This window comes from Dama dama, chromosome 17, assembly GCF_033118175.1.
Source record: "Dama dama isolate Ldn47 chromosome 17, ASM3311817v1, whole genome shotgun sequence".
Lineage (NCBI taxonomy): Eukaryota > Metazoa > Chordata > Mammalia > Artiodactyla > Cervidae > Dama > Dama dama.
The window spans coordinates 36,463,134-36,607,312 of NC_083697.1; the positions used below are offsets into that span (position 1 = coordinate 36,463,134).

General features: G+C 36.9%; 3 protein-coding genes across 6 annotated transcripts; 1 reads left to right on the top strand and 2 right to left on the bottom strand.

Moving 5' to 3' along the window:
- Positions 1 to 1,980: 1,980 nt before the first annotated feature.
- Positions 1,981 to 93,305, bottom strand: SMARCAD1 (SWI/SNF-related, matrix-associated actin-dependent regulator of chromatin, subfamily a, containing DEAD/H box 1). Of its 4 annotated transcripts, none has more exons than XM_061164383.1 (24): positions 93,197 to 93,305; positions 92,354 to 92,592; positions 70,154 to 70,331; positions 56,160 to 56,331; positions 53,147 to 53,213; positions 39,284 to 39,387; positions 33,221 to 33,322; positions 32,150 to 32,231; positions 30,462 to 30,853; positions 21,604 to 21,803; positions 15,968 to 16,058; positions 13,095 to 13,194; positions 12,309 to 12,368; positions 12,124 to 12,199; positions 10,997 to 11,132; positions 10,324 to 10,461; positions 9,066 to 9,161; positions 8,854 to 8,971; positions 8,530 to 8,651; positions 7,634 to 7,822; positions 6,923 to 7,041; positions 5,918 to 6,100; positions 4,699 to 4,808; positions 1,981 to 3,325 (listed from the first exon to the last, which is right to left on the bottom strand). In XM_061164383.1, the coding sequence occupies exons 2-24, from the start codon at positions 92,541 to 92,543 to the stop codon at positions 3,264 to 3,266; spliced, it is 3,087 nt and encodes a 1,028-aa protein (XP_061020366.1). In that variant the 5' UTR covers positions 92,544 to 92,592; positions 93,197 to 93,305; the 3' UTR covers positions 1,981 to 3,263. The 4 variants fall into 4 exon arrangements, with proteins under 4 accessions (XP_061020366.1, XP_061020368.1, XP_061020367.1 ...); XM_061164385.1 differs by having other exon boundaries at positions 93,185 to 93,305; XM_061164384.1 differs by lacking the exon at positions 93,197 to 93,305 and adding an exon at positions 92,865 to 93,045.
- On the bottom strand, positions 51,630 to 52,493 carry LOC133071714 (large ribosomal subunit protein uL30-like). Its single transcript, XM_061164388.1, has one exon. It carries the CDS (start codon positions 52,458 to 52,460, stop codon positions 51,714 to 51,716), a length of 747 nt encoding a protein of 248 aa, XP_061020371.1. The 5' UTR covers positions 52,461 to 52,493; the 3' UTR covers positions 51,630 to 51,713.
- Positions 93,306 to 100,414: 7,109 nt separating the features above from the next.
- On the top strand, positions 100,415 to 101,367 carry LOC133071905 (inosine triphosphate pyrophosphatase-like). The gene has a single exon (XM_061164748.1). It carries the CDS (start codon positions 100,440 to 100,442, stop codon positions 101,064 to 101,066), a length of 627 nt encoding a protein of 208 aa, XP_061020731.1. The 5' UTR covers positions 100,415 to 100,439; the 3' UTR covers positions 101,067 to 101,367.
- Positions 101,368 to 144,179: the final 42,812 nt, after the last annotated feature.

Consider the following 144,179-nt stretch of genomic DNA (forward strand, 5'->3'; position numbering starts at 1 on the left):
TCTTCGTAACAATGTTCTATGAAATCTGAGGGAAAAAATTACTGTACATATTATTAAGACTTACACCGAGAGTCAGAAAGAGAAAGATAAATATATTCTAACACATATATATGGAATCTAGAAAACTGGTACTGAAGAATTTATTTACAGGGCAACAATGGAGAAGCAGACAGAAGAGAAGAGACTTGTGGACGTGGAGAGAGGGGAGGAGAGGGTGAGATGTATGGAAAGAGTAACATGGAAACTTACATGACCATATGTAAAATAGACAGCCAATGGGAATTTGCTGTAGGTCTCAGGAAACTCAAAACAGGGCTCTGTGTCAACCTAGAGGGGTGGGGTGGGAGGGAGATGGGACGGAGGTTCAATGGGAGGGGATATATGTATACCTATGGCTGATTATGCTGAGGTTTGACAGAAAACAACAAAATTCTGTAAAGCAATTATCCTTCAATAAAAAATAAATTAAAAACAAACAAACAAAAAAAGAGTTACACTGAGACACAAAGCGTATTTCTCAAGTATCTTGCTTCTTCAGATTACTTTTCTTACTGTTAGTAGCTGTTAAGAAATGACAATAGGTTATAAATAACTTCTCATTGCAAAGTCCTCATATATGTCATCAGGGCAGTCTAGAGGAAAAAAAAAACTGTCCTTCACAGAAGAAATTCAAATAATACTCTAGATAATAAAGGTAGAAACTTTTCTTCCCTCTTATGTATATTGATTTTCCTCCACATAATTATATTCTAACAAGCTTTAATGAAAATAGAACTTAGTAAGTGATAAATACAACATTTATATAAATTATGGAAACTCTATAATGAGTTCCACTGTTTACACATATTGTGATTCAATAGAAAATGCAACCATAGCAGATTTTGCAAGGAAATATTTCAGTCATAGCATCACCATAACCTTTAGGTCATCTTTTTTTCACTGAAAAGAACAACATATTCCATTATCCCACCCTGTATTTAAACATCTCCTCACTGAGCAAGTTAGCAAGGGTGAGAGTACATGAATTAATCACAGCAGAAATGAACTGCCTATTATAATTAGTAAGAAACCATACCTTTTGGGAAGTTAAAACAATCAATTCCTTAATTTTATAGACCATCTAAATATTTTGCTTAAGGTCACACAAATGGAAACCAAATCTCCTAATACTCTTATCTAATCATTATACAATAACACCAACAATGAGGAACAATATTAATGTTTCAACACACATATCTATTGGTATAAAGTTACAAGACTGTGGGGTCAGAACTAAGAGTTATAAAAACACACTATGTCTTTATCCCTGTGTGACCTGTATTAAAAAATCATACGGTGCTTCAGTTGGCCAAACATTACTCCAACAACTGTGGCTTCATATGCTCTTTACTGATGATGGGTTTCGAATTTTACTGCTATCAGTTCAATGAAAGGACTAATGAGAATACATCCAAAGTAATCATTCCAGTTTACTGAGAAGAGACAATATTAAGCACATAATACCATTTGTGCTCAATACAGAAACTACTACAAAATGTATGATATATACAACTTATGATCTAATTGTTTTTATTAAGCCAAAAACGTAACAGAGCTTTACAGGGAGAACCCAACTACATTTAATTAAACATAAAAATATGGATTAAACAACAACAAAAGAAACAGCCTATTGCTGAAGACACATTAATACAAGAAAGTCACAAGGAACCCATTTAAGATTTTTAGAGGGTAACATTCTCAACAATATAAGTGATTTGGGTATCATGATGTAGAAGGAGGCAGTGATACTACTTGCAGAGTCCTTTCAATCTTTCACTTTCAAGACTGGGTAAGTCTACTGAGTCATGAGTTTTCAGGGTCTATAATATCTGAAGAATCACTATAAGAGCCTCATTAGCCTTCAACTGAAGAGTTCTATTACTCTAGAAACTTAGAAAGTCAGGATGTTGTGAAAGTATAATCTTCAATAATGAACAAATCTTTGATTTATAAATAAGTTTATTTATAATGATATTTACATAATAAAACAAAACACATGAAACTCACAAGTTATACAAAGAAACTGATGCATAATAAAAACAGCAATATAGACCAACAGGCAAAAATTTAAAGAAAGATTTAATAAAGAGTTAAATATCAAGTAGACAACTTTACTTCTAAATTTCACTTTGTCACCCACACTGAATTGGAATTGAAGAATGGCCCTTTCTTCAGGAGGTCCTGTACTGGAAATTCTGCAAAGTGGTAAATTATATTTTGATAAGAATTCAAAGTTAATGACCTATTTCCATGCAGTACCTAATGCTGCCTTAAAATGAAGTCACAGTCTGCTTTGAAGTGAAACAGCCTGCTAATCTGTTCTGCCAGGCTAGAAAAATGTCACCAACATTTTGCTGATATGTGGAGATGTGACAGGAATAGACTACTATTTAGAGTAGAGAGAACTGGAGCAGAAATGACTGGGCAACAGTTTCAAGAGAAGCAAAAGCCAGGGGAGGGAAAATAATGAAAACATGCACAAGAATAGGTAGACTAGTAAGCACAGTTAGTGCAGTTGGGAAATGAACAGAAGGATTTACTTCATGGAGCAAGATAAAGGCTTCTTCAGTTACTATTCACTGGAAAACAACTTAGTGCCTAGCCAAACAAATTTGTGTTAACAGAAGTACTTGGGAGGACCTGGGCGGGGGGGTTAGTATATGGAATGCCACCTTTAAATTCAGGTTGAGTTCTTGTTGATAGTGGTGAACATCTGTTTCAAATAGCAATAAAATGAAAGCTATATAATCTATACAGCTGCATTCTTTAACATAATAAAAAAAACTTCAAATGAGACGAGCAAAAACAAGACATAAGCATTGTCAAATAAGGCACATGTAAAAATCTACACACATTATCCAGTGAAAGACAATATATATATATATTTGGAGGTAGAAATAATTACAAAAATACTGACATTTCTAAAGCATTAGCGTATTTGTTACAAACAATCACCAACTAATCCCCATTCAGAAAACTGTTTTGTAAAATGATTATTTAACATCTTCAAGACTACATATTTGTGGCTTTTTTTTGAAATTTCACATGTGAGCATCTGGAGAATTCAGTTAGTGGCAAAAAAGTTGTCCATACTATGAGAAATGTAATATGGAAATTATAAAAAGTTATAAATGTTCATAAACCCCACGGTCATCATAATGTAAATGTCCTTGAGTGCACCAAGTTGATATTTCCTCATCAGTCAGGAATTAACAATTCTCATTTCACAGGCCCATTGATGTTTTTAGTAATGTGGCTATATCTGCTGGCATACTTCCTTCGTCACCTGCAGGTCAGAAACTGGTGTTAAGAGTTTGATAAAAAATATTTCATGAAGCATACTTCTTTCCAATTTTCTTTACTTTTGGTGAATCCTTAATCATCTTTCAAAGCCCAGTTAGATTCAGTGTTACTTCCTGTTAAAAACTTTCCCAAATTCCTACAAATATTATTAGGGCTACCTCCCCTGTGCTCATGTTCACATTGCCAGCAGAGCTGTCTACAGCTTCTGTTTCTGATTTGTTAAAGATATAAAGACATACATATAGATAGCCTGGATCAAATCCTACTTATTCACATAGTATTTACTCCTCAGGTTCACTAAATAAAAGCATATATGTAACAATCTGAATGTGAAAATAAGGACAAAACTCACAAATCCAAACAGAAATAATTTCATCTAAACTTATTTTCAGTCCAAAGATACAATCATTGACTTAAAGAAAACTTCAATTAAACAAGACCCCAGTATCTAGACACTTATCCAGGTGTCTCTCTTTCTCTATCACTCATACAGACCCCAGCTATAGTCTAAACTTAAGACAATACTTTTACCTACTCTTCTCCCTTCAGTAAAAAAATATGCATAAGATGACAAACCACTGTATAAACTCTCAGGAAATTCACTGACATGCTTGCCTCTAAACCTGTCCAAAGACTTGAAAACAGTCCATGAAATCCAAATTTAACATCACATAAAAAAGTAAGATACAGAAATAACTGGTCATACAATAAAAAATAAACTTTATGAGGAAGCTGGGTGATAAGAGTGGGAAGGAGGCTTTTATTTGCCCTTTTATATCTTAGGAATCTTGAACTATGTGGATGTATCTACTTTTTAATAAAAAATTAAAAACCATTCTCTTCAAAAAGATGGAGGAAATGGAGAGGGTTCTCCTATTTGATGATTGTTTCTAATATCCAGTTGCTCTTTAATTTGAAATTATTCAATTTTTTAATAAATGCATTTTATTGTACTCTAGAGTAATGAGTATTTTGCTAGTCAAAATGAAATGAATATAAATGTTAGAGTTCTTAAGAAAATATTGTGCCATGTGCTTTGGATTCATAAATATTTCTAATATAGTAAGTAAATTATAAAACTGCAGATAAAAGTATGGACCCGATTTTATTTCTGGAATATTTCTGTGTCAGAGACTAGGAATGGAACACACAGAATTTTTCAGAATCAAAGTGGTTTTATCAGTTCTGGCAAAATGATCTTAGTTGTTGGAGTACTTTTGACACAAGTATGCTTATCTTCTGTGCTATCCATAATCTGCATACCAATCAAGGACTCAAACCATCTTTGTGACTCCCTGCTACTGCTAAGTTGATGCCTTCCCATATTAATAAAGTTTATGCTGACAAAAAACTTACCTTCATCTACTGTGGTCATATCTTGTTCTAGTTTCAATTTCTGTTGATTAATTTTTAGCATGGATTCTTCAATTGTCCCTTGGCCTATTAATTTTATAACTAGTACTTCTCTAAAGAAAACATAAGATATGTCCACTGGTTACTTAATATAAAATTATTTGATATATATCAACTATTAAATACATAAATCACTTAAGAATGTAGTAAGAATAATTAGAAAATTGTTTAACATATACATCCATAAATTTAAATTCTTTTATTCACACTATTTGAGACTGACATTTTCTGAGCATGTCACTTTCAAACATCCTTATTGATTCAAGAGATAAGAAAAAGATATCTATAAAAATTGCTGGTATAACTGTATTACAACAAACAATTCTGAGTTCAGGTAGGTATTTCATTTTAACAAAGAACATGCTTTGCTTATCAGGTTCCAAGAGATATAGTTTAGTACAAAAAGTATGGAAGTGTTGTAAAGTACAAAGATTACATAGGAGGTTTTAGTTCTACAACAAGTACTAATAAATATTTGGTTCATAAATGAACTTAACAATGTCTTTTGGAAATACAGTAAAATACCCCACAAAGACTGATTGTTTGCTGTTTACATTGAGAACAGAGCTGAATTATAGGTATTTTCACCTCTTTATGTAATGTGAGCAATGTCTAATTTAACCTTCACCTAAAATACCTACAGCTCACATAATCTATTTCCTATGAGGTAAGAAGGAAGCAACTTTATCACATTACCAAATCTGTCTGGCTCTTACATGGTTTAACAAGAAGTTATTTCAATTACTAATCTTTTTCAAAGGGGCTGGGTGGGCCATTGGTAGGACTTCATTTTCATTAGCTGCAGAACGATATGGACTGGGGGTGGGAGGTTATTCTGTTTTATTTTTTAGGCTGTACCATGTAGCTTGTGGGATCCTAGTTCCCCAACCAGGGATTGAACCTGCGCTCCTGGCAGTGAATATGCCTAGTCCTAACCACTGAACCTCCAAGGAATTCCCTGCTCTAATTACTAGAATATGAATAGGTTACATAGTGGAGTTCATATCCAACACTGTTGGTATAAAATACCACAGGAGCCTTGCTTTGCTGAAAATATAAAAACAAACAACGAAGGTAGGACATCTGACACATCATATTCTAATATTCTATAGAAATTAAACTGGCATTTGATTAAAAATAAATTTCAACTGCAAACACTCACTTCGTCTGGCCTACTCTATGGCATCTATCTTCTGCTTGTTTGTCATTGTAAGGATTACAGTCAATGTCATGAAGTATAACAACATTTGCTGAAGTCAGGTTTATTCCTAAGCCACCAGCTTTTGTTGACAGCAGAAACACAAAGATATCCATATCGGTATTAAATTCATCAATTAGATGAATCCTATAAGATAAATATATAAGGTTAAATCTCACAAAAAGGTTTATAATGAAAACTGAAAGCAATCACATCACATGGAAAATAAACTTCAAGATGTAAATATATGCTCTTGGCACTCTAGTTATTTTTCTTTTCTATACCATTTATCTCCCTACTATTAATAATTCTTACTTTTAACTATGCAGGTTTGATTAATTCCTAATTAATTTTGTCTTTTGTGAAAAGATTCTTGGCTTTTCTAAATTCTGATACGGCTTTGTGATCTTTAACCTTCTTAGAGTCAGTCAGCTATGACTCACAGACAATATATATACCTGATGGACCACGCATTTCAAGATTAAACTATAATGGTGTATTCTCTTTAGCATTACTTCTCTTCCTACTCAATGCAGGAAAAAAAAATTTACTCTGGCTGATAAAAGAATAAACCAAAGACATAATGCAGTTTAAACACACTAGAAAAAGGACTGCTTTTAAGACAACCAAAACCCCAAACTTACTCAACTACCCTCAAAATAAGAAAAGTCCAAGATTTTAAGGTAATCTTGGTTTAAAGATAATGTGCTCTAGACTCAGAATGATTTTCAAAGAGAAAAGCACTGAAACACATATAACTCTACTAGTTGTTTCAAAATATATTTGAATATGATTCAGACCAAAAATTAAATTTTCCTCATCTTAAGGTAATGAATGATCAAAAGTAACCAAACATAAGACTCCAAGGAACATACAACTCCATGAAAACCTCTAGACATTTAAAATTCTAACATTTACTCTTATTTGAGAGTAAGGTAGAGAGATTTTCTGAAACCAAAGTATACCTACCTTTCAGAAATCTGAGTCTTCCCATCTAATCTGAGGTACCTATGCTGATGATGTTTTAAGAGAACCTCTAAAATATCCAGCATCATGGTAAATTGGCTAAATAATACAACTCTATCACCCTGTGGAAATACATATATTAGTTAGATACATAAAAAATAAAATTGTAAATATCTAATGAAAAACTGCTTCTTTAATAATAATAATCAAGTAATCATAGCTAAATTTCTTATTTTAGATTGTATATAAATTATCTTCTAAACTTTGAACCTAAAATTGATTTTTAAGACTAATTAATGGGAATAGCTACAAAAAAATACTAATTAGATTGTGATCTTACAAATCTAAGCTATTTCACATGTAAACATTATGCATTAATTTATGTTAATGCTCACATATAAGGATTAATTTATGTTACCATTGTATCTTCAAAATACTAAGTTTGAAGCAATTATATAGAATGTCACCTATGAAATAATGACAGTTTTATTTTAAAAATCAATATAAATATATTCTACTAACTTCTATTAGATGGAGGAAAAGTAATCAGGAAAACATGCCCAAATACATCCAAAAAATGCTCAAAACACTAATTTCTAGAAGAATGTAGAACATGGGCTAAAACCTCAAGAAAGTCAAATCATGCCAGAACTATTTCAAAGTAGCTGAACTAATTGGGAAAACATATAAGGGAGAAATATTCTTCTTTAGTACCTTCTGCTTCAATTCAGACAAGATGCATCCTAAAACTCGAAATTTTCCAGAATCTAAAATCAAGTCCATGTCTAACTGGAAGTTATTAATATGTCGATACTGTTTACAAAGTACATGTAATTCAAAGTCTGTCATAACTTCCATATCTTCAAAGATCAGGTCAGGGTTAGCCTCACAATGTGTAGGTTCCTCAAAATAAAACAGAACAAAACAATATACACCTCAAAATGAAGGTAATTTATAATATGATTAGAACAACCTAATAAAATTGTTCAGATCAGATAAAACATCTAAGTCATTAGATATTTCAGTGCAACAGATTTGGCAAAGGAAATTAATATTTATTTTTTAGCTATAATACAGATAAGTTCTTACTGTTTTAGAGATAACATACTGATATATTTACAGCTGAAATAATGTCTAGAATTTGGTTCAAAATAATCCTGGGGAGGATTCTAGGTGAAACAAGAGAGAGCAGTCTCATTCCCGATGATAACTGTAGAATATGGGTGAAGGTTACACAGGTAGAAGCTTTCATTATACAACTCTCTCTACTTTTACATGTCTAAAATTTTCCATGAATTTAATATAAAACGTTACAGAAAACATGGAAACAAAAGCACATGGCTATGTTAGAACAAAACTTTATTTGTAAACATAGCTAGTGTCATATTTGGTCTTACGGTCACAGTTGGCTGACTCTTGATGTAGACTGTCAATCCTTGGCTCTTCTGTCTCCTAACTGTTTTCAACTTTGTCTTAAAAATGTTTTTCTTAAATATTTGGTTAAAGGGTTAATATCCTTATTAGGTTCAATGGTCTGACTTTTAGACTAACAATGAATCTCAAGCTTAATAGTGCTAATAAAGCATACTGTTATCATACAAAATCCTTACCTTTAGCATAAGCTGAGACATTTCCTTGAGTTTTTCAGCTGTGTAATATTGGCGATGTAATAAAGGATGATTGGCCATTTTTCTCAATTGCATCATGACATTGCACATTTCTGTATTTTTTTCTGTGATCCAAAAAGTACACATTAAAAAAAAAACAAGTTGATGGCTGTTTGCTGAAATATATCTCAATGCAAACAAAAGGTTTTAAAACTATTTCTTCAAATTCAAACTTAAAAAAAAGCAAATCCCATTATATGATTAAACAAAAAAGGAGTTCCAGTACAGGATTATTCTTTACATAAAATTGTGAAAATAAGGTTATACCCATGTTATTGATAGACTTTTTCAATCTGTTGAAGAGACTCATATAAAGTTGTTCCTGCTTCTCTGACATTGCACATAACTCAATTCGATCTTTTTTGGGGGGCAGCTGCTTAAGAACCTGGGAAAGGAAAACAGTTTAAGCAGATCATTCAAATAAAGAGTAAAAAAGATTTTAAAACCAATCATAATAAAAATACACAGATAAGAGTTACCTCTTCTTTTACTCTTCTGAGAATAAATGGTTTTATAATTTGTTTTGCATGTGCTATTCTCTCCTTTTCATATATACTTTGCTCATCTGCTGATTTCTAAGTAAAGTAAGAACATGACATTTTAAAGTTATTACACAACATGAAACTTTCCTTCACTACATTCTGAGTTGTTTCCCATAGAAATTCAATTAATTCTAGATGGAACTTGAATTCTGGGCTGACATATAGTTCTTAAGACTCCACATGTACTTTCAGGTTTTGTGACAAATCATGTACTCTCCGGAGGTAATGAAATTGAACTGCACTAGGATAGTGTTCAGAAGAAATTAACTCATGAGTCATTACTGATTACACAGACAACTCTCTTAAAAAGATATGTGTGTATTTAAGGGAGTTTGGGTGGAGGTAAAGAGAGAGATAAGTAGAAACTTGTATCTATTTGTGGAAAATGGCCCCCAAAGAAAGCTAGCGCAGGTGATGCAAATCATTAGTCTACACAAACAGGGTAGTTCCTGGCCAAAACCTGTTAATTTTGGAGAAGAGGAATTTTATACCAAGATTTTAAAGGAATCCTCCATATCCTATGATCTGCTATGGCCACCACGTGGAAGGGAATACATTAATGAAATTAGAAAGGCAGCTGGCAGGAGAAGATTATCAGAAAATTCTCACAAAATACATGTGATTTGTGAGAGTGTCAAGAACCTATATAAACACTGTTGTGCTGGAAAATTAGAGTTCCTGAAAACTATACTCTCACTTTTTCTAAGTAATGGGGAAAAAATTAACCATATTTTCTTGTAAATAAGATTTCTTTATTGTGACTTTTAATTTATGGAGTGTTAATGCAAAACAAATCTCCCAGTATATGAATTTTTGGGATATTCTACCTTGCCCAGCTTTACAGTTTACCTATTAAAAAAACGCTAATTTATCTAATTTTAAAAAAGAAGATGATACAATCAAACTTTCTCCACATATTAAATATCCGAGCTATCCACTGATTTGAAATGATGATTCAGAAAATCAGGATATTAAAAACCAAAACTTTTAGACAATGATTATAGAAGCCTCCAGTTTATTTCCCATTGTATTTTGGCTGACTTCCCAACTCATCCAAATACAGGGATATCAACCACTTAAACTTATTTCATAGGACATATGTCCAACGAAAACAAGAAAAAAGACAAAACAAAAAAATGGTTCTGGTAAAACACAAAGTAAGACATTTGAAAAAAAAATATGAATTTATGCTTACTGTCTTAGAAGAAAACATTCTTCGTATTTCACTGGTGCTACTACTGAACATGTGTGGCATAACAAAATTCAACAGCGACATGAGTTCTAACAGGTTATTCTGCACAGGTGTGCCTGTGAGCAGCAGACGGTTATTTGCCTATGAACAAAGGTAAAGTTTAGATTTAGTGTTGCCTTAAAAGAAAAAAAAGATCTATATACTTTTTAGTTATCTCCCTCAGTGGAGGAGAAAAAAATTAAAACCATTATTAGTAATAAAATATTCTGTGATGAAAGATAAGTAATTCTAAAAAATTATCATCTATTGTACTTCAAGGTAGAATGTATAAAACATTCAGTTTATAAGTGGGTAATTCATGTTCCCACATTACTTTTCTATGAAGCAATGAAAGAAGACAGATTACAGCTGATATCCATAAAGTTTATCCTATAGTACAAAGGTTGGCAAACTGAAGATCACGAGCTAAGAATGGTTTTTACATTTTTAAAGGGTTTAAAAAAAAGAAAAGCAAAAAACAAGTGATAGTAGCTGAATGGCCCATGGAGCACGAAAAGTTACTTATCTGGTCCTATGCAGAAAAAGTTTGCTGGTCCCTGATGTAAGATACCATACACACACATACACAAAATCTGAAACTTAATCATACTTGGAAAAATTCAGAGAACATTCTTACATTAATTGTCATAAGGTGCTGGTAGCGGATGGAGCCCATATTCTTCAGCATATGGCCCTCATCAAAAATTGCATAATTCAGTTTCAGCCGACGAAATAGACTACGATCATCAGAACTGCTGATGGCACAGTTATACCTGTCACCAAAAGAAAAAATCAGTCTCTAAGAATAAACCTTTAAAAGCATGGACTTATGTGAGATTAATGTTTCAAAAAATTATTTTTATTTATATATTTCTAATAGCCAGTACCTAACACAGCTGGTACTCAAGTAAATACTGATGCACTTATATCCAATACTTATTGATGTACATGTAAGTGTGTACGTGTTAGTCACTTAGTTGTGTCAGACTCTTTGCGACCTGATGGACTATAGCCTGCCAGACTCCTCTGTCCATGGAATTCTCCAAGCAAGATTACTAGAGTGGGTAGCTATTCCCTTCTCCAGTGGATCTTCCTGATTAAGGGATCAAACCCAGGTCCCCTGCACTGCAGGCGGATACTGTACCATCTGAGCTACCAGGGAGGATGATGTACATGTAACCAAGTTACAAAAGCTACAAAATGCAGTTAAAAGACAATTTATATGTTGGAATTAGACAATCTCTACACATCTAGGAAGAGGCCAATTTGGGTACAATTTATATGTGATCTGCAATTATCACACATTGTGCTTTATGAATTGTTATATTTTAAGAAGCAGTAGGAAAAAAAATGTGAAGCTAAGACATTTCTGTTAAGAACATAATGTGCTGTGTTTAGTTGTTCATTATATTAAACTGGTAGAGTTAATCCAAGAAATAACAAGTAACAGCAGCTTAGCAGCAGCAGTACAAGACTACATATGAAAATGGAGTCTCTTTTATTAAGAAAAGATGATTTCTGGATGAATTCTTTTCATCATGGTCTCCTACAGAATTAATTAAAAAGTGTTATTACGGTACTATATACCAAACTGAAAAATGCCTAAATCTTCAACATAACTCATTCTATTACTTTTGATGCATAGTCCTTAGCATAAATTTTATTTCATTTTACTACGACTATTTTAAAAACATTTTAAAAAAAGATTTGGGGGCTGTACAACATTTTTTTTCTTCCAGTTTTTTTTTTTTTCTCAATACTTACGTGGTCACAATTACATTGTATTCTTCATATCTGCTATGAATGTTGTATCTAATCTGTTTACGTTCTTCTTGAGAACCTAGAATTTAAAGATGAAACATACAAATTGATTATATTTATTGTACTTAACTGTATGTTAAGATTTTAAAGAAGCTTCCAAAGTTAAGAGAAAAACGACATATTCTTACCATAGTAACAGAGCACCTTTAAAGTGGGGCACCATAAATTAACTTCTCTTAACCAGTTATCTATGAGACAAAAGAGATATTACTTGCATATGTTACAACAGGATATATGTGTGCAATGAAATGAACACTGAAGTCTAACAAGATCTACTAGGAAATTCTTCTTTTATAAAGTAACAGAAGATGATTTTGAAAAATCACAGACTCTTCACAATTTTATCCCTGATGATTAAAATGACGAAGATTTTCAGGTGGCATCAAAATAAAGAGCAGAAGCCCAATCATTATATTTATAGATGATTATTAATTTCTAATTTTGAGGTTTCTTTTTTTGGGGGGGGAAGGGGTTACGTTCATACATACATTCTCTGACTCCAGTCTACAATCAATTGAAAAAGAATGAAACAGTAATTTGAATTGGGATGAATTGCATATTTCTCACTTAATAAATGTTTAATTATAAGTTTAAATCACTTAGCTTCCCTTAAATTAGTTACTCATGAAAACAACCTTTAAAAGTATTACAAAAACAAATAATCTTTTCAAATGGTACTTTAACTCTAATAATTTATAAGCTGAATAACTAACTTATACTGGAGGTCTTTTCTTTAAAAAGACCTCCAGTATAACACACATATGCAAAGGGAGAAAAGTTATAAGGAAACCACAGAAATGAACATTCACCTCCACAAACTAAGAAATCTCACACACACACACACAGAGTTTTTCTTCCCTTCATACATAGAACACACCATTTAGTCAAGTAAAATTGTCCACAGTATTACAAACCTATAGTTGATGCTGGAACAACGATCAAATGAGGACCTTTATTACCCTCCTGATAGAGGTACGCCAGAAATGCAATGGCTTGAATAGTTTTTCCCAGACCCTAAAAAGAAAATGTTTAAAAGAAAACATATTAAATGTAAAAACAAATGAAAGACCCAAATAAATACTGGGAAAATGAAAGAAAAAAGAATATTACTGGTTTTATTTATGATTCACCACAATGCAACTCTACTATATTCTTAGTTCTCAAGAGCCATAAAACAGATCATAATCGCCAATTGATACTGCAACTTAAAGAGTGCGATGCACTTTAACTGCTAGCTAGTATGTGATACACACTAATATGAAAGACCTCTGCTTGCATATAAAGGATATAATTTTGGTAATTGTTAATATGAAGGAACCATTTAATACATACTGGATTGATGGAAAATGGCGTTCCATTGACTAACTGGAGTTGAATTTATACCCATCCTATTACTTAGCAATTTTACGCCTAAGAATATATTCAAGAGATATGAGAGCATATGTCCATGAAAAATCTTGGGTAAGAATACTGATGCAGTTTTATTATAATAACCATACACTGGAAATAATTTAAACTGCCAGGAGAGTGGATAAAAAGCAACCACCATCACCAAACCACTGATACATGTAAGAGCATGGATTAATCTTAGTAATTTTATTACGTACCAAATGAACCAGAAACTGTTTAAACAGTATATATTGTATGGATCTATTCATATAAAGTTCAGAAATCAGAAAAAAAAAATTATTGTACTGTGATAGGTGTCAGAATAGTGGTGGTTTTATGACTAAAAAGGAGCATAAGGCAACTTTCTGGGATGATGGAAATGTTGATCAAGAGGCAGTCACATGGGTGTACATACATGTAAAAAGTCACTAAGCTGAAAATTTGTATGCACATCAATAAAGTATTATATTAAAAAAAGGCTGCCGCTGCTGCGGCTAAGTTGCTTCAGTTGTGTCTGACTCTGTGCGACCCCACAGATGGCAGCCCACCAGGCTCCCCCATCCCTGGGATTCTCCAGGCAAGAACACTGGAATGCGTTGCCGTTTCCTTCTCCAATGCATGAAAGTGAAAAGTGAAAGCGAAATTGCTCAGTCATGTCCAACTCTTCGCAACCCCATGGACTGTAGCCTACCAGGCTCCTCCGTCCATGGGTTTTCCAGGCAAGAGTACTCGAGTGGGTTGCCATTTCCTTCTCCAAAAAAAGGCTAGAGAGGAAGTATAGCTCCTCAGGAGAGCTAAACATTGCCAACTGTTAGGAACTGAATTGCTCCCAAACCCCCAAATTTACATGTTGAAGTCCTAACTCCCAATGTTAAGATTTTTTGGAGATAAAGCCTTTAAAGAGATAAGTTAAATATAGTCATAAGGGTAAGGGCCCAACCCCTATCTTTAAGAAGAGACTGAATGTGCCCAGAGGAAAAGCCATGTGAGGACACAGTAATGTCTCTTATCTACAAACCAGACGGTAGCCTCTGGTGAAACCAAACCTGCCAACACTTTGATTTTAGACTTCCAGTCTCCAGAACTATGAGATATTTCTGTTGTTTAAGTCTCCCTGTCTTTAATACTTTGTTAGGGAAGCCCTAGCAGACACTACCTTATCATAAATATTGTACTTTACAGGATACAAAAACAGTTCCACATAATATATCTCATTTGACACCAAATATAATTTTATGATATAGGAAGAACCTATGTTTTATTAACTTTAACCTTGAGAGATTAGGTCATTTGGTAAAGGTTAGACAACCCATGAAAGACAAATGTGGACCCAGAACCTAGATTTGATTTCCAAGTCCAGTTTCCACAACTGTACTATTCTATATTCTATATATACCTTCTAATTATTTTTAAATCCCGAATATATTATTCACTTTTCTAAACCACTTCTGTGTTTTAACAAAAGTATGAGATATATGTGGGAACAGTCTTAAAATACTGAAGATTATTTTACTAGAAGTGAAATAGAGGACAAGGATTATTATCTTTGTTAATTTTTATTTTGTAACTCTACACAGTGTAAAAGAGCTGACTCACTGGAAAAGACCCTGATGCTAGGAAAGATTGAGGACAGGAGGAGAAGAGAGTGACAGAGGATCAGATGGTTGGATGGCATCCTTGATTCAACAGACATGCGTAAAATCCAGGAAATAGTGAAGGACAGGGAAACCTGCGTGCTGCAATCCACGCTGTCACAAACAGACATGACTTAAGAGACTGAACACCACCCCCACCACAATTTAATACAATAGATATTCAATAAACATTTTCTCCACTGAACATGATTCATTTTTAATAAACACTTTTTAAAAAGTATAGCTGGAGGAAAGAAGGTAAAAGTTAGATTAAAGGTCAAGTTTCTACATGACAATACTTGGACTATTGGCTGTAATGAACTTCCGAGATCAATTTTAAAGGCAGCTATAGAAAAGCACATACACTAAAATATCTTTTAGTAAAATATATATATGTATATGTGTATATATGTATGATGCATTCAAACACATCTGCAGAATAATCTGGAAAGATACAGCAAAATAAATACTTATTTTAAGGTGCTAGGATTATGTGTGATAGTTTTTTTCTATGTATTTTTATGTAACATCTAATTTTAAAAACATATTTATTAATTTGATGAGAAAGACAAAAAACCTATTTTCATATCCGAGAGGAAGTAAGGAGGCTAAAACTCACATAAGCAATAGAAAACTGAGAAGGGTAAGAGGGCTTATACTTTGCTAAGAGCAGTAAACTAACAGGGTCGAGGGAAATTTTCATTTTTTAAATGACAGCAAGGATGTCTATTAATAACATATCCTAGAAATAGAGTACTACTTACCATTTCGTCTGCCAAAATGCCATTAAGTCCATGTTTATGTACCAATGCCAGCCAATTCAAACCAACCTTCTGATAGGGCTTGAGTGACAAACTGGTAAAAAGAGAGTTACCGAATGTTACAGATTTATAATTCTATCAACTTTCTCTACTAGTTTTCTGAGACGCAGTTTAGGTTTACAATGCACACAAAAAGGAAAGTACCTAGGTGTGGTCTTACCTTTTAACTTATTGTTATTAATAAAAGCTATTGTCACTTAAGAAAATGAACCCAAAACATAATATGTTTTAAAAAGTCTCTCAAATTTTATTCTGTATTTACTGATTTTTTTATCCTGGCAATAAGAATTACAAAAAGTATTGTTGTATTCAGTTAAAATGTAATGTTATAAAATTAATTACATAAACAATTAGACTATTAACTATGGTAACATATTACAAAGCTAACATTTATATTAGAAAAATATATTCATATGAATGAGTATTAGCACACGAAGGAACTTAAAATATCAGAACAAAAACATAAGCATAATTTGCTACTTTGCCAGGCTGATTTAATAAACACTTTCTGAATGAATGCCAGTCACATTTAATGTCACTGGTATATATAATTATAGAGCATGTATGCATTGTGTATTTATGTTTGAACTACGTATAAATGTAAACTTGCTAGGGGGGGTCAATTAAATACCAATGAATAGAAAACAGCAGGCAAGTGTCAAAATGTTATTTAATTTGTGAACACATAACAGATTAATCCCTGGGATTAACTTTCTTGAAAGGTAACATGGAAGGGTTACAGTGGACGAAAACAACAGGTTTTTCTGAAAGTTCAGGTTGTTAAAAACTAGTCTTTACTGAACATCTACTATATACACAGAGACACAAAAATATCACTTTCAGGTATCACCTCATTCAATCTTTTAGTATTCCATAGAGGTAGGCTATTATCATTTTAACAGATGAAAAAACCTGAGGCTCAGCAATTTGCCTGAGGCTGCATAACTACAAAGCAAAATCTTATGGCTAAAATTTTAACTCAGAAAGTCTCTCTCATTCAAAAGCATATTCTTATACTCTCGAGGGCAGCTTAAACCCCACATTAACATGAAAACTTAAGACAAGGCCATGCTCCTCATTCTACAGCTTTTGTTCTGTCTCTTTAATTTCTGTTACACATATCCTATCTGCACATAGGGAATGTGTCTTGACACAGCAATGGGTATGATAAATGGTTAATGGGTCAAATTCTGAAATCGAGACACTTTAACTAGAACCGGGGTCAAACAGGTAAGGTAGAAAGGTATCCATCTTAAATCAGAACCTATTCTTCAACTGTGGGGTATGCAATCTGCAAAACATTTCTCATCTGAAAAAATTAAAAGTAGAGGTAGAAAAAAGTCAGCAGTGTTGCTGAAGTCTTTACAGCTCATTTCTTAAAATGTCTTTGGTCTTCTTGGCCAATACTATTTCTATGCCATTACAAAAGTAATAATAAGTAGAATATACTATTGAAGGTATTTCAATTTTCCAGATCCAAATAAATTCTACTATACTGGTAGTCAGAATAAATGCTAATACTGGATTCGAGACACTCTACTATGGGGTTTACATGCATTATTACTTTATTTAACCTACATTATAAAGTAGGTACTATTACTATAATCATCTCCATTTACAGATAAGAAATCCTCCCTGGGATTCAGAGAAGTTAAGTAACTTGCCTAAGGTCACAGTTATCCAAATCTGTGTCAACAGTGGTAGAGCTGGTATTCAACCCAGGTCTGATCCAGAGCTCTGCCTTCAATCACTGAACAGCAAACAGCAAAGTTTTCTCTCTCTGACCCACCTACTCTACAGTCAGGACTTCCTATTTTTAAATTGAACTTTCTATTATGTTTCTGAGTCATTCCTAACATCTTAGTCATCCCCCACAGATCAAGGTTCACATTCCATGAAAATGATGAAAAACTCGATAAGGTAGGCACATTACATCAGTTATAAACACATGCCAAGAGCCAATAAGCTCTCTCAATGTAAACTGACCACAAATACCCAATAAATATTTTTAACAAACAAAAATGACTGAATGTATGCATCACTAACACATGTTGAGAAAGGAGTCTATTAAAATATCCTTAACTATACATAAAATTTTAAAAAGTGATGAGATTTTGAGAACCATCTACTACACTGAATTTTCCATTCAAATACAATTGTTTCATCCACATTCATAAAGCAGCTATAGTTGTTCTGATCATGACATTAAATACCTTTATTGAGTACATGTATGTGTGTATTTGCTCTTCTGCTCGATTTATCTAAATTACAAGTAACTGTCTGTTGCAGCACTGCTGCCCATAACACAAATCTTTTCAGAAAGCAGAAGGATCACTGAAAATGCAGTTTTGGCAAACACTTTTCCAATTCACTTGTTAAGACAAGTTTTAAAACAGGGCAGCTATAATCTTTCTCTGTCAATCACTAATATTTAGTTGCTATACAATTACACTTCCCATTAATCTTAACATTTCAAAGTTTTCTAAAAACTTTTGACTGCATATGAACCCCAACCACAAGTTTACAGGTTAAGAATATAAACTGCTCAGGGTTATCTGAATGGTAAGAAGTATAGCCAGGGCCTTGTGAGGTGGGTAAGTGATCTCTTCTCAGTAAGGGACCATAACTATTCTGCATTGCAGGTTTTCTTACCTCCCAATGATGAAAAAAGTGATTTTAAGATTTTCTGACGTCATGAAAGAAAATGAGGCGGCATGTTTAAAGTTACTTGTTTTGTTAGGGGGGAAAATCCTTTCAGATATAAGTTACTTTGATTTCTTTTCAGAGGGAAATTAAATTGGGTTTAAATTTCCTGTCAGAGAAAAAATAGCTTCAAAATTATTTTGAAAGGTGAGAAAGGCCTGAAATAGAAAACTGGAGTATATACAATGTCCTAAATTTAAGTGTAAAATGCAGAAGTAGAGGGCTAAACTTTTTGCAGTAGTTCATATGAAACAGATCAGGGACTCTAATTGATCAAAAATTTATATCCTTTAAGTATAACATGAATGCTGAAAACACTACCACAATAATAGTTTGTACTAATAGCAGTATCCAAACTACTAAAATATTTATATCACAGGACTCTGAGTTAGTTGTATTATGTGTGCAGTATAGACTTGCATTTGACGTCACTGTCAAATGGTTTCACAGCAACTGTTTAGGAAGAGGATATAGAATCACCCTGTCAAGTTGAAGATGAACAAGATCAGAAGAACCTTAGTAGATTTAGCCCATAAAAAGACAGGACACACATGATTAAATATTATTTTACACTGAATATCTTTTCAGATATCTTTTCAGTTAGAACAATATAAAGCTGACAAAATGCTGATTAAATGCTAAAGGTTGAGAGGTGGCTACATTTATGATAGGAATAAAACAGGAGTAATGCTGAGGTTTTTTTTTTTTAACTTTTCCCTCACTGCATTATTATATTTTAACTTAAGGCAACTTTAACTTTGATGTTTTAAAATAAAGATTATGAATGTTAATGGTTTTGAGATACATATGAGAATTTTTTCTCTTGCTAGGACTTTAACAGTGTACTATATAGTTAAAAATATGTCACAGTTACACTATGTCTGTATTTTATCTCTAAAAGGTTATTTTTCTGTTATAATTCTGATAAATTCATAATAGGAAAATAGTTAACATAATTTTGCTTCAAAATAAACTTTACTACAAAGAATTCATTCTGTTAAGCAAAAGCACAACAGGTTATTCATCAGGAGTGCTTAATATTTTCTTCTGTGCTAATAAATCCTTTCCTAAGGCAAGGAAAGTACTTTAAATGTTTCTATACTAAGCAGCCATTATGCTTGGCCAGTATACCAAGTAAAAATCTGCAAATTGCTTGTGCAACTTACAATGGTTAAAACAAAAGCCAAGACAACAAATTTCACCCCCTAAAAGTGTATCTAAATAAACTCAAGACTATCTGTACAGGTTTTCAGAAGTTGTACTTTGGACTAGATCCAATAAGCACCTAAAAAAAATTAACTATTTTTCTCATCTGTTCAATATTTCATAAAAAAATCTTCAGTCTAATCGAAAGGATAGCTTTAATACCTGGTCATACTATTTACAAGTGACAGGACTTTGTGGACGTGGGTTTAAGAGAGAAATTTTTTAAGTGATGCAATAAAGCACTTGATTTTTTAAAATCCAAATTATGATAAAGTAGACTCAACTGGGTAAGCCTTGTAGAGTGAAGAACTCCCCATATCCAATGCTGTAGAACAAGAAGGAGCAGCTCCAACTACACTTTTAGGAGATGAATTTGCTGACATGGTCATAGTTCTTTCTATGCAACAGAGAAAAGAGCTTCTTTGTGGGAACTGCATCACGTTTCCCTACACCATCCCATAGCACCCTAGAAGGGCACAGAAAAGATTGTAGCTTACTATTAAAGGCCAGTAACCATATCTTGATTTTTTTTTTCATATTTTGATTTTTAATTAACCAATGATCAGCAAATATGCTTTGATCACTAACTTAGTAAAATATCAGAAGTATATAAAATCACCAACAAAGGTAATTAATTTTAATGAGGCCCTGGTGCTAATCTTATTATATACCTACCAGAAATATTCCAAAAAGAAATAATTCATTTAAAAAATTACATAACACTGCAGAGTATGGATATATCATAAATAATTCTAACTAGGCTCTGACCTTAGAAACCTCAATTGTTTTCATGTTTCTGCTTCTGTATGTATTATCACAGTAAACAATTTTATACCTTGTTTAAAATGGAAGCATTCTGAACAGTTCTAAGTTTCCAGACAACTTAAAAATAAACTTTTAAAAGAAGTTCAAAACAAACCGTCCGCCCACCATATCCCAACATCATGCAAAGTAGGGATGTTCACAATCACAAAATGCTGTGTTAGTATTTTCTGGTTGTTGGACAATTTTTTTTAGTGAAAATACTTTAGTAGCTTATTTTTTTGCAAGAATTCTGACAAGGTATTTTAATGACAGCAGCAGGTGGGGGAATATACTTCTTGTATTTTTTCTTTTTTTATCCTTTTTCCTTACATAATCTATTTAATAAAAGTATCCTCATTTTTTGTGTTTCTACCTCAAAAATATTTAAAAATTTGGGCTTTTGAAAGCATTTAAAACATTTAATCACATACATAGGATATTTTAATCATTTCATTCATGATTAAAAAGAAATTGAACTAAGACAAATTTTTACATCGATACAATTGAGCAGTTGACTCTTTGAAGCCCTCAATTAGTTAAAACCACCTTTTCAGGTTCTATGACTATAAGAAATTATCTGCCATCACAAGGAAAACATAGGTTATGTAAGACCATAATATTTACTCCCTCTAACTTACAATGTGATAATGGAGGAAAATATCCTGACTGAGGAGAAGGGCAGTGGAGATCAATGGAAAAGAATTCACACACCACTTATATACCATTTTAGGTAACCCTGGTTTTTCCTTTTAACATTAGTTTTCCTATCATTTCCATGGTTAAGTTTCCTAGGCACAATGTAGAAATAAATTTAAAAAACGTACATAACTGAGATAAAACAATAAATAGGTGCATACAAGTGTTACCTTTGGTTTAGAATGGAGGGTTGCTCTGTGTTCCATCCACCTCCATTTCCAGTGAGCATGGTAACTTGTTTTGTCAGTTTATTTGAAATGTCTTCACATTTGTTCATAAGCCTTATAACTACATCCCTTTCTTGAATCAGTGTTTTACAGTGCCATATCAAATCTTCTGATAAGCCATTCGTTTTGGACATCTTTGTGAACTATGGCATGAAAAGAAAAATAATTAAACAGTTCAGATCTACAGTCAAATGGAGAGTCAATCTCAATTTCTTTCTTTGTGATGAAAAAGTTTCTTAAACTTTTATTAATGACCTTCCTACACCAAGTGCAAAGACAACCAGCATTTTCATTCTCATATTTTCTCTTTGATAAATCTGCCATCTTAAACTCATCATGTTGAAATAAAATACATCTTTCTCTTCAAAATACACAATCCCAAGCTTGTTACTTTGATTCTAGTAGCTGTTCTCTTATGGGAGAAACTCTAACGTAACTGTTAATGTCTCCTATCAGTCATTTTTTTGCCTTTAAAACTCGATTCATGTCTATTACCAAAGGTAACGATGCCAAATGTAGTAACTGCAGACCGGATCTCTTATTTTTGTTACATCCTATGAATATGACATACAGTCACATGACTATAAGATTAATTTTTCTGAAACATACTTTTCCCTATCTAGCATCAAAGTACAACCCCTCAAGCTTTCAAAACTTTAATTATTGATATTGTCCCTTGATATTTTACCCTAAACTGAGACTAATACTTGGAAAGATACTGGCTGAATCAAAAGTTAACTGTGATCAATTCAACAGCTTGATTAAACTTAAAAATAATATCAACTTTAATATAAGACTTGGATAAATGGCTTTGTGTGAAAACTCAAGAGTTTCTTTCAAAATATATTCATATTTATTTTTCTAAAGGAGATATTGACTACTTCACAATGTAGAAGTTTTAACAGAATTAGAATTTTTCCACATAGCTGAAAAATAATATACCCTGAAAATCTGTAAAAAAAAAAAAAATTTTTTTAATGTAAAGGATTAGAAAAAACCCCAGTAGCTATTTGAAAGCTGTTTGTTTGACAAAAAGAAAAATAAACAAAATTCAGAACAGAATAAAGCTAACTAAACTAAAACCATCTTATCAAGATAAAACCACACGATTTTGACTCATGACATCTTACTTGGCATATTTTCTCAAGTTGTAACAAGAATCTCATTAATACCTCCAAATAATCCCAGTTATCACAATATTTCTAAGTTCACAGAGACACTCAAGCAATAGAAATTTAGTAGAGGATATACTGAGAAAATTTCATTAAAAATAGTTTATATTAACACAGTTTTTATATCTAACTTAGAGTAAGTTGGTAAGAAATGAAACTTTTAATCTGTTCCAAAGCCATATTATTACTTTACTGCAGGAATAAAAGACAAAACAAAGATTCAGCATGCCAAAAAACAGCATTGTGAAATACAAAGTTATTTGCATACTATATTTTCACAAGGATAACAAACATTCATAATCACAATGCAACCTTCCATTTGGTACTTTCAGGGAAACGATTTACACATAAAGAACAGGATATGTAGGAATCAGTGCCTTGAAGATTTTAAGGAGGTTCTATTAGAACCACAGTTTTTTTTTTAACGGAACCCCAAAAAACAATCTCATGTCTATTGTTGGGTATGTGTTTGTGATATGTATGCGTGAGAGAGAACAAACAAGAATAGCCAGGAAAAGAAAAACAAAAGGAACATAGAGTGTGTGCTTTGTATGTGCCTGAGACTGCTAGGTAAGACTCATTAAATCCTCACAACTGCAAGATCAGTCCACCAGTTCTGGATGAATAAATCAAGGCTCAATTCCCAAGGTTACAAAGCAGGATAAAAGACTCCAAAGTCTACACTCTTTTCACTAAAAACTAGTAACTCCCCAAATAAAACAAAATAAACAAAACTGTGAAAGTTAAAAATCAAAAACCCTTTTTTTCTGCAACCAACTGCCATTTATTTTGTGTTTTATTTTTTAATAAAATAGCGATTTTATTTATCACTGCCCTGGCTGGTGAACATACCTGGTATACAGACATATTCCCTGTTCTCATGTGGTTTACAGTCATTGGGAAAGACACACAACATACAATTTTAAGTGTTAACAACTGGTATTACAAGTTGTTCAGTCACTAAGTTGTGTCTGACTCTCACAAGGAAAACAAAACAAAAGTTCATGGGTATGATATAATCCAGGAAGTCCTTTCAGAGTAATAAGGCCAGAAATCGCAAAGAACAGTTTTGACTCAAAAAAGATCAATTTAATATGTCAGAACCTAGAGAAGTAAGAGATAAACATACATTAAACAAACAACTAACCAAATATTACCAATTCCTGATGAAAGAACACATCACCAACCATTTAATAGTACTGGTGGGAACATCTAATTCTAATTTTGTTACTAATTCCACAGAAAATATAACCAGAAAAGCCCAGACTGGGAAGCTATAGAACAAATGATACAGTTTCTTCACCAAAGATTACAGGAAGGGTTGGGGCAGGAGGGAGGGAAAGAGGCAGAGGAAGGTGGTGGAAGATGGGGAATGGAAGAGAAGGGAGGACAGATGAAACAAGCTCCAAGCAGGTAACTGAAACTGGCGATGAGTACACAAAGGTTTGCTACACTATTCTAATTTTTATGTCTGATATTCTTGTAGGGGCAATGATGGGGTGTGCAAAACGCAAATCATTTCACAATGCTGTAACAGTCTGATTGAGACTTAGTGGACTTGACATTTTGGATATTTTTGAAGTCAAGGTTTCAAAACTTAACTCCCTGAGCTTCTCACACTCTTTATCCCTCTTTCCATACAAGACAACCAACATTAGAGATGATCCAAATTATTGCTGTTAGTTTAGAATTTAGATCTAAGTAGTGATACACTGTCAATGAATGTAAGACATCAGTTTCATTTCTCATCAGAAAGAGAGAAAAGTTTCACTGTTTGATAAATTGGCTAATATTAGCTTTAGTAATAAGTAATAGTAAACGCAAAACATCTCTCTCATGTAAATGAAGACTCTAGGGAGCAGTTCAGTTCTGGTAGAGTGGTTCCAAAAACCAAAACTTCTACTTTGTTGCTTCAATATCCTCAGCATGTGGTTCCCAACATCACACCAACAGGAAGAAGAGATCCTTTAAGGACTTTTTTCAAAAATCACAGTATACTTCTGTTATATCTCACTGGACAGGAATTTGTCAAGTTACCAAAGGGAGGCTGAAAAAAGTAGTCTTAAATATACTGTGGGTAATGTCACCAGTCATAAACCTGTTTTAAAGCACAGAGTGGGTTAAAAAGACAGAAAAACAATTTGATTCAAAAAAGTTTGACTCAATATGTCTAGAAATGACACTGATGGATGAGTAGAAAACTATAATGGTTTCTTAACATTTCACTAATAATATATTGTGGGTATCTGCAGCTAACGTTTTTCAAGAGACAGACAAATGAACAGGCACTTACTTTACAATCCTTAGACTGCTCCACTGGTCAGTACCATAATTACAGCCCACTTACAGATGAAGAAATAGAGGAACAGAGAGAGAATTTGCTTCAGGTCATGTAAGCTGCTAGAAAATGTCAGAACTGGGATTTAAAACAAGGCCATTTAGCTCTCGGAGAAGCCAATGGCACCCCACTCCAGTACTCTTGCCTGGAAAATCCCATGGACGGAGGAGCCTGGTGGGCTGCCGTCCATGGGGTCGCTAAGAGTCGGACACGACTGAGCGACTTCACTTTCACTTTTCACTTTCACGCACTGGAGAAGGAAATGGCACCCCACTCCAGTGTTCTTGCCTGGAGAATCCCAGGGACGGGAGCCTGGTGGGCTGTCGTCTATGGGGTCGCACAGAGTCGGACACGACTGAAGCGACTTAGCAGCAGCAGCAGCAGCAGCAGCAGCATTTAGCTCTCTATTATTCAATCACTTCCTAAGTAGGTATTTATAAAACCAAGGGACTAAATAAGGAAGCATGAAACACAAAGAGAGAAAAACAAGTTTCCTCAGGATGTCAGGGAAATCAGACCCCAACGTCACAACTGATCATTTGACCTATAAACAACCAGTCCAAACCAGAGCACGTCTTAGGACTCCAGAAGACTTCTTCAAGGAGACAAAACTGATAAAATATCTGAAGTGTTTAATAATTGAGGGGAAATTTAGACAACTGGGGAGAGTCTAGAATTGAAGTATCAAGTATAAATACAAAACGAAGAAAAGAGAAAAATTAAGACAGCTAATAACTAGGGAAAACAAAATATTGAGCAAGGGGGAAAAAAGCAATCATACTGTATATTACAAAGTTCAGTTATGAAAGGCATTTGCATAGTTTAACGAAGTAGATACTAAAAAAAAGATTTTCAAAATTATCACATGCGTAACATATTGCTAGGCCTGGGAAATGGGCATGTGAGACAGACAGTGAGGAGACAGCTAATCCTACCACAAGGCTGTAATGTCTTGTGTGATGTCAACAAATAAGGCCTGCAACTGAAAAATTTGGAAAAGCATTATGTTTATATTACCTAGAGATATAAAAGTGATAAGAATCAGGCAAGATGTGGAAGCAATTACTTGCAGTACAAGAAATGGGCTAGGAAGCGGATGGATATGGATTTTCAGGGAGAACAAGGCTGTAGAATTATTTAACCTGTTTATCTAAATATATGCATAAATAATAAACATTTAAAAATCCAACATTTAATTTCAATTTCAAAATATTTTCATCAAGTGTGTGTGGAGGCAGGGGAGATGGGCATCTCCCCTTAAGAAAAGATGTAAGAAAACTACTGTTATGTCACTGCTCTGAAGACAAAAAGCATTTAACAATCCTGTAAGTTACTTGGCTTCACTAAAACAAGATTTAAGAAATACAAAGTACTCTGTAAAAGCAGGATCTACTAAGAAATCTAAAGTTATTGATTAGCATAAAAATATGACCCTAATTACATAATGTGGAATATATAAACATACACATAAACAGATGGATGCTCAATAAATCTTAAGTGGCGACTATATTTGGTAGAATTTTGGCTAAACTTGACTTTCTTTTTTCTTCTTGCATGTACTGTTTCAATTTTAGACAAAAATTCTTCAAAAAAAAAAAAAAAGGATAAAGCTATTTCTTTCAGAGGGAAAGAAAAAGTAATTGATACTTAACTGGATAACTTCATGAAAAAAAAAAAACATGGCCCTGATTACCATCTCTTTGATTAAAAAGTGTCCCTTTAAGGCCTTTAATGTTTTTACAATAGTCACAAAGGGGAGTACCTATCTCCGGCCACCACGTGTCGCTCTTACAGCACGGGTGGCTGAACCTCTCTAGAAGGGGAAAACCATTTCAAAGCAGATTTAATTCCCCACCTGCATAAAAAGTGGGACAGCAGCTTACAAAGTACTCAAATGCATATGTAATTTCAAAATAAATATTTATCAAACTTATACAAATGAAAACAAAGCCTGAATACAGCAGTCTTACTCATTTTACTGAAGCCACGCTATCAGGAAGTAGTACACATTACAATGCATCGAGTGACAAATTCACAGACATTTTACAATAACCACCAGGAAAACAAAGCAAAAGAAAACTTGTAGTGTAAGTTACTAGAGGGTGGGAGCAGCACAACGAGCAGCTTGGCGTTTCCACATGAGCTTAACCTTGTTTGCTTGGTTAACAGTCAAAGAGAACTGCATTTATGCTGCTCTAAATGTTACAGAAGTAAATGCATACATGAAAACGTTTTAGGTTGAGTTATTTACACAGAGTTAGCTACTCATGAATTTTCAGTTGATCAGTATACACTACTGTTCTGATTAAAGTATAAATGTGCAACATGTAAGATTATCATAGACATAATAGTATCTCCACCTTACTTTGCACAAAGCTAAATAAAAATTCAGTAAGCGGTGGATGAACTGGTGCCATCAGATGTGTGAAATCTGGCAATAAAAACCCCAAATTTACCACATTAACAGTACATGCTTTTAAACTAATAACATTTTGGCTGGTTATATTCCCGAAGTCTACATGATTTAATGACGTGGCTTCTCACCATAAGCACATACTTTACTGCTATTAAGCAGAAAAATAAGAGAAATGGAAAAACTATGAGGATAATCTGACAATCTAGATTTTGATTTTTAAAAAAGATATAAAGCTGCAAACCTAAATACCCTCACATAATGCACTTATTTTGTTAAAAAAACATAATTTTCCTCATGTAAAATAAGGTGACTAGAATATCTCAGAGTATTTTTTAAAAGTGTACTTCTCTGACAATAAAGTCATATCATATTGTTCAACTTTACAACTTTTGTTTTAAAAGACACTAAGATAATTTTCACATTCAAATTAATTTTATAATAAAATAAGACAATGAAATACTAATGATTACATTTAACCCATAAACGTCATGGAGGCTGTCATCTTGGCAAAAAATCATAATTAAAATATATGTATACTCGATTTATTGGCTCAGTTTGCACTATAATGAAATATCTAATGAGTTTTTAAAGTTCTGCCAAATTTTCCAATCCTTAAGACTAAAATAAGCTTCAACAATAATGTCTAGTTTACCAGACATTTGTATACTGCTCTTAATATACATAATGCCTTGTAATTTTCACTTAAGTATGACTGAGGGACATAATTAAAATTTCAACTAATTCTCATAGGAATTTCTAAAAATAGTAGTTATGAAAACAAAGGTAAATGCTATTTATTTTGCTTCTTTTTGAAGTAGCTCACAGGTGTGTTAGCAAGCCTCTCTGATTAATAGGGAAGGAGTAAACTATAACATATGCATTTTCTTTTTTTTTACCAAAATGTACATAATATTGACTTTCCTTTAATAACTTTAAGACGTTAAATTGCTCTTTAAACTAGTCTCATTCAAAATTCTAAAGTAATTGAAAGGAGAAGCTTAAAGTCCTAAACAAATTAAAACACAAAGCTCATATACACTGACTTGCTAATATTAACTGTTCATTTCCCAAAAGTTACATTTACTAACTTTTACTAACATTTACTAACTTTTCCCAAAAGTTACATTTACTAACTTTTTTTTTTACTAAAGCACTGTATATGCTAAACTCAAGTGGCCAAGTTTGCTTTTTAACTGCTATATAAAATAATCAACATAAGATTAATGGCTAGTGAAAACAGTCTCTGTATTCAACTCTAAGAAAGGGGGCAAGATGCTTTAGGAGGTTTAAGTAGATAATCTCTAAATTCATGTCAAGACTAATTTAAACTATGCCAATTAATTAGTAGGGGAAATATGCTTTCTGCATGCTAAGTTGCTGAATATTTTAAAAGCATCTGGGACATATCACTCTGGTATAATTTACTTTTACTGTAAGATATGTGGGCAAGTGGTTACAGTGACTAAAATACTGGCGCAGATAATTGCATTCCTTATTAAATAAATCAGAATCCCAACAAGCCTGAGCAACCCAACTCTGCAACAACATAGGAGACCATTCAAGATTAAAAGAAAGAAAAGGAAGAAAAGAAGAACAAGAAAGCCCTTCAGCAAATACTTTAACAAATAAATCACTTAGGCAAAGCCAAACAAGTTTGAAAGGGCCTGCTTTGACAGATGTTCTCCGTAAAAGCAAAAGCTTTAGGCAAAATGAATCTCTTTATTTATTTATTTTCAAAGTCACAGAATATTAGTAATGTTGTTTCTTTATTTTTCAAATATTTTAATTTTTCAAAAAATGCTATTTACAGCCATTGTTCAGGTACCTTCCCCCACTGCCACTTCAAGATACTCATCAAGAGAACTTAGGTTCACACAGATTTGACCAAGTACAAAATTAATCACAAAGCAACTTAACTCCCTAAGTTAATAAAACTTAAAACTTTATAAAGCATCAAGAGTTACTTCATATTCTAGAGCTATTAAAAAATCATCCATATTGCTTTCACAGCAGGGCTTGTTTAAAATTCATGTTCGAAAAGCCCACATTTTCATAAAAGATAAAGCAAAATTTAAAAGACAAGAGTTCTTATTTTTCTCTGTATGAATAAGATTTGCTGACTGTTGACATTTATAAAACTCAAAATACAGGTATTTTAGATAAAACTTGTTTACAGGAAACGAAATCCCAGAGAATGATCATGCAAAGTGTACTTACCAATGCTTATGCCTTCCCTTCACCTAACGCTTGAATTCTAGGCTTCCACACACTTTTCTATCTTTCCACTTAAAAACGCTGCAGCCTGCTACACTCCATAAAATGGCCGCGTTGTTTAACCAAGAAAAGCATGTTAGAGATTGAGCTGTCACTTTTAAAAGAAAAAGAAAATAAACAACTGCTTCTTTTGTGGTGAAGCATAAAACACTTAGGCTGGCATTTTGAATCATGGAGCTCCCCTGGATGTTGCTATTGCTCTTCAAGTAGTTGTAAAATTTCTGCCACATTCTTGCTTTCTGCATGGTGTCTCAGCAGTAACAGATCAGAACAGGCTAGCAAACAACTCCTTCCTTAATGGTAAGCTCTAATTTCTTCTTCTGCAGTTAAATGAACCAAGTTTCTATGCAAAAAAATGAGTGACAGTATGCCCAGCCAATCAGCTTGGGGTTTTTCAGGAAAATCACCCCCTAATTCATTCAAAATTAGGTCATATGACACTATTTGAAATACTATTGGCTTAGAATGATAAGTGATGTTTGACTCTACACAGGATAAGGCCACCCCATCTATGCTTCCCTGGGCTGAAGACACCTTGACTATGAACGGTACAGTGAAAACACACACATACACACATACAGGGAAAAAAATGTAGCCTTACCAGAGCTTCCCAACTATTAAAGGGCCGGAGTTCTGTTATCTTCTGAGCCTTTTTCTGAGAACACTGAGGAATCAAAGTAAGTTCACCAATTGAAGCATCTTGAAGGAAGTGAAGGATTTTACCTTTATAGCCATCCTCCATCACTTCTTCACCACTACTATAGTCCTCGTCTAGCGAACTACCGACATCAGAACCTGAATCATATTCAGAGTCTTCAATAACTCTTTTAGGATTAAATACATTTTTTTTACGTTTCTTGTTAAAACCATTTTGTGGTTTCATGGAGCATTTCTGTTTCAGTTTTGTTTTAGCTGCATTTTTAGGATAATTTTGATTTCTTGAAGAAACCTCTTTTCCATTTGGAAACTCACTCGGTGAAGCATATTGCATATCTGAGTACAAAAAGAGACAAAAATAACTATATTAGAAAGATGTAAATTAAATATAAAGATATAAGACTTAAAGATTTCATATAAGAAAAATATTTACAATGGTATTCATGTGTTTTTCAATACAGAATTCAATCACAATTTATTGTTAAATCTTGATTTTCCTTAAAGAGAAATACTGAAGTAGAACTTGAAATTATACAATGAATTATTAGTTTCAAAAACAGGTGATAACTTCTTTCTTAAAATGAATTAAATATAAATCCTCATTTTCTATCAAAGATCCTGAGAATATAAATGGCAGCTGCATATACATAAGACACCCATGATGGTATTTAGCAGTCCCATCCCCAGGCCAAAACTGATGGTGTTAGAAAAACAATGCTCATCCTAAATTAAAACTATCCATTTTATAATTAATTTTCCCATCACCCATCTCCACTATTCTAGGTTCATCTTTACTAAAAGTCATTTAAATATGCTATTAAAAAGCACCACCACTTTATCACTGATTAATCTATTATATTCCATGGATTTCTATGAAGTCAGTGATTGAAGGTACATTTATTTTACATACTAGTAAGAAATATGAACCATTAATCTATAACCATTATTTTATTATCTAGAATGTTTTACTTACTCAAAGAGCTTTGAGACTTGCACATTTTCATACATTCATTTTTGTACATATATTAAAAAATAAGAAAAATAAATTGAATTTCTTCACATTTCTTCACATTCATAATCCTTTTCTGAATCTTATTTCGGACTCAGAACTGATGATACTGGTGGCTTTCTTTTCTCCACACAATACCATTCTCTGTGCATTAACAGCACTGCTGTACAGCATTACCTAAAATAATTCATTAATAAAAACAACAAAAAACCTACAGCCATTGTGTTGGGCTTTTAAAAAACTGGCTTTGCAATTAAGAGCTAGTCTACTTGATTCCTACTTAAGAATGTTACTAAACATGTGTGGTTCAACTTTGCCCCACTATTTCTCTACCCTCTAGTTCCTAAAGTTAAAAATATTCCACTATGGGATCAGTGCCTTTCTTCCATGCCAGCGACACTCACCTTATAAGTTTCTGATACTGATGCTTTTGATATTCATGTAGTGTAGGTGAGAACATCTATCTTACAATGATTACAAGGAATACAGGGAACTGGTTTCTAATATCTCTTGCAATCCCATTCTCTGGCTATTAACTAATAAGTTTACTATTTTCTTACATACTGAAATATAATATATTGGGAAGTATGAATTTTCTATAATAATATAGAACAGATAATTACCTTGGTCTTCTGCAAATACTTTTAAAGATTCTAAAGCCTCTGTGTACATCCATTCATGTTCCTTGAGTACTTCCCTTAATTCCTAGAAATAAGTCATTGATCTTTTTATTAAAAATCTAGAATTAACGACTTGTTGAAAAGAAAAGTTTTATACTTTAAACAATAAATCACTTAAAAACTTAAAAGAATTCATATCTGATGATTTCACACTTGCTTTTATGTTGCTCTTTACAAATGCTTTCTGTATATATAATTTCACTTCTGTAAATATACAACAGTCTTTCTTCAAAGGGAAGGAAGCTTGACAGTTTTTGCATTTCTACTCTTGCTATGGAATACTCTGAATACCAGAATATCAAAAAATGTTTGCTCAGTTAAACTTCAACATGCAGTTAAGCTTTTTCATAAATTGATAACTTCAAAATGCAATTTGAACATATGTAAAGAACCAGTATAGCAACAAGACTTTCCTTTAGCTCATCAGAATTTAGCAGATGTGCATATACTTGAATAAATCAACACAGGTATAAATGTATTCCCACTGTGAAACAAATAACGTGTTTCCAAGTACAATATGATAAAACAGAGGCTCTTTTAGTAATGGCATGCTTGGCATGGGTCTTTACTGAATCAGAAAGTATTTTTACTATCTAGCAAATAAACCAAAGATTATGGAATATCAAGGCACTAAAATGCATTACTACACTTTAAAATTCTTTACGAAAAACCAAAGGTTGAGAATATGAAAAAAACTAAAAGAAGTGACTTGGGATTATAGATGACTTTGCATTTTATATATGAGTTGACAACTATTACTACAGTTATACTTGTTATGCTTACACAATGTTATCATTATAGCGTTGATATTATAGTATCAAAGAGGCAAATAAACAAGGTAAACAAGTTATACAAATATATTTTATAATATTGATAAAGAGTTAAATGAAATATAACTAAATATAATTAGAAAAATGTAAAAATCACTCTAAGCTTTTCACATGGTTGACCTCAAAGACTGTTTTGTAATACAAACAGCACACACTGATTAAATACCTATACATGAGTACTCACCTCTTTATCAAAATTGGGAAATTCCTTTTGCAATTTCAACACAATACTTTCCTGCTTTTCCCAGTTACTGCTAGATTCTGCAGATTCATTTGACTCTTCTCCCTAATGGGGACAAAAAAAAAAAAAAGAGAACCAATTTAAGAGATCAGGAAAAGCAGTCTTAAGACAATCACATTTATACTTTGACTTGATTTGAAAGCTTTCATATTCAATCAAGAAGAATTAAAAAATGCTTCTTTCTGGTCATGTGAAAGTTGACAAATTTACATCTCAAGAATAAAACTATTACTGGTTATAGATCACTCAAAGACTCTGAATTTTTCAGGCAAGAATACTGAGCAGGTTGTCAAGTCCTACTCCAGGGGATCTTCCCAACCCAGGGACTGAACCCATGTCTCTTGCATCTCCCAAAATTGGTAGGTGGATTTGTTACCACTATGCCACCTGGGAAGCCTACCACCCTCAAATTCTGGGGTCCCCACTTTCATGAATTATATGGGGGTCCAACCTGAAGCATGCTGCAAATTTTACTTTAAAAAAAACAAAAGATAAATGGCTGGACATTGCTGCCTCTGAGAAAGAGGTACAACACTTTAGTTGGCCTCTTGGGATGCTGGAGGCAAGGTACACTTCAGTTCAGTGTATGCTGCTCTGATCTGTTTACGAAGAATCCGTAAGACTGTTAGGAATGGGGCCTAGAGTAAGAGAAGGCTTTGGAGTAGGTCCAGGATGCAAGGCAAGTGCTTTGCCAATTGGGTTTTGTGACCAGCGAGTAGACGCAGTGCTTCTCAAAGAATCTGTGGCTCATGAGGATGCTGCATAAAGTCTCTGGCAATCCCCGACAGGAAAATCACGGCAGAGACCCATGTGGCTTCAAAGAAAGGTCATGTCCTCTTCTGCTGACAACTACAGTCTGTTCCACTATAACATGACACATCCATTTCCAAAAATTATTGCACCATGCAAAATCATGAAAATAAAAAGCCACTGGGTTGAAAAAATTGTGTTAGAGGTATCACGTTCAAGAACTTCATTAGTGACCCACTGAAAAAAAGAAGGAAAACTTAAAAGGATAGTGCAATTTTACACATTAAATGATTAAGAAATGCATAAATACTCCAATAAATATGAACTCAAGTCTGTCTGGAATGTTAGCATTGGAAGGGCTATAGCTTATGAGTTACTATGAAATAGTAGATGAAGAGTTATTTGAAAATGAATGGCAATGGAAAGACATGCCTCACTGTCCTTGTGTCATCTCTACTGTATGGCTGAAAATATAAATATTAAGCAAATAAAAAAATAAGCAAATAAATGAAATCAATAAATTTCAGCTACTTTGCTAGCCTCCTGTTCTCATATTAAAAGTGCCTGGAAGGTTGAAGATTCAACTGCATGCCATGCACAAGTCTCCTACTGTGTTTAGCATTAAAACCAAATTTGTATCTTCACATCAGTACAACTGTTTTCAATAATGTTTAAAACACGGGTTAACACTGCTAATCTGTCATGGTACAGCTTTTCGATTTTCACTGTCGCTGTCCTCAACATCATCTACATCTACATGGTATCAGCAGGAAGTCTTTTGTGGTGAGATAAGCAGGGTGGGACCCTAGCTCTTCAATATCCTCATTTTCTATCTCCTCAAATCCAATCTGTTTTCCTAAATCAACAACTTGCTGTGAATTTAAAACATTTCTCTGAAGGTTCAAGTTCTTCAAAATCACTGTGAAGTCACTGTGAAGAAAAATTTTACACAATACATAATGCAAACACTCTTTTGTCATCAGTCTAGGCTTCTAAAAATGGTGGCAATGACTACTCCAAAGTTAAGTTTCTCAAAATTCTAAAACCATATTTGTATCCTCACCTTCAATTACAATAATTAGTATCTTAAATGCTCACTTTAAATAGTAAGTCATAAATGCTGCTAACACATTTTTACTAAAACACTGTATCAGAGAGTGGTTTTTGGAGGCAAAAGAGAAGACACTGGGGTTGAGTTTAGCTTCTATAGAGGGACAGGCTTGAGGATTTACAAAAATTTTAAAAGCTAAGTGTTTTCATTTGGGTTCTGTTTTTGCAATAATTCTCTATAACAAAGAAGAATTAAGTAAATATATCAATGCAGATTTGGCCGGTCCATCCATTTTTGCTACAGCTATAGTGAACTCCAAGACTGACTTGAACAATTCTCTTAAGAGGTTCAGTTTGTTAAGTGATAAACTACCACTGGGCTTCCCTGGTGGCTCAGTGGTAAAGAATCTGCTTGCCAGTGCAAGAGAAGTGGGTTAGATCCCTCGGTTGGGACGATTCCCTGGAGAAGGAAATGGCAACCCAGTCCACTATTCTTGCCTGGGAAATCCTATGGGCAGAGGAGCCTGGTGGGCTCCAGTCCATAGGGCTGCAAAAGAGTTGACACAAACAACTGGCAACTAAACACCAATAACACAACTACCACTGGCTTCAGCTTCAAATCTCTATCTGGAGTTGGTGCTGAATATCACAATACTGGTACTTTTCAAAGCTTTAAATTCTAGAGTACATTTCCTGTCTTTCAGATTTGAGTCCTTTGATGCATGTGTTCATTAACAGATATCCATTTCATCAAAATTAAGAATTCAATTCAATATACAAGCTGCCTTGTCAGTTTACTGCTGCACCACTGCTGTAAAATTCTTTTGTAGTTTCCTCATCTGCACTCATCACTTGGTGTGACAGCTGATGGCCTCAGAATTTGTGACATCACTTAAAAATACTAAAGCAACCACTACTGACACTAAGAGAAGGCAGGATATGGTAATTTCCCATTTAAGATCGTTATTATGCACATATAAAGGTACACATGAAAATGGCTGTTTCGGATTTCTTCATGCTTTGGTCTTTAATCCAGATGTTGAATCATTTTCCCTTTCATTTCTTCATGCCTCTTTTTATTGACTTCACAGCATTTTAAGGTGGCCCAGCCACATACTTGCATTATTTGTGGCACTCTGATGGTCCACAATGTGGATTCCTTTATGCCTGTATCTACATGTTCTCATTTCTTTCCAGACATTTGTTTCAAGCCTCTCCTCAATACTTTCTCTTTTTTTATACATTGCCTGGTATTTTTTTTTTTTTTTTTGGCCATATCCCACGGCATGTGGCATCTTAGTTTCCCGACCAGGGAGTGGACCTGTGTCCCCTGGCTTGGGCAGTGTGGGGTCTTAACCACTGGACAACCAGGGAAGTCCCGGCTTGGCATTTTTGAACCACAATGTTTAAATATGTTTGAGATGTTGAAAGAGTGCTTCCTTCAAAGAGAATACTTCACAAATGTGAAAGAAGAGCAAAACACACACTTGTGAGAAAACAAAGATGGTAAAATGAGGCAGTTAGTAGATGTCTAAGGTATGCTCACTTCCTTCCGAAGTGGCCCAGGTCAGCTGGGTGCAGTTTTCTTAGTCGTCTACCTTGTGCTTCTCATGGACAAACTTGTATAGAAACAACACAAAATTCAGGTAATACACAAATTATTCTCTAATATATTCACTGCACTGAAACAAGTTACCATTTTTAAAACAGAATAAACTGATCTCTCTTTGTGAAACAGTTCTTGGCTTGAAAGGGGGGGGGTCCTGACAAGACCAGAATGGTTGACATGGAGTATCAAGTGACCATGAGACGTGAACTGTTATGTGACCTGGGTGTGTGATCTACCAAGACTGTATCTGAGCGTGAGCAGCAGCATCCCATCCTCAAGTGGAAAAGGTGATGGTGTATTTGAGACTGGACTTAAGCAGGTTCAGGAAGCACAAATAAGCTGCATATACAGGTGTCTCAGACTCCCATGTGACTGAATTCTGCTTTACTGTTGCCCCTCCATCAACAACATCTACTGCACTATGGGAAATTCTTCATGATGAGATAAAGTGGGAGAAAAATCTTAAACTTGTTTTACAAAGAGTTTACATAATTCTTAGTTAGAACCAACTGAAAGTGAACAATATAACAAAATTCCACTTAAGACAGCAGTGCTGTACACAACTTTGGGTAGTAAAACTTACTGTCCATTTTATATAGAAAGAGATGACCAGAAGTACAGATAAATGATTTATCACAGACAGTAGCTCAGAAGAACGAGAGTGGAAAATCAGTGACCAGAAGTCTGGGGAGGAGGTGCATTATTGAACTTGGAAGTTTTTCTGAGAATAAAATATAAGGGTAAGAGCATCCCATATGAATGCTTAGCAAAGGATGTCTAATGTATAGGAGTTTTTAATAATCATGGGGACAAGATAATTCATTCTGTGAACCAAAATAAGATTGCAGCCACTTGGATGCAGGCTCAATGTGTCTATACACAAGCGACCATGGCAACATAGACAGTCTGCGCATGCAGATCAATAAGACTTTCTCACACCAAGATTTATCTGGCTATGGCTACTGGTGAGGACTTGACCTGCCAAGAGCAGAGGCCAACAATGAATTCCCATGACAGTGAGACCCATTCCTTGGAAGATTCAGTCAACTGTCTGGTGGCAAGTTGATGACATTTAATCCCTTTCATCATGAAAGGGACAGTAATAAGAAATTTACTGTGAGTATGGATTAGCCTTTCCTACCCACCTGGATTTGGCAACAGCAGTTATAGATTGAAATGTGTCCCTCCAAAGTCTTCTGTTGAATAATGGCCAGTACCTCAGAATATGACCTCATCTGAAGACTGGCTCTAAGTAATTATTATTGAGGTAATCAAGTTAAAATGAGGTCATTAGGGTGGGCCCTAATCCAATGAAGAAGAGGAAATCTGGAGATAGACAAGCACATAGGGAGCATACACTGTAAGGATAAGGCTGAGTTCTACAGGTCAAGGAACATCAAAGACTGCCAGCAAACCACCAGAAGCCAGTCACAGAGGGATGGAACAGCCTTTAGAAGGAAGCAACCCTTCTGATATCTTGATCTTGGACTTCTAGCTTCCAGAACTGTGAGACAATATATTTCTGTTGTTTAAGCCAATCAGTTCGTGGTCCTTTGTTACAGTGCCCCTAGGAATCCAATGGCATCACATGCAGATATATATAAAAAGCTTAATCACACTCTGACACAGCAATCAATGCTTCTGACCAGGGGAGCCAATTTCACTGAAAGAAAAGTACACCAAGGGATTCATGCCCAATGAAATTCACTGATCTTACCATGTGTCTCAATGCCTAGACGCAGCAGGCTTACAGAGCAGTGGTATCACTTAATGAAATTTAGAATGTGAATTTGTTGATAACACCCTACAAGGCTAACGTGCTACTCAACAGACATAAAAGCAAAGTGAATGCTTTGAATCAGCCATCAATAAATATGATACTATTTCTTCCATGGCCATTATACGTAGGTTTATAAACTGTGGGCCTAATCTCTTATACTAGTGGTTATTCAAACCTAAAACTCAGAATTTTTACTTCCTACCAAGGAAAGAATACTTCTATGGAGGGACACAACAGCTGTCCCATTAAATTAGGGTGGAGACTAAATGAGGCAAAGAAAGGGGTTACTGTGTTAATTGGGGTGACTGACTTTGATTGCCAAAAAGAAATTGTGCTGTCATGAATGCAGACACGGAGGAGTATGTCTAGATTCATTGGGAGGCCTCTTAGTAGATCTATTCCATAAAGTAAAAGTTAACAGAAAACTACAATAACCCAGTAAAAGCATAACTACTATTATATTTAGATAAGCAGTTAAACATCAAAGGAGTTGTCTACAGGAATTATAAGTAGTTGTCACTGAGGAGTTTGAAATGGTGCTGGTGCTAATGAGAGCTGTTTTATGTAAGCATTGTACAATCGTATGTATATACATATACATTTTACAAGATAAAATTTGAAGTATATTTTTCCCAAAAGTTACTTTACCACACCACTAGAATATTTTTAAAATCAGTTTTATAACTCAGAGATAAGCAATTAGTACTGCTGTGAGAGACAAGACTGATTCATTGAGGTGTACTTTTAGTATATTCAGATTCAACACAGTCTGTGCGTAAGCAGCTAATTTTGATGCTGCAATTCAAATGTAACTCACGTGATCCAGTCTCTTCTTTTTCATAGATTGATCATCATTAAATTCATCTTCCTCGAATGGCTCTGAAGAAGAAGATAATTTTCTTTTCCTGGGTCCACCACCTTCTAAAACAAGACAAGGACATGCAAAGTTCACACCGATATAGTATAAGAATAATTAATGTAAAAACAAGGGCAAACTACACTTAATAGACAGGTCTCTTGATATCAGGACAATATTATTTCTTTGACATATGACATACATTCAGTAAATGTTAACTGCATTGAAGGAAAAATAAAGAGGGATCCTTTTCAGAGTTTCAAAAGTAGAAATCACTGTAATACTATACGTATTTATAAACTATCACATTATTTAATGCTAATGATATATATCTTTGAATTGACAAGTAATTCTATAGTAGAAAGAAGAGATTCTCCTCAATGACTGAATGTTCAGTAGTGAAAAAAATTGAGCCCATCAGCTTATCCAAATAACATCAAATAACTGTCAATAATTAAGTATCTACTATGTACCAGGCTTTGCAGGGGCTTTTATAAACTGCTGTTTCATTTACTTTCCACAACAAATCTACCAAGTAAATATATACTCATTTTACCAATTAGGAGGAACTGAGAAACAGAAATCAAGAGATGAATGCTTTTAACCTAAAAACAAGACAGCACAACACAAGAGTGTTGTATGATAGTAATAGGAAATGTGCACATTCTGTCACGACTGATAGAAAAACTCAATCTACATGATTTGGAAAAGCTATGTCACTTATGTTTTACTTTGTATACATTCATATACTTCTTCAGTACCTTCACTTTCAGAGAGCAAATTCCAGAGACATACTGCAGTACTTGTATGAAAGTGTTTGCTGAAAGCTTACAAAGGTTTAAGATTTCAGTATTAATTGTATCAGTACCCTAACTATGCAGTTAGAAATAAAAGTTGTAGGAATATTCAAAATAAGTACAGACACAACAGCTTTTAAGCTATAAGCATGAAAATGTCATAATATGACTATAACCAAATTGAATGCAATCAACATTTCAATGTGTAATAATTACATGCTTTAAGTATGCATGCTTAAATTTTTCCCCCTTTATTTCATAAAGTAAACGTGCATTTTGCATACACCAACTAACTGCCGGCATCCATTCTATCATCACCCACATATTTGCTGGGGTTAAGTGACTACCATTCAGTTCAGTTCAGATGCTCAGTCATGTCTAGTAATTAGGCATATTACTAATGACTACCATTCTAATATTATGAGTTTCAAACTAGATGATTACACCATGTCACCTAGATATGTTTAACCCTTTCTTAAAAAAAAAAAAAAAACAGAAAAGTATATTTAAAACATAAAAAGTAAAACATGAAACTGCAAAAAAGAAAATATGAACAAAGAACACTAACAGGCAATTCAATAAGGGAAAGAGAAAGAAAAAAGATGATCAACATCATTAATAACTAAAGTCAGGGAAAATACAGTACGCTTTTTTCCATCCTAAGATTAAAAGGAGTAGTAAAAGGAAGTCATAGCATACTGCAGGCAGTCACATTAAAACATTATACACTGTTATAGCCTATCTGGAAGGCAATCTAAATAACACACCTCAGAATTTTACATGTGTGTGTCTTTCAGTTCAACAATTCTTTTTCTAGGAATTTACTCACAAAACTGAGGGAGAATGCTTACTTACGCATACATAAAAATTTTTACCTAAGCATTTAAGTGCACGTCAATAAGCTATTAGGCAAGTCAGAATACACTGTTATAAAGAACTGAGTAGACTTTTAGAAATAAATATGGTTACCAAACAGCAAAAAAAACCAGAACCATAGTCACATAAAAATGTTTTTACCTACTCTTATATTGACACATATATAGAGAACTGGGGCTTCCCTAGTAGCTCAGATGGCAAAACATCTGCCTGCAATGCAGGGGACCCAGGTTTGATCCAGGGTTGGGAAGATACCCTGGAGAGGGTATAGCAACCTACTCCAGTATTTTTGCTGGGGAATCCCATGGACAGAGGAGCCTGGGGAGCCCCAGTCCATGGGGTTGCACAGAGTTGGACACGACTGAGCGACTAAGCAGAACATACAGAGGTGGAAGAACTAGCTAGATTCCTGATGACATCAGTAAAATCATATTTTTACCATTTAAAGTAGGGTAAAAACTTTGGATACATATTTTTGTCTTTATAACATAGTATTCATAAATGAAAACATTCAGAAGGCAATGTAAAGAACATACCTTTATTGTTTAATATGCAGGATGATACTGCATATAAAAGACTGTATTTTGTGGTAAAACCAATGTCCAACATCAGAATTTGGAGACTCTTTGTAGATTTATAGAACTGTCCAAGGCATTTAAAAAGACCCTCTGTTGGTGAGACAAAGCTGTCATTCTATACATTACCTCAAGAGTGTACTATACCGAAGATGATTGATATGACTATCCATTCTAAGAAGAAGCACGGAAGTTTACTTAAAAAAAACAAGAAAACCTTAATTTCTTCTTTCCTTATAATTTGCCATTTGACAATATCTTCAAGAAAAAGAAATAATATCAAAGTCTAGTACAACAATGACAAGTAAAACAACTCCACTAAAGTTCAACTTTAATAAGTCCTGTAAACTACATGTGGGCAGAGGTTTTGTCCATTTTGTTTCAGCATGTACCCTCCGTGCCTAAAATAGCATCTGGCATCCAGCAGTAGATACATACTAAGTATTTGTTTAATGAATAAAGCTGAATAATACAAATTGCTCAAGACAAAAAAAGACCACACATTGCTGTGGAATAGTTATTTAACAAAGTTTTCACTAGAAAGATTTTGAAATATGAGATATTATGAGGACAAGAAAGAATATGTAAAATTTCCCAAACCCATTTAGCAACTCAACAAATGTTAACAGGGTCTACAATTTTTCAGAATTTTTACAGTAGGATATAGTAATGAGGACACAACTTTCTCTTGTACCATTTCTAGTATCAGATGGCCCTTAAGAACATAAATGTTAATATGTACTATGTACTCACTATCCGTCACTCACTATAGTAAGAAATTTGCAATAACTATCATTGTTTCATAACAACCTAAGAATTTCCTACTATTACTATACTATTTTACTGCTACTGAAAGAGAAAACTTAGGCAACACCACCCAAGGTTACACAGCCAGTAAGTAAAAGAAAAGGAAGAATCTTAATATTCACTTTGGGTAGCAGCCACACACCACACAATACCATTCCCTTGCTCAAACTGGTGAAAAAGAGAGATTTAAAATATTTCATGTGGAAAACAGAATATTACTCTGCCATAAAAGGAACGCCTTTGGGTCAGTTCTAATGAGGTGGATGAACCTAGAACCTATTATACAGAGTGAAGTAAGGCAGAAAGAGAAAGCTAAGTATTGTATTCTAACACATATATATATGGAACCTAAAAAAATGGTACTGAAGAATTTACTTACAGGGCAGCAATGGAGAAACAGAGAATAGACTTGTGGACATGGGGAGAGGGAAGGAGAGGGTGAGATGTGTGGAAAGAGTAACAGGGAAACTTACACTACCATGTGTAAATTAGATAGCCAACGGGAATTTGCTGTATGGCTAAGAAACTCAACCCTGTTGGTACAGGGGCTCTGTACCAACCTAGAGGGGTGGGATGGGGAGGGAAATGGGAGGGAAGTTCAAAAGGGAGGGGATATACGTATACCTATAGTAGATTAATGTTGTGGTTTGACAGAAAAGAACAAAATTCTGTAAAGCAATTATCCTTCAATAAAAAAATAAATTGAGGAGAGGAGCCAAGATGGCGGAGGAGTAGGACGGGGAGACCATTTTCTCTCCTACAAATTCATCAAAAGAATAACTGAACACAGAGCAAACTTCGCAAAACAACTTCTGATCGCTAGCTGAGGTCATCAGGCGCCCAGAAAAGCAGCCCATTGTCTTCGAAAGGAGGGCTGTATAGTTGGAGAAGTCCTGAGACTACAGGAAGAATAAAACTGAAATCCAGAGGCAGGAGACTTAAGCCCAAAACCTGAGAACACCAGAAAACTCCTGACTACAAGGAACTTTAAGTAATAAGTGACTGTCCAAAGCCTCCATACCTACACTGAAACCAACCACCACACAAGAGCCAATAAGTTTTAGAGCAAGACATACCACGAAAATTCTCCAGCAACGCAGGAACATAGCCCTGAACATCAATATACAGGCTGCGCAAGGTCACACCTAACACATAGACCCATCTCAAAACTCATTACTGGGCACTCCATTGCTCTCCAAAGAGAAGAAATCAAGTTCCACGCACCAGAACACTGACGCAAGCTTCCCTAACCAGGAAATCTCGACAAGCCAATCGTCAAACCCCACCCACTGGGTTAATCCTCCACAACAAAAAGGAACCACTGACCTCCAGAATACAGAAAGCCCACTCCAGATACAGCAATCTAAACAAGATGAAAAGGCAAAGAAATACCCAACAGGTAGAGGAACATGAAAAATGCCCACCAAGTCAAACAAAAGAGGAGGAGATAGGGAATCTACCTGAAAAAGAATTTAGAATAATGATAATAAAAATGATCCAAAATCTTGAAAACAAAATGGAGTTACAGATAAATAGCCTGGAAACAAAGATTGAAAAGATTCAAGAACTGTTTAATAAAGACCTAGAAGAAATGAAAAAGAGTCAATTACAAATGAATAATGCAATGAATGAGATCAAAAACACTTTGGAGGGAACCAAGAGTAGAATAACGGAGGCAGAAGATAGGATAAGTGAGGTAGAAGATAAAATGGTGGAAATAAATGAAGCAGAGAGGAAAAAAGAAAAAAGGATCAAAAGAAATGAGGACAACCTCAGGGACCTCTGGGACACTGTGAAACGCCCCAACATTCGAATCATAGGAGTTCCAGAAGAAGAAGACAAAAAGAAAGGCCATGAGAAAATACTCGAGGAGATAATAGCTGAAAACTTCCCTAAAATGGGGAAGGAAATAGCCACCCAAGTCCAAGAAACCCAGAGAGTCCCAAACAGGATAAACCCAAGGCGAAACACCCCAAGACACATATTAATCAAATTAACAAAGATCAAACACAAAGAACAAATATTAAAAGCAGCAAGGGAAAAACAACAAATAACACACAAAGGGATTCCCATAAGGATAACAGCTGATCTATCAATAGAAACCCTCCAGGCCAGAAGGGAATGGCAGGACGTACTGAAAGTAATGAAAGAGAATAACCTACAACCTAGATTACTGTATCCAGCAAGGATCTCATTCAGATATGAAGGAGAATTCAAAAGCTTTACAGATAAGCAAAAGCTGAGAGAATTCAGCACCACCAAACCAGCTCTTCAACAAATGCTGAAGGATCTTCTCTAGACAGGAAATGCAGAAAGGTTGTACAAACGTGAACCCAAAACAACAAAGTAAATGGCAACGGGACCACACCTATCAATAATTACCCTAAATGTAAATGGGTTGAATGCCCCAACCAAAAGACAAAGATTGGCTGAATGGATACAAAAACAAGACCCCTATATACGCTGTCTACAAGAGACCCACCTCAAAACAAGAGACACATACAGACTAAAAGTGAAGGGCTGGAAAAAAATATTTCATGCAAACGGAGACCAAAAGAAAGCAGGAGTCGCAATACTCATATCAGATAAAATAGACTTTCAAATAAAGGAAGTGAAAAGAGACAAAGAAGGACACTACATAATGATCAAAGGATCAATCAAAAAAGAAGATATAACAATTATAAATATATATGCACCCAACATAGGAGCACCATAATATGTACGGCAAACGCTAACGAGTATGAAAGAGGAAATTAATAGTAACACAATAATAGTGGGAGACTTTAATACCCCACTCACAACTATGGATAGATCAACTAAACAGAAAATTAACAAGGAAACACAAACCTTAAATGACACAATGGACCAGCTAGACCTAATTGATATCTATAGGACATTTCACCCCAAAACAATCAACTTCACCTTTTTCTCAAGTGCACACGGAACCTTCTCCAGAATAGATCACATCCTGGGCCATAAATCTGGTCTTGGAAAATTCAAAAAAATTGAAATCATTCCAGTCATCTTTTCTGACCACAGTGCAGTAAGATTAGATCTCAATTACAGGAAAAAAATTGTTAAAACTTCAAACATATGGAGGCTAAATAACACGCTTCTGAATAACCAACAAATCATAGAAGAAATCAAAAAAGAAATCAAAATATGTATAGAAATGAATGAAAATGAAAACACAACAACCCAAAACCTATGGGACACTGTAAAAGCAGTGCTAAGGGGAAGGTTCATAGCATTAAAGGCTTACATCAAGAAACAGGAAAAAAACCAATTAAATAACCTAACTCTACACCTAAAGCAATTAGAGAAAGAAGAAATGAAGAACCCCAGAGTAAGCAGAAGGAAAGAAATCTTAAAAATCAGGGCAGAAATAAATGCAAAAGAAACTAAAGAGACCATAGCAAAAATCAACAAAGCTAAAAGCTGGTTTTTTGAAAAAATAAACAAAATTGACAAACCATTAGCAAGACTCATTAAGAAACAAAGAGAGAAAAACCAAATTAACAAAATTAGAAATGAAAATGGAGAGATCACAACAGACAACACTGAAATACAAAGGATCATAAGAGACTACTACCAGCAGCTCTATGCCAATAAAATGGACAACTTGGATGAAATGGACAAATTCTTAGAAAAGTATAACTTTCCAAAACTGAACCAGGAAGAAATAGAAGATCTTAACAGACCCATCACAAGCAAGGAAATCGAAACTGTCATCAAAAATCTTCCAGCAAACAAAAGCCCAGGACCAGATGGCTTCACAGCTGAATTCTACCAAAAATTTAGAGAAGAGCTAACACCTATCTTACTCAAACTCTTCCAGAAAATTGCAGAAGAAGGTAAGCTTCCAAACTCATTCTATGAGGCCACCATCACCCTAATTCCAAAACCAGACAAAGATGCCACAAAAAAAGAAAACTACAGGCCAATATCACTGATGAACATAGATGCAAAAATCCTTAACAAAATTCTAGCAAACAGAATCCAACAACATATTAAAAAAATCATACACCATGACCAAGTGGGCTTTATCCCAGGAATGCAAGGATTCTTTAATATCCGCAAATCAATCAATGTAATACACCACATTAACAAATTGAAAGATAAAAACCATATGATTATCTCAATAGATGCAGAGAAAGCCTTTGACAAAATTCAACACTCATTTATGATTAAAACTCTCCAAAAAGCAGGAATAGAAGGAACATACCTCAACATAATAAAAGCTATATATGACAAACCCACAGCAAGCATCACCCTCAATGGTGAAAAATTGAAGGCATTTCCCCTGAAATCAGGAACAAGACAAGGGTGCCCACTCTCACCACTACTATTCAACATAGTGTTGGAAGTTCTGGCCACAGCAATCAGAGCAGAAAAAGAAGTAAAAGGAATCCAGATAGGAAAAGAAGAAGTAAAACTCTCACTGTTTGCAGATGACATGATCCTCTACATAGAAAACCCTAAAGACTCTACCAGAAAATTACTAGAGCTAATCAATGAATATAGTAAAGTTGCAGGATATAAAATTAACACACAGAAATCCCTTGCATTCCTATATACTAACAATGAAAAAACAGACAGAGAAATTAAGGAAACAATACCATTCACCATTGCAACAAAAAGAATAAAATACTTAGGAGTATATCTACCTAAAGAAACAAAGGACCTATACATAGAAAACTATAAAACACTGATGAAAGAAATCAAAGAGGACACAAACAGATGGAGAAACATACCGTGTTCATGGATTGGAAGAATTAATATTGTCAAAATGGCTATTCTACCCAAAGCAGTCTATAGATTCAATGCAATCCCTATCAAGCTACCAACGGTATTTTTCACAGAACTAGACCAAAGAATTTCACAATTTGTATGGAAATACAAAAAACCTCGAATAGCCAAAGTAATCTTGAGAAAGAAGAATGGAACTGGAGGAATCAACCTGCCTGACTTCAGACTCTACTACAAAGCCACAGTCATCAAGACAGTATGGTACTGGCACAAAGACAGAAATATAGATCAATGGAACAGAATAGAAAGCCCAGAGATAAATCCACGAACCTATGGACACCTTATCTTTGACAAAGGAGGCAAGGATATACAATGGAAAAAAGACAACCTCTTTAACAAGTGGTGCTGGGAAAACTGGTCAACCACTTGTCAAAGAATGAAACTAGAACACTTTCTAACACCATACACCAAAATAAACTCAAAATGGATTAAAGATCTAAATGTAAGACCAGAAACTATAAAACTCCTAGAGGAGAACATAGGCAAAACACTCTCCGACATAAATCAAAGCAAGATCCTCTATGACCCACCTCCCAGAATATTGGAAATAAAAGCAAAACTAAACAAATGGGACCTAATGAAACTTAAAAGCTTTTGCACTACAAAGGAAACTATAAGTAAGGTGAAAAGACAGCCCTCAGATTGGGAGAAAATAATAGCAAATGAAGAAACAGACAAAGGATTAATCTCAAAAATATACAAGCAACTCCTGCAGCTCAATTCCAGAAAAATAAATGACCCAATCAAAAAATGGGCCAAAGAACTAAACAGACATTTCTCCAAAGAAGACATACAGATGGCTAACAAACACATGAAAAGATGCTCAACATCACTCATTATTAGAGAAATGCAAATCAAAACCACAGTGAGGTACCATTACACGCCAGTCAGGATGGCTGCTATCCAAAAGTCTACAAGCAATAAATGCTGGAGAGGGTGTGGAGAAAAGGGAACCCTCTTACACTGTTGGTGGGAATGCAAACTAGTACAGCCGCTATGGAAAACAGTGTGGAGATTTCTTAAAAAACTGGAAATAGAACTGCCATATGACCCAGCAATCCCACTTCTGGGCATACACACTGAGGAAACCAGATCTGAAAGAGACACGTGCACACCAATGTTCATCGCAGCACTGTTTATAATAGCCAGGACATGGAAGCAACCTAGATGCCCATCAGCAGATGAATGGATAAGGAAGCTGTGGTACATATACACCATGGAATATTACTCAGCCATTAAAAAGAATTCATTTGAACCAGTCCTAATGAGATGGATGAAGCTGGAGCCCATTATACAGAGTGAAGTAAGCCAGAAAGATAAAGAACATTACAGCATACTGACACATGTATATGGAATTTAGAAAGGTGATAACGATAACCCTATATGCAGAACAGAAAAAGAGACACAGAAATACAGAACAGACTTTTGAACTTTGTAGGAGAATGTGAGGGTGGGATATTTAAAAAGAACAGCATGTATGCTATCTATGGTGAAACAGATCACCAGCCCAGGTGGGATGCACGAGACAAGTGCTCTGGCCTGGTGCACTGGGAAGACCCAGAGGAATCGGGTGGAGAGGGAGGTGGGAGGGGGGATCGGGATTGGGAATACATGTAAATCCATGGCTGATTCATATCAATGTATGACAAAACCCACTGGAAAAAAAAAATAAAAATAATAAAAAAATAATAATAATAAAAAAAAAAAAAGAAAAGAAAAAAATAAATAAATAAATTGAAAAATTTCATGTTGATAAAGTAATATCATCTTTGGAATCCAAGCAGGGGGTTAATATGAGTTAGATAATTGCAGAAGAAAGATAACAGACCCATGAAAACATATTATGGTATTTCTATTTTTGTATATAAGTAAAAAAATATCCACTTAGGAATATGGATACATATTCACACTGCTAATGAAATCATAAATTGGTATAACCTTTAAAATTAACACTGAAGTACATATTATATTTCAAAATGTGCATGACCTTTGACTCAGCATCCTGGTTTCAAGTTTAGGCTACAGAAATAAAAACAGAAAGGTTTACTTGTAAAGCTACTTTCTTTTGTACTGTAGTAATGAAATAATGTAAACATCAATGCTAATTAATAGTCAGATCAGTCACTCAGTCGTGTCCAACTCTGCAACCGCATGGATTGCAGCACGCCAGGCTTCCCTGTCCATCACGAACTCACGGAGCTTGCTCAACTCATGTCCATCAAGTCAGTGATGCCACTCAACCATCTCATCCTCTGTCATTCCCTTCTCCTCCGGCTTTCAATCTTTCCCAGCATCAGGGTCTTTTCTAATGAGTCAGTTCTTTGCATCAGGTGGCCAAAGTATTACAGCTTCAGCATCATTCTTAGCAATGAATATTCAGGGCTGATCTCCTTCAGCATGGACTGGTTGGTTCTCCTTGCAGTCCAAGGGACTCTCAAGAGTCTTCTCCAACACCACAGTTCAAAAGCATCAATTCTTCGGCGCTCAGCTTTCTTTATTGTCCAGCTCTCACAGCTTTATATGACTAATGGAAAAACCATAGCTTTGACTAAACGGATCTTTGTTGACAAAGTAATGTCCCTGCTTTTTAATATGCTGTCTAGGTGGGTCACAGCTTTTCTTCCAAAGAGCAAGCGTCCTTTAATATCATGGCTGCAGTCACCATCTGCAGTGATTTTGGAGCCCAGGAAATTAAAGTCTTACTGTTTCCATTGTATCCCCATCTATTTGCCATGAAGTGATGGGACCAGATGCCATTTCAGTTTTCTGAATGCTAAGTTTTAAGCCAGCATTCTCACTCTACTCTTTCACTTTCATCAAGAGGCTCCTTAGTTCCTTTTTGCTTTCTACCATAAGGGTGATGTCATTTGTCTATCTGAGGTTACTGATATTTCCCGCAATCTTGATTCCAGCTTGTGCTTCAACCACCCTGGCATTCTGCATGATGTACTCTGCATATAACTTAAATAAGCAGGGTGACAATATACAGCCTTGATGTACTCCTTTCCCAATTTGGAACCAGTCTGTTGTTCCATATACAGTTTTAACTGTTGCTTCTTGACCTGCATACAGATTTTTTAGGAATTTTCCACAGTTTGTTGTGATCCACACAGTCAAAGGCTTTAGCGCAGTCAATAAAACAGAAGTATGTATTTTTCTCGAATTCTTTTACTTTCTCTATGATCCAACAGATGTTGGCAATTTGATCTCTGAATCCTCTGCCTTTTCTAAATCCAGCTTGAACATCTGGAAGTTCTTGGTTCATGTACTGTTGAAGCCTTGCTTGCAGAATTTTGAGCATTACCTTGCTAGCACGTGAGATGAATGCAATTGTGCAGCAGTTTGAACAATCTTTGGCATTGCCGTTCTTTGGTACTGAAATGAAAACTGACCTTCTCCAGTCCTGTGGCCACTGATGAGTTCTCCAATTTTGCTGGCATATTGAGTGTTTCAGTTTCACAGCATCATCTTTTAGGATTTTAAATAGCTCAGGTGAAATTCCATCACCTCCACTAGCTTTGTTCATAGTGATGCTATTAAAGCCCACCTGACTTTGGACTCTAGAATGTTTGGCTCTAGGTGAGTGATCACACTGTCATGGTTATCTGGGTCATTAAAATCTTTTTTGGATAGATTTTTTGTGTATTCTTGCCACCTTTTCTTAGTATCTTCTGCTTCTGTTAGGTCCACACCGTTTCTGTCCTTTTTTGTGCCCATCTTTGCATAACATGTTCCCTTGGTAATCTCTATTTTCTTGAAGAGATCTCTAGTTTTTTCCATTCTGTTCTTTCCCTCTATTTGTTCGCACTGATCAGTTAGGAAAGCTTTCTTATCTCTCCCTGCTATTCTTCGGGAACTCTGCGTTCAGATAGGTTTAGCTTTCCTTTTCTCCTTTGCTTCTCTTCTTTTCTCAGGTGTTTGTAAGTCCTCTTCAGACAACTATTTTGCCTTTTGAATTTCTTTTTCTTGGGGATGGTTTTGATCACTGCCCCCTGTACAATGTCACGAACCTCCATCCATAGTTCTTTAGGCACTCTATCAGATCTAATCCCTCGAATCTATTTGTCACTTCCACTGTATAATTGTAAGGGATTTGATTTAGGTCATACCTGAATGGCCTAGTGGTTTCCCTAGTTTATTCAATTTAAGTATGAATTTGGCATTAAGAAGTTCATGGTCTGAGCCACAGTCAGCTCCTGGTCTTGTTTTTGCTGACTGTATAGAGTTTCTCCATCTTTGGCTGTAAAGAATATAATCAATATGACTTTGGTACTGACCATCTGGTGATGTTCATGTGTAAAGAAACAATAAATTAATCCTACTGGTGTCACAGAGGAATGTTGTGGAGATATTTTGTAATTAGATAAATTTTTTATTGTAGTAACAAGTTATCCATGATAAATGATCAAATGACTTTTCTTAAAAATGCAAACCAATACTACAATTATATCTTTTTTTTTTTTTTTTTCAATTTGTTTCAATTGTTTATTAACGGACCAGATTACAAAAATAATCCTGGTAGATACCTTAGTTCATCCTTCTAATAAGCCTGTTGATCTGGTCTTCCCTGTTGCCAGCATCTCCACCTTCTACAAAATGGGTGGTCTTTTTCTTCATTCCACCTCGTGGAGAAGACAATTTAAAGGGCCACAGGAAGTTGTTTGCTTCTTTGAAACGTTTTCCAACGGTATAGATCTCATGAATCAGATCCTCCATGCAGATGATTTCGTATTTCCCAAGAGATCGAGCAATCAATGCATTGTCTGTCAGGGCAATTCGCTTTTTGTTGATTTTGCCATAACCATGCTTGTAGATCAATTCATTTACAGACTTCAGATTTGGGTACCCCCATGCAATGTATGGCTCCACAATTCTCAGCATGTTAATTGATGCCTTGTTGAGCTTCACAAAGGTGCCACTGAAGATCTGCCGGAGGCGAAGGAGCTGCAGCACCTTTCGAACCTTTGGGCTCACACTGTTGATACCTCTGATCCTGATGACAAATGCCAATTTGGGTTCCGTGGGTACATAGAAGTTGCCAGCTTTCCGTGCCATCCTAGCCATTCGAATTTCGGTTCTGTACATCTGCCTGTATTCCTTGTGGTAATGCTTAGCTTTTTCATAAATAAGCTTCCTCCTTGCCTTTCGAAGCATCTTTTGGGCAAACTTCTTTCTCAGGCGCTTGATCTTAAGCTCTGCGAAATTCTTTCGCTTTTTCTTAAGGGTTTCTGGCACAGCAGGAACCTTCTTTTTCTTCTCTTCTGCACCCTCCATGGTTCCAGCCGGGAAAGGTACAATTATATCTTGTAATCTAATGTGTATTTATTATATAATAGTATATAGGCTTGCTTTCATTTTTAGTTTATTTAGTAGTGGGATTATAGGTTAGTTTTACTTGATGGGTACATACAAAAAAAAATCTAGGCAGCATTTATTGAAAAAAATTGGAGGTGCTTATATAAATGTATTTACTTAGTATTCTAAAACTGGACTATAGCATAAATGTTAGTACACAAAGGAATGCTGATTACAGGCTAGGATTTCCTTAAGTTCCTGACTCTCATTTAGATAAGTAAAACTACAATGAATTAGAAAGGACACTTATTAAAGAACATATATCTCCCAAAACTTCACTGTTAAAAGAGATTTGATCATAGAGGACAAGCAAAATTACCAATGAGACTGTCCCCTCCCCTTTCTTGGGAGGAGGTAAAGAAAATGCAACCTAGAAAGTCCAGTTCCCAAATTACTGTAAGACCTCAGGTAAGTTAGTCACTTAACCTTAACCTTCTCATTTTTTTAAACCTTAATCTTCACTGTTTTCATCTAAAACCCCTGAAGCTATTAATAATTCCTAAGGTTCCTGTAAGAATTCATGAAGAAGCTTGGTAAATTGATGAGCAATAAAAATGAGAAGATATGTATACCTTCAACATGGCCTGAAACCAAGTCAGGCTTACCTGCATCACCGAACATCAGCAAGGCAGCAGCGATTGCTCCGTCCATAGTGCTTGTTGAGTCAATCAACTAACAAAATGAGAAAAGACTGTTTTAAAAATAAGACTTTAAGAATTATTTTACAAACTTACCAAATATTTAAGAACCAACATATTAAATATACAAGTGGAGAAACAGCTACATAATAGCTTAAGTTCAGTAAGTCAGATGATAAATTTTCGGGATATCTGGTCTGTCTAAAAAGTCTCAATTTATCTATCTTAAAATTTAATGGATTTAATTATCACCATTATAAAAGAAAAAATAAAACATAGCCAACATATGTACAGTATACTCAAGGTTTTTGTTATTTTAATGGTAAGACTGGGCCCTGAAGTCTCAAAAACTTCCTACCTATGAGTGAGTCCAGGTACTGGGTGGGTGTGTGTGTGTGTGTGTGTGTAAGAGAGAGAGAGAGAGAAAGAGAGGAAAAGGGAAGGGAAAGGAAGAGAGGGAGAGGGGAAGGGAGGGAGGGAAGGACAGGCACTGATAGGCATTTAAAATAAGCTCTGGAACTATTTTTTAAATCTAGTACTTTTCAAGTGGGATAAAGGACTCTTGAAATACGCTCTATTTCTAAATTGCTAAAAATTAAACTGCCTGAATTTATTCAAGAACATATTACTATACAGCTTACGTAATTCACACTTTCAGATTTCAGAACTCCCATACTTTTCTCTTGCCATAGCTTCCTGTACTTCTGAGTTATTTGTTTTAAAAAGATCTTAATTTTAAAAATAACCTATTTTTGTATTAAATTAAAAGCCTCTAAACAAAAAAATAATGTTCTTTTCTATACTAGTTTTCTTCCTCTTGGATCCTCCGATATCTTCTAAGCCTTTCCTCATTTTCAAAATAGACAAAGCATATTCTTACCAAGTGTAGGACTAAGTTTATATTTCATAGCTCCTTGAAATATTTTATATGGGTCTAAAAGCCTCTGAAGAGTAATTCATAAATGTTATCTTTAAATCTTTTAAAATGATGGGAGATCACTTGAAATCCAGATTAGTTCAAGGGAGTGCTTTGCTTTGGAGCAAGTGTTAGGCTAAATTCCCCAAATTTCAAATACTAGTGAAATAAACACACAAAGTTTATGTAGCAATTCAACTTTACCATTGTAATTATAAAATTAGAGATAAATGCTTCTATAGGGAATAAATCCCCTTGAACTACATGAAAAATTGGCACTCAAGCTAAAGTATTTTGAAACTGTGATTTATGTTGAATATTTTAATACTCCACCATGTTTATTATGTTGAATGTTCTTTCCAATACTTTCAGTGTTGCTACTAGAGCTACATTCTCTCCTTCCTTTCCTGTGGGGAAAAAACTCATCAGGAAGCAAGTAACACTACTTGCAGGGGAAAAGTAGACTCAAGATACCATTCAAGTTTCACTTAGCTAACAGTAGGAAGGTTATCAGAATGATTTGGGGGAAAAAGAAAGATTCATACTAAATGTATCAGAGAACAAAGGAAATAATATAAACTTAAAAAAGTTCAAACAAGCAGGCCTAGATCACTTCTGTTTCGGACATGTTCTGTTTGACTTGAATGGTATTTTTGGTTTTGTCTTTCTTTAGTTACCATAAAAAGGAATGAAATATGATACAACATGAATGAACTTCAAAACTGTATACTAAGCACAGGAAGTCAGTTATAAAAGATCACATTGGGATTTTCCTGATGGTCCAGGGGTTAAGACTGCTTCCACTGCAGGAGGCACTGGTTCAATCCCTCCTTGGGGAAACAAAGGTCCTAAATGCTGTATGATCAAAAAAGAGAAAAAACCACGTATGGTATGTTCCCACTGACACAAAATGTCCATAATTGGCAAATCTATAGAGAGAGAGATTAGTGGTTGGCTACGGAAAGGAAATGGGGAGTGACTGCTAATAGGTACAAGGTTTCCTTTTGGAATGATTAAAATGTTTTAAAATTAGATTATGGTGATGGGTGCACAACTCTGTAAATATGCTAAAATCCAAAAAATCAGGTGATCTTTACAGATTTAAACTATATCTCAATAAACCTCTTAAGTTGATGATCAACACCAAATAAAAACTCAGCCTTTTAGCTTTATTTGAAAATCTGAATTATCTGATAAAAACAGGCTGTCACTGATTTCACATGGTCATAGCCTATCAAAGCTAAGCAGCAGCTACCTCTCTTAAAAAGGGTATGTGCCAATCAATACCCACCACTTCAAAGTTCCCTGCCCAGCCCATAGAGATATGGTGCCTTCCATGGCTTAGCTTGGGAGAGAGATGCTAGGGATGGTGGTGATAAAAACAAAGGTGAAAAACCTATGAACCTGTAATTAAATGATTCCCTGAAGCTCGTTCAAATACTAAGTGGCAGAGCTAGGGATAAACTATTTACTAATATTCAGAGGTTTATTCTCTATCTACAACTTAATTGAACGGTAAGTTTTTATTTCCTCTTATAAAAAGAGAGATAGATAACTGTAACAGTAAAACTACAGCCACTTATTTTATTTCTATAGTTCAATCAATATTTCTCAGCAAGGGTGCCATTGGCAGAACTCCTCTCTGTTACACAGGAGTGTTCTTGGTACTGTAGCGTGTTTAGCATCCCTGGTCACATGGCACTAAATGTGAAAAGCAACTCCTTGTCATTACGGGGAAAATAAGGAAAAAAGCCTCTGGATATTTCTATGTTTCTTGTGAGAAGAGAGTTATCCCCATTTCAGAACCATTCAAACTCAAAAACCTTCACAACCTATGTGAGATACAGAGAGGCTCAAGTTATTATATTACTTATAGGTGAATAAACCTCACCTAATGTAAGATTCAACGAGTAAATCTCTGGCATCTGCCTTTATTAAATGAATTATCTTCAAACATAAGATATTTTTAGAAGAATGACTATCTACTGAATACAGCACTGGATACAGGAGACATTTTAAGCATCATTACAGCTGTAATAACCAATTTCTAGAAAGGGGTATAACCTTAAGTAAATCACTGTCACTTCTTTGTGGAAAAAGTTCCTTCAGGGTCTGAAGTTTAGCATCTTTAAGGTCTTCCAATTCCGAAAGGTCTTCCAATTCTGAAATATCATTATTATTTCTAGTGGCCATGGTAGGAAGGCCTTGGGACTCCTCATCTTCAGATGGCTCAGAACTAAAAATATTTTCAGAGGGAAAAAAAACAGTATTTTAATGTATTACTAATGTTATCTCATTATAGGTGTATATATGTGTACATATAAAATACATTTGCAGTTCTTTTCAATAATAAATGTAATCTGTATCTATCAAAGAATAAAACAAGTTGTTTTTTTTTCCACTTCAGTACAGTTGTGCATATAAATATACATTCCGAAAGTCAGCATACTTTGAACATATTTCAAATTCTCTGGGCTAGGATAGAAAAGAACAGCAAAAACTTGAACCATTTCATTAATATACTCATCCACTGCATACCCATCTTCTCTTTCCTACTTTTTTTACCTGTACTCTGAATAAAAGATGGGTGTTGTCATGTTGTTCCTGAAAAATTATCATGCATACACTAATAAAAATATAAAAGGATTTTCATGGTCTACTAGGTGATCAGAATCAAAATGTTAAAATCAATATGGTCCATTCAATATTAGACTGTCTACCAAGAACAAAACGCTTCTTTAACAGACAGGGAGCATTTGTTTTATACAAGGCTTCATCCAACAGCGACTAACTTTAATCTCATTACATTTCAGTTCATATGTTTATCTTATATAAAAGACACTGTGAGCCAAATTTCATTCATGTTTCTCCCAAACAATAGAATTCATTTTGAAATTTTGATTTTCTACCACAGTAAGCATTCTGAAGATCAGAAAGCAGAAGTATTAACAAGTGGGTAGAAGTTACAGAGATCAGAGATAGAAATATAGTCAAGTATATTCCCAGTGCGAGAGAATGCAGACTTTGCTATGCAGCTAATTCTGTTCTTGGACAGCTCTTTTAGACACATATCCAGGACCTGCATTTTAGTAACTTCTCTTTACTTAGTTCAGCTGCACCTGTTAGGATACCAGTTATGCCCAAGAATCTCCTGAAACATATAAAAATGGACTGTGAAGGACCAGAAGTATGTATTTTAACAAACTTCTGGGTTGACTTCTTGAACCTTGCTCTAAAAAACTTCTCTAAAGTAACAAGATTAAATAAATCTCTTCCTTTAATGAAGACAATTACATGTATCTCCCTTTCCATTACACTCAGATTTCTCATTTCTTACATACTCAACTCTAAATTTTCACTCTGACTTACTACATTCACACTCCCTAACTGGTTTTTCCCTGAGTTCACTGAGAAAATGAAGCTTTCAGGTTGGAATCCTTTTACAATTTTTGCACTGTATAACCACTTTAAATGTCCTTTAAATGTGATGTCTGACCATCACACCCTTAAACTAGTGATCAGATTCACCACCATTCTGTGGGACAAACTCATGTGCCTCTTGATGTAGGAAGTTTTCATGCTGACAATGAATCTTATCAAGCCTTCGACTTAATGTCCAATTTATAGGAGATATAAAAGACAAAGAAATAAATTCAGTACAATCATGAAGAAGCAACCAGAAAAGTCTGTTTTGTCTAAAGACTCGACTTCTTCAGTAAGTTAAAATGCTTTAAAAAGAGGGGAGGGCAGTGTACTATTTTAAGATCAAAGGATAGTTAATTCAGAGTCAGGACAGTCAATGTTCCTTATTTGGATTCTGATTTGAAAAACTAGCTACAAAACACATGAAATCTAAATATAAACTGGAGATTATATGATGTAGAGAACTGCTCACTGATAGTAGTATTTATGTAAGTGGGATACATAGCAAGTACTAAGGGGAGAAGTGTTGGGGTATCTATTATTTACTTTAAAATACTTCAGCTAATAAAAAAATAATGCAATGGGAAAATAGTAAGAATTATTAAATGTAGGTTGTATATATACATATTCATTAATTATTATTTGAGTACGACCAAAGCTTTAAAAATAAAAGAAAAAATCTCAAAGAACAAGAATGACCATTTTGTGTTCTTTTATCTGGTCTCAGATCAAGTTATTTATTCCCTTCTGTTTACACACACTCTCCCAGCTAAGTGATTCCAGGCCTAATGTCTACAGGAATTAACTGTCTACTATCTCTTTAAGCTCTTCCCTTCAATCCTATGTGTTCAAGATTGCATTTTTATTTCCTCATCTCTTATATGGTTCTCAACTTACTGTTATGTATCTTCTGCCCCACTGCCTCAGAGTAATGGTTCTAAGGGCAATAATATCCTCTAAAATGTCAAATGTGATTTAAAACAACAACAAAACCCCTAAATCTTTCATTAGTTTTCTGTTCTTCTGTGGTCTCAAAACACTGTTGTTCTTTGAAAATGCAGCCCCACCCCCAACCCTCATCCATGGGTACTGCAGTATCATTACTTCTGATTTTCCCTTTACCTCTTAGCCTGTCCTTAATCTGTATAGAAGGCTTTCTTCCTTTTTTTACTTTTTTGAATCCCAGTATTATCAAGGATTCTATCTTCAGCTCCTTCTTATCTATTAATGTTTCCGGAGAGACTTCGATCAATTAATTGGCAGAGTTTCTACTATCTCTATCTGTTCAGTTCAGTCACTCAGTCAGGTCCAACTCTTTGCGACTGCATGGACTGCAGCACGCCAGGCCTCCCTGTCCATCACCAACTCCTGGAGTTTACTCAAACTTATATCCACTGAGTCGTTGATGCCATCCAATCATCTCATCCTGTCCTTAGCTTCTCCTCCCGCCTTCAATCTTTCCCACAATCAGGCTCTTTTCAAATGAGTCAGCTCTTTGCATCAGGTGACCAAAGTATTGAAGTTTCAGCTTTCACATCAGTCCTTTCAAATGAATATTCAAAACTGATTTCCTTTAGGATGGACTGGCTGGATCTTCTTGCATTCCAAGAGAATCTCAAGAGTCTTCTCCAACATCTCAGATCAAAAGCATCAATTCTTGGTGCTCAGCATTCTTTATAGTCCAACTCTCACATCCATACATGACTACTGGAAAACTATAGCCTTGACTAGACAGACCTTTGCTGAAAAAGTAGTATCTCTGCTTTTTAATATGCTGTCTAGGTTGGTCATAACTTTTCTTCGAAGGAGTAAGTGTCTTTTAATTTCATGGCTGCAGTCACCATCTGCAGTGCTTTTGGAGACCCCAAAAATAAAGTCTGACACTGTTATACTGTTTCCCCATCTATTTGCCATCAAGTGATGGGACTGGATGCCATGATTTTAGTTTTCTGAATGTTGAGTTTTAAGCCAACTTTTTCACCCTCCTTTCACTTTCATCAAGAGGCCCTTTAGTTCTTCTTCAGTTTCTGCCATAAGGGTGGTGTCATCTGCATATCTGAGGTTACTGATATTTCTCCCAGCAATCTTGATTCCAGCTTGTGCTTCCTCCAGCCCAGCATTTCTCATGATGTACTCTGCATATGAGTTAAGTAAGCAGGATGACGATATACAGCCTTGACATACTCCTTTCCCAATTTGGAATCACACCATTGTTCCATTTTTAACTGTTGCTTCTTGACTTGCATACAGATTTCTCATGAGGCAGGGCAGGTGGTCTGGTATTCCCATCTCTTTCAGAATTGTCCACAGTTTATTGTGATTCACATAGTCAAAGGCTTTGGCATAGACAATAAAGCAGTAAGAGGTTTTTTGGAACTCTCTTGCTTTTCTGATGATCCAGCAGATGTTGGCAATTTGATCTCTGGTTCTTCTGCCTTTTCTAAAACCAGCTTGAACATCTGGAAGTTCACAGTTTACATATTGTTGAAGCCTGGCTTGAAGAATTTTGAGCATTACTTTATTAGCATGTGAGATCAGTGCAACTGTGCAGTAGTTTGAGCATTCTTTGGCAATGCCTTTCTTTGGGATTGGAATGAAAACTGTCTTTGTGCCAGTACCATACTGTCTTGATGACTGTGGCTTTGTAGTATAGTCTGAGGTCAGGCAGGTTGATTCCTCCTGTTGCATTCTTCTTTCTCAAGATTACTTTGGCTATTCGATGTTTTTTGTATTTCCATACAAATTGTGAAATTATTTGTTCTAGTTCTGTGAAAAATACCGTTGGTAGCTTGATAGGGATTGCATTGAATCTATAGATTGCTTATCTTTTCCAGTCCTGTGATCACTGCTGAGTTTTCCAAATTTGCTGGCATATTGAGTGCGGTACTTTCACAGTATCATCTTTTAGGATTTGAAATAGCTCAGCTGGAATTCCATCACCTCCACTAGCTTTATTCATACTGATACTTCCTAAGGTCCATTTGAATTCACGTTCTAGGATGTCTGGGTCTAGGTGAGTGATCACACTGTCATAATTATCTGGGTCGTGAAGATCTTTTTTGTATAGTTCTTCTGTGTATTTTTGCCACCTCTTCTTAATATCTTCCACTTCTATTAGGTCCATACCATTTCTGTCCTTCATTGAGCCCATCTTTGCATGAAAAGTTCCCTTGGTATCTCTAATTTTCTTGAAGAGATCTCTAGTCTTTCCCATTCTATTGTTTTCCTCTATTTCTTTGCACTGATCACTGAGGAAGGCTTTCTTATCTCTCCTTGCTATTCTTTGGAACTCTGCATTCAAATGGGTATATCTTTCCTTTCCTCCTTTGCTTTTCACTTCTTTTCACAGCTATTTGTAAGCCCTCCTGAGACAGCCATTTTGCTTTTTTCCATTTCTTTTTCTTGGGGATGGTCTTGATCCTGGTCTCCTGTACAACGTGAGGAACTGTGTCTGTAGTTCATCAGGCACTCTATCAGATCTAGTCCCTTAAATCCCATAGCTCCACCCATGAACAGAAAATTGCATTAAAGATTTACTGAACATGGCCCGCTCATCAGAACAAGACCTAATTTCCTTCTAAGTCAGTCTCTCCCATTAGGAAGTTTCCATAAGCCTCTTTTCCTTCTCCATCAGAGGGCAGACAGATTGAAAACCACAATCACATGAAACTAAAAAATCTAATCACATGGATTAGATTCTCTAATCATGAAACCTTGTCTAACTCAATGAAACTGTGAGCCATGCCATGCAGGGCCACCCAAGATGGACAGGTCATGGTGGCAAGTTCTGACAAAATGTGGTCCACAGGAGAACGGAATGGCAAGCCACTTCAGTATTCTTGCCTTGAGAACCCCATGAACAGCACGAAAAGGCAAAAACATAGGACACTGAAAGATGAACTCCCCAGGTCAGTAGGTGCTCAATATGCAACTGGAGATCAGTGGAGAAGTAACTCCAAAAAGAATGAAGAGACGGAGCCAAAGCAAAAACACCACCCAGTTGTGGATGTGACTGGTGATGGAAGCAAGGTCCGATATTGTGAAGAGCAATATTGCATAGGAACCTGGAATGTTAGGTCCATGAATCAAGACAAATTGGAAGTGGTCAAACAGGAGATGACAAGAGTGAACACTGACATTTTAGGAGTCAGCAAACTAAAATGGACTGGAATGGGTGAATTTAACTCAGATGTCCATTATATCTACTACTGTGGGCAAGAATCCCTTAGAAGAAATGGAGTAGCTATCATTGTGAACAAAAGAGCCTGAAATGCAGTACTTGGATACAATCTCAAAAATGACAAGCCATTCAATATCACAGTAATTCAAGTCTACGCCCTGATCAGTAATGCTGAAGAAGTTGAATGGTTCTATGAAGACCTTCAAGACCTAGAACTAACACCCAAAAAAGATGTCCTTTTCATTATGCAAAAGTAGGAAGTCAAGAAATACCTGCAGTAACACCAAGCAAATTTGCCCTTGGAGTACAGAATGAAGCAGGGCAAAGGGTAATAGAGTTTTGCCAAGAGAAGGCACTGTCATAGCAAACACCCTCTTCCAACAACACAAGAGAAGACTCTACATATGGACATCACCAGATGGTCAACACTGAAATCAGGTTAATTATACTATTTGCAGCCAAAGATGGAGAAGCTCTATACAGTCAGCAAAAACAAGACCGGGAGCTGACTGTGGCTCAGTTCATGAACTCCTTACTGCCAAATTCAGACTTAAATTGAAGAAAGTAGGGAAAACCACTAGACTATTTAGGTATGACCTATATCAGATCCCTTTTGATTATACAGTGGAAGTGAGAAATAGATTTAAGGGACTAGATCTGATAAACAGAATGCCTGATGAACTATGGTCAGAGGTTAGAACCACTATACAGGAGACAGGGAGCAAGACCATCCCCCAAAAATAAAATTCTCTCCATCAGTGGTTCTCAAAGGGAGGCTGCTTTCCCCTGAGAGGACACTGGCACTGGTTGGAGACATTTTTGACTGTCTTGCCTACCGAGGTGGCCACTGGCATTTAACTGGCAGAGGTCAGGGATTCTGCTAAACATTCTAGAGCACACAGGACAGCCCCTCATAACAAAGAACCACCTGGCCCAAAACGCCACCAGTGTCAAGGTTAAGAAACCCTGGTAATTAAAAAGGCCCATGCATTGATTGTAACTGACTGTAACTATGGAAAACAGCACACTACCAAAGAGTTGTGAAAAACAATAAGGATTTTTATGAGCTTACATGATTTCCAGGATATATATACATACTGCTAAGTTAATATATCTCATCTATGACAGAGGATGAGATGATTGGATGGTGTCACCGACTCAATGCACATGAGGTCGAGCAAAGTCCAGGAGTTGTCGGACAGGGAAGCCTGGAGTGCTGCAGTCCATAGGATCACAAACAGTTGAACATGACTGACAGACTGAACTGAAGTTAATAAAACAAAGAATAAATGTACACATACATCTGTACATACATATTATTTATTCATACACAGCACAAGATACAGAGTGCTAACTTCTGTGTAGCAAAGAAGAAAAAAAAGACACATAAAAAAAAAAACCAAAGTATGATGAAAAACTAACTGGTTAGTTCTGAGGTGGGAGGAGGAAGACGCTGGTAGGAGAAGGGACAGGAAGTTAATACTTCTCTGTGCTTAGATGCTCAGTCGTGTCCAACTCTTTGCAACCCCACGGACTGCAGCCTGCCAGGCTCCTCTGTCTATGGGATTTTCCAGGCAAGAATACTGGAGTGGGTTGTCATTTCCTACTTCAATTCTTCTCTAAGCACATTCTATGTTGAGTTTTGACTTTTGGAACCATGTCAATATTTTAAATATTTGAAGGTAAAATTTTTTCTAAAAACGGACAAGGGGAATAAACCCGAAAAGGAACACAAACAAAAATTAACGTACTGAACTACACTTAAAGTGAACAACAAAGAAATATTTCAATAAATAATCTAAGTACTGTAACCATACACCTTCACCTAAAGACAGCATAAAACTTACAAATCTTAAACTCTTAGTGGGCTTAATAGTCAAGCAGTATGACAACAGCAATTCTGAAACTATTATATGTACACTGGGTGACTGAACAAATTAGCAAATGTAATGATACTGGTAGAAACAGAATTCTCACTATCAGAGAAGGAAATACAGAGGAGAGGCAAGGGAGAGTCTTACAGTATTAGGTCAGAAGAAAATATATTATTACAAGCTTACGATTTTAAAAACAACAACAAAAACCCCACAACATTCTCTTTCATATCCTAGCCCATTCTTGCTGCAAGGGCAATGACAATCCCGTTTCACCCAACAGCAAAGAGAGAACACACATCACCCCCAGATTTCCAAATGCCATTCCTTTAAAAAGGTGCTACTTGAAGAAGTGGTGAATTCTAATTTCAGGCTTGCAAATTCAACTTTGGCCCATCAATTTAGTTCAGTTCAGTTCAGTTGCTCAGTCGTGTCTGACTCTTTGCAACCTCATGAGCAGGCCTCCCTGTCCCACACCAACGCACGAAGTCCACCCAAACCCATGTATATTGAGTCGGTGATGCCATCCAACCATCTCATCCTCTGTCGTCCCCTTCTCCTCCTGCCCTGAATCTTTCCCAACATCAGAGTCTTTTCAAATGAGTCAGCTCTTCACATCAGGTGGCCAAAGTATTGGAGTTTCAGCTTTAGCATCAGTCCTTCCAATGAAAACACAGGACTGATCTCCTTTAGGATGGACTGGTTGGATTTCCTTGCAGTCCAAGGGACTCTCAAGAGTCTTCTCCAACACCACAGTTCAAAAGCATCAATTCTTCAGCGCTCAGCTTTCTTTATAGTCCAACTCTCACATCCATACATGACCATTGGAAAAACCATAGCCTTGACTAGACGGACCTTTGTTGGCAAAGTAATGTCTCTGCTTTTTAATATGCTATCTAGGTTGGTCATAACTTTCCTTCCAAGGAAGTAAGCGTCTTCTAATTTCATGGCTACAATCACCATCTGCAGTGATTTTGGAGACCCCAAAATAAAGTCAGTCACTTTTTCCCCATCTATTTGCCATGAAGTGATGGGACCGGATGCCATGATCTTAGTTTTCTGAACGTTGAGCTTTAAACCAACTTTTTCACTCTCCTCTTTCACTTTCATCAAGAGGCTCTTTAGTTCTTCTTCACTTTCTGCCATAAGGGTGGTGTCACCTGCATATCTGAGGTTATTGATATTTCTCCTGGCAATCTTGATTCCAGCTTGTGCTTCCTCCAGCCCAGCATTTCTCATGATGTACTCTGCATATAAGTTAAATGAGCAGGGTGACAATATACAGCCTTGAAGTACTCCTTTTCCTATTTGGAACCAGTCTGTTGTTCCATGTCCAGTTCTGTTGCTTCCTGACCTGCCTACAGGTTTCTCAAGAGGCAGGTCAAGTGTCTGGTATGCCCATCTCCTGCAGAATTTTTCACAGTTTATTGGGTTCCACACAATCAAAGGCTTTGTCGTAATCAATAAAGCAGAAATAGATGTTTTTCTGGAACTCTTTTGCTTTTTCGATGATCCAGCAGATGTTGGCAATTTGATCTCTGGTTCCTCTGTCTTTTCTAAAACCAGCTTGAACATCTGGAAGTTCAGGGTTCATGTATTGCTGAAGCCTGGCTTGGAGAATTTTGAGCATTACTTTACTAGCGTGTGAGATGAGTGCAATTGTGCGGTAGTTTGAGCATTCTTTGGCATTGCCTTTCTTAGGGATTGGAATGAAAACTGACCTTTTGCAGTCCTGTGGCTGCTGCTGAGTTTTCTAAATTTCCTGGCATATTGAGTGCAGCACTTTCACAGCATCATCTTTCAGGATTTGAAATAGCTCAACTGGAATTCCATCACCTCCACTAGCTTTGTTCATAGTGATCCCTCCTACAGCCACTTCACATTCCAGGATGTCTGGGTCTAGGTGAGTGATGACACCATCATGATTATCTGGGTCGTGAAGATCTTTTCTGTACAGTTCTTCTGTGTATTCTTGCCACCTCTTAATATCTTCTGCTTCTATTAGGTCCCTACAATTTCTGTCCTTTATTGAGCCCATCTTTGCATGAAATGCTCCCTTGGTATCTGTAATCTTCCTGAAGAGATCTCTAGTCTTTCCCATTCTATTGTTTTCCTCTGTCTTTGCACTGATTTCTGAGGAAGGCTTTCTTATCACTCCTTGCTATTCTTTGGAACTCTGCATTCAAATGGGTATATCTTTCCTTTTCTCCTTTGCTTTTTGCTTCTGTTCTTTTCACAGCTATTTGTAAGGCCTCCTCAGAAAGCCATTTTGCTTTTTTGCATTTCTTTTTCTTGGGATGGTCTTGATTCCTGTCTCCTGTACGTCACGAACCTCCGTCCATAGTTCATCAGGCAGTCTGTCTATCAGATCTAGTACCTTAAATCTATTTCTCACCTAAACTGTATAGTCATAAGGGATTTGATTTAGGTCATATCTGAATGATCTAGTGGTTTTCTCCACTTTCTTCAATATCAGTCTGTATTTACGAGAGAAGAAAAGAACAAACAAAACCCTACAGAGAGAAGAGTAAACTCTCTTATGCATTGTTGATAAATTCGTAATACTAATCTAAGGTATCAGTTCAATTTAGTTGCTCAGTCATCTCCGACTCTTTCTAACCCCATGAACTCCAGCACGCCAGGTTTCCCTGTCCATCACCAACTCCTGGAGCTTGCTCAAAGTGATATCCATCAAGTCGGTGATGCCATCCAACCATCTCAACCTCTGTCACCCCTTCTCCTCCTCCCTTTGATCTTTCCCAGTATCAGGGTCTCTTCCAATGAATCAGTTCTTCCCATCAGGTGGCCAAAGTACTGGGGCTTCAGCTTCAGTATCAGTCCTTCCAATGCATATTCAGGACTCATTTCCTTTAGGATTGACTGGTTTGATCTTCTTGCAGTCCAAGGGACTCTCAAGAGTCTTCTCCAACACCACATTTCAAAAGCATCAATTCTTGGGTGCATTAGGGGTGTAGAAATTGAGAAAATGAAAGTGTCAGTCGCTCAGTCATGTTCGACTCTTTGCAACCCCATGGACTATAGTCTGCCAGGCTCCTCTGTTCGTGGGATTCTCCAGGCAAGAATATTGGAATGCGGTGCCATTCCCTTCTCCAGGGGATCTTCCTGACCCAGGAATCGAACCTGGGTCTCTCGCACTGCAGGCAGATTCTTTCCTGTCCCAGTCACAGGGAAGATGTGTAGAAAGTGAGACATCCTAAAATACCTGGTTTATTACCTTCACAAAGTAACGAAAATCATGGTAATAAAAAAAAAGGCTAAGAAAATTTCAGATTATACCAGACTAAAGACACATGATGAATTAAACCCAATGCATGTTGCTAGAGATAGTTTTATTATAGAGTACTACCAAAATATGATTCATGAACTAACCACCTGTGCTGAAATCAAACTGTTTGTTATGTGTTCATCAAAAGATAAGGAACTTAAATTAGAAGGAAAAACAACTACATTACTAAGCACAAAGCTTAGTTCAGCTGATTTTTTTTTTTCATTACAAGACATTCTTGTTGGAGGAATAAGTACACTGATTTATATTTTAAGGGTAAACAGGTTTGATCCGTGGTCCAGGAAGATACCACATAACGTGGGACAACTAAGCTCATGCACCTCAACTACTGAGCCTGTGCTCTAGAGCCTGTAAGCTGCAACCACTGAAGCCTGAGTGCCCAGAGCCCATGTTTTGCAACAAGAGAAACCAATGCAATGAGAAGCCTGAGTACCGCAATTGGAGTAGTCCCCACTCACTGCAACTAGAGGAAGTCCAGTGCAGTCATAAAAAGATAAATAAAAATACAATAATTCTCATTATTATTATATGAAGGTGAAAAGCAAATATGGGAAAATGTTAACAATGGGTGAATCTTTTTAAAAGGATTGTGGAAATTGGTTATTCTTGTAACTTTTCTGGAAATTTAAATTCTTTTCAAAATAAAAAGTAAAATTTGGAGTGCTAATGTATCAATTTTCCTCAGGATCTACCACATAGGATCATCACAATTTTTTATTTCACAGTGAAATTCAGGACAAAGGCATGTTCACCTAAGCTTATGCACAAAAGGAAATTCATTTTAAGAGGAAATCCTCATCTTAGCAGAGGACAGCCTTGATCTCCTGCATTACCCTTTCCTCATGTAGCCTCTGATCACACAACCTTTGGAGTGAGTTTTACCTCAATGACTGCTCCTTCTGAGAATCTTCTATAAGTTTCTTCTCATGACTCTCTGTTCCTAAAATCCAGAATTCCTCTGGCCTAAGTCCTTCAACCAAGGCATTGCCTGTTTTTCAGCTATACTACAGTGTCTCTTAGTGATTTTATCTAATCACGTATACCTTTTAATATCAAGGGCCTGCAATGCAGGAGACCCGGGTCCGATCCCTGGGCTGGGAAGATCCCCTGGAGAAAGGAATGGAAACTCACTCCAGTATTCTTGCGTTCCTGGCTATAGTTCATGGGGTCGCAAAGAGTCAGACACGACTCAGCGACTAACAGTTTTCATCCCGACAACACCTAAATTTAGAGGTGGAACCTAGACCTCTCTCCAGAACCTAATGTTACAAATCTAAATTGCCTACCTGACACATCCACCTAAATGTCCAAGAGTCTTCTCAAACACACCATGTCCGTGACTGAACTGTCGATCTTTCCTTCTAAAGCTGCTCTCCACCACACTCAAGACAGTAGAGTATTCCTTATCCCAGTTACTGTTAACTCCATCCTTCCAGTTGCCCAGGTCAAATTATCTTAGGGTCATCTGGACTCCCTTCTCTCCCATTCCATTGCAATCCATCAATAAAGGCTCTCTGTTATACCTTAAGAGTATATCCAGAATCTAACTACTTCTTATTCATTCCCATAGGTACGAGAATGGTCTAAGTTTCCATCCTTTTTTTTTTGCCTTGGTTATTACAAAAGTATTCATGACTCTACTACCACTCCCCTATACCCTTTAAGACTTTTAAACATATCAATCAGGTTGTTTTACTCCTCTCCTCAGTATGCTCCTTTAGCTCCTTTTATTCTCATTCAAAATAAAAGCCAAATAGCTTATGGGCTTATTAACTTGATAAAGTCCTTTCCCTATTCTACTCCTCACCTTGTGACCTTAGATCCTTCACTTTCTAGCATTAGCTGCACTCAGTCAGTTTAGTTCAGTCCCTCAGTCCAACTCTTTGCAACCCTATGGACTGCAGCATGCAAGGCCTTCCTGTCCATCACCAACTCCTGGAGTTCACCCAAACTCATGTCCATTGAGTCGGTGATGTCATCCCCCCATCTCATCCTCTTGTCATCCCCTTTCCTCCTGCACTCAATCTTTCCCAGCTTCAGGGTCTTTTCCAATAAGTCAGTTCTTTCCATCAGGTGGTCAAAGTATTGGAGTTTCAACTTCAACATCAGTCCTTCCAATGAATATTCAGGATTGATTTCCTTTAGGATGGACTGGTTGGATCTCCTTGCAGTCCAAGGGACTCTCAAGAGTCTTCTCCAACACCACAGTTCAAAAGCATCAATTCTTCAGCACTCAGCTTTCTTTATAGTTCAACTCTCACATCCATACATGACTACTGGAAAAACCATAGCTTTGACTAGACGAACCTTTATTGGCAAAGTAATGTCTCTGTTTTTTAATATGCTGTCTATGTTGATCATAGCTTTTCTTCCAAGGAGCAAGTGTCTTTTAATTTCATGGTTGCAGTCACCATCTGCAATGATTTTGGAGCCCCCCAAAATTAAGTCTGTCACTGTTTCCCCATGAGGTTTTGCCATGAAGTGATGGGACTCACTACTTTCTCCCTAAACAGGCATAACACCACTAAAGGTCACTAAGCAGGATATTTCTAATGCCCCTCCCGCCATATTTACATCTCTGCTCAAGCATCATCTACTTAATGAAGTCTTTTCCAACCATGTACCTTACCCTTGGCCCTTAACCCTGGCCCCAAACCCTGTACCCCCTCCCCCCACCCTTTGCCCATCAGATTTATTATTTGGCATACTGCATTTTTTATTTATTTACTACATTTCTATCTATCATACAAGCTCTGTACTAGCTCACTGAATATGTCCCCAGATTCAAGAACAAATCAGGAAGTAGTTACAAATGACCAAAAGTACCTGTTAAAATAAATTCCCTATCTATGGAGAATGAAAAGATTAAATATTTACTCTCACGGAACTTTTTTACTGAAAATCAGAACCAAGGGAATTCCCTGGTGGTGCATTAGGGAGGACTCTGGTTTTACTGCTGTGTCCTGGGCTCAATCCCTGATTCAGGAACTAAGAACCCACAAGCCAACTTGTGAGGTCAAAAAAAAAAGAGAGAAAATGAGTCATCCAGAATCAATCTCTCACACACACACATACACACAAACATGTACACACACACACATTTATCTCTTTATGTCTCTTCATTAGGAAAAAATGACCAAGATGCAGTCAGGAAAGGGAAAAAAGGAGGGTGGAAATCATAAAAAGTTTTCAAGATAAGATAATGTTTTCTTAAAAAAAAAAAAAGATAAAGGGTTTATACATGCAAATATAATGAACCTATTAAGTTGCTTACACTATAATCACCGTGTCTTTGTTGAATTTTTTCTCTTGAACTGTGGTGGAGCAATTTGGGGAAACAACATCTTCACTATCAGAAGACAAATCAATGTACTGAATTCCTCTTTGATTCTTGAAATATGAAATAGTTGCTTTTCCGTCATTTTCCGGAGTTTCTGGAACACTAGAATCTTCTGCAAAAGACAAAAAGCAGAAAGGCATTTTGAGCAACCTGAAAATTAGCCAAATTTTGTTTGTGCAAATCTGTCTCAGCACAATCATGTGCCAAAAATCTTTAGCTTCATTCATGGTTCCATCTTAAACCAAAGTGAAGTTGCTCAGTCGTGTCCAACTCTTTGCAACCCCATGAAGCCTACCAGGCTTCTCCATCCATGGGATTTTCCAGGCAAGAGTACTGGAGTGCGTTGGCATTTCCTTCTCCAATCTTAAACCAAAATTCCTCCTAATTTTTAAAGAAAAAATTAATAGTCAACCAGTGCTGACATTAAATGATTTTCCACTTCAGAGGTTACTGACTAGCAAGACCTTAGTGGACACTGCAACACAGCGGTTTGTATATTTCAACCCTCTTTCCTCTGAGATTTTCTTTCCTAGTACTCAGTTCTTACCTAAGAGAACATGGCCACTAGAGCCCAAAAGACTTGAATTTCAATCCCATCGCTCAGCCAAGTTACTTAACCTAAATCTCAGTGTCCTCTATAAAATAAAGATGCTAATAATCACAGGGTTAATGTGCTCATAAAATTAGAAGATATATATTAAGAATTTAATTTGATAATTGGCACACTGTCAATATGCAACATACCCTAGCTTTATGCAAATATTGCTGTTATGGGTCAAATTATGTCCCCTCCAAAATTCCTATGCTAACTAGAGAAGGAAGAAATGAAGAACCCCAGGGTGAATAGAAGGAAAGAAATCTTAAAAATTAGGGCAGAAATAAATGCAAAAGAAACAAAAGAGACCAAAGCAAAAATCAACAAAACTAAAAGCTGGTTTTTTGAAAAGGTAAATGAAATTGACAAACTGTTAGTCAGACTCATCAAGAATCAAAGGGAGAAGAACCAAATCAACAAAATTAGAAATGAAAATAGAGAGATCACAACAGACAACTCTGAAATACAAAGGATCATAACAGACTACTACAAGCAGCTATATGCCAATAAAATGGACAACTGGGAAGAAATGGACAAATTCTTAGAAAAGTATAACTTTCCAAAACTGAACCAGGAAGAAATAGAAGATCTTAACAGACCCATCACAAGCATGGAAATCGAAACTGTAATCAGAAATCTCCCAGCAAACAAAAGCCCAGGACCAGATGGCTTCACAGCTGAATTCTACCAAAAATTTAGAGAAGAGTGAACAACTATCTTACTCAAACTCTTCCAGAAAATTGCAGAAGGCAGCAAACTTCCAAACTCATTCTATGAAGCCACCATCAACCTAATACCAAAACAAGACAAAGATGCCACATAAAAAGAAAACTACAGGCCAATATCACTGATGAACACAGATGCAAAAATCCTTAACAAAATTCTAGCAAACAGAATCCAACAACATAGTAAAAAGATCATACATCATGACCAAGTGGGCTTTATCCCAGGAATGCAAGGATTCTTTAATATCCACAAATCAATGTAATATACCACATTAACAAATTTAAAGATAAAAACCATATGATTATCTCAATAGATGCAGAGAAAGCCTTTGACAAAATCCAACATCCATTTATGATAAAAACTCTCCAGAAAGCAGGAATAGAAGGAACATACCTCAACATAATAAAAGCTATACATGACAAACCCAGAGCAAACATTATCCTCAATGGTGAAAAATTGAAAGCATTTCCCTTAAAGTCAGGAAAAAGACAAGGGTGCCCACTCTCATCACTACTATACAACATAGTTTTGGAAGTGTTGGCCACAGCAATCAGAGCAGTAAAAGAAAAAAAGGAATCCAGATAGGAAAAGAAGTAAAACTCTCACTGTTTGCAGATGACATGATCCTCTACATAGAAAACCCTAAAGACTCTACCAGAAAATTACTAGAGCTAATTAATGAATACAGTAATGTTGCAGGATATAAAATTAACACACAGAAATCCCTTGCATTCCTATACACTAACAATGAGAAAACTGAAAGAGAAATTAAGGAAACAATACCATTCACCATTGCAACAAAAAGAATAAAATACTTAGGAGTGTATATACCTAAAGAAACAAAAGACCTATGCATAGAACACTGAAAACACTGATGAAAGAAATCAAAGAGGACACAAATAGATGGAGAAATATACCGTGTTCATGAGTTGGAAGAATCAATATTGTGAAAATGACTATGCTACCCAAAGCAATCTATAGATTCAATGCAATCCCTATCAAGCTACCAACGGTATTTTTCACAGAACTAGAACAAATAATTTCACAAATTGTATGGAAATAAAAAAACCTTGAATAGCCAAAGCAATCTTGAGAAAGAAGAATGGAACTGGAAGAATCAACCTGCCTGACTTCAGGCTCTACTACAAAGCCAATGTCATCAAGACAGTATGGTACTGGCACAAAGACAGAAATATAGATCAATGGAACAGAATAGAAAGCCCAGAGATAAATCCACGTACCTATGGACACCTTAACTTCGACAAAGGAGGCAAGGATATACAATGGAAAAAAGACAACCTCTTTAACAAGTGGTGCTGGGAAAACTGGTCAACCACTTGTAAAAGAATGAAACTAGAACACTTTCTAACACCATACACAAAAATAAAATGGATTAAAGATCTAAATGTAAGACCAGAAACTATAAAACTCCTAGAGGAGAACATAGGCAAAACACTCTCCGACATAAATCACAGCAGGATCCTCTATGACCTACCTCCCAGAATATTGGAAATAAAAGCAAAACTAAACAAATGGGACCTAATGAAACTTAAAAGCTTTTGCACAACAAAGGAAACTATAAGCAAGGTGAAAATACAGCCTTCAGAATGGGAGAAAATAATAGCAAATGAAGAAACAGACAAAGGATTAATCTCAAAAATATACAAGCAACTCCTGAAGCTCAATTCCAGAAAAATAAATGACCCAATCAAAAAATGGGCCAAAGAACTAAACAGACATTTCTCCAAAGAAGACATACAGATGGCTAACAAACACATGAAAAGATGCTCAACATCACCCATTATCAGAGAAATGAAAATCAAAACCACAATGAGGTACCATTACACCAGTCAGGATGGCTGCTATCCAAAAGTCTACAAGCAATAAATGCTGGAGAGGGTGTGGAGAAAAGCAAACTCTCTTACACTGTTGGTGGGAATGCAAACTAGTACAGCCACTACGGAGAACACTGTGGAGATTCCTTAAAAAACTGGAAACAGAAGTGCCATATGACCCAGCAATCCCACTCCTGGGCATACACACTGAGGAAACCAGAACTGAAAGAGACACGTGTACCCCAATGCTGATCGCAGCACTGTTTACTACAGCCAGGACATGGAAGCAACCTAGATGCCCATCAGCAGATGAATGGATAAGGAAGCTGTGGCACATATACACAATGGAATATTACTCAGCCATTAAAAAGAATTCATTTGAATCAGTTCTAATGAGGTGGATGAAACTGGAGCCCATTATACAGAGTGAAGTAAGCCAGAAAGATAAAGACCAATACAGTATACTAACGCATATATATGGAATTTAAAAAGATGGTAACAATAACCCTATATGCAAAACAGAAAAAGAGACACAGATGTATAGAACAGATTTTTGGACTCTGCGGGAGAAGGCGAGGGTGGGGTGTTCTGAGAGAACAGCACTGAAACAAGTATACTATCAAGGGTGAAACAGATCACCAGCCCAGGTTGGATGCATGAGACAAGTGCTCAGGGTTGGTGCACTGGGAAGACCCAAAGGGATGGGATGGGGAGGGTGGTGGGAGGGGGGATCGGGATGGGGAACACATGTAAATCCATGGCTGATTCATGTCAATGTATGGCAAAAACTACTACAATATTGTAAAGTAATTAGCCTCCAACTAATAAAAATAAATGAAAAAAAAAATTGCAGTACAAAAAAAAAAACCCACCAAAATTCCTATGCTAAAGTTCCAACCCCCATCACCTTAAAATGTAACATATTTGGAGATAGGTCCTTCATAGAAGTGACTAACTTAAAATGAGTCAGTTAGGTTAGTAACCTAATCCAAAATGACTTGACGTTCTTCTAAGAGAGAGAAACCAAGGATGTGTGTGCATGGAGGAAAGGCAACATGGGCACACAGTGAGAAGGAGGTTAAGGAGAAAGGCCTTACAAGAAACCAAACCCACCAACACCTTGATCTTGGACTTCTAGCCTCCAGATATGGGAGAAAGTAAGTCTGCTCTTTTTGTCACTCAGTCTGTGTTAGTTCGTTATAGCAGCCCTCAGTAACAAAGTCAGCATCACTTGTTTATCCAAAACAGGTGAATATAATATGCTATTGCGGTCTCCTCTCTCCAAGGGCTGAGTTTCAAAATTATTCTCCCTTATATACAGGAGGAGGAATTCCTGATTTAAGGAATTCATATTAAAAGTGGTCAGTGTCCTGGTTTAGTGAATATAGCTGTCCTACAGTACCTGTGAGGTTTAGGGAGATTGGTTCCAGGACTTCCTGGCACACTCTCAAAATGTGGGAATGTTCAAGTCCTTAAATAAAATGGTCTTGTATTTTCATATAACATATGCACACAGCTGGATTACTTATAATACCTAATTCATGTAAATTCTAAAGAGTTGTAAATACACATGTGAAAGTTACATAAATAGTTACAGTGTGAGTGTGGCAAATTTGTTTTGCTATTTGGAACTTCCTGGAACTTTTCTTTCTCAATATTTCCACTGTAGCTGATCTGTAGATGAGAACCCATAGATAGGAGGGCCAATTAATGATACATTTTAAAAAGGAATGATCACATGAAAATTTAACTCAAAAGTACCAATTTAAAAAACAACAGCTACCATTAGCCACTGTTCAGTATCAAGTCCAGAAGTGAAACACATTTTCAATACTTACAATAACCCCAAGGGGACATTATATCATCATTTTATAGATAAACTAAGATCCAGAAGAAGCAACTCGTCCAAAGTCATACAAGGGAAAGTATCAGACCTAAAATCCAAGACCCAGACTCTAAATCCTGGCATGCTAAAACTCTTGACCTTCCTGCAATTAACTGTCATAAAATGATAGCAATCACTATCACAAGGCTCCTGAATCATATTTGTAAATAACATTAACCAAGGCTTACATAACCAATCTCTTAGAGGACACAAAACAACATTTTTCTTCCTGCAATGAAGTCCTAGCAACATTACTGAAAAGGAAATCACAAAACTGTTCAAACAGAACAATTTTATAAATGTTGAATGTGCTTGGGGTGAAAAACCTTTGGGAAAAAAAAAAAAACAACACAGCTATGTTAACTGCCATTTGTATGAAGACACTTACAAATTCTGATAATTATGTAAAGTAATAAAATGACAGTCTAATTCTTATCCAAAAAGTATTAAAGGTACTATGGACTCTGCTTTTACACAGTGGTCCTGATATATCACAAACCACAAGTAAAACTAAAAATGTAGATCTTTACTGCATTGTAAATTTAACCTAAACTCAATGCATGTAATTCAGAAAACTAAGATCATGGCATCTGGTCCCATCACTTCATAGCAAATAGATGGGGAAACAGTAGAAACAGTGTCTGACTTAAATTCTTTGGACTCCAAAATCACTGCAGATGGTGACTTCAGCCATGAAATTAAAAGATGCTTATTCCTTGGAAGGAAAGTTATGACCAACCTAGATAGCATATTAAAAAACAGAGACATTACTTTGTCAACAAAGGTCCGTCTAGTCAAGGCTATGGTTTTTCCAGTGGTCATGTATGGATGTGAGAGTTGGACTATAAAGAAAGCTGAGCGCTGAAGAATTGATGCTTTTGAACTGTGGTGTTGGAGAAGACTCTTGAGAGTCCCTTGGACTGCAAGGAGATCCAACCAGTCCATCCTAAAGGAAATCAGTCCTAGGTGTTCATTGGAAGGACTGATGTTGAAGCTGAAACGCCAATATTTTGGCCACCTGATGTGAAGAGCTGACTCATCTGAAAAGACCCTGATGTTGGGAAAGATTGAAGGCAGGAGGAGAAGGGGACGACAGAGGATGAGATGGTTGGATGGTATCACCGACTCAATAGACATGGGTTTGGGTGGATTCCGGGAGTTGGTGATGGACAGGGAAGCCTGGCGTGCTGTGGTTCAAGGGGTCACAAAGAGTCAGACATGACTGAGTGACTGAACTGAACTGAAGGCATATACTTTTAACAGTTCAGCAAGTGTCCAGCTTTTGACAAAATGGGAGAAGGAAATGACAACCCACTCCAGGGTTCTTGCCTGGAGAATCCCAGGGACGGTGGAGCCTGATGGGCTGCTGTCTATGGGGTCGCAGAGTCGGACACGACTGAAGTGACTTAGCAGCAGCATGACAAAATGATTTGGATTGTCCACTTATCTTTAAAAAGCTTCTTTATTCAGAGTGAAGAACAAGCTTTTCAAACAAGTCTTACTGTTTGTTTGGGGGCGACGGGTGGTAAAAATTCTATTAGTGAGTAGTAGGAGCACTAGAGTTTCTTGAACTGATTATATAGTCATCTTTTATTTAATCTTCTCCTCTTATCTTCCCAATCCAGCAATCGAATCCAGGTCTCTCAAACTGCAGGCAGATTCTTTATCACCTGAGCCATCAGGGAAGCCCAAGAATACTGGAGTGGGCAGCCTATCCCTTTTCCAGGGGAACTTCCCAACCCAGGAATCAAACCAGGGCCTCCTGCATTGCCTGCAGATTCTTTACCAGCTGAGCTACCAGGTAGCTGAGCTACCTACTTATTATATACAGATTATAATACAAAATATATGGTGAAGACATAATTTTAAAATTCACGTTTAATATGCTTCATTAATAAGACAGGAAGAAAAGTTGGGCTTTCTTACGGGCTTCCCTTGTGGCTCAGCTGGTAAAGAATCCGCCTGCAATGCGGGAGACCTGGGTTCGATCCCTGGGTTGGGAAGATCCCTTGGAGAAGGGAAAGGCTACCCACTCCAGTATTCTGGCCTGGAGAATTCCATGGACTGTATAGTCCAGGGGTTGCAAAGAGTCAGACACGACTAAGTGACTTTCACTTTACTCTCTTACAGGTACTGAATTACTAAGAACTTTTACTGGATATGCAATGTTCACCATCAAAAAATATACATTAGATTGGTTCAAGAGAATAGAGTAGAAGGACACGTGTTCATCTCCTCCTGCAAGAGCACCAAGATTTCAACTAGCTGTTGAACAACCATCAACAGGAGGATGCTGGAGCCCACCAAAAAAAGATACCTCAGACAAAGAAGCTGCAAGCAGATGGTAGGAAGGGTGCAATCACAATAAAATCAAATCCCACATTCACCAGGTGAGTAACCCACAATCTGGAGAACAATAATACCAAAGAAGTTCTCCCCCTACTGTGAAGGTTCTGAGCCCCATGTCAGGCTTCTCAACCTGGGGATCTGGTAAAGGGACTGGGAATCCCCAGGAATTCTAACTTTGAAGGCCAGCAGGATTTGATTATAGGACTTCCACAGGACTGGGGTAACAGACTTCACTCTTGGATGGCACAAACAACATCTGGAGAGTATCAAGACCCAAGGGCAAGGAGCAGTGATCCCACAAGAGACTGAACTAGACCTACCTGCTAGTGTTGGAGGGTCTCCTATGGAAGCGTGGGTTGGCAATGGATGGCCGCAGAGACAGAGGCACTGGCAGTAGCAGTCCTGGATGGTACCCCTTTTAAGCCCTCTTTGAAGTTGCCATTAACCCTACCATAGAGCCACAGACCCCAGGGTTGAGTCATCTCAGGCCAAATAACTAACAGGGAGGAAGCACAACCCCACACATTAGCAGATAATTAGATTAAAGTTTTACTGCCCACCACAGTAAGTCCCAGTTTTTTCCATGCCCAGTACCCCCCATCAGGAAGCTTATATAAGCCTCTTAGCCTCATGCACCAGAAGGCAGACAGAAGAAGCAAGAGGAACCACAATCCTGCAGCACTAGAACAAAAACCACATCATAGAAAGTTAACCAGAATGAAAAAGCAGCAGGTTATGTCCCAGACGAAAGGACAAGATAAAGCCCCCTGAAAAACAACTAAATGAAGTGGGGACAGGCAACCTTCTAGAAAAAGAATTCAGAATAATGATAGTGAAGATGATCCAGGATCTCAGAAAAAGAATGGAGAAGACGTAAGAAGTATTTACCTAAGACCCAGAAGTACTAAATAACGAAGATGAACAATACACTAGAAGGAAGCAATAGCAAAATAACTGAGGCAGAAGAATGGGTGAGTGACCTGGAAGACAGAATGGTGGAAGTCACTGTTGTAGGACAGAATACAGAAAAAAGAATGAAAAAAAATGAAGATAGCCTAAGAGACTTCTGGGACAACATTAAACACACCAACATTCACATTACACGGGTCCCAGAAAGAGAAGAGAGGGAGAAAAGACCTGAGGAAATATTTGAAGAGATAAGAGCTGAAAACTTCCCTAACATGGGAAAGGAAATAGTCAATCAAGTCTAGGAAGCACTGAGAATCCTAAGCAGGATAAACCCAAGAAGGAACACACCGAGACACAGAGTAATCAAAATGACAAAAATTAGAGAGAAAGATAAAATATTAAAAGTAACAAAGGGAAAAATGACAACATACAAGGGAATTCTCATCAGGCTATATTAGCTGATTTCAACAGAAACTCTACAAGCCATAAGGGAACACGACATATTTAAAGTGATGAAAGGGAAGAAACTACAACCAAGAATACTCTACCCAGCAGGACACTTGTTCATATTCAGTGGAAAAATCAAGAGCTTTCCAGACAAGCAAAAGTTAAGAGAATTCAGCACCACTAAACCAGCTTTACAACAAATGCTATAGGAATTTCTCTAAGCAGTATGCACAAGAAGGAAAAAGACCTACACAAAATAAACCCAAAACAATTAAGAAAATGGTAATAGGAGCGTGTGTGTGTATGTCTGTGCGTGCGCTCAGTTGCTTCAGTCTTGTCCAACTCTTTGCGACCTTACTGACTAAAGCTTACCAGGCTCCTCTGTCCATGGGATTCTCCAGGCAAGAATGCTGGAGTGGGTTGCCATGCCCTCCTACAGGGGATCTTCCTAACCCAGGGACTGAACCTGCCATACATATTGATAATTACCTTAAATGTAAATGGATTAAATGCACCAAACAAAAGACAGACTGGCTGAATGGATGAAAACATGTGCATGTATGTACTTCCACTTATCACATCACTCTACTTAACCCCTCAAATTGTATGTAATTATTTCATATTGTTAGGTTAATCATGTTTGCATTATGGGTTGCAACTGTAATTCTCTTTTAATTTTTGTCTGGCTATTGATTGTGAAAACTGATAAACATTTTTTACTATTGTGGGGAAAAAAAAATATATGTATATACATATACACATTAAACACGTATACTACTCTGAACCAAGTGGCACCCCCACAGCCTGATTGGCAAGTGACTAACAGCAGAGGAAATGGTTTGATAATATGGGGGAATGAGGAAAGATGATAATACAAAAGCTTTCTCAAACTAAGGACCTCTTTTAAACTTCTCACTTTTAAAAAAATGAGGGTTCCACAAGAGTCTTTGCTTATGCTGGTTATATCTACAATATTTACCTCATTAGAAAATAATAACTAAGAAAATGTTTAAGGATTTATTTAGGACTTCCCTGGAGGTCCAGTGGTTAAAAAGCCTCCTATCAATGCTGGGGACATCAGTTCAATCCCTGGTCCAGGTAGATTCCACATGCTGCAGGGCAACTAAGCCTGTGTGTCACAACAAGAGAAGCCATTGCAATGAGAAGCCGGCGCACCACACTAGAGAAAGCCTGGGTGCAGCAACGAAGACCCAGCACAACCATAAAGAAAACAGAAACAAAGGAAGGAAGGAATTCTTAAAAAAAAAAAAAACACAATATGTATAAGAAAACTATATTCCTTCCTCCCTCATCTCTCAGATTCAGTGAGACAAGTAGCACTGTTTTACATCTGTGAAGATTCCTGGTTTAATAGAAGACAGCTAAATTCTCATATCTGTTTGTGCAATTATCTGTTGAAGTTTATTGTTTTTGTTTGGTTTACAAAGGAAATCATGCCTCACCACAGTTATATAGTTAGAGAATGAAGGAATATTTTTTTTAAATAAAAAATAGCCTTTTTACTTTACTGTGGATATTTTTTGACACTGAACCCAAATTCGACAGATGGTAGTTTTTCTAAAGGTTGTCGCAATGTGGAGTCTGAAATGATGTGAATGAAATTTTCATTCTGTTACATTAAAACCCTCCAGTCAATCTTGCACTTTAAAAGCCCCTTAACCCATGCATTAATTTTTTAAAGCATTGTATGCATTATCTTTTGGAAAATATTGGTTCACTCACTGATTAATGCATATCTTCCAAATGTTGACAAATGTCATATTTTATTACAAAAATGACATTCATTAATCTCACCATTGATCTCTAAATATCTGGAGACTGTCAAAATCACATTTGTAGATATATGTTCCAAAACTCAAAAGTTTTCTTTGAAACTAGAATTTTATCACTTGCAATAAATACTGTCAGTTGTTTTCTTGATATCAGTTCATTTTTTTGTAAAAATGTCTGTTAAATACCTGTCTACATAATGTGGCTTGTCAGTCATTCTTTTAAGTAAAAATAGTGTTCTGTGAAAGAATGACAAGCTCAGCTCAAACTCAAAGCAACTGATCGAAAGCTTTCTCCTGAGACAACTACTGCACTCCAGCATGCAGCAAAGGGGAGTGCACATTTTGTTTCAAAAAATATTGAAATGGTGCCTACTGATAAAGGTTGATTTATTAAAAACTATTTTTACTGTTTCATCAAGAACATTCTTAAGCGAAACTGACATTTAAAAATTTTAAGGATATAATGACAATTTAGAACAGCTTGGAATCCTGGCCTCAATTCATGCAGTTTTACCTACCACTGCTTTTGCATCATCAGTGCAAATACCAATATAGTGAAAAAGGCAAGCAATGTCTTAATATTATTATGAAATAGTTTTGACCCTTTTGGGTCCTAGGGACCTCAAAAATTCACAGGTCATACTTTGAGGACTAAAGGGATATAGTAAGAGCTTTATATAAAATAACAACTTTCCAGTATCAATAATCTGGAATTAGAATAGTGCTGAAGTGCTTAGATTTGTTTGTTTTGACTATTTTCAGAAGCAAACAACAGGAAAAATAGCTAACAGCCAATGACCAAAGAGATATTCCTGATGTAATGACGCTTTTTGACCCAAGCTAAGAAGCACTTTTAAGCAGCAGCACAAAGGAGACAGGAAGGAAGCAAAAAATAAAGCTACAGAAATGAGGGAAACAATGGTGAAAGCTATAAACAATTATAGAAGACACCGGCTACTACTCAACTCTGACTTTGTTGCATGCCTGCTGTATTTAAGGCACTGTACCAGGAGGTGGGGGATATTAAAGAAAAAAAAAGGCAAGTTACAGTTCCACTTGCCCTAAAAAACTAATAATAGGAGCTAAATAGCCATGTACATAAGTAGCTATGTTATGAATCATAATTTGTGCCATGTGAGAGGAATCAACAAAATGCTAAAGGAACATAAGGGAAAACAGCCCATCCTTTCATGTAAGAATAACTTAAAAATCCTGTTTTAGAGACAGAAGATGGTATTTTCCCATTAACAAAGGCAATGGGAACCTACATCATTAGCATATGCAAGAAGATTCCAAGGTTCAAGGGAATAAGTCCAAATGAAATTCTCCATTAGGGGTGTACAAACAGAAGACAAACTTATATCCTAAATTTTCCCAGTATACATTTATTCATTTTCATATCTAAGTCTACCATAACACAAAAGAATGATTTAAACACCTGCCACTGATTCTATCTTTCCAAGGGATCCCAGATTAAAAACTATTCCAAAAAAAAAAAAAAAAAAATCACTGCTGGGAGACTATGATTTCACACAGAAAAGTCTAAATCAATTTGTTAATTCACAAATAAAGGTGATGCCAAAGTAGAAAGAAAACACTTAAACCTTTGATTCTGTCCTGCAGACTTATGTAAGTGTGCCTTTTTGCCATTTTGATATTCTAATTGTGTACTGCTCTACATGATTCAATTCTCTCATATGGCAACTGACTTTCAAGGCTGTTCCTTTGAATACCTAGTGAAGCGCATCACACAATTGCCCCTTTGAATGGTTTATTACCAAAAAAATAGATGATAAATTCTGGACAGTCTTGGGCTTCCCTGGTGGCTCAGTGGTAAAAAATCTGCCTGCCAGTGGAGGAGACTTGGGTTCAATCCCACATGCCGAGGAGCAACTAAGCCTGCGTGCCCCAACTACTGTGCCTGTGCTCTAGAGCCTGCAAGCCTGTATGCTCTAGAGCCTGTGCGCTGCAACAAGAGAAGCCACCACAATGTAAAGCCTGTGCACCACAACTAGAAAGAAGCCCCCGCTCACCACAAAAAAGCCTGCACGGCAATGGAAGACCCAGCGCAGCCAAAGATAAAAATTAAAAAATTAAGAAAATGCAATCTGGACAGTCTTAATTTGAATGCCATAGTAGACAGGGATCTTCAGCATCTTAGATAAATCAAACTATCTCTGATGAAAGCTCTCGAAAAAGACAATGAATACACTGAATAAAAGATTGAAGAGCAGTTTCTAATACATTAGCTTAAAATGAGAAAGAAGAAACATTTCAGGCTTAAGCCAAAAGAAAAGGGAAAGGTAAATAGAAAAAATGTAAAGGAAAGAGTCATGTGATTCATAATGGACAAGGTCAAAGTGTTAAACCTGAAAAGTACTTTTTAATAACAGAATTTATATCTACAATAAAAATATAACTGACATGTACAAATACATTCTAATAATGAAATGCATGACATGACAGGATACACAGAGCAAAAAGTCAACAGAGACAAATATGAGGCCTTAATTCTCTTGTCTAAACTCTTAATAGAAAAGATAGCACCAAAATAATTAAGATATAAAAAGATAGTTTTTAAACTATTTTGACTTGTATCCAGTGTAAGACACATTATGGATTATGACCTTAAACACACAGATCACTAGATATTATATAACAAAGGTCTCATGGGCTTTACTGTTGCACTTTGATAATTTTCTATTTATTGTACTCTATGAAAAATAAGTTATATGCATTCAGCCAGGATCCAAGAAACTGACTTTATGACGCTTGGAATCCAGTTTGAAAAAAAATGATATAAATAATAACACATTATTTTTGACATATAAGTAAATCTGAAATTAGATTATGCTTTTTCAAGTACTCAGAGCTTTTACAGAAATTCTTTAGTAGGCCAAAAAGAAGATCTCAGTAAATTCATCAAAGATGAAATATTACAGACTACATTCTCTGGTCACAAAAAGTAAAATTAGAAGTAAATGTTAATAAGAATGTTGAAGCAAAATTTCAGTTATTTGGAAATTAAACAACAAACAAACAAGAAAAATAAAAGAAACCACTCCTTTAAACTTTCAGGTCCAAGAAGAAGAAAAAGCAAAAACACATTAAAATCTACAGTACAGGAATACCTCTTCTCTTGCATTTCACAGATACACTGTGTTTTTTTTACAAATTGAAGGTTGATGGCACCGTATGTTGAGCAAGGTTACTGACATTTTTTCCAACAGCATTTGCTCACTTCATGTCTCTGTGCCATATTTTGGTAGCAATTCTTTTAATGTTTCAAATATTTTATGGTGATGTTTGTTATGGTGATCAGTCATCAGTGATCCTTGATATTACTGTTGTAGTTGTTTTAGGTACCCCAAAAGCACCCATATAAAATGGCAAACTGATAAAACGTTTTATGTGTTTTGACTGCTCCACCCACCTGCCATTTCCTTCATCACTTTCCACCTCTTACAGCTTCCCTATTCCTTAAGACACAACAATAAATTAGGTCAGATACTAACCCTCCAATGGCTTCTAAGTATTCAAGAGAAAGGAAGAGTAGCACATTCCTCTCTCTAAATAAAAAGATGGAAACGTTTAAGATTAGTGAGAAGGCAGGTCAAAAGCAAAGACAGGCTGAAAGTTAGGCCTCTTGCAGCAGTTAGCCAAGACGTGAATGCAAAGGCAAAGTTCTGGAAGGAAATTAGAAATTCTACTCTAGTGAATCTACAAACAAGAAGCCAAACAGCTTTATTGCTGATACGGAGAAACTTGTAGTGGTCTGGATAAAAGGTTAAACCAGCCACAGCATTCCCTTAAGCCAAAGCCTAACGCAGAGCAAGACCCTATCTCTTCCATTCTAGGAAGGCTGATAGAGGTGAGGAAGTTGCAGGGAAAAAAAGTTTGAAGCTTGAAGAAGTTAGTTCATAAGGCTGAAGGAAAGTAGTTGTCTCCGTAACCTAAAAGTGCATGATGAAGCAGGAAGCACTGATGTAGAAACTGCAGCAAGCTATCCATATGATCTAGCTAAGATAATTAAGGAAAGTGGCTACACTAAACAAGAAAGTTTCAGTGTCAACCAAACAACCTTCTAATGGAAGAAGATTCCATCTAGGACCTCCAGAGCTAGATAGGAGAAGTCAATATCTGGCTTAAAAGGATAGGCTGAGTTTCCTGTTAAGGGCTAATGTAGCTGGTGACTTTAATTGAAGCCACTGCTAATTTATCATTCCCAAAAATCTTAAGGCTCTTAAGAATTATGCTAAATCTACTCTGCCTATGCTCTATAAAGGGAACAAAGCCTGGATGACAGAACATTTGTTTATAACATTGCTTACTAAGTATTTTAAACCCACTGTTGTTACACCTACTGCTCATAAAAAAAGACTGCTTTCAAAATATGACTGCTCAGGGAATTTCCCAGTGGTCCAGTGGTTAGAACTCTGGGTTTTCACTGGATTCAATCCGTGTATGGGGAACTAAGATCCCACAGATGTGAAAGAAGAAAATATGGATGGATATATTTATAATGTGGTGACAGGGAATGGCTTTCTTTTACCAGTTCTGATTGGGACCTAAAACCATAAGCCTTAAAGAAAAAGATGAACAAACTGACCATTTAAAAATGTAAAACTTCTCTGCTGTAAACAACAAACAGGATTAAAAGACTGGAATAAAAAAAAACAAAGCAATATAATTGTTCATTAGCCTTTTAAAGATTAGAAAGGTTTGCAATATTCTGGCCTGATATGAAAAAGTAGACATCTGAAAACCAGGCTGTAGTCTAGTGCAAACTGGTAAAACTATGATGATGGGTTATTTGGCAATTACTAAAATTTTAATTCATATTCCTTCTAACGTGACAATTTCATTTCCCAGAATTTTTCCACAGATTGTACACAAGCAAAAACATTTATATAAAAGAATAGTCACTACAGCATTCTTTAAAAACAAAAAGAAGAAATAAACCAAAACAATCAATGTCTATTAACAGGAAACTATATGAATTACAATACATCAATGTATAACACATACTGTAGTCACTAAAAACAATTCAAGTATAGCATATTTTATATGAACTAACATGGAAAATATCAAAAAAGTCTACTTTGAGGGGACTTCCCTGGCAGTCCAGTGGTTAAGAGACTGCACTTCCAATGCTGTAGGCATGTGTTCAATACCCAGCTGGGCAACTAAGCACATGCAGTGTGGCATTCGGGGGACTCCCCCCAAAAATCTACTTTTAGTCAATAGTGAGCTGCATTACAATATACATAATACTATTTTATCTAAAAAAAAAACAAAAACAAAAAAAACAAAAACCTAGAATACATATAGGTAGGGAAAAAAATGAAAAGAATACCAACATGAAATGAAAAGATTACATTAGAGTCTCTCCATTACACAATTGTTATAATCATTTTTTATATAACATTTTATTTTGAAGAAAGTAGTCAAGCACAAAAACTAAGAAGGTAGAAAAGGAAAACATAAGACAAAAAAATGTACATTTAAAATGAATTTAAGACATTTAGACTCACAGTACTTTTTATTATAACAATGGAGCACTAATCTTTTTAACAAATACGACTCTTCAACTAATACTAGCAGACATTAAGAAACCAGAATTTCTATCCAAAGATAAAATGAGGATTCACATTTTAGCCACACACACTTAAGAGGACTCAATAATTAGTATCATTCAATGATTCTTTAACTATTGAATGATACTTTAAATATTTAAGAATCATGAGGTTAAAATGATACTTGCAGCTTCATCATTCAAATGATCTTATTCATTTTGATTTCAGAGAACAACTGGACAAAGGAAGTGAAGTCCAAAAGTGATAACTTAAGATTATACAATCTGTAAGTGGCAGAGCATTGCTCCTCAGGAATCTTTTTTGAACTGGCAAAATTAAAAAAATTTTTCCTCTTACTTATTAACAACAGTTACTTTCAACATGACGACCACATCAAAATAGCAACCACTTTAGAAGACTATTTCATTAAGAGAAGAAATTCATCAAGCATACACTAAAGCTTTCCTCCATTCCAGCCTCAGAACCACCTATGAACCATCTATTTTTCTCTTTCACTCCCATTCCCCTGGGTAAAATGTGTCTTTATTTTTTTCTCAAAGTTAAACAGCCCAGCTAAGGTTGCACTCCTACCTCCCTGATGCCTCTCATCAGATACCACCCCGTCTTTCATCCTTTCCCCCTCCACTAGCTTCTTTCCCTCTGCTAAAAAATATGCTCAATTTTCAATGTTCCTCAGACATCTTTTCTTGACATTCTCATCAAGCTGTTTCTCTCTTTCCCTTGATGGAGTAGGAAGCTTCACCTGCTTAGTTTTCTATTGAAACTGCTATGGGCCAACAGGAACTTTAATTTCAAAGCAAAGTGGTCTCTGATCAGATCTCATTCAAACTGATTTCTCTGCAACATTTGATACTGTTCACTATACAACACCAACCTGGAAACTCTTTCTTTTGCTTTCAGGGCATTACCATTTGCTTACTATTCTGTCATCCTTTATATCTTTCATTGGTTTCCCTTCCTTTATCCATTTTTAAATACTGATGTTTCTTACTATCTATTTTGTTTAGGACATTTTTGGGGGGGGGGGGGGGGCAGGTAACTACCACAAGGAAGACTTCAAAGTTGATTTTTCATATTCCAACCATTCTCTGAGCCCTAAACTCCAATGTTTAACTCTCTACTAGACCTTGCTACTAAAACTTAGGCGGTGACTCAAATTCAACACGTTTTGGTATCTACCTCTTAATCCTGCTGACTAACTCAGTTGATACTCAGCTGTCCTACTCACTCAGCTGTCCAAGCAAGAATATTTGCACTACCTTTAAATTCTCCACATTTAACTGATCATCAAATATCATCATATACATATCATATAAAACTTCTCTACGCTGCCTCCTCTGTCATTTCCCTATATTTAGGCTTTAATTATTGCAACAGTTTCATTACTGTTTCTCCCATACTGAAATGTTCTATAATGTATACCAAATAAAGTCCATTCTCCCTGGGAAAGCATATAAATAGGCCCCTCAAAACCCACAAGTTTTTGTTTCTAAATCTTTTCTGCTTCATGCATACTGCCCCTCACCTCCTCTTCCATACTAATTTCACCTATTCCATTCACACACCACATTCCAAGGCAACATGCTTTTATCCCTTGTTCACTGAATAAGCAACGAGTCATTGTTTAGTGTTCACTCAGTCATTTCTCTATGACTTTTCCTGATTCTCTGCAGAAAGAAGGAATAATTTAATCACTGTGAATTAGATTATGGTCCTACACTGCTTAATATCTTCCCTTATTACAAGTTACCACATTGTGTTATTTTAACCATATACAATTTTATGTTCTTTCCTCTTGGTGCTCCTTGAGGATCATGCTTAGTTCGTTTTATTCTTTATGCATAAAACATAGTAGATTCTCTCCTCTCACACGTATTTGTCACTGCTTTATTCTCTCCAAACCCAGAAGAGTAAAATAAAAAAGAGAATGTAAGTAGTAACAATTGATAACGTCAGGCATTAATGAGAGTAAAATAAAATGAGTTGGGGGGAGGTGACCCACAGGTTAAATGTATGCCCTCATATCCAAAGGCTGGATTAAGGGAGCCTGTCCTCTATCCAAAGTAGTTTCAAGTATCCAAGGCTAAAGATGACTGATGGCTATGGCACTGTTTCAAGATCATAAAGAGGAAGAGGGACGTTTTAAAAATATGTACAAAGTATCATTCAATACTCCTGTTTTCAACACATACTTTGAAGGCCTACTATGCACCAATCACTGTTCTGAGCAATGGGGATGGACAGATAGGTAAACCAGGTCTTTGCTCTCAAAGATCTCACAGTCTACTAAGTGGAACATAAATACATAATGCAAAGTTAGTGATGGATACTATACAGAAAGTACAGTAAAGGGGGTGAGGGTTGCTACTTTAGAGAGTGCTCAAGGAAAGACCTTCTTAAAAAAGGTAACATTTCACTAAGTCCTAATGCAACAACAGAGTCACATGCGGATAACCACAGAAAACCTCTTGGAGGCAGATGGAAGAGCAAATAGGAAGAAGGAAAGATTGAATGGAGTTTGGTATATTCAAGGAACAGTGTCCCTGTGGCACAGTAACTGAAGGAGAGTGGTAGGAAATAAAACCTTAACTCTTAGGTAAAATAACTGGATTATCCGAGAAAGAGTGATAACAGGTAATTTTAACCTCATACAATTTCTATCCTGTAAGTGGACTCAGACCCTAAAATTGATCTAAATAAACAAATGTAGCATCATTCTTCATAATAAGAGTAAATTACCGGTTGATGATAAAGAAAGGTCAATACTCATATCCCCAAGATACGTCCACAGATTCCCCAATGTCCATATTCAGTCTGATCTTAGATCCAATTTGAGTGTGTCAACCTCTCCACCGAGCCGTGTGTACGCATGCTCAATTGTGTCTGATTCTTTAGGACCCCATGGACTGCAGCCTACCAGGCTCCTCTGTCCATGGGATTCTCCAGGCAAGAATACTGGAGTGGGTTTCCATTCCCTTCTCCAGGGGATCTTCCCAACCCAGGGATCGAACCAGGGTCTCGTATGTCTCCCGCACTGGCAGGCAGGGTTGTTTACCACTACCGCCACCTGGGATGCCATGGGCCCAAGGCCTGATGTTTCATTCAGCACCCCTTTCCCCCCATGCTAAGTTAACCTGCTTTTGGTCTACTGCTAAACTGGCAGGCTCTCCTAGTGGCTCAGCTGGTAAAGAATCTGCTTGCAACATGGGAGATGTGGGTTCAATCCCTGGGTTGAGATGATCCCCTGGAGAAGGGAAAGGCTACCTACTCCGGTATTTTGGCCTGGAAAATTCTGGAGACTGTATAGTCCATGGGATCACAGAGTTGGACATGACTGAGCGATTTTCACTTTCAAACTCAGGGCAGGACCTTTGATTCTCATTTGAATTTTTAAAGGCATGCCCAAGGTCTTACAGTGGGTACTTCATACCTATTCTGATGTATAGAACTACCTTTATCCCCCTCAACTACTTAAACTAAAATTCTTAACATTCATTTTATCTCATTCCTACACAAGGACCCAGATATAAAATCTTGCACTTTCTTACTCTGAAATGTCTTAAGTCTTGTTCTTCTGTTTGTACTGCCATCATTGTTTGGATTATAAGAGCTTCCCAAATGATTTCTCTCCCTTTAAACACTACACTCTAGCAATACATAGTATTCATGACTGTCAGACTGATTTTTTTTTTTTTTTTAACAAAACAAGCTTCTTTCATTATTTTACCCTAGGGCTTCCCTGGTGACTCAGTGGTAGAGAATTTGCAAGCCAATGGAGGAGACTTGGGTTCAATCCCTGGGTCAGGAAGATCTCCTAGAGAAGGAAATGACAACCCACTCTAGCACTCTTGCCTGGGAAATCTCACAGACAGAGGAGCCTGGTGGGCTACAGCCCCTGGGGCTGCAAATAATCAGACACAACTTAGCGACTAAACAAGTACCTCTGGAGTACCTATAATATTAAGTCTAAGCTTTGCCTTACTTTTCAAGATTCTCAAAAATCTACAGGATCAATTACAATAATCTTTTCTGTAAGCAAAGCTCTCTCTTCCGAGTAGGATGAACCCTCACCATTCCTGGAACAAACTTGATTTTTGTAATTCCCAAGTGTCATTAAGACTTACCCCACAATTTCTAAAGGCAATCTCAGTTTTAAAAGGAATTTACATATAGAAAGTCCAAATAAAGATAAACAAGTGAAGTCTCCTTCGGTAAAAAAGGAAAGCAGAATAAACACCTTCTGATTAGAAAAAGCAACTAAAAATTTTACATTACTAATATTGATAAATAACTGAAACATTTCATTAAATTCCACTTTACAAAGTGTTTTTATTTTAGAGATGAAAAAACTGTGGATCTCAGATAATCTGAGTGACTTGTTCAATATCCCATTTTACTAAAATGAAGAAGCAGAGGCTTCCAAGGACTCAAAATCCCAAGTCTACACCCTGGCCTTTCCTTCCCTAACTACAGAATAAACAGATTAAAATATTTACTGTTAAAATATTAAAGTACCTGGATGTTTAGACATTAAGGACAGTATGTTATGCAAACCAAATTATCTGCTGAAAGAATGCACACAGGGATGTCACTCGTGCTTAAATCTTTCAGTAGTATGAATTTAGGTAAGTTCAAAATTCTTCAGATAAACAAAGCCTTTCAAAAGTTGACTCCTAATTACCAGTTAGTTAAATCTACCAAATTGTTCCATCAAGCTCCAATTATACCTAAGTATTTAAATTGTTATTCTAATCATAACTTGTAGGGACTGTCTTCAATGTTATACTTAAGTAGAACAGCAAACAAAATGGGGATGTCAAGGGTAAAGACATATATTACCAATTCTGTAATTTAAAAGCTGCTTATGAAATACTGAGCTTTACACTAAAAAGGGTATTACTGAAATAAACATTAAAGTATAACTTATAATATTCCTTTCATCCTTCATAAGAAATTGAGTGACATAAATGATTTAAAGTTTACGTTCAGGAATTGAGATTGCTTGGATTTGAGCTCTGGTTCTACCAACTTCCTAACTTTACCCACCAGGCCCCATTTCAGCAAAATGTGGATATCTTGTAGACCTGTTTTAAATAAGAGAATGTGAAGCACTCACCATTATGACTAAAACACAGCAGCAGTTCAAATATATACTAATAGTTAACTGTCAGAAGAACACAGATTAAAATGGGAATGCTAATTTTTGGCTCCTTCTCAAACCCTACTGTTTGTAACAATTTGCTGAAGAGGTTAAAAAAATGAAGAACCACCATGAAGAACACCAATTATTGGGACTTCCCCTGTTGTCCAATAGTTAAGATTTCAAACGCCAATGCAGAGAGGTATGGGTTCAGATCCCTGGTCAGGGAGCTAAGATCCCAGATCCCTTGGGGTCAAAAAACCAAAACATAGAAGCAATATTGTAACAAATTCAATATAGACTTTAAAAAAAATGGTCCACATTAAAAAAAAAAAAAAAAGAGGAAAAAAAATTATTCATATGCACTTTGGAAGTCAGGTGGTTGGCAAAATCTGAATGTGACCTGCTCTTCATTTGTTCATAGATGTTTTCTTCAGGCACCTTGAATAAAGGTGCTCTTAGCTCACAGCAGGTTATCAAATTTTTTTTGGAGAAATACTGGAATGAATTTAAACGTTTGGCAAAAACAGCCTCGAAATCTATCATAGGACTGAATCACCTAGTTCTTTTTCCCATAGCTGCCATTCTGACCTAAATTCTGATTTTAGCTGCCATCACTGGGCCGTATTTAAGAACTTAACGCAGAAGTGAAATAACTATGTATGGATAATCAGTTGGAGGTACACGGTGCCTATGGCAGTCCCAAAGCTGTATGTAAAAGGGCATGGTGAAGGACAATGCATCAGTACGTATGACATCAAGAACAAAACTCAGAATCTCTTCTGCTTTTCTTAAAAAAAACAAAACAAAACAGGAAACTCTCTTGATGCTGTATCAATTTGCAACATTGTAACTCACCTGTTTTTTCAGTTACATCTGAATCAGGGGTGCCTGCCCTGCTAACTCCCCCTTCAGCATTCTCCTCTTCAGCACTAAGAGAAATTGGTGAAGAAGGGCCAGGCTGGGAGGGTTGAGGGGTTGCTTCGGGCGCTTCCTCAATCTTATTTCTTTTCTCAAAGCGAAAACGGTCCAGGTTGAAAAGATTCATATTGATATAAACTACCACTTAGTGGGGTTTGGAGCTTTAAATGAACTATCTGCAGGGAGAAAATAAAAAGAGAAAAAAGGCCATGAAAACAATATAAAATACAAAGCCACGGCGGTTCATTCCCAAGGCAATTAAGTGCCCGCAAACATGCCACTGGCTCAGCATGATTATTATGGCTGCGCTTCATTGTTAGGCCATAACAATCAGGTGGACAGGGGTATCCTTTTAAAATTTTCCATTGCTTTTTTCACTCCCTCTCTCCCCCACCCCCGCCCTTCCTTCCTAGAACCACACGCTGACCCTCGCGCAACCTCCTCTTACCCCAGCACGCGCGGGCACGTTCCCCACGCTAACTCCCCTGCGGGCCGCGCGCCCGCCCACAGTGAGAGGCTCCCTGTACTAAGATGCTCCCTGCCTCGAGAAAGGACGTGCCAGGGCCCGTGCCTCGACACTGCAGGGACACAAAGGGTCCAAAGCAGAGGAGCGGCGGAGGCCGTGGTGGCGGGCACCCGCCCGGAAGTTGACGCGGCGCGAGCCCAGCTGAGAGGAAGCTGATAGGATCAAGAAAACACAGGGAAGGTTCGAAGTGCAGACTGCTGCGGCATCTCTTTCAACGATCGCTTGCTCTCTATCACTCTTACCCTAGTACTTACAGTCTTGCAACTTCGGTGGGCTTAACAAAGACTGAAAAGCAAAAAATAATTCTTGGCGTGCAGCGACGGTAGCCGGGCCGGGACCTTCTAAAAGAGCACGGAGAAGCCCAATGAGCGCGTAGTGATGACGCAACACGCAACCTAGGCTTTTCTCTTCCCCAGCGACGTGCGAGGGGAAAAAATGTCTAGGCGCGCGCCGTTGTCATGGTAACCCGTATCCGCCTTTTTGCCTTGGAAGCGCGCTTGTGGCCTGTTTCTCCAGGTTAGCCAGAAAGTTCTTAGGTAGAACAATAATAAGTAACACAATGACAATAAATAGCCTAATAAGAATATTTAATATTATAATCTATACATTTATATAATCTGTAAACAATATAACACCGTTCTAAAGGCATTACGTAGAATCGCAACCCTTTCAAGAAGCCTGTTTTTATAAAACAGGGAAACTGAGGACTGCAGATGTTAAGTAGTGAAGAGGGAAAATCGAGGTATGTTGAACTTAAAAACGTATTAACTGCCTCTGCACTGTTGGTGGGATTATTCCCAGAGTGAAATATGACAATTCACGTATCGGGATAGAAGTATTACCTTAAGAAAATTTCCTCTCTTTGCTCTAACATTAAACAGTTTTTGAATCGTAATTTGATCCCCTGGTTGGCATTTACCTTGAAGAATTTCTATAAATCATTCTTCTGCCAAATACATTGGTCGTTGTAAACCAATTAACACTTTTTAAATCAGTGTTTTGAATTGCGTAAGGTAAACCCACAATTTTGCCAATATGGGCACACTTATGTAATTAATTTTCTGGGTCCATAAGATTCAGGATCAATGATTGAACAATTGGGATTTCCATTGTTCCTATCCTTGATATCCCATGAAATGCCCTAGATTTATGCATTAACTTAGTAAATTCTTTTTGTTAATGAAAAATATTTGCTTTAACATCTCCTCTTAGCAACTTTCAAATATGCAATACAGTATTATTAACTGTATTCACTGTGCTGTATGTGTAATAGAAAAAAATGAATCTTTGCTTTACATTCAGAAAGATCTAGCATTGAAAATGAATTCGATTAGCTTGATGACTTTGGTCATATTGTAAATAACATCTCTTAGTCTCAGTTTCCTCATCTTTTAATTGTGGCTGATGATACTTTTGACATCTTTGCTACCATTAGGGGCCTTGTGTTCATGCATATGGACACCCACCTCAAATGTCCAGCTCTGACACTACTTAGGTGTTGGCATAGTTTTTCAAAAAGTATGCTCTGTTAAGTTTGAGTTTTAGGTAAACAATGAGTATTTTTTTAGCATAATTATGTCCTATGCAATATTTGGAACTTGTCCATACTAAACAGTTATGTGTTGTTCGTCTGAAATTTAAGTTTAGCAAGGTGTCCTGTATTGTATTTGGCAAACTTACTTTCACCCTACCACTTTATCACCCCTTTGACCTAGGGACTTTTTGGCTACACATTGGGTCTAAAGATACAGATACTAGCAACACAGTTCGCCCTCAACAGAGAAGACCTGGGGAAAAAAATCACTGTTAGCCATTTGGAGCCATGTGAGCAGAGCATTTTGAGAACCAAGTACTCAAAAGCATTCCACCTTATTCCAGGAACTCACTTGATGATTTGAACAAACCTATATGTTTATTTTAAGGAATAAAATATTCATTAGATTTATAACTTTTGCTAAAACTTTTGGCTCATTCTCACTGACTATGGTAATGACTAATTTTTTTTTTTGTTTTCTACTTTTAAGTTCTTTTAAAAAATAATTGAAGTGTAGTTGATTATAATGCTGAGACTATCCACTAAAAGTTTCCTAAAAAAATTTTTTTAACTTCAAGAAGTTACAAAAAAAGTCTTGCAAGCCTTTTTTTTTCACACCAAAAAACCCCCTTTATAGAGCCTATAAAGGGACAAAAAAAATTAGTAAAAAACTTGTTCATTAAACTAAATGCCTGAAGGTAATTCTGCAGTATCTACAGAGATGTGGAGGAAAGGATTGGGACTCAGCAATTTTCTAGATCGTGTGTGTGTGTGTGTGTGTGTGTGTGTGTGTTTGGCCAAAAACTTAAGATATTAATTTATTACAGAAAAACCCAAACAAACTTTTTGGCCAACCCAATATCATTCATTTGTGCAAGAAAAAAAAATTAATTTTATATCTTGGAAATACATCTTTAAAATGTTCCCAAAGACATAAATCCAGCTTACAGGGGTAAAGAAATGAAGGTTTCAAGAATGACCAATTCATGATGTAAAAGTATTCTGTTGAGACTAAACATAGTTAGATCTTAATAATTATAAATATGGCATACTAGTCAACTTTTTGTTGCATTACCAATACAAAATTTTAGTTGAATAAAACAATAAGCTTGATTGTCTAGTGTGGGTCAACTTCAGATTACAACGACCGTCTGCACAAAGTACATACACAGTAAATATTTGTTGAGTGAATGAATGGTAGTAATAACTAGACAAAATTTCAGAGCAGATAGATAAACAGAAATAAGTTTTAGAATAAGCTGAGACTCTTCAAAATGATGCATGCTATGGAAGACCAACATAAATCAGAGCTTACAAATCTCAGAAAAGAGTTGCCACACCTCAAGAAAGAAAGAGAAGTAAAAAAAAAAATCTTAGATTAAACTGGATGTAAAACATAGATAAACAAATATAATGGATAATGCCTTAAGAGAAATAGAGGGGGAAAAGAGTGTTAAATCTTGAAAACTAACAATATAAACCTAAATATATTTCAAGACAATAGATATTAAAGATAAGCAGAGAAGGTCCAACATAATTATAATTGAAGTCACTAAAGAAGGAAATCAAAGCAAAGGTGTGGAAGAAGTAACTATAGCTATAATTCAAAAACCAGTTACTGGAAATCATAAGGATTTGAAACTATGTATTGGAAGAATATATCATTTACCTGAGAATATCAACCCAGATGGCCAACACCAAGACATATTCTAGTAAAATTTAGACTTTAAAGAAAGGAGATATACACATGTTAAAAGGAGGTTAGAGGGCAAATACTAGAGTACAGATGGCCCTTTATTTGAATTGAAAATATTTGCAGGAACTTATGAGGTTTGAGACACATACTATATAATATCTGTGTCCACTGGAAAGGCCTAAGAAAGCTTATATTATTCCCTACCTCCAAGACTGTGGTCTTGAAATATCATTTACCACTAAAGAAAACCAGGACTTTTTTCCAGTCAGGGTAGGAAATGTACAGAATGAACCTGGAATGATTTCATAAAGTGAAAAGCAAAGAAATTTTCAAAGACCACTAACATCATGTCAAAAAGTTTCAGGAGTCAACTTGAAGAGGCTCTTACCAAGGGTCAAAGATGGTACAATTTGAACTTTAATACGGTTAAAAATTGCAGTTATTTGAAAGCCATTAAATATGTTTAAATATATGAGTTTTTTTCGATATTTAAAACAACTTTATCTTTAGGGAATGAAAGGAAACAATTATCATGAAAAGTATGGGGAAAGAATCACTCTTTTATCTTGCCCTTTATCCATAAAGGGCTCTACTAAGTAATCAAATAATGGACGAAGGGAAGTGGCTACTTATAAAAGTGTTTCAACTAGTAAATGAGAAAGAAATAATCAAATTTTAATTACTGAGTACACCTGGCCCAAATTTCTGACCTACAAAATTGTAATCTGTAATAAAATGGCTAACCACTAATTTGGGGTTGGGTTTGATATGTAGATATAGATAATTGGAACATATCCAACTTTTTCCAACATTTTTGTCTCAAATGTACTGATTCTCTCAGTTATAACTAAAATGTTCTTTATTTTCCCTTCTTAAAATGCTGAGAGGGGCTTCCCAGGTGGCATTAGTGGTAAAGAACCCACCTGCCAATGCAGGAGACCTAAGAGATGTGCTTTCCATCCCTGGGTCGGTAAGATCCTCTGGAGGAGGGCATGGCAACCTACTCCAGTATTCTTGCCTGGAGAACTCCATGGACAGGAGCCTGGCAGGCTACAGTCGATAGGGTTGCAAAGAATTGAACACGACTGAAGCACCTTAGCATGCAAAATACTGAGATTCAGAAACTCTAGAAATCTTAGGCTCATTTCCTGTTCACCTGAAGTTTGGAGTAACTGAGTCTAAAAGTCAACATTTGATAGGTTTTGTTTGCGTGTTGTCACATTTTCTCTCTGCCTTCTTTGCCAGAAGAATTATTTCCCACAATAGTATATATAATTCTTTAAGTAGTGTAAAGGAGGTTTAAGGCACCTCTTCTTTAGAAATATACAATTAGTCACAGAAAGGCATTATCATTTCTAATTTGTATTAAAGTGTTATTTATGAATCAATATGGTAGTTAAGATAAAGTGTCTAAAATGTAGACCATAAAATAAAATTTTGTCAATAGGATTACTCAAATGCAGTGACCAAGATGTCAGAAATAAATTACTATCAAGGGTACCTATGGAGATAGAATTCACCTTTTACATTAAAATAAATATTCATGTAGGGGTGCTGTTGTGATGGATAATTTTATGCATCAGTTTCACTGGGCTAAAGATGCTGAGATAGCTGGTAAATCATCAATTCTGGGTGTGTCTGTGAAGGTCTTTCTGGAAAAACTTACCATTTGAATTGGTAGACTGACTAATGTAGATTGCCTGGACCAATATGGGTGGGTATCACCCAGTCCATTGAGAGTCTGCATAGAACAAAATGGTGGAAGAAAGACCCACTCACTGAATCTGCTTGAGCATCCATCCTTTCTTTCCTTCAAAGCTGTTCTCAGGCCTTCAGATTTGAGTCTTGAACTAGAAAAACACCACTGACTCTCCTGGACCTCCAGCTTGCAGAGGGACCACTCAGCCTCAAAAATCAAGTGAGTCAATCCCTCATAGTAAATCTCTTCCTGTATACATATATATCCTATTGTTTCTGTTTCACCATAGAACCTGTAGCTGCCAAAATCCTGTTAATTACCTGTTAGTTTTGAAATGGTCTCAGTGAAAATGTTTGCTAGAATTTTCAAATTTCTTCATCAAATAGGAGGAAAGGCTTTTTGGGAAGTTAAGTTTTATTTGTTTTTGCCTTATATTCACCAAAATAAAAACATGAAGAAATTTGGGGAAGGAGCAACCCTTCCAAATTTGAATTGAATGAGAAAGCAAGCAAAATAAGAAAGAGAAACAGAGATTAAAAATGGATTTGCAAACCTGGATCCTTAACTTGACATCTTAAAAATGTAAACCACACCTGGTTATTAATGGAAATTTAAACTTGTGTAATCTTACCTCCCACACACAATATGAAATGGAAAACAGAAGATGCCAAATCATAAAACTAAATAGATTTTTCTTCCTTGGTAACAGGAAACAGACAAATATCAATTTGTAAGCAAACACTTCTTTTCCCAGATTAATCATTCTTAATTTGGGGAGGTGCAGGGGATGGTAATGAACGTCTTTTGAGAACCTGATTTTTAAAAAGCTGTGGGATGCCTTCCAGAAAACTGCATATGCACATGATGGATTGTACATAATTTCAGGAGGTTCGTGGACCTCCGTGTATTCTGTGGATATCACATTAGGAAATTCTGACGAAGAGATCCTCAAGCCAAATAATTTTGAATAAATCCAGGGGAAACTATCCTTGAATGTGACTTCTAGAACTTGAAACCTCCATTAACTGCCATTGACAATTTAAGGGATTAAAAATAATGAATATTTTTCACCTTTTTGTTGATTACTTGCCATATTTTATTAACTGTTGTAATTACTTTTCTGGAAAAAGGTAGGATTTAAACTCTAAATAATGCACATTTTTAGTAATTTCTTGTTAAAGAGCAAATCGTAGGTTGTATCTTTTCCTTACTTGTTTTTTTAACCTAATTTCTTCCCATTTTTTTTCTCTTTATTCATATCTTATGATTGTCAGTATACTTTCAGCTGGAAACTTGAGTTCATTCAAAAATACACATAAGACTTTGCTATTTCTGCCACTGTCCCAGTGCAATTCGGTTTCTTCACAACACTTTGTTACCACTATTTTGTGGTTGTCTACAATGCCAGAATGGTGCTTGATACTTTGAATCATTTGAATCATACATCCAAGTCCACATTTTACTATATTTGTACTGGCAGTATCTCATTTTGTTGTAGTAATTCACACCTTGAAGTTATCCTTTTTATCTGACACTCTGCAGATGTTATGCTGCAGAATATATTTAAGTCAGGCTGGATCATTGTAATCAATCTTGTACATATATATTTTTGTTCTTAAATTGGTCTTTATGAAGAGATTCCAAAAGAAAATAAATTATTGCTTTCGTTTAGCCATTTCAAATTAAAGAAACATTAAACATAATTCAGGAGACTTCTTACCGCTAGATCTTAGTCAAAACATAGTTCTAGGAATAGATTACATGTTAATATTTTACATTTTTATGCACTGTATATTGTCTGTGGACTGTTCCTACTTAGGTATTTGATAATATTATAGATGCCTTTTGGTACATATGTCTGTATTCTTGACAGTAGAAGTGTTATTGAACCAAAAGCATGACTTCAAAAAATAGTCATGGATTATAAACTTATAATCAGCTATATTGAGAAAGATGAACTCTTCATAAGAAAGTAATAAAAATTAACAAAGTCATTGTGAAACAAAAGACACCTGGGTTTAAATATATGTTATATAAGTACCCATACTAGAAAACAGTAGTCATGCTAGAGGGTTTCTATGGATTAAATTTGAAATAATTCATGCTTAGGGTAGGACTTGGCCAATAGTTAATGTCAAGTAAATATTATTTTTAGAGTGCAATTCATCTTACCCAATGGCTTAGGTTTTCAATAATCAAATTATGTGAAAGATCATTTTAAATAAAAATTATCCTTATAAATTCTATACGTGCGCTAAGTCGCTTCAGTTGTGTCCGACTCTGTGCGACCCTGTGGACAGCAGCCCACCAGCCTCTGCCGTCCACAGGATTCTCTAGCAAGAATACTGGAGTGGGTTGCCAGTTCCTTCTCCATAATGGTATATTAGTAAGTAAAAGTAAAAAGTCCCTCAATCATGCCCAACTCTTTGCGACCCCACGGACTGTAGCTTATCAGTCTCTTCAGTCCATGGAATTTTCCAGGCAAGAGCACTGGAGTGGGTTGCCATTTCCTTCTCCATATAAATTCTATAAGTCAGCGGTGTGTCTGCGGGGTAGCTGGGGATCACCATGGCGGCCTCCTTGGCCGGGAAGAAGATCGTGTTTGTCACTGGGAACGCCAAAAAGCTGGAGGAGGTCATTCAGAGTCTAGGAGATAAATTTCCGTGCACTTTGGTGGCGCAGAAAATTGACCTGCCAGAGTACCAAGGAGAGCCTGATGAGATTTCCATTCGGAAGTGTCAGGAGGCAGCTCGCCAGGTGCGGGGCCCTGTACTGGTGGAGGACACCTGTCTGTGCTTCAGTGCCCTTGGGGGCCTCCCTGGCCCCTACATAAAGTGGTTTCTGGAGAAGTTAAAGCCTGAAGGTCTCTACCAGCTCCTGGAGGGGTTCCAAGACAAGTCTGCCTATGCACTCTGCACATTCGCATTCAGCACTGGGGACCCGAATGAGCCCATACGCCTCTTCAAGGGCCGGACAATGGGCCGGATTGTGGTGCCCCGTGGCTGCCGGGACTTTGGCTGGGACCCCTGCTTTCAGCCTGATGGATATGAGCAGACGTATGCAGAGATGCCCAAGGCTGAGAAGAACACCATTTCCCATCGCTTCCGGGCCCTGCTTGAGTTGCAAGAATACTTTAGCAGCTTGACTCCTGGGGCCGGTGATGACCACTCTGGCTGGGGATCTGGAGAGGGGTAGCCTGAAACCACCTCTATCAGGCAGGCACCTGTCCAAGTATTTCCTTCAGGATTACCACTTTCTGGCGGTGTTACCCAGCTGTCAGGAGCAGCTGGCTCTGTTTGGAGAGACTTTGGCCAAAGGACAACACCATCCTCTTGCCCTTGTGGATTCAGTGGTCTCTTATGCCCTCCAGGCCTGGAATCCTGAAAGGACCTTGGGTGTTAATGCTTCAAAGGGTTAACGGTTTGGGGAAGAACCATACAAACAGCCTTCAATGTTTTTTAAATGCAGCAAATAAAAATTCCAGAAGGTAAAAAAAAAAAAATAAATTCTATAAGTCAGTCATAAATTATAATGTATATAGATTTGTATATATTACATAACTTCCATTACTTTATTTAATTAATCGTTATTAACCACTACCCTGTACCAAAGAACTATAAGAGGTGCTGGGAAATATAAGAATGAACAAGACTGATGTGATTCTTGTATTTCTTCAGATAGCTTAAATATCTGTCAGTGAGATAATTAACTGTAAATTGCAAAATAGTACCATATATGCTGTGATAGTGAAAGTACAGTATATGGTACAAGAGGGGCTCTTGCGATTTGTTGGAGATAACTATGGGAGAGGTGATGGCAGAGTCCTGAACGGTGGCTACAAATAAGTGAGTACAAATATACCCGTGAAGGAGGTAAAGTGGTGACAAGGAGGGAAAAGGCTAAAGTCCTTTACAGGTCGTTGTACTTAATCCTCAGGGCAGGGGAAAAGATCAGAAGTTTTAAACAGTTAAGAAAATGACTCTGGTGTTTATAAACATTGAATTGGAGTGCACCAAAAATGAAGCCTTAGTTCTGTAAAAATAATGACAGCTAATAAATATAGAGGAACGATAAAACTGTCAAACCACTACTTTGGTGGTGGTGGTGGTTTAGTCACTCAAACCCCATGGACTGTAGCCCGCCAGGCTCGTCTGTCCATGGGATTCTCCAGGCAAGAATACTGGAGTGGGTTGCCAAGTCCTTCTCCAGGGGATCTTCCCTATACCCAGGAATCAAACGTGGGTTTCCTGCATTGCAGGCGGATTCTTTACCAACTGAGCTATGAGGGAAGCCCAAATCACTACTTTGCAACCTTAAAATAATAATGTAAGCAAGAATCATTAATGGATGGTGGTAGCAATTAATGGTTGAAAGGATGGCAAAGAATAGGACAGTCACAGGGTATTCAAGTTTTCATTCCACAGGTGATTTGCTAATTACAAAGCAAAACATGTATTCTTACAATGCAGAGATCTGGTGAACTTGCTATTATGTGCCTCTTGCTGCTGCTGCTGCTAAGTCACTTCAATCGTGTCCGACTCTGTGTGACCCCATGGACAGCAGCCCACCAGGCTCCCCCATCCCTGGGATTCTCCAGGCAAGGATACTGGAGTGGGTTGCCATTTCCTTCGCCAATGCATGAAAGTGAAAAGTGAAAGTGAAGTTGCTCAGTTGTGTCCGACTCTTAGCGACCCCATGGACTACAGCCCACCAGGCTTCTCCATCCATGGAATTTTCCAGGCAAGAGTACTGGAGTGGGGTGCCATTGCCTTCTCCGATGTGCCTCTTGACATAATGCAAAAGGAAGTTGTCATGGGCTGAATTGCATCTTTCCGAAATTCACAGGTTGACATCATAAATCCAGGTGATTCTGTATTTGGAGATAGGGACTTATAAAGAAGTAGTTAAAATGAAGTCATTTGGGTGGATCCCTAGACCAGGTAGCAATAGTAGAGATGGAGAAAACAGGATGAATTTTGAAACAAAACTATAAAATAGAATTGGCAGGATTTACTGGTAGTTTGAGATGTGTTGGCAGGGTGGGGGAGGGTGGAGAGGAGAATTCTGGAATAAACAATGATGTAGAAGTTGGTCCCCCTGAAATAGGGAAAAAAGGAAGAGGAGGAAGAACTCATTTGGGGGAAATGATGACATCAACTTTGGAGAGTGACAACCATCAATCAGGTAGACTTGATTGAAAGGCCGCTCATTTTTCCCTAGAGGACATTTTAATGTAGTTTTTTAAATAGTTCCTGATTCCAAATCAAGAACTAGGTGAGGTACTTACATATACATTACACATAGCAATTGTCACATAGTCCAATTAAATAATTATTTGGCATATTTTTTTCTCTGAGCCTTAGTTCCTTACTGTAAAACAGGGTTAATATTTAGTCATGTTATAATAAACTTGAGGAAAACAGAAATTGTGCTGTATCCCAGGTGCACACTATAATAGCCATGTGTATAATAAATATTTAATTAATATATGTTGAATTGAATACATCTCTGAAATTTCCCACTTTTCATTTCACCAGTAGACAAGCCTGTGCTATTACCAGTTACAATATCGTTATTGATTTTTTTCATGCTGTAAAGTAAGACTTGTGGATAAAAATGGTAGAACATACTATGTTTATAAAAGACAAATCAATTCATTTATCTTGACTATATTCATGAAGATGTTATTTTTGCATGTTGGAAATGAAGAAATTGACTGGGAAAGATTAAGTGTCAGTGACTTAGACATCTTTGCTGGTAGGAGACAGAACTAAAACTGGAAAACAAACAGGGGCTGTTTTCTACTACCCCACAGGTGCTGTAGAAAATGCTGTTAAAAATCTGAGCAAAGAAAAATGAAACTATGAATCTTACATGATCCTAGACATTGCCCCAGGTGATGTAGAGTGACACTCTACACAGGTTTAATGTTTCGCTTTTAATTTTAGGCTTGTGCCTTTTCTGAACAGAAACTGAAATTCATGAAAGGTGAGACAAGTGCTGTGTATATACACTTGCATAGACACACACCCTCTTCAGTGGTGATTGGAAGTAATAAGCATTCAAATTTATGTTCTAGGACACATTTAAACTGAAGTCTTTATAGAGGGAAGGATAGGTTAGTAATCCATCAGAGCTGTAACTTAAAATCAGTTTAATTTGTTGTTAGATTACCATCATTTTAAGGTATTTAACGATAACTCTTTAGCTAGATATCCCAATTAATCTTAAAACACATATAAAAAGATCAGAAATCTAATGTGGTAAAATACAGTATAGACCAAATACTTCATGTTTTACAAGTTCAGAGTTTGACTCCATTTGAAATTTGTATAGCACACCTAGTCTCTCCTCTTAATATAAGTTACCTCTGAGATGGATTGGAAAAGCACTTTTCAGTTAGTATACTGGAAAGCATTACTTCATTTTTATGAGTTATAGATGACTTGCACTATATTAGAATCAGTGTCAAAGTTGTTTCTGAATGACAGAATCGACCAGTCACTTTTCTATTTAGGCAAATTAGATTAAAAAACTTAAGGAATTCCTAGAAGTACCTTTGTTCATTGGCTTACCGAAAATGCCCACTGTTCAAATTTTATTTGTGCTAATCATTGCCGTGGTTTAAGATGATCCTTTAAAAAAGTAAGCACGCCATGAAAGGAAATTAAGTCTCATGTAAATGTCTCCTGTTTGTCATTCATTCATTTTCACCCCCTTATTCCTGTGTGTGTGTGTGTGTTTTTAAACGCATGTTTATTGAGGTATAAATTGCATCCAGTAAAATTCACCCCTTTTAGGTATATTGTTTGATGAGTTTTGACAAGTATATGTGGTCCTATAACCAGCACCAAAACTTAGATATACATTTTCATCAACCCACAAAAGTTCCTTCTTGTCTTTCTGTCATCAGTCTTCACCCTCCTTCTCCAGTCCTTGCCAGCTGCTGACTTGATTTCTGCCTCAATAGTTTTAGGTTTTATAGGCTAGATGATAATTGAATTGGGTCCTAAAAGGATGAGTTTGAATAGGGCAAACAAAGAAAATGCAATGAGACTTTGTGACTGAAAACAATATTTGCAGATATACACTAAATTATGAATGTTTCTGTGTCTTCCGCAAAGTGGTGAAGATAAGTGTGGCTGAAAAAGATCTGGTCAAGGTATGTGTAAGGGTCAGCATTCTAATTGTCGTGCATTTGTACCCCAACTTTACACATAACATTTCTTGGATGCCTAAATTAATGAAATAATCTATCATAAACACTTTGTCAGTGATTATTTCTGCCATATATTGTTGCAGTTTAAATTTGACTTTACATTGCTTAATAAAAGACTTGAGGTTGAATAATCAGCAAACCAGTTAGGAGGTTAATTGAATTTGAGATATTTGAATGTGAGAGACAGTTTTTTTTGTTGGAGAACTTTCCTTGCTTCTATAAAAATCATCCCTAAAGACCACTTTTGTGTAACAACCAATTCATTCCTTCCTGTCCACCTCCCCCCCACACACACTTATTTCCTGTTTCAAAAGCTAGGAAAGCTGCTTTTGTTGTAAGAAGCAGAAAAACTAACATGGCTTCAATCGTGAGTCCTTTTATTATTTTCCTTACAAGACACTACTGGCTGTTGATCTCAGAAATGGTCAAAATTTCATCAAGTACCCAGATTTCCTTTTTCTCCAACATTCCTAGCATTTCATCCACATATTATCATCTTATGGTTGTTTGTCAGAGGGCTGCACAATACTAAACACAAGAAGAGAAGTGCAATAAGCTCTTTTTTTCATGTATCTCCTTATTAGAAAGCCAGTCAGAAGACTGCCCCTATCAGTTCATTGAACAGAACTGGGTCACATATCTACCTTTAGATAAAAGGGAAGCCTGGAAAATGAGAACTTGGTTGTCCTAGCTTTGTAGTAGAAATTGACAAAAAAATGGGGGAAGGGCAGAGAGGAATGTTTTACACATTTATGTCGCTCTCCATTGCTCCAGGAAAAGGTACAGCATCTTTAACAATGGCTCCTCAAGTTCTGTGTTCTGCCCCTTGACCTTTGAGTTCCTCTTTAGTTATCTTTAGCCATGACCCTCCTATCCTCACTGTAGTCATCCTGGACTTTAAGTTCCTCCTGTGGTCCACTGGAGAAGGGAATGGCAAACCACTCCAGTATTCTTGCCTCGAGAACCCCATGAACAGTAGGACAAGGTAAAATGATAGGATACTGAAAGATGAACTCCCCAGGTCAGTAGGAGCCCAATATGCTACTGGAGATGAGTGGAGAAATAACCACAGAAAGAATGAAGGGATGGAGCCAAAGCAAAAACAATACCCAGTTGTGGATGTGACTGGTGACAGAAACAAGGGCCGATGCTGTAAAGAGCAATATTGCATAGGGACCTGGAAAGTTAGGTCCATGAATCAAGGCAAATTGGAAGTGGTCAAACAGGAGATGGCAAGAGTAGACATCAACATTCTAGGAATCAGCGAACTAAAATGGACTGGAATGGGTGAATTTAACTCAGATGACCATTATATCTACTACTGTGGGCAGGAATCCCTTAGAAGAAATGGAGTAGCCATCATTGCCAACAAAAGAGTCTGAGATGCAGTACTTGGATGCAATCTCAAAAAGGACAGAATGATATGTTTGTTTCCAAGGCAAACCATTCAATATCACGGTAATCCAAGCCTATGTCCCAACCAGTAATGCTGAAGAAGCTGAAGTTGGACGGTTCTATGAAGACCTACAAGACCTTTTAGAACTAACACCCAAAAAGGATGTCCTTTTCATTATAGGGGCCTGGAATGCAAAAGTAGGAAGTCAAGAAACACCTGGAGTAACAGGCAAATTTGGCCTTGGAGTACAGATGAAACAGGGCAAAGGCTAATAGAGTTTTGCCGAGAGAACGCACTGGTCATAGCAAACACCCTCTCCCAGCAACACAAGAGAAGACTCTACACATGGACATCACCAGATGGTCAACACCGAAATCAGATTGATTATATTCTTTGCAGCCAAAGATGGAGTAGCTCTATACAGTCAGCAAAAACAAGACCGGGAGCTGACTGTGGCTCAGGTTATGAACCCCTTATTGCCAAATTCAGACTTAATTGAAGAAAGTAGGGAAAACCACTAGACCATTCAGGTATGACCTAAATCAAATCCCTTATGATTATACAGTGGAAGTGAGAAATAGATTTAAGGGACCAGATCTGATAGACAGTGTGCCTGATGAACTATGGATGGAGGTTCATGACTTTGTACAGGAGACAGGGATTAAGACCATCCCCATGGAAAAGAAATGCAAAAAACCAAAATGGCTGTCTGTGGAGGCCTTACAAATAGCTGTGAAAAGAAGGGAAGTGAAAAGCAAGGGAGAATGGGAAAGATATTACTGTTTGAATCCAGAGTTCCAAAGAAGAGTAAGGAGTGATAAGAAAGCCTTCCTCAGCGATCAATGCAAAGAAATAGAGAAAAACAATAGAATGGGAAAGACTAGAGATCTCTTCAAGAAGATTACAGATACCAAGGGAACATTTCATGCAAAGATGGGTTTGATAAAGGACAGAAATGGTATGGACCTAACAGAAGCAGAATATATTAAGAAGAGGTGGCAAGAATACACAGAAGAACTGTACAAAAAAGATCTTCATGATCCAGATAATCACGATGTGATCACTCACCTAGAGCCAGATATCCTGGAATGTGAAGTCAAGCGGGCCTTAGAAAGCATCACTATGAACAAAGTTAGTAGAGGGGATGGAATTCCAGTTGAGCTATTTCAAATCCTGAAAGATGATGCTGTGAAAGTGCTGCACTCAATATGCCAGCAAATTTGGAAAACTCAGCAGTGGCCACAGGACTGGAAAAGGTCAGTTTTCATTCCAATCCATAAGAAAGGCAATGCCAAAGAATGCTCAGACTACTGCACAGTTGCACTCATCTCACATGCTAGTAAAGCAATGCTCAAAATTCTCCAAGCCAGGCTTCAGCATACATGTACCGTAAACTTCCAGATGTTTAAGCTAGTTTTAGAAAAGGCAGAGGAACCAGAGATCAAATTGCCAACATCCACTGCATCATTGAAAAAGCAAGAGAGTTTCAGAAAAACATCTATTTCTCCTTTATTGACTGCGCCAAAGCCTTTGATTGTGTGGATCACAATAAACTGTGGAAAATTCTGAAAGAGATGGGCATACCAGACCACCTGACCTGCCCCTTGAGAAACCTGTATGCAGGCCAGGAAGCAACAGTTAGAACTGGACATGGACCAACAGGCTGGTTCCAAATAGGAAAAGGAGTCTGTCAAGGCTGTATATTGTCACCCTGCTTATTTAACTTATATGCAGAGTATATCATGAGAGACGCTGGGCTGGAAGAAGCACAAGCTGGAATCAAGATTGCTGGGAGAAATATCAGTAACCTCAGATATGCAGATGACATCACCCTTATGGCAGAAAGTGAAGAGGAACTAAAAAGCGTCTTGATGAAAGTGAAAGAGGAGAATGAAAAAGTTGGCTTAGAGCTCAACATTCAGAAAACTAAGATCACTGCATCTGGTCCCATCACTTTATGGCAAATAGATGGGGAAACAGTGGAAACAGTGTCAGACTTTATTTTTTGGGCTCCAAAATCACCGCAGATGGTGATTACAGTCATGAAATTAAAAGAGGCTCACTCCTTGGAAGGAAAGTTATGACCAACCTAGATAGCATATTAAAAAGCAGAGACCTTACTTTGCCAACAAAGGTCTGACTAGTCAAGGCTATGGTTTTTCCAGCGGTCATGTATGAATGTGAGAGTTGGACTGTGAAGAAAGCTGAACCCCGAAGAATTGATGCTTTTGAACTGTGGTGTTGGAGAAGACTCTTGAGAGTCCCTTGGACTGCAAGGAGATCCAACCAGTCCATCCTAAAGGAGATCAGTCCTGGGTGTTCATTGGAAGGACTGATGCTGAAGCTGAAACTCCCATACTTTGGCCACCTCATGTCAAGAGTTGACTCATTGGAAAAGACCCTGATAATGGGAGGGATTAGGGACAGGAGGAGAAGGGGATGACAGAGGATGAGATGGCTGGATGGCATCACCGACTCGATGGGCATGAGTTTGAGTAAACTCTGGGAGTTGGTGATGGACAGGGAGGCCTGGCGTGCTGCGATTCATGGTCTTGCAAAGAGTCGGATACGACTGAGTGACTGAACTGAACTGTGTACCATTTTCCCTCCAGTCTTTACACAAATTGTTCTCTTGCCCGAAAGAACTATTCCTTGCATTCTGGTGATGTCATGACCTATTTTATTTAGCTAACTGACTTTGATGACTTCCCTCAGTCATTGTCAGTAATCTTAAATTATGCAGTTTTTTCCTATCAGATGTCATTATCACACTTTAGTATTATTGCTTATATAATTTTCTGTCCCTGCTCATAAATTCTAAGCTTCATGTCAGAGCCTATTGAAACATTCTTCAAAATGGATGCTGTATAAACATTTTGGGAACAAAGGAATGAAGGACTTGAACTCAGGCTGAAACTCACCAAGTTTAACTGGGTTAAATGAGAAATAATTTTAAAATATGTAAATGTACTCTTAACAACTTGATATACAGATGTCTTTATCATTTCATGGTTGAGTTTGGGGATTAAATTATAGGGGGAAAATAGGTATCAAAATGTAATTGGTTAAATGTGAATCCTTAGTAAAAATTCTGGGAAAGGTGTATTAAACAGCAGAATCCCAAATCTACTTTTGCCATATTCAACCTACCTAAGTGAAACTATTTAAGTGTACTTATTTATTTGATGAAGGATTTCAAGAGTGAAGAGAAAAATCATTATTCCAGCAGTGATTTGTCATTACAGGTCTGAACTGCCAGAGGCACCAAGCCACCCCACATCTGTACAGCATGAGTCACAAATTAAACAGGTCTTTACTGTGTCTGTTCCAGTTCCTAATCATGAAGTTAACTGTGAACGTGACAACATTTTGAGATAAAAGAACTGATTCTGCAAGGGACATTTTGTTTCATTTATTTCTGAAAATTAGGAAAGTCACAGCTTATAAAAGATATGCTGAAATAACAAATTAGTTCACAATATGTATTCATATCTAAGGAAGCTCTAAGTAATATTCAAAAATTTAGCATCATTTTTAAAGCATTTTATTCCTCAAAATATATTTCCTGGAAGATAAGGAACAATGAAGAAAGTGGGGAAAACCACTAGACCATTCAGGTATGACCTAAATCAAATCCTGTATGACTATACAGTGGAAGTCAGAAATAGATTTAAGGGACTAAATCTGATAGAGTGCCTGATGAACTATGGACAGAGGTTCATGACATTGTACAGGAGACAGGAATCAAGACCATCCCCATGGAAAAGAAATGCAAAAAAAGCAAAACGGCTGTCTGAAGATGCCTTACAAATAGCTGTGAAAAGAAGAGAAGTGAAAAGCAAAGGAGAAAAGGAAAGATATAGCCATTTGAATGCAGAGTTTGAAAGAATAGCAAGGAGAGATTAGAACTCCTTCCTCAGTGATCAGTGCAAATAGAGGAAAACAATATAATGGGAAAGACTAGAGATCTCTTCAAGAAGATTACAGATACCAAGGGAACATTTCATGCAAAGATGAGATCAATAAAGGACAGAAATGGTATGGACCTCACAGAAGCAGAATATATTAAGAAGAGTTGGCAAAAGTACACAGAAGAGCTGTACAAAAAAGATCTTCATGACCCAGATAATCACGATGGTGTGATCACTCACCTAGAGCCAGACATCCTGGAAAGTGAAGTCAAGTGGGCCTTAGAAAGTATCACTATGAACAAAGCTAGTAGAGGGGATGGAATTCCAATTGAGCTATTTCAAATCCTGAAAGATGATGCTGTGAAAATGCTACACTCAATATGTCAGCAAATTTGGAAAATTCAGCAGTGGCCACAGGACTGGAAAAGGTCAGTTTTCCTTCCAATCCCAAAGAAAGGCAATGCCAAAGTATGCTCAGACTACTGCACAATTGCACTCATGTCACATGCTAGTAAAATAATGCTCAAAATTATCCAGGCCAGGCTTCAGCAATACGTGAACTGTGAATTTCCAGATGTTCCAGGTGATTTTAGAAAAGGCAGAGGAACCCGAGATCAAATTGCCAACATCTGCTGGATCATCGGAAAAGCAAGAGAGTTCCAGAAATCTATTTCTACTTTATTGAATTCCATAGCTACAGTCCATGTGGTCGCAAGGAGTTGGACATGACTGAGTGACTAACACTTTCACTTTCACTAACACTATGCTTGGAATATATGAAAGCAAAAGTGAAAGGCCAGAATACTGGAGTGGGTAGCCCTTCCCTTCTCCAGGGGATCTTTCCAACCCAGGGATTGAACCCAGGTCTCCCGCATTGCAGGTGGATTCTTTACCAGCTGAGCCACAAGGGAAGCGCTGGCATATATGAGCCTTCAATAAAATCCTATCAACTATTAATATGACTTTGTTTCTTATCTGAAAATGAAAACATTAAGTCTAATGATTCCTAGTGCTTGAAAATATTTGTGTTCAATCTCAGGATTTTGTGGCCAATGGACTCTGTTGCGAACTTCTGAGGTTTTGTAAAGTTATTATTTATCTGTTTTTTGCTTAAGAGTTTTTTGTCTTTGTCTTCCTTGTGATTTCTATAAAACAGTATGACCTTAAAGATGTAGAGATTATCAAATTCCTTTTTAAAATACACTGGTTTGTTTAAAACAAACTCAAAATAAAAATTTTAGTGCATTTATTAAGAAAAGAATATGAAATACTAGTTTTTTGTCAGGTCAATTTCCCCTAAATCTTATCTTTTTGGTCATTGATTCATGATTGTTTTAAGTTTTTCAACAAATACTGGCACAGAGCCTCCTTCTAACACATTCCTCTTTGAAATTGACATGGTTACCTTTATTGTCCTGGAAACGTTTATAGCACATATGTTAGGACCTGTCCCCAAAGATTGTTGAACATCATTAAAAGTAAGTGTTCTGCATTGCTGTAAATTGTAAGCTAGACCCAACTCAGTCCCAGATGAGTTTCTACATGAATAATAATTAAAAAAAAAAATGAAAGAAGGAAATTAAAAAAAAGAGAAGTCCTCAGATGTTTAAACCCGCTTAACCATCTATAGTAGAGGGCTTGAAAGAGGCTGATATAATATATGTTGTTTCTATAGCAATCTTACTGTTCCTTTGCTTGCACAACTATTTAGATTCTAGCAAAGGAAAATGTACAATAGTTCTAAATTTTCTAATGTTCTAATAATTTTCCACTTTTTATCCTTTTCGTCCTCTTCTATTTATTCTACCTGGTACAAATTATACTTTTATGCATTCCAGAAGCCTTGGTAGAAAAACTTCAATAATTTAAATATGTGTACTATTATCCACCTAGCAGCTATTATCTTCCAAACATAGTAGGTTAAAACAGCAAATATCTATCCTTTCACATTGTTTCTCAGGATCAGGAATCTGGAAGTGACTTCAACTAGATGATTCTGGCTCAGTGTTTGTCATGAGATAGCAGTCAGGTTTTTATCTGGGGCTGCAGTCATTGCAAGACTCAAGTAGGACTGGAGAATCCACTTCCAAACTCCCTGATGTGGTTATTTGGGGGCTTCAAGACCATCAGAGCAAGTAATCTACAGAGAGGATGATGAAAGTGATTTTTATAACCTTATATAATTCCTGACATGCCATCACTTCTACTGTATTCCGTTTCTCCCACAGAATAACCTAGTACACTGAGGGTATGAAAAACAGGAGGCAGGGGTCATTGGGGGGAATCTTCTTTTTTTTAAATTAATTAATTAATTTTAATTGGAGGCTAATTACTTTACAATATTGTAGTGGTTTTTGCCACACATTGACATGAATCAGCCATGGGTGTACATGTGTTCCCCATCCTGAACCCCCCTCCCACCTCCCTCCCCATCCCATCCCTCAGGGTCATCCCAGTACACCAGCCCTGAGTACCTGTCTCATGCACTGAACCTGGACTGGTGATCTATTTCACATATAATAACATACATCTTTCAATGCTATTCTCTCAAATCATCCCACCCTTGCCTTCTCCCACCGAGTCCAGAAATCTGTTCTTTACATCTGTGTCTCTTTTGCTGTCTCGCATATAGGGTCATCGTTACCATCTTTCTAAATTCCATATATATGCATTAGCATAATGTATTGGTGTTTTTCTTTCTGACTACCTTCACTCTGTATAATGGGCTCCAGTTTCATCCACCTCATTAGAACTGATTCAAATATATTCTTCTTAATGGCTGAGTAATATACCATTGTGTATATGTATCACAGCTTTCTTAACCACTCGTCTGCCGATGGACATCTAGGTTGCTTCCATGTCCTGGCTGTAGTAAACAGTGTTGTGATGAACATTGGGGTACACGTGTCTCTTTCAGTTCTGGTTTCCTCAGTGTGTATGCCCAGGAGTGGGATTGCTAGGTCATATGGCAGTTCTATTTCCAGTTTTTTAAGGAATCTCCACACTGTTTTCCATAGTGGCTGTACTAGTTTGCATTCCCACCAACAGTGTAAGAGGGTTGGCTTTTCTCCACACCCTCTCCAGCATTTATTACTTGTAGAATTTTTGGTAGCAGCCATTCTGACTGGCATGGGATAGTACTTCATTGTGGTTTTTGATTTGCATTTCTCTGATAATGAGTGATGTTGAGCATCTTTTCATGTGTTTGTTAGCCATCTGTATGTCTTCTTTGGAGAAATGTCTGTTTAGTTCTTTGGTCCATTTTTTTGATTGGGTCGTTTATTTTTCTGGAATTGAGCTTCAGGGGCTCGTTGTATATTTTTGAGACTAATTCTTTATCAGTTGCTTCATTTGCTATTATTTTCTCCCATTCTGAAGTCTATCTTTTCACCTTGCTTATAGTTGCCTTCGTTGTGCAAAAGCTTTTAAGTTTAATTAGGTCCCATTTGTTTATTTTTGCTTTTATTTCCATCACTCTGGGAGGTAGGTCATAGAGGATCCTGCTGTGATTTATGTCAGAGAGTGTTTTGCCTATGTTTTCCTCTAGGAGTTTTATAGTTTCTGGTCTTACATTTAGATCTTTAATCCATTTTGAGTTTATTTTTGTGTACGGTGTTAAAAGTGTTCTAGTTTCATTTTTTTACAAGTAATTAACCAGTTTTCCCAGCACCACTTGTTAAAGAGATTGTCTTTTCTCCATTGTATATTCTTGCCTCCTTTGTCAGAGATAAGGTGTCCATAGGTGCGTGGATTTATCTCTGGGCTTTCTGTTTTGTTCCATTGATCTATATTTCTGTCTTTGTACTGGTACCATACTGTCTTGCTGACTGTATCTTTGTAATATAGTCTGAAGTCAGGCAGGCTGATTCTTCCAGTTTGGTTCTTCTTTCTCAAGATTTCTTTGGCTATTCGAGGTTTTTTGTATTTCCATACAAATTGTGAAATTATGTGTTCTAGTTCTCTGAAAAATACCATTGGCAGCTTGATAGGGATTGCATTGAATCCATAGATTGCTTTGTCTGATATACTCATTTTCACTATATTGATTCTTCTGATCCATGAACATGGTGTATTTATCCATCTATTTGTGTCCTCTTTGATTTCTTTCATCAGTGTTTTATAGTTTTCTATATATAGGTCTTTTGTTTCTTTAGATAAATTTATTCCTAAGTATTTTATTCTTTTCGTTGCAATGGTGAATGGAATTGTTTCCTTAATTTCTCTTTTTGTTTTCTCATTGTTAGTGTATAGGAATGCAAGGGATTTCTGTGTGTTAATTTTATATCTTGCAACTTTACTATATTCATTGATTATCTCTAGTTATTTTCTGGTGGAGTCTTTAGGGTTTTCTATGTAGAGGATCTGGAGAAGGCAATGACACCCCACTTCAGTACTCTTGCCTGGAAAATCCCATGGACGGAGGAGCCTGGTAGGCTGCAGTCCATGGGGTCGCGAAGAGTCAGACACAACTGAGCGACTTCACTTTCACTTTTCACTTGAATGCTTTAGAGAAGGAAATGGCAACCCACTCCAGTGTTCTTGCCTGGAGAATCCCAGGGATGGGAGAACCTGGTGGGCTGCCATCTATGGGGTCACACAGAGTCGGACATGACTGAAGCGACTTAGCAGCAGCAGCAGCATGTAGAGGATCATGTCATCTGCAAACAGTGAGTTTTACTTCTTTTCCAATATGGATTCCTTTTATTTCTTTTTCTTCTCTGATTGCTGTGGCTAAAACTTCCAAAACTATGTTGAATAGTAGTGGTGAGAGTTGGCACCCTTGTCTTGTTCCTGACTTTATTAGAAATGCTTTCAATTTTTCACGATTGAGAAGAATGTTTGCTGTGGGTTTATCATATGTGGCTTTTATTATGTTGAGATATGTTCCTTCTGTGCCTGCTTCCTGGAGGTTTTTTTTTTTTTTTATCATAAATGGATGTTGAATTTTGTCAAAGGCTTTCTCTGCATCTATTGAGATAATCATATGGTTTTTATCTTTCGATTTTTTAATGTGGTGTATCACATTGATTGATTTGCAAATATTGATGAATCCTTGCATCCCTGGGATAAAACCCACTTGGTCATGATGTATGATCTCTTTGATATGTTGTTAGATTCTGTTTGCTAGAATTTTGTTAAGGATTTTTGCATCTATGTTCATCAGTGATATTGGCCTGTAGTTTTCTTTTTTTGTGGCATCTTTGTCTGGTTTTGGCATTAGGGTGACAGTGGTCTCATAGAATGAGATTGGAAGTTTACCTTCCTCTGCAATTTTCTGGAAGAGTTTGATTAGGATAGGTGTTGGCTCTTCTCTAAATTTTTGGTAGAATTTAGCTGTGAAGCCATCTGGTCCTGGGCTTTTGTTTGTTGGAAGATTTCTGATTACAGTTTTGATTTCTATACTTGTGATGGGTCTGTTAAGATTTTCTATTTCTTCCTGGTTCAGTTTTGGGAAGTTATACTTTTCTAAGAATTTGTCCATTTCTTCCAAGTTGCCATTTTATTGGCATATCGTTGCTGATAGGAGTCTCTTATGATCCTTTGTATTTCTGTGTTGTCTGTTGTGGTTTTTCCGTTTTCATTTCTAATTTTGTTGATTTGATTCTTCTCCCTCTCCCTTTTTTTTCTTTTTGAGTCTGGCTAATTGTTTGTCTAGTTTATTTATCTTCTCAAAGAACCAGCTTTTAGCTTTGTTGATTTTTGCTATGGTCTCCTTTGTTTCTTTTGCATTTATTTCTGCCCTAATTTTTGTGATTTCTTTCCTTCTACTAACCCTGGGGTTCTTCATTTCCTCTTTTTATAGTTGCTTTAGGTGTAGAGTTAGGTTATTTATTTGATATTTCTCTTGTTTCTTGTGGTCAGCTTGTATTGCTATGAACCTTCCCCTTAGCACTGCTTTTACTGAATCCCATAGGTTTTGGGTTGTCGTGTTTTCTTTGTAATTTGTTTCTATGCATCTTTTGATTTCTTTTTTGATTTCTTCTGTGATTTGTTGGTTATTCAGAAGTGTGTTGTTTAGCCTCCATATGTTTGTATTTTTAATAATTTTTTCTCCTGTAGTTGACGTCTAATCTTATTACATGGTGATCAGAAAAAATGCTTGAAATTATTTCAATTTTTTTGAATTTACCAAGGCTAGATTTATGGGCCAGGATGTGATCTATCCTGGAGAAGTTTCCGTGTGCAATTGAGAGAAAGGCTAAGTTCATTGATTTGGGGTGAAATGTCCTATAGATATTAATTATTTCTAACTGGTCCATTGTTTCATTTAAAGTTTGTGTTTCCTTGCTAATTTTCTGTTTAGTTGATCTATCCATAGGAGTGAGTCTCCCACTGTTACTGTGTTACTGTTAATTTCATTGGGGGTCTTTCTGAATCATCAGCTACATATATTGTTGCTGTTGTTCAGTCACTCAGTTGTGTCCAACTCTTTGTGGCCCCATGGACTGCAACATGCCTGGTTTCTCTGTCCTTCATCCTCTCCCAGAGGTTGCTCAAACTCATGTCCATTGAGTCAGTGATGCCATCCAACCATATTGTCCTCTGTTGTCTCCTTCTCCTCCTGCCTTCAATCTTTCCCAGCATCAGGGTCTTTTCAAATGAGTTGACTCTTTGTGTCAAGTGGCCAAAGAATTGGAGTTTCAGCTTCGGTCCTTCCAATGAATATTCAGGACTGATTTCCTTTAGAATTGACTTGTTTGATCTCCTTGCAATCCAAGGGACTCTCAAGAGTCTTCTCCAGTACCACATTCTTCAGTGGTCAGCTGTTTTTTTGTCCAGCTCTCACACCTGTACATGACTACTGGAAAAACCATAGCTTTGACTAGACGGACCTTTGCAGGCAAAGTAATGTTAGTGTCTCTGGTTTTTAATATGCTGTCTAGGTTTGTCATAACTCTTCTTCCAGGAAGTAAGTGTTTTAATTTCATGGCTACAGTCACCATCCACAGTAATTTTGGAGCCCCAAAAATAAAGTCTGTCACTGTTTCCATTGTTTCACCATCTATTTGCTTTGAAGTGATAGGACTGGATGCCATGATCTTCATTTGTTGAATGTTGAGTTTTAAGCCGGCTGTTTCACTCTCCTCTTTCACCCTCATCAAAAGGCTCTAGTTCCTCACCACTTTATGCCATTAGAGTGGTATCATGTGCATATTTGAGGTTTTTGATATTTCTCTTGGCAATCTTGATTCCAGCTTGTGCTTTATCCAGTCTGACATTTTGCATGATTTACTCTGCATATAAGTTAAATAGGCAAGGTGACAATATATAGCCTTGATGTACTCCTTTCCCAATTTTGAACCAGTCCATTGTTCCATGTCTGGTTCAAATTGTTACATCCTGACCTGCATACATATTTCACTTTGACAGGTAAGGTGGTCTGGTATTCCCTTCTCTTTAAGAATTTTCTGTTAAAATTGTGGTTGAGGTCTACACAGTCAAAGGCTTTAACATAATGAGTCAGCTCTCTCTCTCATGCACATGCTCTCTCTCTTTCTCTCTCTCTATATATATATTTATTTATTTAATAGTTAACTCTACTCAGCTGACTGTCACATTTGAGTCTAGTGACTTTATACCAAAAAATTTTTGGTGGAATATTTAGGCAATTACTTCTAGCCATTTTTTACCAAGGGACCAGGTTATCTTTTCCCTTGCAGAAAGTTTGTAATACAACTTTGACACACTCATCATTAAATTATTAGAAAAAACTTTATAATGAAATTAAAAAACTGATATTAAATACTAACAGAACACATTTGATAGGAAAATACCCCATAAACTTTTCTTTGATGAGCCATGAAAACAAATCCTGACCATGGAAAAAAGAAAAAAAGCAAAGATATACAATTAGACATGAAAAGGAGATATTGCTGTAGATCAGGAGGTAGAAAAGGAATTATGAGACCATTACATGAAACTTTATTGCTATAAATTTGAAAAGTTAAAAAAAATGGATTATTTATGGAGATCAATGGTTCTAAAATATAACTCTTCAGTCAACAGCATTAGTATCACTAAGAAACTTGTTAGAAGTAAAATTCTTAAACTCCCTAAATCAGAAACCCTGGGAGTAGCATGTTAAAAAGCAGAGACATTACTTTGCCAACAAAGGTCCGTCTAGTCAAGGCTATGGTTTTTCCAGTAGTCACATATGGATGTGAGAGTTGGACTATAAAGAATGTTGAGCACCGAAGAGTTGATGCTTTTGAACTGTGGTGCTGAAGAAGACTCTTGAGAGTCCCTTGGACTGCAAGGAGATCCAACCAGTCCATCCTAAAGGAAATCAGCCCTGAATATTCATTGGAAGGACTGATGTTGAAACTGAAACTCCAATACTTTGGCCACCTGATGCAAAGAACTGACTCATTTGAAAAGACCCTGATGCTGGGAAAGATTGAAGGCAGGAGGAGAAGGGAACGACAGAGGATGAGATGGTTGGATGACATCACCGACTCAACGGACATGAGTTTGAGTAAATTCTGGGAATTGGTGATGGACAGGGAGGCCTAGTGTACTGCAGTCCGTGGGGTTGCAGAGTCGGACACGACTGAGCGACTGAACTGAACTTAACTGAATGGAGAGTAGGACTTCATAATCTCTCTCTCTCTCTCTCTCTGTGTGTTTATGTTTAAGATTTATCTATTTTTGGCTGCACTGGGTCTTCATTGCTGTGTGCCGGCTTTCTCTAGTTGCAGACAGTGGGTGCTACACTTCATTCCAGAGCAAGGGTTCGAGAGCATGGGCTTCAGTAGTTGTAGTGCATGCGCTTAGTTGCCACAGCACGTGGGATCTTCCTGGACCAGGGATTGAATCTGTGTCCCCTGCATTGGCAGGCAGATTCTTAACCACTGGAGCACTAGGGAAGCCTCATAATCTGTGCTTTAACAGCATGCTGAAATATAGGAGTCACTGAAAAGAACAATAAAGGTGATTGGAAAGGTGATTTAAACTCTAACATTAAAAAAGGCACCTGGACCAAGTGAATTCTCAGCTATGATTTATGTAACCTTTAAAGATTATAGGTATATCAATATTTTATTAACAGATCCTAAGCATTACAATTATATTGTGGGAAAAAAGAATGATATCAGAGAAGGACATGTTTGGGTGGCCACATAAGGATTTTCAGGAGTGCAGGTAAAGTTCTGTTTCTTGACCTGAGTGGTTAGTAGTTATTCGTTTTTTTAGCTGTTTTTAAGCTGGACATATATATGTATGTATGGGTAGGTTGGTAGGTAATTTATGTATTTATTCAACCCATATTTATTTAGTGCCTCTCATGTGGAAGACACTGTTCCAGGCACTTGAGATGCTTCAATAACAAAACAGTGTTCTCTGTCCTCATGGGGCTTACTTCTAGTGGGAAAATATAAAATATAATAAACACAAAAAGAAATTGTATCATATTAGAAGACAATAAGTTTATGGAGAAATAAGATAGAAGAGTTAAAGGGGACAAGGAGTGCTAGGATAAAGGCCTGATTGTTAAAATGAGATTTTATTAAAAAAAAATCATGTAAAGTGGTAAATCATGAGAGTATCAGGGAAAGGTAGAGGGAATAACTAGAGAACAGCCTTAAATTAGAAACATGACTGATATTTCTAAGGAAGAGCAAGGAGGCCAGTGTAATGGGAGCAGAAAGATTGGCAAGAAAAAAAGTTGGAAAAGTTAAAAGAGCTAACCAGATCAAGTCATGTGTGTCCTTGTAGGCCACTGTAAAGTTGTGTTTTTTAAACAGAGTCTGATAGGGAGAAATTGTAGGGACAAGTATAGGAGAAATTGGTTATGAAAAGTTATATGATCTGACTTATGTGTTTAGATGTGTCACTCTGCAGTATTGAGAATAAACAGAAGGGTAGAATCATGAAGACCACTTAGGTGGCTTCCAGTGCATTCCTGACATTGCAGTAATTTAGGAAAGAGATGTTAGATTGGACGAGGGTTGAGTTGCATGAGCTGTTTGTACATTTTGGAGTTGAATCCCTTGTCAGTTGTCTTATTTGCAGATATTTTCTCCCATTCTTGTTTTCTCTTTTGTCTTTTCATCTTGTTTATGGTTCTCATTGCTATGCAAAAGCTTTGAAGTTTAATTAGGTCTATTTATATATTTTTGTTTTTATTTTCATTACTCTCGGAGCTGTGTCAAAAAAGATCTCGCTGTGATTTATGTCACAGAGTGTTCAGCCTACGTTTTTCTCTAAGAGTTGTATAGTGTCTGGACTTACATTTAGGTGTTTTATCCATTTGAATTTATTTTTGTGTATGGTGTGAGGGAAAGTTCTAATTTCATTCTTTTGTGTGTTGCTGTCCAGTTTTCCCAGCACTACTTATTGAAGAGACTGTCTTTTCTCCCCTATGTATTCTTGCCTCCTTTGTCATAGATTAGGTGTCCAGGAATGCATAGATTTATCTCTGGATTTTCTGTCCTGTTCCATTGATCTGTGTTTCTGTTTTTGTGCGAGGACCATGTTGTCTTGATTACTGTAGCTTTATAATGTAGTCTGAAGTCAGAGTGCTTGACCCTTCCAGCTCCATTTTTCTTTCCCAAGATTGTTGGGGCTCTTTGCAGTCTTTTGTGTTTCCATACAAACTGTAAAAATTTTTGTTATAATTCTGTGAAAAAAGTAGCTTCCCTCTATGTCTACTTTCTAGAGAGTTTTTAATCATAAGTGGGTGTTGAATTTTATAAAAAGCTTTTTCTGTATCTATTGACATGATAATATTTTTCCCCTTCAATTTGTTAATATGATGTATTGCATTGATTGATTTGTATATATTGAAAAGTCCTTGCATCCCTGGGATATGTTTCACTTGATCTTGGTGTATGATCCTTTTAATGTGTTGTTGGATTTTGTTTGCCAGTATTTTGTTGAAAATTTTTGTGTGTATGTTCATCAGTGATATTGGTCTGTAATTTTCTCTTTTTGTGATATCTTTGTCTGGTTTTGATGTCAGGGTGATGGTGGCCTTGTAGAATGGGCTTGGGTATGTTCCTTCCTCTGCAAATTTTTCGACTAGTTTGAGAAGATTTAGTGTTAGCTCTACTCTAAATGTTTGATAAAATTCACCTGTGAAGTCATCTGGTTCTGAACTTTTGTTTGGTGGAAAATTTTTAACCACAATTTCAATTTTATTACTTGTCACTGGTCTGCTCATATTTTCTATTTTTTCTTGGTTCAGTCTTGGAAGGTTGTACCTTTCAAAGAATGTGACCATTTCTTCAGATTGTCCATTTAATTGGCTTGTAGTAGTCTCTTATGATTCTCTATATTTTTGAAGTGTCAGTTGTAAATTCTCTTTCTTCATTTCTAATTTTATTGATTTGACTCTTCTCCCTTTTTTCTTCATGAATCTTGCTCTAAAGTTTTATCAGTTTTGCTTATCTTCTGAAAGAATCAGCTTTTGGTTTCATTGACCTTAGCTATTATGTCTTCATTTCTATTTCATTTATTTCTGCTCTGATTTTTCTGATTTATTTCCTTCTGCCAACTTTAGGTTTTGTTTGTTCTTCTTTCTCCTGTTGCTTTAGGTGTAAGGTTAGGTTGCTTATTTGACATTTTTCTTGTCTCTTGAGGTAGGATTGTATTGCCATAACTTACCCTTTAGAAATGCTTTTGCTGCGTCCCATAGGTTTTGGGTCATCATGTTTTCATTGTCATTTGTTTCTATGTGTTCTTTCATTTCTTCAGTGATCTTTTGGTTATTTAGTAACATATTGTTTAGCTTCCATGTCTTTGTGTTTTTTACAGATTTTTTTTTTTTGTATGTGATTGATTTCTAATCTCATAGTGTTGTGGTTGGAAAAGAAGCTTGATAAGATTTCAGTCTTCTTAAATTTATTGAGGCTTGGTTTGTGACCTAAGATGTGATCTATCCTGGAGAATGTTGCATGTGCACTTGAGAAGAAAATGTATTATGCTGCTTTTGGATGGAATGTCCTATAAACATCAATTAAGTCTATCCAGTCTAATGTGTCATTTAATTCTTCTTTCCTTATTAATTTTCTGTCTGAATGATCTGTCCATTGGTGTAAGTGGGATGTTAAAGTCTTCTACTATTATTGTGTTACTGTTGATTTCGCCTTTTATGGCTGTTAGCATTTGTCTTATGTACTGAGGTGCTCCTGTGTTGGGTGCATAGTATTTATAATAGTCATTTCTTCTTGGATTGATTTCTTGATCATTATATAGTGTACTTCCTTGTCTCTTGTAACAATCTTTATTTTTAAGTTTATTTTGTCTGATATGAGTATTGCTACTCCAGATTTCTTTTGATTTCCATTTACATGGAATATCTTTTTCCACCACATCATTTTTAATCTTTATGTGTTCCTATGCCTGAAGTGGGTCTCTTAAATAACAGCATACATATGGATCTTATTTTTGTGTCTGTTTAACTAGTCTATGTCTTTTGCTTAGAGCATTTAACTCACTCCCTTTCAAGGTAGTTATTGGCATATATGTTCCTATTACCATTTTCTTAATTGATTTGGATCAGTTTTCATAGGTCTTTTTCTTCTCTTTTTTCCCAAAAAGTTCCTTTAACATTTGTTGAAAAGCTGGTTTGGTACTGTTGAATTGTCTTAGCTTGTGTTTATGTGTAAATCTTTTGATTTCTCTATTGAACCTGAATGATTTCCTTGCTGGGTAGATTAATCTTTGTTTTAGGTTTTTCTCTTTCACCACTTTAAATATATCCTACCACTCCCTTGTGGCCTCTGTACTTTCTGCTGAAAAATCAATTAATAACCTTATGGGGATTCCTGAGCTTTTTAGTGCTTTTCCCTTACTGCTTTTAAATGTTTTTTTCCTTGAATCTAATTATTGTTAGTTTGATTAATATATATCTCAGTGTGTTTATCGTTGGATTTATCCTGTATGGGACTCTCTGTATTTCCTGGACTTGGGTGGCTATTTTGTTTCCCACGTTAGGGAAATTGGCAACTATAATCTCTTCAAATGTTTTCTAAAGACCCCTTCTCTTTCTATTCTTCTAGGACCCCTATAATTCAAATATTGGTGCATTTAATGTTGTCCTTGGGGCTTCCCTGTGGCTCAGCTGGTAAAGAAACCGTCTGCAATGCTGGAGACCTGAGTTTGATTCCTGGGTTGGGAAGATCCCCTGGAGAAGGGAAAGGCTACAAACTCCAGTATTCTGGCCTGGACAATTCCATGGACTATACAGTCCATGGGGTCACAAAGAGTCAGACATGACTGAGTGACTTCCACTTTTACTTTTAGATGTCTCTGAGGCTGTCCTCATTTCTTTTAATTCTTTTTTCTTTATTCTGCTCCTTGGTAGTGATTTCCACCATTCTATCTTCCAATTCTCTTATTCATTCTTCTGCATTGATTTTCTGCTATTGATTCCTCCTTGTAAATTTTTCATTTCCATTATTGTGGTGTTATCACTGTTTGTTCTTTAGTTCTCCTACATCATTTTTAAACATTTCTTGCATTTTCTTGATCCATTCTAGTTTCAAGATTTTGGATCATCTTTACTATAATTTCTCTGAATTCTTTTTTAGGTAGATTGCCTACTTCCTCTCCATTTATTTGATCTTATAGGTTTTTACCTTGCTCCTTTGTTTGTAACACATTTCTGTCATCTCTTTGTTGTTCCTGGCTTACTGGTTGTTTGATTGGAGGTGTCCAGTACTGGAGCTTGCAGGCCATTGAGGGGAGCTGGGTTTTGGTACTGAGATGAGGACCTCGGGCAGAGCTCACACTGATTGGTATTCCTGGGGGCCTTAAGTTCTCTGGTGGTCTTGGACTTGGCACTCCCACCACAGGCTCAGGCCAGTCCACTGGCCTGGGAACCAAGACCTTGCAAGCTGCCTGGTGTGGCAAAAACAAAAGTCAGTTCAGTTCAGTCACTCAGTTGTGTCCAACTCTGTGACCTCATGGACTGCAGCATGCCAGGCCTCCCTTCCATCACTAACTTCTGAAGCTTGCTCAAACTCATGTCCATTGAGTTGGTGATGCCATCCAACCGTATCATCTTCTGTCATCCCCTTCTCCTGCCTTCGATCTTTCCCAACATCAGGGTCCTTTCAAATGAGTCAGTTCTTCACATCAGGTGGCCAAAGTATTGCAGTTTCAGCTTCAGCATCAGTCCTTCCAATGAATATTCAGGACTGATTGCCTTTAGGATCGACAGGTTTGATTGCTTTGCAGTCCAAGGGACTCTCAAGAGTCTTCTCCAACACCACAGTTCAAAAGCATCAATTCTTTGGCACTCGGCTTTCTTTATCATCCAACTCTCATATCCATACATGACTACTGGAAAAACCGTAGCTTTGACTAGACCTTTGTTGGCAAACTAACATCTCTGCTTTTTAATATGCTGTCTAAGTTAGTCATAGCTTTTCTTCCAAGGAGCAAGCGTCTTTTTCATGGCTGCAGTCACCATCTGCAGTGATTTTGGAGCCCCCAAAATAAAGTCTGTCACTGTTTCCATTGTTCCCCTTCTATTTGCCATGAAGTGATGGGACCAGATGCCATGATCTTAGTTTTCCAAATGTTGAGTTTTAAGCCAGCTTTTTCATTCTCCTCTTTCACTTTCATCAAGAGGCTCTTTAGTTCCTCTTCACTTTCTGCCACAAGGGCAGTGTCATCTGCATAGCTGAGGTTATTGATATTTCTCCCAGCAATCTTGATTCCAGCTTGTGCTTGATCCAGCCCAGTGTTTCTCATGATGTACTCTGCATATGAGTTAAATAAGCAGGGTGAAAATATACAACCTTGATGTACTCCTTTTCCTATTTGGAACCAGTCTTTTGTTCCACGGCCAGTTCTAGCTTTTGCATCTTGACCTGCATACAGATTTCTTAGGAAGCAGGTCAGGTGGTCTGGTATTACCATCTCTTTAAGAATTTTCCACAAAATTCTTAAACAAAATAAAAGCAAAATTAAAAAGAGACAAACAAAGCCCAAGGCAAATAAAAACAAAACTACACAAACAAAAACAAACACACAAAAAAGAAAAGAAAACCAACAGACAAATGTAACCAGACAAATATAACTGGAAACAAATCCAAGTCACTAAAAATAAACCAGCAAGCAAACACCAGCAACAAACAAGGAAAGCAAAAAAAAAAAAAAAAAAAAAAAAAAATGAAGAAGACACTACCCAAAGAAGAGAGCCCCCAAGCCAAAACCAATAATAAAAACAAATGTAACCGAAACAGAAAACAAAAAATAAAACTAAAAATCAAACTAAATGAAAAGTTCTGAGAACAAAAGATAAGCACACAAAAATGATAAAAAAAAAACTAAAAAAATTTAAAAAGAAGATTAAAAGCAAAAAAAAAAAAAGAGAGAAAGAAAGTAACACAAAAATATCAAAGAATAAACTGTCACCACCACCACCATCATCACCACCACCAACAAAAAGACAACTAACAAGAAAGAGCAGAATAATAGAAAAGAAAATTGAAAAAAATGAAGCAGCAATAACACAACAGCCAAAAAAAAAAAAAAAAAAGGAATAAATAAAAAATAAGAATAAAAGATAAAAACAAAATTCCTTGGTGTCTTGACTATCCGTGTCCTTGACCCCACAGTGAGCTACACCCAACCCCAGCCTCTTCAAGAGGCCTTCCAAGACCTGGAGGTCGGTTCTGGACCCTGTGTCAGCCCTGCTCTGCAGTGTTCCTTTCAGCAGCATCTGTTCCTGAAGCTGACCCAGAGCACATGTCACTGCACAAGCCAGTTGGGGCAGAGGCTTCCATGTGCAAGTCTGCAGGAGCTGACTCTTGGAAGAGGCTTTGGAGGGGTCAGTGCTTGGACTCACTGGGCAGAGGAGACCTTGGCTGAGGCATGGCTGTCTCAGGGGCAGCAGGTGGGCCACCATGACCTGTGCAGCCCTGGGAGTCCCTGGCAGCAGCAGGGCTCAGGCCCGAGACTCGTGTGGTCAGAAGAGGCTTTGGCAGGAGTGGAGCCCAGGCCCAGGATTGCTAGTAGGCTCCCTAGGGCCTGAGCAGGTAAGTCAGACCCTGGTTTGAGTGGTGACTGATCCTGCTTAGGGGTGTGCTCCTGCCTTTGCCCATGGAGGCTGGGCCAGTGGGGAATGGTGGCCCTGCCCCTTGCTTGCCACTTGACAATGGACTGGCATCTAAGGTGGCCCAGGCTCCCCCTCCAATTCTCCCAGCTGTGGAGCCTCTCCTTCTCACTGCCCCAGGCTCCTTCCCCACCACTAACAGTTGTCCCCTCCTTGGGTCCACCCTCCAAACCCCACTCTCCAGCACCCAGCCTCCCTCCTCACCAGGAAACACACAAATCTGGCTGGGGCGCTCATAGCTGTGGCACATACCACGCATGTAGCTCTCACTCCACCCTGCCCTTCATGCTCCAGCTGCTGTGCTCCCCTCTGATCCCCTGGTCCTCTGAAGGTCCCTTCTGCCCCTGTTGATACCTTCACTGTGAGTGGGCCTGCCCTCCCCAAGTGTGGGAACTTCTCCTCCCTCACCTCTCCCTCAGGGGTGCTGGCCTTATCCTGCTTTCACTGTCCTTTCCCCTTTCCTTTCCCCACAACATCCTACCTAGTTGTGTGGGGATCCCTCCCATACGCCCTAGGTGTTGGAGTGTTGGAGATCCTCCACCAGTGTCCAACAGGTGCTCTAAGAGAATTGCTCCTGTGTACTCCTGAGGTACCTGCAAGGAGACACAAGCTCTACATTCCCGACCTCCACCAGCTTGCCTCTACTCCCCACAAAATGAGTTTTTAAAAGTGTTGCTCTTACTCCTCTGGCCTTGACCCAGTTGTACCTAGAAGCTCTTGACCAAGAGAAGTCCTATGCATACTGATTGCTAGATAACAGATCTGATTATTGCTTTGAGATAGATCTTTTTCAAGAGAGAAAAATGTCAAGAATTTGGAAATAATAGCTAAAACTTGCAGGGATCATGATTATAAGGATTTTGGAAGTTTTTGGTTTTGAGAAGCTTGATGGTATCCCTTATTTCTGACCATTTTCATTTACTTTTTTCCTTTGAACTACCCTACTAAGTGCTTCACTATTTCTGTTCATTATTCAAGCCTCAACTTTGAGATCTCTTTGTTTAAAATGCCTTAACCTGACTCCTCTATCTGTTGAGGTCTCCCTGCTATGTGCTCCCACAGTGCCTTCACCAGTTTAATTATTCACTAAGTTATACATTTTTCCTGGACTCTTACGTTCTAGAGGTAGTGCATATTTTCACCGCCTGTCATGTAAGAGCTGCTCAGTAAAAATTTGATGAATGAATAAATGTATTAAAAAGTGAGACTGTTACAAAGAATATAAGGTTGATTGGAAACCTGTTTTGGCCCTAGGATGTAATAGTAAAAAGCCCTGAGGAAATAAAGAGATGATCTCTCCAAATGACATTTTGAAGTTAATGGTTAGAGTCCATGCTGAAGAAAATTTTAAGTGTTTGATGAATGATTCAGCAGTATTTTGTAATTAAAATAAGCAATAACTGTAAAATTTTATGAGTTTGTTTCTAACAGAGGCTAGAGTATTAATGTCACATTAAAGTATTAGTATTTCAGAGCACTAAATATTATATTTAGTCTTAGAACAAAATTCAATATTATTGGTTTTAAATCACTTCAATTATAGAAGTACAAGCACCATGAAATACATTGTATGGCAATCTATATGATAACATGTTTCCAAGAAAAGAGACCAGACTTTACTATATAAAAATATCATGGTATTTTAAAAATAATCTTCCTGGATTTCCCTGATGGTACAGTGGATAGGAATACGCCTGGCAATTCAGGGGACACGGGTTCAACCCTTGGTCTGGGAAGATTCCACATTCCACGGAGCAACTCAGAGGAACTAAACCTGTGTACTGCAACTTCTGAGCCTATGTGCTGAACTACTGAAACCCATGTGCCTAGACCCCATGCTCTTCAACAAGAGAAGCCATTGCAATAAGCAGCTTGTGTACCTCAATGAAGAGTAACTTCCGCTCACCACAACTAGGGAAAAGTCTACACAGCAACAAAGACCCAGCACGGCAAAAATAAATAAATAAAGAATAATTCTTCTAAATCAGTTTAGGTATATAATTGATTTACCATCTTCTCATGGTATGATTAATAATAATTATTTTTAATAGAAGATACAGGTTCTGTAATATTTCATTGCATGTTATTAAATTGTTAGTAACTATGTTTCTTAGTACATTTTCATTCTCTTAAACATTGATTGAATAAAATTTTAAAAACAGCTTTATTGATAATATAATTACGTTTCATATAATTTCAAAACATTGAAAGTATACAATTCAGTATTTTTTTTAGTATATTCACTGGGTTATGCAATCATCACCATAATCTACTTTTAGAACCTTTCCTTCTGCCCAAAAAGAAGCTCTGAACCCATCACTTGTCACTTCCTATCCCCTTCCCTCTTTCCTCCAGTCCTAAAGACAGCAAATCTACTTCTGTCTCAACAAAGTTGCCTGTTCAGGACACTAAATGGAATTGTACAATATATTGCTTTTTGTGGCTTCTTAACTTAGCAGGCAATTTTTTAAAAAATTTATCCATATTGTTCAGTTCAATTCAGTCGCTCAGTCGTGTCCGACTCTTTGAACACCGACTCTTTGCAACCCCATGAGCTGCAGCACACCAGGCCTCCCTGTCCATCACAAACTCCCGAATCCACCCAAACCCATGTCCACTGAGCCGGTGATGCCATCCAACCATCTCGTCCTCTGTTGTCCCCTTCTCCTCCTGCCCTCAATCTTTCCCAGCATCAGGGTCTTTTCCAGCGAGTCAGCTCTTCGCATCAGGTGGCCAAAGTATTGCAGTTTCAGCTTCAGCATCAGTCCTTCCAATGAAAACACAGGACTGATCTCCTTTAGGATGGACTGGTTGGATCTCCTTGCAGTCCAAGGGACTCTCAAGAGTCTTCTCCAACACCACAGTTCAAAAGCACCAATTCTTCGGCACTCAGCTTTCTTTATAGTCCAGCTCTCACATCCATACATGATCACTGGAAAAACCATAGCCTTGACTAGATGGACCTTTGTTGGCAAAGTAATGCCTCTGCTTTTTAATATGCTATCTAGGTTGGTCATAAATTTCTTCCAAGGAGTAAGCATCTTTTAATTTCATGACTGCAATCACCATCTGCAGTGATTTTATTGTAGTATGTGTCAGTACTTCATTCTTTTTAATTATCAAATAGCACTCTATTGCTTGGTTATACCACATTGTTTATTTATCCATTCATCAGTTGTTGGACTGAATAAACTTTAAAAAGCATGTTTGAGTAAATTATCCTAATCATTAGCTACAAAAAAGTTTACTGTGAGAGCAGATCCATCTGTACTATGGAATTACAATAAAATCAGTTAATTACCAAAATATCCTCTAATCTAGGTTGGTTTAAGAGTTTGTGTAATAAAACATTTTAGGAAGAATATTTTTCTCTACAAAATCTAGGATTCTGCAGTTTCTGAAATATGCCACTTCACCTCACAGTGTTGATGTGAGGATTAGGTTGTGTAATATAGTGACTTGTTTGTAATGTTTTAGGTTAAGATTAAGAGCTGAAGTGGTCCTCTCCTTTAGTTATCTCAGGGTATCCCACCACTCCTACAGTTCACTGCACCAAAACCTCCCCTCCTTTGATTCCTCCTTAGTTTGGTGATCCTTGTGTCCCCTCCAGATGTTAGGTCTTTCCGTTCTCAATCACAGTCTGCCTTCTCCACCCCAGCACCATGGCTCTTTGACCCTGCTAGGAAACGGTTCATATAGTACTGATTGGTGCCTCCAGAAATATTTTATCTTCAGTATTACTCAGGGAATCAGTGCCAATGGAAAGACCTTTTTATAATATTTGGATAGTTTTCTTTCTTTCCTCTTTTCTTTGGCAACTATTTCAAATATAGCCATCTTCAAATACTCAAATTCCTGTATGAATCACAATGATTCATACTCAGCAGAAGATCTCACTATTGAGAAAATTCTGTTTTATCTAGTTTAAATCCCCTCTTGTGTTTCAGTGTTCTTGATCTGTTCTCTTGGATTCTATCTCTTCAAGGATCTTGCTTCTTCTCTTGCCAATAGCTTCATTACCTTCCTATCTATTTACTCTACTAGCTCTTTTAAAAGTCTCACAGATTCTTTATCTCCTGTTCATTCTTCAAACCACTGAGTTTGGGGATTGTTTCTCCAAGAGCCATACGTAACCCTTCATCTGCTTCCCTTTTCTCACTCTCCTCATTCTTCCCCAGCTTGGGCACAGAAAAGCTACTCTGTGCTTTCATGACTGTGTATTTTCCACACTAAACTGTAATGCCAGAATTTCTGGAGACAGAGCTTGTGTCTTGTTTATTTTGACTCCCCGGAGACTTCATTTGTTCTTGACATAGAGTTGCTGAATGAAACTTACCAAATCAGAAGAGATGCTTAGCTTTCCTAAAATTAGATTTGTATGGTAAAATGTTATTAATACAGATGTTTTAGAAATCGTATGCTGTGTGAGAAGTTCAAAGAGAATTGGCAATGCCCTCCCTGTCTATGATGTTTATGTTTATCAGAGTTCTTTTTTTTTTTTAAATCAGAGTTCTGATATTACAGGTTTTCCTTGATATTAGTTAGAAACAACAATATAGTATTATTAGTCCTAATTTCAGTTATTAGAAAATATTAGCCACAACTTTTATTTGAACCTGACATCTTCTAGGTAAGTGGTTTTCAATTGGGAATTCACATCACTTACTGATGAGTTTTGTGAGGTAAAAGATGATGTAATCATTCATATGATGATTAGGACCTACTTTGGACTTTTGAAATCCTTTTACTTGATACGCTTCAGTCGTGTCTGACTCTGTGCAACCCCATGGACTATAGCCTGCTAGGCTCCTCTGTCCATGCGGATTCTCCAGGCAAGAATACTGGAGTGGGTTGCCATGCCCTCCTCCAAGGGATCTTCCTGACTCAGGGATGGAACCCAGGTCTTCCACATTGCAGGCAGATTCTTTACCGTCTGACCTTTTATTTGCTAACTATATGCTTGTTGTGTTTATGGTATCTTATATCTCAGAACTATTGTATATCCTTATGTTTTTTTTCTTACAAAGATTATGTTTAGCCATTTTCACAAATTAAATGTAGTATTCACTCTTCTTTGAAAATAGGTTAATTGTTATGTTTATAGATATTTTATCCAAAATATTTTTTCTGGATTGATTTTATTATCTTATTTTTCATACCACATAAACAACCAAATTTCTTTATCAGTTGCCCTGTTCTTAAGAACTCTCATCTGATCTTTTATTTTGGAAAGTTATTAGTAATAATTTAACTATAACCATTTTAGATGTGTCATATACAAATATTTTTTGTTTTTCTCTCATGCTTCCCTGAAAACTCTTAATATCAGCTACAGACCTGAATATTGCATCAAAGGACTTTCTCAGTGCTTTGTGGAAAAAGATGATGCCAGGTATTATTAGGTACAGGCTTCTGGTGACATTGCTTAAACAATTTCGACACCATACCAGTAGACTGAGTTGGGATTTCCAGAACTCCAGTCAAGAAGCTGAGGGCATATGAGACTGGTAACCCTAGATCAAGTGGTGTAAGTGTTAATTACATGGCATTAAATGAACTAAAATGAGAGATTATTGTAATGTTTATTTGGAGTATTGTTAGCATTTTAATATGATATTTTATGATATGTAAGGAATATCTTCTCTTTTCTCCTAAGTTATCTATAGCTCATAACAATTTAGTAGACTCTGATTTTTGAAACAAAGTATTTGTAAATGATCTCTTTCTTCTTGTTTGACTCTCCAGAACTTGAAAACTATTATTGAGTATTCTTATTTTAACAGCAATATAGTTATTTTCATAGGTTCAGAAATAATCTCTCTTGTTACATGAACATAATTGAAAGCATTGGTTATACAACTGAGACCTTGCCTGAGAATGATGGTCATTTAGTCGGTATGACCAGGTACTTGTAAGGAACTAAGGTTGACTTTAAAGAGCAATGCTTACAAAACCCTCTTGAGAAAAATAGCCTGTTACCTGGCTACAGTGTTCTCTGCCTAACAAGTGACCAAGGGAGTTACTTCCTGGCAAGCTCAGGAGACTTAAGATCTTTCAAAGATTTTTTTAAAAATTGCTAAGTTAAAAACAATTTTTTATTGGAGTATAATTAATTTACTGTGTTGTATCAGTGTCAGGTCTACAGCAAAGTGAATTGGTTGTTTATATTTGTGTATATATTCATCATTTTTCAAGTTCTTTTCCCATATAGGTTATTACAGAATATTGAGTAGAGTTCCCTGTGCTATATACATTAGGTTATTTCTGGGATATTGAGAAGAGAGGATTTACCTCAGATTCATAGATTCTGCAGGCAAAACCTCATAACAAGTTCTTGACTTGGCGTCCTAGCCTCAAGAGGCCTTTAAATCTTTAATCTGAGATTTCATATGACATTTTCTAGCAAAGCAAATTTAACAAGGCCTAGATGGTAAATTCCACTTTAGTTCACTGATTCCTAAAATGTTGATGTTCACTCTTGCCATCTCCTGTTTGACCTTTTCCAATTTACCTTGATTCATGGACCTAACATTCCAGGTTCCTATGCAATATTGCTCTTTACAGCATCAGACTTTACTTCCATCACCAGTCACATCCACAACTGGGCATTGTTTTTGCTTTGGCTCCATCTCTGCATTCTTTCTGGAGTTATTTCTCCACTCTTCTCCAGTTGCATATGGAGCACCTACTGACCTGGGGAGTTAATCTCTCAGTGTCCTATCTTTTTGCCTTTTCATACTGTTCATGGGGTTCTCAAGGCAAGAATACTGAAGTGGTTTGCCATTCCCTTCTCCAGTGGACCATGTTTTCTCAGAACTCTCTACCATGACCTGTCCGTCTTGGGTGGCCCTGCATGGCATGGCTCATAGTTTCATTGAGTTAGACAAGGCTGTGGTCCATGTGATCAGTTTGGTTAGTTTTCTGTGTGGTTTTCATTCTGTCTGCCCTCTGAGAATAAGGATAAGAGGCTTATGGAAGCTTCCTGATGCCAGAGACTGATGGGGGAAACTGGGTCTTGTTCTGATGGGTGGGGTCATGCTTAGTAAATCTTTAATCCAGTTTTCTGTTGATGGATGGGTCTGTGTTCCCTCCCTGTTTATTGGCCTGAGGCCAAACCCATGCCTCTACTAGAGACTCCTGGACACTCACAGACAAGTCTGACTCAGTCTCTTGTAAGGACACTGCTCCTTTCTCCTGGCTCCTGGTGTGCACAAGGTTTTATTTGTTCCCTCCATGGGCCTGTTTCCTTAGTCCTGTGGAAGTTCTATAATCAAATCCCACTGGCCTCCAAAGTCAAATTCCCTGGGGGTTCTCAGTCCCTTTGCTGGATCCCCAGGTTGGGAAATCAGTTGTAGGTCCTAGAACTTTCTTAACAGTGTGAGAATTTCATTGGTATAATTATTCTGCAGTTTGTGGGTTGTCTGCTCAGTGGGTGTATGGTGGGTAATGCTGCGTGACCCAGATCTGCTGCAGCCAGAGCCCCTGCCCTGTGGCAGGCCATTGCTGACCTGTGCTGTTGTAGCCACGCGTTCCAGGAAACAACCTCACTCAGAAGGACAATGCAGATAGTGGAGTGCAGTTTATTACACTGGCGGGCCCAAGGCAGAGTCCCCTCTTAGCCAAGGACCCCGACCAGTTTTTGTGAAAACCTTATATACCCTAAGTGTACTTGTGCAAACCCACCTCCCCAGATTCCTTGAAACTAGTCTGAACAAGGTAAAAGAGAGATATGATCAAAGGTAACCCATGATTCATTCATGTGTCACAAGACTAGATAAATAGTGGATATTTATCAGTAGGCCTGTGGTCATATCCCGATAAACATAATGGAATTTACCACTTCGTTCTGTTACAGAGATAATTAGCGTATTCTTTTAGGCAATGGAGAGTCCAAGAACAAGTCCTGAGGCTCTTTTATGGGGGGGGGGGGTGGGGGGGAGTGGGGGAATGGGGAGGGGGTCTGGTTTTCCATTAGTATGCCACTTCTATAGACACCAGGCACAAAGTTCAGAGTCCACTGGGAGGGTGACCACGCGTGTAGCCTAATGTTCGCAGCCTGGCCTAAGATGGAGTCCAGCTCTGTCTGTTTCCTCCTTCAGTGCCACCACAGGAGATATTCAAACTCTCAGAGGCAGGTCTGGCTCAGTCTCCGTGGAGCCTCTGGGTCCTGGTGTGCACAAGGTCTCGTTTGAGCCCTCTGAGCATCTCTGGCAAGTCTGGGATTTGATTCTAAATTCAATTTTACCCCTCCTACCATCTTGTTGGGGTTTCTTCTTTGCCCTTGGACGTGGGGTATCTTTTTGGTGGGATCCAACATTCTCCTGTTGATGGTTGTTCAGCAGTGAGTTACAGTTTTGGAGTTCTTGCATGAGAAGATGAGTGCACGCCTTTCTACTCCACCAAATCCCAGTAGCATTCCTGGTAACAAAAAATGGCAAGAATGAACATCAACAGTTTAGAAATCAGTGAACTAAAATGGACTGCAATGGGCAAATTTAATTCAGATGACCATTATATCTACTACAATCGGCAAGAATCCCTTAGAAGAAATGGAGTAGCCCTCATAGTCAACAACAGAATCCGAAATGCAGTATTTGGATGCAATTTCAACAATGACAGAATGATCTCTGTTTGTTTCCAAGGCAAACCATTCAATATCATAGCAATCCAAGTCTGTGCCCCAACCACTAATGCTGAAGAAGCTGAAGTTGAACTGTTCTATGATGATCTACAAGACCTGCTAAAACTTAACACCCAAAAACGATGTCCTTTTCATCATAGGAGACTGGAATGCAAAAGTAGGAAGTCAGGAAACACCTGGAGTAACAGGCAAATTTAGCCTTGGAGTACAAGATAACGCAGGGCAAAGACTAACAGAATTTTGCCAAGAGAATGCACTGGTCATAGCAAACACCCTCTTCTAACAACACAAGAGAAGACTACATATGAACATCACCAGATGTCAATACCAAAATCAGATTGATTACATTCTTTGTAGTCAAAGATGGAGAAGCTCTATACAGTCAGCAAAAACAAGACTGGGAGCTGACTGTGGCTCCGATCATGAACTCCTTATTTCCAAATTCAGAGTTGAAGAAAGTAGGAGAAACCACTAGACCATTCAGGTATGACCTAAATCAAATATCTTACAATTATACAGTGGAAGTGACAAATAGATTCAAGGGATTAGACCTGATAGAATGCCTGAAGAACTATGGATGGAGGTTCATGACATTGTATAGGAGGGAGTGATTGAGACTGTTAGGTAGTTAGAATAGGGAAAAAGAGTCCAAAATGGCGGTGGCTAAAAGACCTAGAAGGGAAAGCCCGCGAAAATAGAACAAAGGAAGGTCCGAGGACCGGAGTGAGAACCTCAGGTGAAACAAACAACACTCCTGGCTGGCCCAATTTACATAAGACAGGCCCAGGGACAGAGAAACATGTAAAAAGAGGAGCCAAAGCTCTCTGTCTCTCTCTCTCTCTCCCGCGTGATGGGGCGATCTTCTCTTTGTGTCTTTGGATCGACGTGCCCTTATGCCTCAAAGATGGATTTTCCTGCTATTATCTAAATAAATAGAGCTGTAACACTGATTTATTTAAGAGCTATAACACAGTCTGTCCTCCGAGAGCTGCGACCTGCCAAGGGGCTTTAATGTCCGTCACTCCAAATTTTTGTTGTGACGAGACAAAGAACCGAGGAGCATTCACTTGCGTGACAAGACCATCCCCAAGAAAAAGTAATGCAAAAAGTAAAAATTGTTGTCTGAGGAGGTCTTACAAATTGTTGAGAAAAGAGGAGAAGCTAAAGACAAAGGGGAAAAGGAAAGATATACCCATTTGAATGCAGAGTTCCAAAGACTAGCAAGGAGAGATTAGAAAGTCTTCTTCAGTGATCAGTGCAAAGAAATAGAGGAAACAGTTGAATGGGAAGACTATAGATCTCTTCAGGAAAATTAGAGATACGAAGGGAACTTTTCATGCAAAGATGGGTACAATAAAAGACAGAAATGGTATGGACCTAGCAGAAACAGAAGATGTTAAGATGAAGTGGCAAGAATACACAAAACTATACAAAAAGATCTTCATGACCTAGATAACCATGATGATGTGATCAATCACCTGGAGTCCTAAGTCAAGTAGGCCTTAGAAAGCATCACTACGAACAAAGCTAGTGGAGGTGATGGAATTCCAGCTGAGCTATTTCAAATCCTAAAAGATGATGCTGTGAAAGTGGTGCACTCAATATGCCAGCAAATTTGGAAAACTCCGCAGTGGCCACAGAACTGGAAAAGGTCAGTATTCATTTCAATCCCAAAGAAAGGCAATGCCAAAGAATGTTCAAACTAACACACAATTGCATTCATCTCACATGCTAGCAAGGTAATGCTCAAAATTCTCGAAATAGGCTTCAACAATATGTGAACTAAGAACTTCCATATGTTGAAGCTGGATTTAGAAATGGAGAGGAACCAGAGATCCTCTGGTTGCCATCATCTGTTGTATCATAGACAAAATGAGAGTTCCAGAAAAACATCTACTTCTGCTTTATTGACTATACCAAAGCCTCTGACTGTGTGGATCATAACAAACTTTGAAAGATTCTTAAAAGAGATGGGAATACCAGACTACCTTACCTGTCTCCTGAGAAATCTGTATGCAGGTCAAGAAGCAACAGTTAGAACTGGACATGGAACAACAGACTGGTTCCAAATAGGAAAAGGAGTACATCAAGGCTGTATATTGTCACCCTGCTTATTTAACTTATATGCAGAGTACATCATAAGAAATGCTGGGCTGGATGAAACACAAGCTGGAATCAACATTGCTGGGAAAAATATCAATAACCTCAGATATGCAGGTGATATCACCCTTCTAGCAGAAAGCTAAGAGGAACTGAAGAGCCTCTTGATGAAAGTGAAAGAGGAGAATGAAAAAGCTGGCTTAAAACTCAAATTTCAGAAAACTAAGATCATGGCATCCAGTCCCACCACTTCATGGCAAATAGCTGGGGAAACAAGGGAAGCAGTGACAGACTTTATTTTTTGGGGCTCCAAAATCACTGCAGATGGTGACTGCAGCCATGAAATTAAAAGATACTTGCTCCTTGGAAGAAAACCTATGACCAACCTAGACAGCGTATTAAAAAGTAGAGACGTTACTTTGCTTGACAAAGGTGTGTCTAGTCAAAGCTATGGTTTTTCCGGTAGTCATATATGGATGTGAGTGTTGGACCATAAAAGAAGGCTGAACACCGAAAAATTGATGCTTTTGAACTGTGGTGTTGGAAAAGACTCTTGAGAGTCCCTTGGACTGCAAGGAAATCCAACCAGTCCATCCTAAAGGAAAAGAGTCCTGAGTATTCATTGGAAGGACTGATTCTGAAGCTGGAGTTCCAATCCTTTGGGCACCTGATGCAAAGAGGTAACTCTCTGGATAAGACCCTGATGCTGGGAAAGATTAAAGGCAGGAGGAGAAGGGGATGACAGAGGATGAGATGGTTGGATGGCCTCACCGACTCGATGGACATGAATTTGAGCAAACTCTGGGAGTTGGTTATGGACAGGGAAGCCTTGGGTTCTGCAGTCCATGGGTTTGCAAAGAGTTGCACAGGACTCAGTGACTGAACTGAACTGAGATAGGAAATTGCTGATGTCACTATACCTATGCAAATAATCAAGCTAAATATAATTTATAGCCATTTTACTTTTTGAACAAGAATAATTTGTTTATGATCAGTTTCGATTGAAAGGTAGTTAAGGGTAGAAAGGAATTTTTTGTTTCAGTAGAAAATTGCATCAGTTATAGCACATGCTTCCCAACTAACAGATGAAAGCCTCATTCCTGGCTTTGAGTTCTTTGTATACCTCTTTGTAAGTTACAGATAAGCTATACATATGCAAATTATGTCCTATCTGGCAGAGATTTTAATCACTTCCACCCCTTCCCTGTGGAAAAAATGAATTTGGGTACCTACCTATAAGTTGGTTTCAGTTCTATTACATTGCTGAAATTATCAGTTCTTAACAAATTTTAAATTCTACAAGTATCCTTTAATATGTGGCTGTAGTCATCCAAACTGTTTCCAGTTTATCTCCCTTCTGCCTGACTCTACATCATGAAGAACTGAAAACTGACTGCTCAAATCCCCAGGATTCTAGGCAGCCTTGCAACCACCCTTTCCAGAGGAGTAGAAGATGCCCTGCAAGCTGAATCCTGATGACCTGATATAAACCTTGAAGGACTGATTCTAACAGCCCATGTGTAGGTCAGATTTCTCCATGAACAAGTTGTTGTCTGGATCACTAAGAAAGTCCAGAGAGATGCTTGGGCTAAGCATGCCCTTACTATGTAAGGTGTAACCAGGACTGTGAACCAAGAACATTGGTGTCCTAGCTTGAGAGCTGAATCTGAACAAGTAATGCTGAATAACCAAAAAATACTCCTTAACAACCTCTTGGAATTCCCTGGACTGGTTATTCTTGTTAGGGAGGGGGGAATTTCCCCCTCTACTGCTCTGAGTTCTTGTGGCTGGACTAATAATAAAATTGACACAAGACAGATTAACAGGAGAAAAATAAATTCTAATTCCTGTGTATGTAGGTCTCAGAGAATGGCACCTAAAAAGTGGTCAAAGTACGCAACTTTTGTATTTTTTAGACAAAGAAACAATAAATTTGTGAGAAATTGACAGGACAAAGAAACTTGGGCTTTGGGTGCTTGATTAAGAATCTAAACAGAGCTTGGGTTTAGGGATAGTAAATAAAAGAAGTAACAAGGCTTGTTTACACAGTCATCTCTACAGAATTCCCTAACTCTGGTGATAAGAGGGTCCTTCTACCTCTACGTGTAGAGAGTTCACGTTTCATAACAGTTTTATTTCCTGCTTTCAAGGAGCCAGAGAGGAGGGTCAAAGCGTCCCTCCAGCATCAGGTTGTTCTTAAGTAACTATAATTCAAATTAATGTCATTGAGGCACATTTTGGGGTGGCCTGTCCTGGGCCCTGTCACCCTCAAGTTTCAACTGTTGACTCTATTAATATAAAGTTTTATACCAGTATTTCTCTTTTTCCTTTCAGACATCCCTCTTTTGAAATGTCTAAGTCTTTAGGGCCTTTAGGACCTTATAACAATTGACATTTGATACCACCTCTCAACAAATGGTTCAACTAATTTTACAGGAATAATGAATGCCAGCAACTGTCCTTGAGAGACTGTTTCTCTTATGTTGCTTCCCGCCACTCCAGAGGTTTATAATCAGCTCTGAGTTGTTCACGATGAATGACATTCATTTATCTTGAACGATTGTCATTGTCTTAACAGTGTTGAACTTCATCTGAGTGTTGAGTTACTGGAACCTTCCTTTCCACTTTTTTTGTGTTCCAAGCAGTGGCTAGAATAAGACTTCCCTGCTGTCACATGGGAGATAAGACCCATCCCCCTTCCTCCCTCAGTGAATTCTTTTTTTAAAGTCTGTTTTATCTCTGTAAAACCCTAGCCCCATTTACTTTTCCTTGAGATGTTCCTTATTAACAAATGATCTCCCTTTTACAGTAGCCTGAATAAAGTCACCTCCTTGATTGTCGAGTATATTTTAGCTTTCACACTAGAGTTGATTCATATGAGTTAGAGATAAAAAATTGTGATAAAGCTGAAATGTGGCTTTAAAGAGCTGGACAGTTATAACTGCTTAACCATAAAGACAGCCCACTAGCTTAAAGAATGCAAATTCACCTTTATTAAATTAGTATTATTAAACACTTTTTGGATTATGAGATCTGTTAAACAAAGAGGGGTATCAGTAAAAATATGTTTTAATTCCTAAAATAGAGTAGACCTTGAACATCCAAAATGTTGTATATCTGCCCTGAGATTTTAAGGAAAAAAAAGCACAAAACTGATTAAGGAATATTTATAAACTGGGTGTTAGTATGTCCTAACTAATTCTGTACCGTCTTGGTAATGCCTGCTGTAAGGTTTTGTATGAGAAATTGTAATTGAAGCTGATTAATATTTTGAGACATTTAAGTTAAATGCCATTTAAAATCCTATCTGAAATGGAACATTATGAAGAACTACCAATAGATGGAAAACACATATAACTAGAACCTCTTGAAATACTTGATCATCCCTGAAAATTGCCACATAGGCTTTTCTTGCTTCATCTTTGTTATCAATAAAATAATTCATACTGTCTGCTTTTATCTGGACTCCAGATCATGTAACCTTGAACAGAAAAAACCTGTATGTTTTTGGACTAGATAGGAGCCAACAGATGTAAATCAGAGCCAGAGGCAGGGGCTAAGGGGGAGGTTCTGTGGACTGGCACTGTTTCCTGCGAGATTGATAACACTATTTAAACTCTTTTAGACTTTCTCCAAGGACAAAGTAAGAACTTGAAGAGCAAAGGTAGCAGTAGGAAACCCAGAATAGTGTGAGCCTGGTGTTACTCATGGGCTTCCCTGGTGGCTCAGAAGATAAAGTATCTGCCTGCAGATTCTGTGGGAGACCTGGGTTCGATCCCTGGGTTGGGAAGATCCCCTGGAGAAGGAAATGGCACCCCACTCCAGTATTCTTGCCTGGAGAATCCCATGGACCAAGGAGCCTGGTAGGTTATAGTCCACGGGGTCACAAAGAGTCAGGCATGACTAAGTGACTAACACTAGTGTTACTCATGCATGTGTCCCAGGGGTGGGACATGAAGTCCTGAGATCTGGAAGGCAGCATATGTTTGCTGATAGTCACTGCTGCCATTGTCTTCTCAAATGAGATTGAGGAATGATTTGAAAAGTGGGAGGCAGCCTGGAGGTTTTAGAGCCAGTGAGGAGGCAGCCAGTATTTCAGCTTGACAGTCAACAAACTAAATCTGTGAATGTGAGTGAAAAGAGGATTATTTGAGAGACATCTAAAGGTAAGCTAAAAATTTTATTGTACCTGTTCTTGAACAAAGATTGGGGTTAGAGTTTATGGGAAAATCATTTCTATAGTATTAACAGGGTGAAAGGAAATGGATGGTACAGCATGAGGAAAAAAACAAACAGTGATGTCAAGAGGTGTAAATGAATCAATACAAGTTCAGTGTGGTAGGTGGTATTTAAAGGTCCAGTGTTGTTGAAGTATTGAAGCAGAAGAAGGAATCAGACAGAAATGAAATAAGAGTGGGTCCAATACTCTCAGGGACTGCAATTTTAAACTGTTTCTGGTCTAGTAATATCTTTCTTTTATACTTAAGATAGTAGAATTAGCCTTTTATGTTCACCTTTTAAGTTTTGTGTATTTGGAATGCTTCTGACCAACTTTTGCAGGGAGGACTTAAAACTCAGTTATACTTTTCACTCTGAGCTGAAACTATATGCTTCAAACTGAAATTATATGTTTCAGTTTGTGAAAATGGGTGAAGTTCTTAGAAAAGAACATGTATACAAAGTCATTTTAAAATTGAAATGTATTCTCTGTCCTCAAAAGTCAGGAGAATTCACACTGGGATTTTTTGGTATGCATTTAATGATTCCCCTTAGAATCTTATAAACTGTAGGATAAGTTTTTTATGTTATATAGGAGATTTTCTTAAGTAATTTGGGTTTCAGATATTTCTGTCTGTATCTGTTATATGTGATAATCCTTACAGAAGGCATTTCAAAATTGCATTTAATATTCTATTTTAATAATTTCTGACTTAATTTCCATGGTTTAGAAGAATTTTTATTTTTGAATTTGCATAACTTTATAAAGCAGTTCTTAAACTAAAGTAACTGTGACCATTTAAAAACCACTTCCCCAAACAGCATAGTCTGTTATATTTATCCCTGTGTTCAATAACAGTAACTAGTTTGCACTAGTCTGCGAGATTGAAATGTGGAAATGTTTATTTTAAATCCAGTTAAAAGTCATTTACTGTAATAGAACATTGTGTTTTTTTTCCACATTTAAGTTTTAATTCAGTAGATGTATTAGTGTAGAGTTAAATTTGATAAAGTACATAATTGAAACATACTTTGTTGTTTACACTCTCAGTGCCTGACTCTTTTGAGACTCCATTGACTATAGCCCCACCAGCTCCTCTGTTCATGGAATTTCCCAGGCAAAAATATTGGAGTGGGTTGCCATTTCTTTCTCCAGGGGATCTTCCCAACCCAGGGATCAAACCTGCATCTCCTGTGTTGCCGGCAGATTCTTTACCACTCAGCTGCTGGGGAAGCCCCAAAACATATTTTTGAGGTATTTAAAATTAATTAGAAAAGTTAATATCTATTTGTCTTTTATACCTTGTTAGCCTGTTCTATTTTAACTTGTTGGGTTTCTCAGGTTGCTCAGTGGTAAAGAATCCAGAACAAATTGGTAGACACACTTCTACGACTAATGCTTAGTTATTTTCTCTATTTTTGTCATACCCCTACTCTCTCACATATTCCTACTCTCTGAGTTTTTTAATACTCACACACAGTTATATTTAAAAGAATACCCAGTTTACTGAAGTCATAAATTTCAAGTATAATCATGAGTTTCACATTTTTATTTTCCCAAGTACTTCAAACAACTAATCAAGGAAGGCTTTTCAAACCCAGCAAATCTTTGTAAGCATTTAAATGCTCCTTAAAAACCTGATAAGTTTGAACTTAGAAGTTTGTTATTGCATCTTCTTCATATTTGAAATAATATTTACAAACAAGCTAAAGTATTTTATAATTTTCAAACCAAAATCACAAGTCTAATATCAGTCAAATTAATTTACATATGTAAAATTAAATTAATAAATTTAACAACACTTAAACATTTCATATTAAATCACATGTTTAATTTGCTAGATTATCAAGGTTGTGATATTGCATGCCCACTATTGTTGATGCCTGGGTTAGGATTTGGGAAGTTTACATAGTTACAGATTTCCAAGAGACCTGAATAATAAGGATGATTTCCTCTCAAACTCTGGGTTAAGATAATTTTTTACTGTAATGTGACTTGCACATCCATGCCATTTTTTTGCCAGCTGGTGCACTGTATTAGAAGTCTCCATCTCACATTTTAATATAGCATGTTTGTGTTGCTGAGATTCTGCATCCCTATTACAGCAAACTCTTTACCACCTGATTTGACCCCAAACATACCATGTATTTTATTTTTTAATGTCTTATTGACTACTCTCTGTAGTCATTTATTGACAGAGATCACTCACTACTTCAGATGCTTTTTGATTTCTCAGTACCACCTCTAGACTGTCCTGCTGGACCATCGAGAAGAAAAGATTTGGAAGAATTTGTTCAATGCTTTCTGGAGTTACACCAGGAAATGAGTAGGATTGCATGATTTGGTGTTAGATTTCTAGCAGCATCTTTTCTCAACATTTTGAGACTCTTCCTTCTTGCAAGGTACAGGTTTAGCACTCTTGTTAAATGTTGGTTTTTATTTTCCATAAATATATTCCTTATAACAGAAGTGTTGTTTGCCTAATGAGCACTCTTTAAAAAAAAAAAAAAAAAAAAAGATGTTCCTAATGCCAGTTCCTAAAAAATACAGAAAGAGTCTAGAGGTCTGAATACCTGAAGTGAAGAGTCATGGTAGACAACTTGTTATAGGAAGAACAGATGGATATTTTTCAGACTATGGAAGACCTTATTTTTAAGAGGTTTCTGCTTCTCTAATTCATTCCATTTGAAGAAGACAGCATTTAAGTGATTACAGTCCACTGAATAATGTCGGGCAATAGAGACTTAGGTTGATCC

Coding starts and splice junctions, on each gene's coding strand:
- LOC133071714 (XM_061164388.1), bottom strand. CDS start 52,460: ATGGAGGGTGCAGAAGAGAAGAAAAAGAAGGTTCCTGCTGTGCCAGAA.
- SMARCAD1 (XM_061164383.1), bottom strand. CDS start 92,543: ATGAATCTTTTCAACCTGGACCGTTTTCGCTTTGAGAAAAGAAATAAG. Junction 39,388..53,146: donor GCTGATGTTCGGTGATGCAG/GTAAGCCTGACT, acceptor GTCTTGTTTTAG/AAGGTGGTGGACCCAGGAAA. Junction 7,042..7,633: donor TGTCTGAATTGAAGCAGAAG/GTACTAAAGAAG, acceptor GTATTTCCACAG/GGTGATAGAGTTGTATTATT.
- LOC133071905 (XM_061164748.1), top strand. CDS start 100,440: ATGGCGGCCTCCTTGGCCGGGAAGAAGATCGTGTTTGTCACTGGGAAC.